The sequence below is a fragment of the Micromys minutus genome, assembly GCF_963924665.1.
Source record: "Micromys minutus genome assembly, chromosome: 19".
Classification (NCBI taxonomy): domain Eukaryota; kingdom Metazoa; phylum Chordata; class Mammalia; order Rodentia; family Muridae; genus Micromys; species Micromys minutus.
In genome coordinates this window covers 24,759,018-24,896,375 of record NC_137954.1, presented here as the reverse complement: position 1 = coordinate 24,896,375, position 137,358 = coordinate 24,759,018, and the positions used below count along the sequence as shown (strand labels likewise).

Below are 137,358 nucleotides of genomic sequence, written 5' to 3'. Positions count from 1 at the left end.
TGGCATACACCTGTAATGCCAGTACTCAGAAAGCTAAGTTAGGAGTTCTGTTGTATATTCAAGAGCAGCCTGTGCTGTGAAACCAAACCAAACCAGAAGTTTCAAGGCTCAGTGGTTAAGAGCACGTCCAGCTGTTGCAGAGAACCCAAGTGTGGTTCCCAGCACCCACATCAGGTGGCTCAGTTCTGCCTGTAACTCTAGCTGCAAAGAAATCTGACTTCTCTGGCCTCTGAGGACATCTGCACAAATTAAAAATAAATGTATTTCTTTTAAAAAGCCTTCCCTCACACACTCTTTTCTTACACCAGTGTAGTCTTTATTCAGAGAGCACACACATTAAGAACAGTGACTGTCAATGAAGAGGAGAGAAACATGGGAGACACAGATATGATGAAAATGTCATGGTAAAGCCAGTCATTTTCCATTAGCATGTACTGGTGATAAAAAGGAATAAAGTGTCGACTTGTTTTACAAAGTGAACATTGAAATCATGTTAAGTCAGATAAGCCAGATACAAAAGAGCACAATTCTATTTACGTATAACATCCAGGATGGGTGAACCTATAGAAACTATAGAAGGATTGGTGACTACAAAGACCAGGGCAAAGGGGAGGGAAAGAGGAGCAACTGCTTAGTGGGCAGTTTGCTTTCAAGTTTAGAAAAATACTCTAGAACCAGGGGAAGTGAAAAGTTGTACAACATAAATATAATGAATACCTCTGAAAAGTACTTAAAATGCTAATGTAACAAATTGACTTCACTTCAATTATAAAATGTTGTCTACAACTGCACAGGTAAGTGTTTTAACAATCATTTTAACCACAAAACCAACAGCCCAAGTATAAGGTTGCTATCATCCCACAAGGTTCCTCCTTGGCAATCACTGCTGACTTCAGCAGCCATAGCCCAGTCTCCCTCCAGATGTCAGCTAACCATACAAGGGTAGAAATGCTCTTTATAAATAAATGCTCAATGTTTTAGGTAGAAATGCTCTTTATAAATAACAAGGGCTCAATTGTGACCAACGTTTTATGCTCACACAGTCACATATGCAAGCTGCAATAGCTTTGTCTACTCCAATTGTTCACAGCTGCCTTTCAATCTTAGCTGTACTCTATTACCTTTTTGTGACCATGGCTGTGTGTGTGTGTGTGTGTGTGTGTGTGATTCCTTAATCAGATTTGGGCCAGGAATATGGCTCATCAATTCAACACTTGCCTAGCACTGTTTGAGACCCTGGGTTAGATCTTAGCACTGAAAATAAAAAAGGTAAAGAAAATCAGCTTTATTTATAAAATTTATGTATAATACTCATTTCAACAAGACAATTTTGAGGTCAGCCAACTATACATAGTTGTTACCACAACCACAATTAAGGCAAATAATATTTCCATGTGCCTTTACAGTAGTCCCTTGTCCCCTCCATCTATAGTTCCCCCAGGAATCCCTGCCTTCTATGAGCTTTGTCTCCTTTTCTAGACTGAATTCTGCATATATGCTTGCTTCTGGCTTCTTTCACTCAGCACAGCACTATAGAGATCACCCCAGTTGTGGCATCGGGTTTCCCTTTCCCATGAATGTTCAAGGCTAAGCACTACCGGAGAGGCTTTGATCAAAATCCCAAATGACAAGATGCAGCTCTCCAAAAACCATTGTTTCCAGGTCCAGACAAAAGTAGAAATTTGTTGGAGCAGCAATCAGAGGGGTCCTTTAGTACTAACAAGCCAACAGGGGAAGCTCCCTAGCAGTCTCTAACTGTCATCTTATCCCAGGTAACTAATTCAGTAGAAGGAAACAGAAATCACTGTGAGGATTATCCCCAGTCACTGGCCCTCAGCAGTAAAATGCCACAAAAGCCACCAAGAATATTTTTTGGCTTTGGTAATGAGATGTCACTTTCAGCAAAACAGCTGCCACCCTGACAATGGGCCTGAAGTGACACAATCCCCTGGCAGCTGCTAGGTCCGTACAGCAGTTCTCACGGTCTGTCTTCTGTGCTGCTTTTGTCCTAGACATTCTTGTTATTCTCTGCCAGTCTTGGGATAACCAAATTATCAATTCACACACATATTTATGTTTAATGTCCCTTCCTGACATGCTGTAAAAATGAAGACAGACATGAGACTCCCACGGGAGTGAGAAGATTCGAGGAAATAACGATAACTGTGCTTTGGCAAGCTCTAGGTGAAGGGTGATAGTGAGGTATCTAGACACTGTTCTGGCCACTTCTGAGATCCCTCCAGTTGCTCCCCTTCTTGAGAGGAAAGGTTTGATCTCTGCTTTCCCAGAGTGCTAGGACTAAGGACATGAGCTACCACACCCAGTTTCAAGAAAAGGAATTTTACATTTCTTGCACAGAACAATGTTTGGATAATAAACCAGCAAACTGGAAACTCCAATCCCCAATACTTTGGCTTAGCTTACTAAACAACCCTGCTGGGTAGGTCTCATGTTCCCATTAAAGGAAAAGATTATTTCATTCCTTGTCTCAGGAGCCTTTGCTTCCTTCCTCCAGAGGCTGGGTAACCTATCAACTTGGGAAAACAACTGATGCACCAATAAATGTGTATAAACTACACTTCCAAATTTACAACTTTCAAAAGCCATTACCTAAAAAAAAAAAAAAAAAAAAAAAAAATTCTCATTCAGTCTAATGCTATCTATTGTTGACTAGCTAGTGTTAAGACATGCAAGTGAAATAACTTAAGATTTCACACCCTTGAGGATGAAATGTGATATACAAACCCTACCTTTTCTTCCCACTAGCAAAATAGATCTATCAGCTTTCAAATGTAATGAAGACTGAATACTGTGCATTTAGCTGGGCACAATAATACACCCACACAATCTGGCGTTTTTGAGGCAGAGATTACAAATCCCAGGCAAGCCTGGGTCATCCCAGAACACAAAACAGAACTGAAAGTGTACATCATACCCTCCCTCTAGTGGACTCCTGGCAGCTACTGTGCTGGCCAGGGATGGCCTTTCTTTGCAGCTGCAAAGTTGGAAACTGACTATGATGGGAGACTCTCGGTGGGCAGGCTGAGAAATTAGGAGTCTACTTTCAAAGAGTATATCAGCTCGTTGTCACATGTACACTGGAATACTGTAACCAGGACAAGAGGGTGTTGGCTGTTGATATTAGAACAGATTTTCCAGAATGGCTTAGACTCTCCCACTGAGGTCTGGCTTTGAAGTCTTTATCATTGAGCAGGAAGCACTGCCTAGGACTGCTATCTGGTTTTCTTCACAACTGTCAACAGAGCATTAGGACTGACAGTCGTGTTCACTTACTCGGTGGCCTTGAACCCAGATAGGTCTCTCTCTTATCTTTCTAGGGCTCCAAGCCAACAGGCCAAGGACTCTAGGAGCCACGTGGAAAGAAGTCTTCCTCTTTCCAAAACTCAAGCATGAAGACAAGGCCAGCAGAGACAGCCAGCTTGGTGTATAAAGGTCAAATCTTGCTTATCAGATACAGGGCCAATTGGCTTCTTGTATGCCCCTCTGCTGAGAAAACTAAAGGTCCCAGGGAGGTGAGTTCTGGGGAATGCTAGGCTAAGGAGGACCATGGTTCTAGCTAAACCTCTTCTAATCCAAATTATCCCATCTTGGCCTCCTTGGGCTCTACTTCCCCACACTGGGGAGAACAGTAGTGTTTCCAGAGCCAATGTCCTTGGAGATCTGTATGCACAGTTCACTCAGTGAGTGTTTACTCAATGCTCAGTGTGGACTGAGAGCAGGAGGGAGGTAGATACAGCTGAGTGTTCGCTGTCAGAGATGAGATGTCCGTCCTATAAGGGTGACTGTGCTGAAATCCGCCTACCAAGCCCCCAAACCCTGCTCAAAACAAAAGAAACTAGAAGACTTTCCCACACTCAGGAAAACACAGCTCCCTCCTCTACATAGCAGCAACTAAAATTATCAGGATCCTTCACTGGAGCCCTGAGAGACCCACAGAAGAGGAAGAGCTACTCATAGGCTGGAAGATTAAGTGGAGATATGGAGGCCAGGAAATAGGTATAGCCTATCATGGTTTCTCCTGCTTGTCTTTGAAGAATTCTGAAGGTCTCTAAAACTGTCTCTTCAAGACAAAGATAAGTAGGGGACAGAGGTCCTAAGGAAATCAGGACCTTTAAGAAATTCCTCTCAATTATAGAACAAGAGACTTCTGTGTTTAGCATGTTTTCTCCTCTTGAGCTACAACTCAAGCCCTGTACCAGGGCCTCAAATAAATCACACAATCTCAATGTAGAAACCAAACCCTGCTTTATAAGGCTGCTTGGCTGCCACTGGCTTCTCTACTGAGACATGAGGTGCCAGCCAGGCAGTGAGGTGACAGAGGGTGACCTTCCTCACCTTCTCCCCATCACCACCCCTCCAGCCCTCCAGATGCCCATATTTACAATAGAACCAATTCAAAAATACTCTGATGAGGGGCAACATGGAGGTGGGGTAGAGGCTCCGGCTGGTCAGCAGGCTGGTTCCCTTGAGGTAGCTGAGTGCTCCTGTGCAGGACCAGTCATGGGCTCACAGCAGTCAGGAGGGAGTCAGCGACTGACTGGGAAGCAGAAGAAGCAGAAAGTCTGGAACTCTGCCCAGAGTACTTGAGGACAGGTAGCCCCTGGGTAGAGCGCTTAGACTGTTTGCTGGTGTTCTCATTGTTCTTTGCGGACAAAGTCTTCCTGGCTATGGGGGACAGGCCAGCTTGACTCTTCTTGGGCTTGGGTGTAAACCCATCGTCAGAGTTTCCCTCGGAGCAGCTTTTCTTTCTGAAGGCGAAAACATAGTTGCGGTTAAGACTGGCACAGCACAGGAGAATACTGTAGCTGTTTATGTGGCTGTAGATTCTGACACTCCTACAACCTCTGGGTGAAGAGTTCCTCTCACTGTTAAGCTCTGACTACCCAACTCCATAAGCCTTCTCTTGCTGGACTAGTACTCACCTTGACTTGCTGTGCTCTGATCTGCAGCCAGCATTCCATGTCCCATCACCCTTTGAGGCAGTCATGAGCGATGTTGGCAGAGACCACTATAACAAAGGAAATCATGAGTTTAAGGGGCCAGACTGAGTCCAAGAAGGAATGCTCAGGGTCTTGGGACTCTTGCTCAGCTCTGCTACTCTTACCCATGAACACAGGGCTCTCACTTGCCCTACACCACATCATGGGTGGAGTCATGTGAATAACTCTTGGTTCTCTCCCCAAAGAATCAGAAAGTTAAGGTTACTGATCACTTTTTGATCCTTCAAAGACAGGCACCTAGGGCATTCTGTGAGTAACTACATCCTTGAAATCAAGACAAAGAAATGGGCCTGGGAGAGAGGAAAGGAGGGTACCCAAAGGCCAACTATAATATACTCCAGGAGCCGAGAAAAGTCTGTGTTCCTGTATGGCATTACTTACCAGTGGAGCTGAGTCAGAGACAATCCCCGTGTGAAAGCCTTTGTAGCACCAATTCCGAAGCAGATCTACTCCTGGACAAGATGAGCAGAGGCTGGGACTTAACGGGGAACAATCAATTGCCCACCTCCTGTCATAGAAACCTATTTCTTGACCTAATGGGATTTAATCTATTAAATATGGCCTCCTGTGGGCCAGAAAGGCGTATCACCTTTGAGCTTGTTTCCATGGTACTTCTGTTCCCACTGGGTGGTAAGAATGTTGAAATATCGTGGCTGCTCAAAAAAACGAAGATATCGAGAAGAGATTCGGGAAGGAAAAATTCTTTCAAATTGACCACGACGAGAAAACTCATCTTCCATCTCCACTAAAACCCGAACATCATCTGGTGTCAAGACATCCAGCACAGACGCATAGAAGTCCTGTGCCCCAAGGAATAGGGAGAAGGGCAATGTGACAGACAAAAAGAGATGCAGGCATTAAAACAAGCAGCTGAAGTAGGGAAGAAAGCTGTAGAGCTCTAAGTCTCCAGGGATCATGAGGAACTACAAACAACACCTGACCTAAGGTATACATATTTTTAAATACAATGAACTGAGCTCCTAGAGGAAGATACTCTTGGCTAAAGCTGAGGGAAAGTGTGTTGTTGAGTCAAGGCTAGCACCCAGCAGCTCAGATTTGGCAGCCTGAGCCTATCTTTCTTATACCCAGACCCTATACCTGCTTTGAGAAGCTCAAGCCTCCTAAGTCTGCAAGCAATGGCTCTTGGGAAGAAGTTAAAGGTTGATGGGTCTAACAAGAATGAGCCAGTAAAACACTGCACTAAGAGCACAGTGACAACTATCCACTTTGTCAGAAAGATATACACATCAACAAATCTCTGTGTATCACACATCATCCCACTTCTTAGTAAGAAACTCTGATCTAGACAGGAAAGCTGATCTCCCTGGAGTCTATGATGCTTGACTGAGGGCTGTTGGTAACTAGAGGGAAGATAAATTTCATACCTGGTCAGGAATTTTCTGGGTCAGGTAATAGGCTTTCTTCATCTTCTGTGCAGTGAAGTGCTCTGGAGTCATTTGGCATTTGTCTCTAGGAGAGCTTGGCAGGCTAAGGCAGACAAAGACAAAAAACAAAAGACAGGTCAGCAGCTTCCTATGCTGTGAAAACTCAGAGGATCCAGTACAAGACTCCTTCCCAAGCACAGATGAAGACAAAAGAGATACCTAGATCACTTTAAGTGTACTAGTACATACAGCATGCAACACACAACTAAGTACCCACAATGACTAAAAAAGGCAAGGCTCACTAATTTGACAGAAGCTGGAATAAGCCTGGTCATGGGATGCTTCAGTTAACATGCACTACAGACCAAGCTATAGTGCGTGTAGGACCCTATGCAAGCAAGAGACTTCGCCTTGCCCCTCTATCCTTTTTCTCTATGTAGCTTTAGGGGTTGAAAGGGTGGACAAAAAGGGGGTAGAGAAGGGTAGAAGAAACCCACAAACTAGCCAAAGTCCAGCTACAAACACCTATAAAACTTAGTTCTACTGAGCCCTTGATTTATTATTATATCCCCTTTTAGACCAAGAAAACAACAGCTGGTTTCCAAAATATTTTGAATTAGGATGGATTTTGTTGGTGATAATTTTCTAAGGTTATAAAGGTATACTTTAGGTTAATAGAACCTAACTTAGAAATATATGTCTAACTATTTTATGTCTTTGCTAACACTGTTTAACACCAGGTTTCTGAAATTTTTTAAGTAAGAAACAACATGGGTCTGCTTGATAAATAAGCCTTATAAGTTGCTAAGGTCTACTCAGGTTCACAGTAATATGTCTAGCTTCTTTGTCTTTGCTAACTCTGCTAAGCTTTAGCTACTTGGATAAACTGAGTCATGTATGAAATTATGATATTCTATAATGGTACACTATAAAAGACTAAGGAAACAATTTAAGACAAGTATACTTAATAGATAATGCTCCTTTTCAGAGGTCTCCTGAATATGGCATTTAAAATGTTTAATAAGTGTCACATGATAGACAGAAATGCCAGCTCCCAGCAGAAACCCTAATGTCTTCAAGAGATGGAGCATGACTCCACCTTATCAGTAATAACACGAATCACTGAACAAAACTGCCCCACACCTTTCCTGCTACCACAGGACTGCCCAAACTATGGACATTGTTGGTTTGACTGCTCTACTCTGCCTCCTCAAAGTTAACATTAACCCCTCACACTTCTCTTCTACAGAAAAATCTCTCAGACCTGGGTCTGGCAGCCAAAAGCTAATAATGCTCTGTGTGGTAGTTAATGATTTAATGCTGTCCTATATGATGACTGAAGATGAACCACTGCCCCCAATGAAGCCATCAAGGCCACATTGATGAAGCCTAGAGTAGTCATCTAGTTAGTAGGTATGTTTGTTATTTTAATTAGAACATAGGCCATTTGGATTAATACTTCCTGCTATTATTTATCTTTCTCAGATGTGATACCGACTAACTGTAGATTTAAGAGCAACAGGCATAGCAGCTCCTCTCCCAAGGCCACACACACCTGCCTTCTCCAGGCCCCACTTTCCTAGAGCTACTAGGTCTCCAGCAGAAAGACAGTTTACCTTGCTCCTCAACTCTAAGGAGAAAAACTCATTTTAATGATTTTAACCCAAAATCACTTTTGGGTCCCCAAGCTTTTACTATGACTCAAAGGCATAAGTCTGCTACTCTGTATACAATATAGATTCCAATACAAATTACAGTGGTAGGTAATGCTAACTTCTCTAAAACTTACCTCTTTTTTGAAAACTTAAAAAAAAAATTCTTAAGATTCAGGGAGTTAACTTGGATCCACCTTTCACAGGTCAACTGGAGAAAGCTGACTCCCTGTGGCAAGTGGTAATTCAGATAACTGAAGTACAGGAACACACACACACAGACAGAAATACACAATAAGCAAAGTAGACCAGTCACCAAGCAAATCACCATTTCTGTTAGTTTATTTTGGTGTTTTGAGATAGAGTCTCACTCTGTATCAGATGCACAGCTCCAGTGATGGGATCACAGGTGCAAAAGCAGCTCGTCCTGCTGGGAGCCAGAATTTGCATTCTACTCCCTCACTCTCTGGAGCTGAATGGTCCTGAATGATTCTCTGTTTTAAGATCTTTAGTATCCTCATCTGCAAACTACAATACTAACATAAGCCCTACAGAACTGACAGGACACAGTGTCAGTACCTCAGATACTAAATATTAGTTCCCTCGTCTCAAGAAAAGTTTCAAAGCTTTGGAACTATGAAGGAAAAACCCCATATTGAGCTGGCTTTATAAAGGTATAGTCTGGAACTAGGCTTGATGGATAGCTGATCTGGGTGAAGGACATCTTTAGAATGAAGAAACCACAGAAGCAGAGGAAAGAAAGGACACTTGTAGGAGAACAGCCAGAAACAAACTATGACAGGAAATGGAACTGCCTAGTCCTTAAAACCTTAAAGATCTGCCATGGCAGGAGAATCAGGTAGAGCAGAGACAAAAACCCAGAGAGAAGCTGGGGCCTCCAAGGTCCCATGTAAGGTTAAATTTGATTCTTGGGCACTGTGGAGATTTCTGAGTAGAAAGTAAAGTGACCAGACTTACTTTCAGGGTACTGGTGTGGCAGTGGTGTGTGAATGGTCAGCAGAGGCAGAAGGAACCATAAAGGAGATCAACTGGAGAGAGGCTCCAGAGCCCATTTCCTCCCCAAACCATACTGGGCTGCTCCTGTTACCATCCCAACCTCAGGGAAGGTGAGAAGCCGACCTGGTGCTGGAACCGCTGGAGCTGCTGGGGCTGCTGGAACTAGAGATGATATCCTCCATGTTGGGCAGAACAAAGCCTGCCAGGTTCAGAAGATCTCGGATCATCTGGCCTTTGATGCTGATGTCCAGGGGAGAATTGGAATGGAGGCTTCAAGGGAAGAATGCAAAACAGGGTCAAAGCAGCACTCCAGAATGGTTTGGGATCCTACAGCCAAACCAGGGCCTCTTTACAACAAACGAAACCCCAATATCCACATTTGTGGAGCATCTTCAATAACCTCAGGTGTGTATGTAGTGTCACATGTCTTTAATTCCAACACTCAGGAGGCAGAGGCATGTGAATCTGAGACAGACAGAGGCCAGCCTCATCTACAGAGTTCCACGACAGCAAGAACTACACAGAAAAGAATGAATACCCTTCAAAGACAATATATATATATACATACCCTAATGTAGGAAAGACCTTCTTAAGTCGACAAGACTATAATGACAAGGATTCTGTGGATGAAAGCTAAGATTCTACTGAGTAACTGTAAAATACCACCTACCTTGGGGAAATGTTGACTTCTAGGACCCAGGGCTTCAGGTTCTCATCCAGCATGATGTCAAAACCGAAGAGTTCATGACAGCTATAGGGGCGCCGCACATATAACTTCAGTAGGTTAGTCACATAGGGCTCTGACCTGCCAGTGGGGTGTTTTAAATTAGGATAGCAGAAGCAACTTTCTCTTCAAAAGTGCCTCCTTAGAGCCAACATGGGGATACATGCATGCAATCTCAACACTTGAAAGGTAGAAGCAGAATGGTCAGGAGTTCAAGGCCAACCGTGAAAGTTATCAGACCATGTCAACCACAAGCACTACCCCTTCCCATTCCAACAGTGGCTCTTAAGGGATGTGCCTGATCTGTACCATCATCACCTTGATAAAGTTTGGTAAATAAGCAGCATGGTGGTTTGAATAAGAGATGCTTCTATAGGTTCATATATTTGAACACTTGAACCCTAGTTTGTAGAACTTTTAGGGAAGAATTAGGTGTGGCACTAGGGGTGGGCTTTGATGTTTCTAAAGTCCAACCATTCCCAGTTAGCTCACTCTGTCTTGTGCTAACTCCCTGGAATCTTAAGCCCCAAAATAAATACTTTTTTTTATGAGTTGCCTTGGTCATGGTGTCTTATCATATCAACAGAAAAATAACTAAGAAAGCAGAATTTAACTCTTCCTCTTCCTACCACATTCTCAGAACTGAAACACAAAATGACACAGCATAGAGGCAAAGAGAGAGCATGAGGCTTCATGGAGCACCCCCACATCTAATTAGCCCTGCAACTCACGAGATGATGGTTTTGACAACAACATCCTTTATCTTCTCCCAGATGGCATCACTATTAATTCCTTTCTGGCTCAGATAGTTCCACAAAGCCTTTAATGCCCTGAAGGTAAAGGATAAGTAATTAATTGTCCTAGAAATGAGTGACAAGAAAAAAAATGAGTATGAGGCATACAGATACTTCCTTTGTATCTCACCAATGATATTTTGTAATAGGAAAGAGACACACGTAGATGCAAACACACAAATTCTTAAGTGACAAGCATTTCCAGATCCTGCACTAATACTCAGCAACTGCCCCAAACCTCCCAAAGGAAAGCCCCTCCCAGATTCAAGATGGAAGTCAGTTAGGGACATACTGCCCTCAGTACCATTTGTGGCCTTGGCATGCAGTCTCATCAGCATTGGCCTGGTACTCTGCATTCTTTTTATTGACACTGTAGTTGGTCAGGTGCATGAACTTGTTGCTAAGACTCTTCATGGAAGAGGAATACCTATAAGTGAGAACAGCAGAGCAAGACGCTAAGAACAGAGAAACATCTCCCCAGGGAGGAGATATAGGACAAGTACACAGACCTATTCAGTTCCTGAAAGGCCTATATCTTTATAGAAAAACAACAACTAATTATCTCCTTGGCAATCTCAGGTGCTGCAGGAAAACTTTACTCATTTCCCAGCCTCCCACCCTCCACCTTACTGACAAAAGCCACTATGACCTCTTGTTAATTTTCTGCTCAGTGTCTTTCTCCAAAGGAAAGGAAGTCTCCCAGTGTCAGGGGAATGCCTCATCACCAGTACATACTTGCAACTGGCAAAGCGGACGAGTCCATCCGAAAAGAGGTAAATCCGTAGAGGATCATAAGAAGTCACGTAAACATAGATCCGAAGATCAAATTTGCTGCCACTAATGAGGTAGGGTTTGTGTAGATACCTATAAAAGGAAAGACTAACTTTACTTCCAGTCAGATGACCCCAAACAGATAACAAAGGAAAGTCTCTGGCTGGGAGGTTTGGAGGTACAACACTTTAAGAAGGTAATTCAGAGACCAACAAGAAAGGAAGATGGAGAGAAGAGTGTGAGCTAAATGGACTCACCTCTGTACCAAGAGGGGCCTGCGCTTGGGGAGCTGACTCCATTTGTGAATGACCTGAATGCCAATGCCTCGAGCAGATGCTGGCTACAAGTCAAAGGGGCAGGAGATGAGATCTGCTGTTCCTCCACTCTCGTCCCACCATCTACTTCTCCCTTTGCATCACTTACTGGCTTCACGATCCATTTCTGGCGGCTGCCGCTCTCCCAGGCTTTGCGCAAGAGCTTGGAATCCTGGGGCAGGATAAAGGACTGAGGAAAGAAACTGAACTCCTTCTTGCCAAAACGGCTTTGCATGCGAGACAGGTTCCGCCACAGCCGGTCCTTCCTCCCAATCTGGAAGGAGCCTGGGAAGTGGTTTAGCTGCAGAAGGGACAAAAGGCAAGTAGATGGAAAGAGAAGAGGTGAAACCAAGAGGAAGAAAATAAGCCCCACCTCATCATTTCAACATCCCCAGCACAGTTCCTGTTCCCTTTTATCTTTTTACCACCAGTGACAACAAACTTACCTAGAAAGAGTGAGGTAATTAACAAATTGCTTCAACTAGGCTAACCCATGGGTATGTCTGTTGGGGCATTTTCTTAATTAACTATTAATGTGAGAGGGCCAGGCCCACCTTGGGCAGAGCCATCCCTTGGTAGGCAGTTCTGGCTTGTATGAGAAACCAAACTGAGAAAACCATTGAGAATGAGCCTGTAAGCAGTGTTTCTTTCTCCACAGTCTCTACTTAGCTCCTGCCTTGGCTTCACTCAGTGATGAACTATAAGCTGTAAGCCAAAGTAATCCTTCCCTCCCCAAACTGCTTTTGGTCAGTGCTTTATCACAGCACCAGAAAAGTAAACTAGGACAGACAGGACAGTTACCTTGAGTACAAAGGCTAAAGCTGTTAAATATGCTTCCATGCTAGGAAAGCACCAGGCTACTAGGGAGCCTAGGAGCAGGAAGCCATACTGTTCTAACAGAACCATAGAATCCTCTTTACACATACCTAGCTTGGGGAGTAGAAGCAGTTAGCCATGGTAATGGGAAACACACCCAACTAAAAACAGACAATACCTCTCAAGAAATGTACTGAAAAGCCTCTGAGGGTCAACAGGACCCACTGTGGCCTCTCCAGAAAACTGCTCTGTAATTGTCCTCCCACACTGCCCCCACTACCCCAACAACACCCTCATGGTAGCCTAGCCCAAGGGACAGGCTCCTTGGGAAAAAAAAAACCCACCTTCTGATGCTCTCTAATGGATCGAAAACCAGGAGACTTCATGTGGTGACCCCAACAGCCCAGCCAGTCATCATTTCCTGCAGAAGACAATTGGGAAGTCAGTCTCACAGAACAGCTCAGACTCTGGGAGGGAACAATAGCTCACCACTGTAATCACCAAGGGATTTCAGAGTTACCATGGAGCTGCCCTACATGAAGTCTTAAGATCAGGACCAGAACAATGGTCCTTGGGTTTCCAATTCTGGGCAGCTGGGTGAGCCCAGAAGACTTTCAGGGCTACAACCTTTCATGAAGTTAAAAGCTTCAAGACAGGTTCCCCACACACAATAGGATCTCTAAGGATCTCTTCCTGTCCAAAACCCATTTGGCAGGGCAAGGAGGTCAGGCTCACAGTAGGGCGAGTATCTTACTCTTGCTGATTTTGAAGTGCGACCGTCCGATTGTCTGCTTGACAATGTTGGGGGTCACTGTGCTCATCTTCCACCGCAGTAGCCTCCTCTGTTCCCAAGGAAGTTTCTCCACTGGGGAAAGGCAAGGCAGAGGTTGGAGGTGAAGAGCAAAAGGGTGGCAGTAAGAAAACAAAAAAGGTAACACTGGTGCCCATCCTTTCCTGGGCAGGCAGATAACCATTCTGGAAGGCTTTCTCACCTTGTCCCCTTCACCCAAGTTGGTTGGGATCCTCCTGTGAGGTCCTCTGGATTTTGTTACATAGTTAAACTTACCTCTTTCATCCCGAGTCCCAAAATAGATGGTAGGGGATACATTGGGGAAGAGACTGTAGATGAGGGCTGGCCGTACAACTTTCTCATGATTCGAAAGGGATTTGGACACCAAATCCACGCAGTTCCTGTGATGAAAAAAAATAAACATGATAGAGAATGGGAAAGCGACAGCTTTGAGGTGTTAACAGGACTCTGAACATGAAACTCTGAAAACACAAGTGTTTGATAATCATTTTGCAAATATGAACTCATATTGCTAGAGCTAACCTACCTACAGCTATGTATACCATTAAATGTCACCAAATGTCAGTCAAAGATTCCCAAGAGTCTGACAGCACATCTCCAATACACCCAGTAAGAAGCCATAGGTTAGGGAAGCCCCTAAAAGAATTCTGAAAAAGATTCTAGATGGAGAGGAGAAGGAAGCCTGGGACACTGGGAGAGAAAGGATGACACTGAGAACTGAAAAGAGCACAGAATGTTTTAAATGAGGAGAGAGCAACAAAGACAATCAACAGTGAAACTACTGCCTTGTCTTTTGCTTTATTTAGTTCATATGTGGCAGTAGCAATGGTTCATACAAGCTGAGGTCATTCTAGAGTTTACCATCACAAGGTCTAGGCCAGCCGGGACTGTACAGTGAGACCCTTCTTAAAAAGTAGAACTAGAGGCTGGAGGAATTTCTCAGTGGCTAAGAGTACTATTCTTGAAGAGGATCTGAGTTCAATTCCCAGCATCTATATTTCAGCTTACAATCATCCCTAACTCTAGTTCCAAGGGATCCTACCCACTCAGAGGTAAGAACCCTACAAACAATAACCAAAGGGAACTTGACTTATCCTTAGGTAAAGCTATGACCTTGAAACATTTTATCTCCTTCAATAGTCCTCAGTATTTTCCTGGTCTTTGAATGACGTCCATCCCTGATATCACATGATTCTGTACAGCAGCAGAAAATTCAATACAACTGTTGAGCAGGAAGGTTACCATGAGTTCAAAGCTAGCATGGCCTATACAGCAAATTCCAGGTTACTTTCTGGCAATCTGAAAGTATCTGATTTTAGTCAGCTTTAAAATGTAAAATGTGGTCTGGGAGATGTCTCAGGAATTAAGAGCACTGGTTGCTGCTCCAAAGAACCCATGTTCAATTGTCAGTGCCACATGGTGACTTGGTTCCAGGGAATCCAACACTCACCTGGCCTCTGAGAGAACCAGCCATGCATATGAAACACAAAGACAAACACAAGCAAAACCCCATATACATAAAATAATAAAATTTTCTAAAAATAAAAATGTTTGGTAATTCACTCTCCACTTTCTTAAAAACCATACTGTAAGCCTCATATCTATAGGAACTTGTATATAACTAAAGTAGTTAATGAACAATAAACAAATGATTACCAACTTTTCTAGACTCATATTGTGGGTGGTTTGGTTTTCTTTTCTCCTATTTTCCTGATACCTCTGCCTCTACCTTGCTGGTTTGGTGCTGTAGAGTCAATAAAGCTGCTGCCACATCATCATATTTACAGAGACATGAGCAGCTTTATTCATATTAACCCCAATGTAGAGGGTCTTCCCAGCTATAGGTAAAGCAGACTGGATGTCAAGAAAGCAGTATGCCCTGACAAACAAGATTAGATTTTAATTAAAAATGAGAATAGGCATGTTGCACACAAACACAAGAGCAGTCAGTGCTCTTAACCGCTAAACCATCTCTCCAGCTCTACATTTTATAATGGTGTGTGTGTGCATGACTGTTGATGTGCATTCAAGCCAGGGAACAGTTGAGGGTATTCTAAGGACCAAACTTCCATTGTCAGGCTTAAAAGCAAGCACCATTATGTGCTGAGCCACCATTTAGTCCAAATGTGTTTTAAAATGTCTAAAAGTTCATCCGTTTACAGAATGACATGCTTCCAATATCTCTTGACATAGCATTCCAAAGTATTTGCTCTACAAAAGGACTTAAATGGATAGACATGATAGTACACAGCATTAATCACAGCCTGACAGAGGCAGGCATATCTCTGTGAGTTCAAGGCTAGCCTGATCTACATAGTGAGTTTCAGTACAGTCAGGGCTATGCAGAGACCCTGTCTGAAACAAAACAAAACAAACACTTAAACTACAGCTACACATCAAAACAAACAAACAAATAAGAAGCTTGATGAAAAGTGAATTAGGGTTGTCAGGGCCAGTTACAATAATGTTTTTACAACCTTTAAGCATCAGAAATGAGCATCTGCCAATGATCTGTGTAGCACTCACCTAGATATTATTGCCACCGACTCACTGGGAGAGACAACACTTAAAGAAGAGCATTCTGAGTCTCCTGTAGAGGAACAACAGAGCAGTCATCACAGGAGGGCAGAGGATTATTCTGCATGTGCACCCTCTCCAAGCCCAGGCAGTTGACAGTTACTGTAACATCCTGTGCACTGCCCTTCCTGAGAGCAAAGAGCATTGCTGCTCTGCACTGCATTCCCTGAACTTAACAGGAGAGGGGGCAAGACCAGTGGGACAAAGAGGTAGAGACCAAAGTCCCTCACAAATCCCCAGTTAGTCCCTCAAAGCAAATGACTGATGCAGGTGATAATGTCAGTCAAGCCTCGGACAGACTGTCATCCCTGCTCCCTAGTAGATGGTGAGCAAGCCATACAGCTGGAAGCAAAAGGATCCCTTACTCACCTTCCTCTTCTTCATTTTCATCATGGCTGCAGCTATCTTCCAAACTATCTCCCAGTTCATCTTCTGTACCTTCAGGCTCCACCTGGTTTGGCTGGAGGTCAGTAGCTGAACTGAAAGAAAAAAAATCATGCCTCCACCCAAGCCAACTCCATAGAAGTCACTCCAGAGTCCCATTTCTTCATTGTCTCCTAGTAACAGCCTCCCCATCACCAATGTGTCATCTCTGGCCTGGACCTCATAAACTACTGCTCAGGTCCTCAGAACTTAGGTCTAGTCATAGTCCCTTATCTTTACACCCTTATCTGCATATCACTATGTCTTCCATTTTCTATGAAGTCTCTTAACAGTATATAAATATAAAATCTTGCATACAGAAATCAATGAATATCTGATAATTCACATGTTCTTGGGATGTTCACTGGAAACTCATAAGGCTTAGTGGAAGTTTCTAGAAAAGTAACAAGAGAAGGAACCAACTACATCTATGTTTTCACTGCTATCATTCCAGGAATGCACAGGAACACAGTTTGGTTTGGAGTAAAAAGGAAAGTAACAGACCCTAAAAAGTGGTACCTGGATTTCTTACTTCTCCCTTGGTAAAGCCTAAAACAGGGAGGGACAAACTCTCTAAAGGACCTATCAGTAAATATCTTTAGTAGATCAGTCACAACTCCCCAACTCTACTGTTGTAGCCAAAAAGCAACCAGAGGTAATAGTATATAAATGGACAAAGGTGCACCCCAGTAAAACTTAATTTAAAAAAAGCAAGATTTAGTAAGCAAGCTAGTTTTCTAATGTCCACCTTACAATAAATCCCTACTTTAAAGTGAAAACTAAAACTTCTAGGACAGCTAAAAAAAAAAAAAAAAAAAAAAAAAAAAAAAAAAAAAAAAAAAAAAGCCAGTTGCCAGAGACACAGGGCATCAGTGTCTCCAGACTATGGTGTAGCTACTGTACCACTCCAAATAAACTAAAGACAGGATGCAACTTACCGATCACCCTTAGTACAAGAGTTCAGGTCCTTGGCTTCCTCAGGCTCCTTCCCAGGCTGGCCAAGATGAACAGAAGAAAGACGAGTGGCCACTTCAGCTACTCCAAGAGGCTGGAGGGAAGAAGAAGGGGGAACAGGAGCACTGTCTTCTCCAAGTAACTGGGGGTCAACTACAGACCCACAGGCAGGGCTGGGGTTGAGCCCATGGACATGTGAGGCAAGGAGGTGAATGCTGATCCTTTTGGTACAAAAGACTGTACTGTCCAACCCCAAGGTGTCTGAATCACCAGGAAGGATCCCACTGTCTAATCCAATATCCTCTTGAGGAAACCGCTGGCCCATCAGAGGTTTCCACCGTCTGCTTCTGTTGAGAAGACCCCACTGGAAGCTGGGGTTCACAAAACAAGCCTGTTCAAACTGGTAGCCTTGCCGTGGCATCTTCTCAAAGCCTTTTGCAGCCAACTTCCTCACAGCCTCAGTAAAGTGTACCTCTTTAGTAGCACTCTGGGAATCCGGGTTTTCATCCAGGCCACAGGGAGGTGCCTCCATCCTCAAGTTACTCTGACTGCACGGGGAAGAGGTAACACTGGCTGTGGATATGTTGAGGGTGCTAGGGGTAGATGGAGTGATAGGGGCAGTAACATCATCTAAGACAGTAGCAATGCTTTGGGGCACCTTATGGTCACCAGGTTGAGGTACACAGTCTCCAGTACCCCCTGAATGATGCCATGAAACAGACTGGATCTTGGGTGAGGATACTGGCTTCAGGCCATCTGTGGTTTGTGATAAGGGCACTTTAGTGCTATTTGGCCTCATGAAGGAATTGTTGTTCAGCATGGGCTTGTAGGAGGACAGTGGAGATGCAATCTTCCCTGAGATGGCAGAGGACAGGCTCTTCCTTGAAGGATTTTCCCCAGCTGCTGCCAATGAGAGGTATGGATCAGTGGGTGAAGATGCCATGGGCTGGGCCATGGGGAAGACTGTAGAAGATGTGGCTTTATTGGCAGTGACAGTGACAGGGAGACCCTTCTGAGATAGAGAAAAAGATCTTTTCTCTGATGGGCTGGAACGCAAGCAGAAAGATTCCAGTTGCTGGTATGGTTTTTGCCTCACGTTGGTGCGGCGGTACAGCAGAGTATTGTTGAATAAGTCAGGGAGAGATTGCAGGTAACAGGGATTGCTGTGGCCTGCAATGACAGCTGTGGTCCCAGAGCTACATAAAGTGCTAGGGCAAAAGAAATAGGCTGGCTGGGATGGGACTCCCAAGAGACTGGTGTCCAGCCCTGCTGACAGTGTGCCTACGTGCTTCCTTTCCAGTTTCCAGATTGGCTTCACCTGCTGATGGGCCTGAGACCAGATTTTGACCTCCGAGGGTTTCTCAGATGGTGAAGCAGACACTGTGCCTGAGGGATGTCTCTGCTTGAAGCTGTTTCCTCGGCGCAGGCCAATACTATAGTGCTCTGTTCCTGCTGAGGCCATGAGGGGCCCACATCATGGCAACATGGCCTCATGGCCTGGCTCAGGGAAGGTGCCACACACCTCTAGCACCAGCTGCATCCTTGAATCCGTCAGCCTGCAAGGAGAGAAATGATTAGAAATGCTGCCGGCTTATGAGAATGGGTGTGGGTCCTATGCTAGGTAAGTGACAGGGAGGGTCTTACTTCAGCTTCACCAACCAGTCTTGGTCATCATTTGAGGCCCTGGGAGAAGAGCACATTTCCAGAGAGCTTGCAGTGGCCTTCCTGGGGCCTTCTTTGGATCAAATCTGGTTTTAAGAAGGACTAAGCCTTTAAGGATCCACCAGCACAAGGTTGCTCATGTATCTACTCTCAGAAAACTTGCCTCTCTTCAAAAAAATATAGTTGTTAGCTGGATAGGATCAGGAGATATCCTGTGAAGTGTGTATGTGTGTGTGTGTGTGTGTGTGTGTGTGTGTGTATTTAACTGTCAAAGAAAAAAAGTATATGAATGAAAAATGAAAAAGAAAAGCTGCCTATCACCATCTCAGATTTGTCTTTTTGTACCTAATAAGGCAGGTCTGAAAGCGGCAAAGACTAGTCTGCATCCCTATCAACTGATTTGGAAAGCTCAAAGGCTGTTCAAGAACACATCTGCTCTATTGTGCTGTGCTTCAGTTCTCAACTATTTTTACCTTCACTTTGGGCCTTTAAAAAAAAAAAGAAGGAAGGAAAGAAAGAAAGGGAGGAAGGAAGGAAGAAAGAGGGAGAGAGAAAGAAATCCAGACAGAAAGAGCAGACACAACAATTTCATCTCTTCAAGAATCTTATCAAACATGCAGACTAAGTTCCAAATCATATACTGGTGGGACAAGGAAGGCAGATGGAACTAAACACTAACACTATCTTACTTACAGGGACTTTATTCTTAGCAGCCATAATGGGACAGAGAAATAAGGAAGCAAAAGAGACAGGCAACAAGAGTAGAGCAGCTTTCACCCCAGGCCCCAGACTGTAGGTAGTTTGGCCTACTCTCTGGAACAGGGAACCTACCTTGTATAAGATGTCTTGTCTTTCAATATTTCTACTAAAGCAGTGTTTGAAGCAGCCTTGTTCACAACAGTGTCTTCAGTACAGTCATTCTAAATAGACTCACAAGACACTATCTAGTTTTCAAAGCTGTAGGGAAAGGAGTCTACTTGCATGACCATACCCACAGGGCAACGACTCACACCTATCTATTTACCACAGATGACAGAGTACTGTCCAAGAACCAAGATTCCTGTCTACAACTACTACAAGGTTACCATCACAGAACCCAAAGAAGCCATATGCCATTGCCCTCCTTTCTACAAATGCTGACCTACAGGGAGTCCTTTTCAAACATACAAACAGGTACAACACAACACAACAATGATGAGCAGAAAAAACAGTGTAAATGCTAAAAACAGTATTGAAGCCAATGCCCTCAAAAAGACAAGACAAAAAGCACCTCCCCACAAGTCCAAACATGGGAACAGTGAATGAGCGGCAATTACCCTGTATAATACAATAAAAGAGCCTAACACTGAAAGAGTCATGCCTTACCAATGACTTTATAAGACTTCATGTATGCATGTAGGAATGCTGGGTACACTCAAAAGGCTAACAATTCAACTCAGTCTTCTTTCAGGAACCCACATCTTACCCTACCAATGTAACACATCAGATAGTAATAGGGCACAGGAGCTAAGGAAATAAAACCTAAGGCCGATATGCCCTAAAAAGCAACCTCACTAATGACTTTATTTATCTCCATGCTTTATAAGTTCTAGCCTAAGCCTTCACGAATGAAACAACTAAGAACATTCCATACTTTTCTTACTAATATCACAGATAGTCCTACCCTTCTTCACAGCTGTCAGTCAGACCACGTCACAATTTCCTCTCTGCATTCTATGAGGTAATCTTGTGTGCCAGGAACACTGAACACATTGGCCTGACACCTAGACACCAGCTGGTTTGTTCTTTGTTCTTTTTTGTTTGCTTATTTTTGACAGGATCTCACTATACAGTTTGACAATTCTGAAACGCATTATGTAGACTAGGAAAACTTCCAGCCCACAGAGATTTGTCTGCCTCTGCTTCCCAAGAACTAGGATTAAAGGCATGCGCCACTACACTAGAAAGGCTTGTTTTTTTAATACAACTAAGAAAGAGTCTAAGGACAAAAGCCCATCCTCTTAAAGTCTAGGGTGGTTTTCTCCCAGATGATGTCGATCTGACAAGCTAGGTTAGCTCCAGTCTAAGTGAGTTCAGTTCTAACTGGTGGGATACCAGCACTCATGTCTCTGAGATGATCATTTCCACTCTTTCCAGGGTGTGTAGGCTAACAACCTGGGGGAAGGCCATATATCTTTAAGTGTATGCAAGGGCCAGGGAGGTGAGATGGTTTCTTTAACCATGACAAAGAGTTCCACAACTCATAAAAGATGTCCAGGGTTGATTAACATGGCAGTGTCATGAAGAGCCAGGCAAAGACATATCTGCCATGTTTAATACTTTGTAGATAGTAGCTCCATCAACACAAAATAAATAGTACCATTCCACAACATTATCACAGAGGTGCCTCAATATGGTTTTAGTTCACAAGCAGTTTCTGGCTCAAACAAGCACTTCACTTTGTAGAAATTCCTAACAAAACCAAAACTCAGTGTCATGAGAAGCAGACATTAGTGGTAACATTCAAGCAGCCTGTGTCCTCTATTCCCATCACTGCCACAAGTCACATTTTCCTATGTGATGCCTGGTGCCTAGAGGAATGTGAGGTCAAAAAAGTTTGAGACAGTCCAAATCCTAATAATTTGAGGAAATCAAATTACTTCCAAATTAGTTTGAAGAGTTTCCAAATAGTTTCAAAAGCTAACACACTAAAAAGGCTGAGCTCTAACTGGGTGTGGTAGTGTGCACACCTTTAATCCCAAAGCAGAGGCAGATGGAGCTCTGTGAGTTGAGGACAGCCTATCTACACAGTGAGTTTCAGGACAAAAAGACCCTACAACAGAGAGATCCTGTCTCAAAACAACACAAAACAACAAAGACTGATGATTTCTATCATCAGATCAAAACCCATATAGGCAAATAATGCCTGGTACCCAGACCATAAAGACAACAGACAACAGACTTACAAGACAGCTTTCTACTGGGTACAGCCTACCTCTGAAGTATTCTCTTGACTTCAGATACTCAGTGTCATTTCTCAAGTTTTTCCCAGCGCCTCCTCAAAATTTTTAAGCATACCATGAAGACATCCTCTATATATCTATCTGTGTACTTTTAGAATCCAGGGGACAGACTGATTTGAGGATGAGCTACCAAGGGAAAAAACAAGAAAGAAGACCAGGCACAGACCATTGGTAGAAGTCTTATTTCACAATACCCAGTTCAGCTGGGTGTGGCAGTGGTACACTTTAATGCCTGAATTCTGGGGGCTGGCTGCTATGAGTTAAAGACTAGCCTGGTCTACATACAGAGTTCTAAACCAGCTAGAGCTATATAGTCTCATAACAACCAACCAAATTAGCCAGGCATGGTAAATGGTACGTGCCTTCAAACTCAGCTCTTGGGAGGCAGAGACAGGCAGAGCTCTGTAAATTCCACGATAGACAGCCTAGTCTACATAGTGAACTCCAAGCCAGCTAGGACTACATAGTGAGATTCTGTCTCAAAAGAAACAAAAAGCTTAGCATGTACACAGTATACATACATACATGTAGGCAAACTCATAGAAGTGTTTAAGATTAGTTAACTTAAATCAAACTTCATAAAAGCAAATTAAGCAAATTTAAAAGAATCTTCTGAGGCTAGAGAGATGGTTTAGTAGTTAAAAGCACTGGCAACTCTTTCAGGAAATCCAGGTTCAATTCCCAATAGCCAAATTATAGCTCACAACCATCTATAACCCTAATTCAAGGGGATCTGTTGCCTTCTTCTGGCCTCCATGGGCACTAGCCACACATGGATATACATGTAGGCAAAATATATACATGTAGGATATATATATATATATCCCCCCACAAACTTAAAGACAGGCAAAGGCATATTTATTGTCTCTGTCTATAACCAAATGATCCAACATTGCCTGATCCTCCAGTTAGCACCTTGCAAAGAACTTACTTAGGAAGTAAAGAGATCTCACCTGAAAAATAGCAGTTTGAATAATCTAACATTTGAAAGAGTCAATAAAATTACACGAATCTGTCCCTATATATTATTCCAAGTGATCTATGAGGAAGAAAAGTGTACAAACACTGAGCTGAGCTACAGTCTTCAGAGTTCAAGTTTAAAAGAAAACAAGTCTGGTTTTGTGGCTAAGTTCCTCCAGAGACATCCAAACAGGAAACTGCCCAGCTGAAAGGAGGTAAGTTTATTGAGAGCACAGTAGAAGTCCAGGAAATGACTCCTGGACAGCTCTCAGGGCATCTGAATCCACTTGTGTAAATCCATAGCATACTCCCCATTGTTAGTGGCAAGTCATCCTGAGATGAGATAAAAGATTGAGCAGGGGAATCTAAGGGGGAGGCATTATATGATGATTTACTTCAAGACACCTGCTTTGTTTGACATTGCAAACAAAAACATGTATTAGTTGTGTGAAGTTTCCCGAGTCTCCAGGGCACTCTTCCTCTTCCCAACTTCCCTGCATCAGCAGCCACCACCTCACAGGAGCGCCTGCCAAGCACTAGTCAGCGATTCATCACATCCAGGGCTCAGCAATTAATCACTTTCAATGCTGGGCCTCACAGTTGCAGTATTCTGGGAAAGACAGGAGAGAGGAAATGCCATAACCCTACTGAGCAGTCATGTGAGAAAATTCACATAAGACACATTAAAGCACAGTGTACCAATGAGAATGACTGCATGCCCATAGCCCTAGCATTAGAGAGGAAAAGTGATGTGAATTTTAGACTAGCACAGTACCTTATCCACAATCAACACTAGCAGTAGGTAGTTACTATCTTTAAGTTAATACCCATCCCTTTTTTTGTTTTGTTTTGTTGACTAAACACAAGGTAGAATCATCTGGGAAAAGGGAACCTCAACTGAGAAAATGCCTCTACCAGATTGACCAAGGTAAATCTGCAGGGCATGTTCTTAATTATGATGTGGGAGGTTCAGGCCCACTGTGGGCAGGTGGTCCTGGGTTGTGTAGGAAAGGTAGTTGAGCAAGCTATGGAGCACAAGCCAGGTAAGTAAGCAGCATTTCACTATGGTCTCTCTTTCAGTTCCCGTCTCAGGTTCCTCTTTTGAGTTCTTGTCTTGACTTCCACGCAGGAGTACTATAGCCTAGGATGAAATAAACCCCATCTTTCCCCCTCAGCCTTTTTATAAGCTGCCATGAAAGAAGAAAAAATACAAGGAACAGGTAATAATTATTCCACTAGAAATTTCAAAATCAACTAGGACAAATAATGTTCCCTTATAAAGACATCACTGGAAGTAGGCAGGGTAGTGGTTCAGGCCATAATTTCAAGCACTTGGGAGGCTGAGGTAGAAGGACAGCCTCAAGTTTTAGACCAGTCTGGAATATGTAGTCAGGTCAGGCTAGACTAAAAAGTGAGACTATCTCAAAACAACCAAAAAGACATAATTGCTTTTGGGGAGTTTTTGTGGCATTTATTATACAACTAATACTTATATATCTTCAGCTACAAATGATTTCCATTAAAACATATCAGAAAGGCCAAATAGTTCACTAAGTAAAAGTGCTTGCCACCAAGCCTGATGACCTGAGTTCCATCCCCAGTACCTACACAAAGGAAGTAAAAAACCAATTCCCAAGTTTTCCTTACACACATTGACATGTATACACAGATACATACATGTATGTGCACATACAACAAATAAACGAGTAGATAAAATGTAATTGTAAAAATTAAAAACAATAATGCCAGGAGTTATATGGTAAATTTAACCCCTTTTGTCTCTTGCTTCTGGGTCTTACTGGTTTTTATAAGTAGATACTTAGGATTCCTGAAACACCATATAAGAGTTTTAAAAGCAACTTTTACTCAACCACTGCCTAGACTTTGGCTTCTAAACACCATCTGTGAATAAAAAGAGTCAAAGCTGTCTAAAAGTAGCTGATTCTAGACCTGTGTCAGAAAAAGCAAGAGATGGGCTAGAACATTTGATGCCATCTGAAAAGGAAAGAGAAAGGTAAATCACACCTAACAAACTAATAGACAATAGGCACTCTCCTGGGAACACTGGGAAGAAAGCAAGGATGGCTACCTGTCAGTATTAGTCAACTCTGTACTGGAAGGCAAAAGAAAATCAAATACAAATAAAAAAGGAACAAATAATTTTTGGGGCAGTAGAAACAGAACTAAGAAATCAGAGCAGCACAATGACTCAGAGGGTAAAGGCTTGCTGCCAAGCTTGGAGACCACCTGAGTTCAAACCCAGAACCCACATGGAAGGAAAAGAATCAACTCCTTCAAGACGTCCTGACTTCCCCACTCACCACAGAACACTCTCACTTGCACATAAACAAAATAAATGTAAATAATAATAATGGAAAGCCTATAAGTAAGTCTATCAATAAGATATCTATAAAATACCAAGAAATCTACAAAAGAAAATCTACTAGAATGAAGAAACAAGTTTAGTAAGGCTAGAAGGTACAAGATTGATACACAAAACAACTCAAATTTTTAAAAATTCTTAATGTATGTGTGTGTATGTGCTCTTGTGTGTATGAAGACACAGGCATTCATCAATGACAGCTTCTAACTTGTTCAAAACAAGAACTCTTGGATTTTGATGCCTATGCCAGATATCTGTAAACTCCCAGGGATTATCCTGTCTCTCCTCCCCACCTCCCTGTAGGAACTGGGGTTGCAGAAACTTGAACTACTGCATCTGGCTTTCCTGTGTCTTCTGCAGACTCAAACTCACACTTCAATTTCACACTTGAATGACACGTGCTTTTACCCACTGAGCCATTTCTCCAGTCCAAGAAAAATCAAAACCCTCAGCCTCACCCCATGAAGCTCCTTATTGACCTCCATTGCTACACCTGTGACTGTCTGTATATGCTCAGACCAGGGAGTGTCTCTATCAGAAGGTGTAGCCCTGTTGGAGTAGGTGTGTCACTGTGGGGTGTGGGCTTTAAGTCCCTAGTCCTAGCAGCCTGGAAGTCAGTCTTCTGTTAGCAGCCCTCAGATGAAGATGTAGAACTCTCAGCTCCTCCTGCGCCTGATGCCTGCCATGCTCCCACCTTGATAATGGACTGAACCTCTGAACCTATAAACCAACCCCAATTAAATGTTGTCCTTTTAAGAGTTCCCTTGGTCATGGTGTCTGTTCACAGCAGTAAAACCCTAAGACAACCTGCCTGCTTTCTCGTACTAAAAAAGCATTGCTATTTCTTCCTCTTCTCCATCTCTCTCCTCCTAGCAGTTACTAAGACAGCTTGCCTGTCCTATTTTTCTCTCAAATGCTAATGGGGGGGGGGGGAATCAGCTGGTAGAACACCTGCCTACCAGGCAAAAACCCTAGGTTCAATTTGCAGCACCACATAAACAGCACAGTGGCCCTTACCTGTAATCTGAGATTGGGGTAGGAGGATCTGGATTTCAAGATTAATCTCAGGGCCGGGGAGTTGGCTCAACAGTTTAAAACGCTTCTTGGAAGACCTGGGTTCCACTGCCAGACTCACACAGCAGCTCATAACTATAACTCCAGTTCCAGGATAGTCCACTCTCTCTTCTGACCAATTCTGGGTACTAGGCATGCACATGGTAGGAATATACACATGCAGGCAAAACAATTATACACGTAAAATAATTGATAAATCTTAAAAAAAAACAATTTTAAAATAGTATTCTCTGTTCAAGGCCAATGTGGGGTACATCAGACTCTGTAAAAACCAAACCAATAGTTTGTCCAATAGCCTGGCCATAGTTACATGATAGAGTGAGCACCTAGCTAACGCACAGTCCTTGGCTGTGATCTCTGGCATCACACATGCAAATAAACAATTTCATCTACAGTATCAACAAAAAAGACTAACTGAGGAATCCACCTGCCTTGCTCTACAGGTACAGAACAAGGTCACATGTCCACATGAAAAGTTTTAAATCTGCCCACCAGTGGACTTGCAAAAACTGGTTCAAGACAAAGCACTTTCTGGGGCCAGTCAACATGCTATGGGTTTGGGGTCTTCATTGCTTGAAGAATGTCATTAAAACCTGATTCTCCATGGAAACCTCACTGCCCACAAAACCCAAGTCTTACCCTCAACAGAGATACCAGATACTGTCTACACACGGTTGAAAAGCAGGAACCTGAGAGGGAAGTTCAAGGGTTTCTATACACACTGTCATTCAAGAGGGAACAAGTTACCTTGTAATCTTTTTGAAAGTAGATTGGAATGTTGGCCTGGGCTACCTGGTGAACAAACCAGAACCATTCTCAAACAAAGAATCTAGAAAAAGGGAGGGTATCAGGCCCAAGGACAGGCAACACAGCAATTTCCAACCTGTGTGGAGTAATGAGGATCTCATGCTGACCTCTGCTGATCCACTGCCACTCAATCCATCACCAAGTGTTTCCAACTTCAAAGTAGTTTTTTAAAATCTGCTGTTCCCTGTCTGTAGTCATTACCTTAAAGCCCTCATCATCGTCACCAGCTCAATTCTACTTCCACATTCAGCCTCCTTACAATCTTGTGTGTGTATGTGTGTACACATTCAAGTGCATGTGCAACAGTTCTCCTGTGAGGTGAGAGGACAACCTTGGGTGTTGGGCCTCGAATCCTCCGATTTAAGGCAGTGTCTGTTTTTCTACTATGAATACCAGGCTGGCTAGCCCATGACCTTCTACGTATCTCTTGTCTTTGTGTCTTATCTCCTCGTAGGAACACAGGGATTACAGATGCCTATGCTAACCATCCAGTTGTTTCGGAGGTACCAACTGAGCTATATCGTCCCAGTCCAGTCCCATGTCCACTCCCCCATCCCCAACCCACCCTGTTGTCCCCAGCTCACAGTGCTCTTTTTAAAATATAGCTTAATGCCAGATGCTCCTGAGTCTGCCAGGCCTACCTATAATCCTAATTACTCAATGATCACCGCTTACAAGAGTTACAGAGTGAATTCAAAGCCAACTTGGGCAACTTAGTGAATACTACCTCCAAATAAAAATTAGTGCTAGGATATAGCTTAGAGTAGAACACTTAGTTGCTTGGCATTCGTGAAGGCCATAGGTTTAATCCCAAATCATATTTTCATTCTCTCTCTCTCTCTCTCTCTCTCTCTCTCTCTCTCTCTCTCACACACACACACACACACACACACACACACACACACACACACACACACACACACGGAGAGAGGGAGAGACATGATCTATTCTGTTCAATCTGTAGGGATACTTGCCCTGTTTCCTATGGCAAAGAACCTATGCTGTCTCAAACCATCAACTCTCTAGGGGCCAGTCCCAGCTAAACTTAGACAAGCACCTATTTCTACAGAAAGGAATTATTCATTACACACTGATTAAATCACTCTCTTGGATGTGGCACTGAGATCTGCAATTTTCTTTACCTCTTCCATCTAGATGTTTCTGTAGGTCACCTGGGAAATTTGGGACACTGGAAATGGTTCATCATTTATATACAAAATCCCTGATGGGATCACTTGATGGGATTCAACTGGACAGACAGGGATCAGACCCACTTCCTCTGACAAATAAATCCTAAGCTCTAGCTCCCTAAAGTAACTTGAAGAAGCAATTTGTGAGATTTACTTTTATTTGTCATTACATGTATGTGTTAGGTATGCATTTGAGTATGTGCACATCGGTGCAGGTACCTTTGGAGGCCCTAGAGCTACAGTTACAGGCAGTTGTGAGCCACCCAATATGGGTGTTGGGAAGTGGAGGCAGATCCTTTGCACTTAGTTATAAGCTTTCAACCACCGAGCCATCTATTTAGGCCTAGGCAAATGGATTTCTGAAAGATACACAGAGGAAGGTCAAACTCCAGCTTTAAAGAAAGGGAAGGTGAAATCTCAAGCAGTCTAGAGGAGCACAGTGCAGCAAGGCAAACTTAAACAGTAAACCAAGAAAGACACAGGTTACAACAGGCAGGCTGGAGAGGGTAACACTACTCTTGGGTCTCCTTAGACTCTGACAAGTGAAACCACTCAAAGCTTTGTATGACCAGTGACTAGCTCTTCTGAAGCTTTGATTTTTATCAGGCACCTCCTTCCTCAGGTGAACAGAGGTCCTCAAAAAGTGGTTCATAGAACCTGAGGGGCCCTAAGACTCTTCCAGACCTTGTGCTAGGTCAAAACTGTTTGTAAACCAGAAATAAAAGGGCCTTTGCCTTTCCCACTGTGCACACGTTTCCACTGGTGGTGTAAAAATGTATTGATGAGGACAGCCACTGGCACCCAACTTATAGACAACGGCAGCTTCCACTTTCCCACAGGATGTTTTAACTGGCCACAAGGTGAGAGAACATCAATTTTACTGCATAGCACAAATATATTTTAAGGTTTTACAAAAATTTTCTATGCCACAAAATGAGAGGTGTGGTCTGAGGGTGTAGCTCTCAGACAGCACTTGCCCAAAAGATGCAAACTCACCTGGACAGATGAGGAAACACACATGCAAGACATACTAGTGAGCATAGTGGCCCCAGCCTATAACCCTAGCACTTCCAAGGGAGAGGCACAGGTCAAGGTTATTCTCAACAAAGTCGAGTTCCAGGACAGCTTGGACAACAGAGACCCTCATCTCAAATGAAACAAAACACTATTAAAGCTCTATAAAGACAACTGTCTCTAAGCAAAGCACTTGTGTGACTGAACTGTATTTTTCTGTGGAACACCACATTTACTTGAAAGAAAAAGTGAAGTCCTTCAGACTTCGGTATCTGGCAGGCATTTCTGGAAAATGAAACCAAGGAAAGCCTGTACAACAGCTGACAGTACTTGTTGCCAATGAGAAAATTTGAACTTCCAAGAGAAAAAAAAAAAAAATCAGAATTTTGGCAAAACATTATCTGCAACTCAAAGAGTGACTACTTTTCTAGAAATTGTAATGCTGATCCAAATATGATTTTATTTTACTTTATATAAAATTTTAACATTCATGTATCCATTTCTGAGTTCCTGGGAGTGTCACAGTATCATTGTGGAGGCCAGAGGACAAATTCTCATGATTCTTCTATTATGTGGGTCCCAAAGACTGAATTTAGGTCATGAGGCTTGGCAGCAAGTGCCTTGCTATGTAGTACAGGTTGACCTCAAATTTACAGCCCTCTTGCCCCAGCCTCCCAAATGCTGAGATTAACAGGCCTACCTTCAAATATGATTTTTTATACCATATGACAAAGTATTGGCAGCATTTAGAAGAGATGTATAACTTGGTCAGTGCCTACCATATGATGTCATGGAGTCAGGAATACACACACTTCTTTTAATATGCAAAAAAAAAAAAAAAAAAAAACCCACCAAATTCTTCTCAAAGAACGTTTTCGTTTAAAAACATATTTATACTATACACAATGTGTTAATAATAGATTTATTATTTTTTTTCCAAATGTAGTAGTATTTCAGCTCCTATAATATAGTAAACTTGAGATATACCTTCTACATTAAGAAAATAGTACTGTGTAATATTGGAACAAGCCTGCAATCCCAGCAATTGAGAGGCAGAAACTGGTGGAGTAAAAAAAGCAAGGCCTCTGTTTTGCTGAGGGTTTTCTTTTTTGTTGCTGTTTTTGTTTTTCTGTATTTCTGCTTCCTCAGCCTCAATAAATGTCTTCTTCAACTGGTTTTCCTTCTGTGGTGCTTGGGGCTTCTCTGGTGCTACCTGTTGTGCTTCAGATTTTTCCTGTCTTTTAATTTTTTAATGGGCAGAGAAAATGAACCAATCAAGAACCCTAAATTGTATCATTTCTAGACTTAGCTCTAGTCTGAAATCTTTCCTGATCAACCTACCCACCATGCCTTCTGTACTCTTAAAACACAAACCTGATGTTATTTTCCCCGATTTTTTTATCTTTACATAGAATATACTCATCTCTTCCCCTAAGAATTTTTGAAATTGTGTATTCCAAGCTGGACTAAGAAACAGCCAGGACTACATAGAGAGAGCCTATCTCAAAAACCAAACAAACGAAGAAATCAGAGCTGGGAGGTGGTAACATACAGCTTTAATCCCAGCATTCAGGAGACAGAGGAAGATGGATCTCTGAGTTCAAAGTCTACAGAGGGAGTTCGAGGTCACCCAGGGCTACACAAAGAAAACCTGTCTAGAAAAGAAACAAAACAAACAAGAAAGAAAGAACTTACACAAATACTTTTGCTCAAGGTTTTACTTAAAATAAGCTTTAAAATCCAATGGTCCCACAAAAGCCTCCCAAGGCCTGGGACTATATAATTTGGTGGTAGTTGATTGTCTAGCACGTATAAGGCAAAGGGTTCAATTTCTAGTACCTTAAAAGGACAGAAAGGGCAGGGCAGGCATTGAGATTTACAGTGTAAATGCCATGACAGCCATGGCTACCCTGTTTGGAAACTACAGGTCAGGAAATACATCCATTTAAACTTAGTCTTGGGCCCTAATAAACCCAGCTCCCAGCAAACACAACTGAGCTCTGCCCTCTATTCAGGCCATGCTGCATTATTCTAAAGCTATTTTCTAACTAGAATATCTTCCCACTTCTTCACTACCAGAGAACATTAGATAACTTTCAAGGCCAGGCTTAAGAGTCCAATCAGTAAGTAGCTAGTAACATTCCCGACAACAAAGGAAATAGTTTTTATACAAATAATCTCAGTATTGCAACAACACAAAGCTTCGGATCCGACTGTACCTTAACTCAAAGGTTCCTCCAGATTACTACTGTTGATTGGCCAAATCAACAGGCGCTGAAATTGAGATTTGGAATATCCAAAACGATTCCATAAAGAAAGGGTTTCAAATGCTGATAAAAACATTTCCAAGATTCAGAACCGGAATGTGATGAAGGCTGGAGGTGGGGTGATGTCTTTTTCCAAACAAATCTCGGTTAAGCGTTTCACTTCTATCACAACACATAAGTATGGCAAATGCTTACTTACTTAAAAACCTCACATTCTGTAAACTCTCGAAATCACGTTTGTCTGCTCACCAAGGTACCCTCCCTAGAAACCTTACACAGTGGCTTCGCTCGTTACCTATTTGTTGATGTTTATAAAAACTGCAAATGATTAAATGGAAAAAAAAAAAGGCTAGACAAATGAGTTAGATTAGGATCACAGCTTCTGATAGACTCTGGAATGTAGGAAAGTGTGTATGAATAACTCAGAGTGAAGTCGGGGAAAAGGAAGCCTTGAAAAGACCCTTGATTTCAACTCAAGTCAGAATTTAAACCGCAGCGCGGCGGGAAAGAGGAGGACACACTAAAACCAGGACCGAGTAGGCTGTGGGGCTCGGGCCGCCGGACGAGAAGCCAACGACGTTTTCCCCGCGTGGAGGCTACCGAGGAGGACTCCAGAGCGGGCCCGAGAGGAGGCCGCGGTATCGGCCTCACTGAAGAAAGGCGAGGTGGCGAACCGGAAGCGGGGCTGGGGGCCCGTGCCAAGGGCTGGGGCCGAGGCACGCGGGAGCGGCCGGCCCGGGTTGGACGCCAGCTCTGCGGCCACACTCACCTAGGGTACCGGTGCTTCACCGTGGCTGGACGCCGGCTCCGCGCCGCTTCTTCGCTGCGCCTCCTGGGCGAGCGGGCGACCTCAGGTGTCCCTAGCAACCAAGCTCCGCCACGCGACCCACGCTCTGCCGCTTTCTGCCCCGCAAACAGCGCGCCCCCAGTGGACAGACCAAAGGCCAGAAAGGGATGGGCGGGGGAGGACCCAGAGCAAGCGCGCCGAATCCCAGCCCTTGTGCTACCTAGAGAATTGGGGGGAGGGGGAGGAATTTAAAAGGGGCGGGGAGAGTGCAAGGAATTTGCGCACGCGCAAACTTGTCGACACGGTGGAACTCTACGAGCGGAATTCTGGGAACTGTAGTCCTGATTCATTCTACCTAACCACTGGGACCGTGCCACGTCCAGACTCTATTAAAGAATTTCCACTAAAATTCCATGAGTTTGAGAAAGGCAAGAGGAGATGGCTCAAGGCACTTTTAAGTCTCTCCCACTCACCTATTCCTAAATCTAACCATGGAGCTGGATGAGACAAAGCGAGACATAACAACTACCAGCTTTATGGGCTTCCATAAACTGTGAGTTCTTTCATTATCTCTCCATGCAGAATAGATCCGCCTGCTTCAGATGTCGCTGGATCTATTGAATTTACAAAACTATAAATACAAAGACAGCTGGATGGCAAAAGGCTCTTTCTCAAACAAGCTAAGATAATCAAGGATAAAACTAACCTTCTGAGGTTTGGGTCCTGGTTGCACACTCCTTTAATCCCATCATTCAGTAGGCTGAGGCAGGTGGATCCCTGAGTAAGAGGGCAGCAGAGTGCGTTCAGGACAGCGAGGGCTACCCAGAAAAAAGCTGGCTTGATGCAAACAATTTGAACCGTAGCAAAAACTAAAACCAAAAACCAGGCAACAGTCACTGACAGACGTTGAACTATGAAAGGATTACTTATACATTTTAGATCAGGAAATCTAGAGCAATTGTCTAGTTTGTCTCCTGATGAGATTTGGATTACACAGGAAGTGTGGCTTATTTTACAAAACATTAAATTTTAACCGTTTAAAAGCTGAATCTAATCAAACATTGGCTCTAACTTCAGTATACAGGATATAAAGGAAAACAATCGTATAATGCTATAAAATCAGATAAGTTCAGAATTTGAGCCAATATATAGTATAAATGAACATTCTTAGACAAAATGGGAGGGTGGGAGCTGAAGAAAAAGCCCAGTGATGAAGAGCACACTCAGAGTATCCGAGTTCCATTCCAAGAACCCATGTGTGGTGTGGCACACAACTGCTGTAACTCCAGCTCCAAGGGACCTGTCACTCTCCTCTGATGGCTGAGGGCCTTTGCAGTCACTTGGACATAACTGCCTGCCATACACGTGTGCGTGCGTGCTCACACACACACATCATTTTTTAAAGGGAGAGAAATGTTTAGGTGATAAGAGGCAAAAGACTCCGCAGATAAAGAGGCTTATCACCAGTTCTGAAGATCTAAGTTTGATCGTCAGTACTCACATGGTGGAAAGAGAGAAGGAACTTCACAAAGTTGTCTTCCGACCTCCACAGCTGACACATTTGTAGTAAGTGAAAGACCCCCCACAGAGGGGAGACCCTCACTCAAGTCTCGGGATAACATGACCCCCAAGAACTCATGAGAGACCGTCCTTGCTGCAATTACACAAGGTTTTTTAATGAACCATTGCACTGGGGTCGAGACTCGTATCCCACGCAGGGGTCTGAGTTTGACCCTGAGTGTCTGGGAAAAGGGGTTTTTAAAGGAAAAAATGACAACCAAGGGAGGAGGGAGTATGTCATTGGAAAATGCCAAAAATACCAGTGAAGAATTGTAAGGGAAACACCTGGTTTTTCAAGATTGTTTATAAGGTGAAAATTACCAGTGAAGAATCGCAGGAGAACTCCCGGTTTCTCAAGATTGTTTATGAGGTGTTATTTAACTTTTATGTTTTTATGGTCAATCAGTTTCTGAAACAGAGTCACCCTGACCTTAAGGCCATAAATTCTTTATGGTCAGCCAGTTCCTGGAATAGAAGAATAGTATTGCAGAACTGGCTAGCCTACATTTTTAGCTCTACTCTACCTGCTAGGGGTCTTCTACTTTACCTGTTAGGGGGTCAGGCTTTATCCTGGTCTTTTAGTAACTTCTTATGAAAGCCACAGGAAATTAAGCCAAGAATTTTGACGTTTTAGTGATACAGGAAATACTGTTTGAAGGAGTAAATGATACTAGAGGTTTGCTATTTTAAAATACTGCAGGAAGGGTAGGGGGTGACTCAGTCCATAAAGTCTGTTGAACAAGTACAAAAAACTAAATTCAGGCTGGGTGTGGTGGCACATTCTTTTAATTCTAGCACTTGGGAAGCCGAAACAGGCTGATCTCTGGGAGTAGCCTGGTCTACAAAGTAAGTTTTAGGACAGCCAAGGGTTTCAGAGAGATTCTGTCTCAACTCTCCTCCCAGGAAGAAAAGAAAAAAAAAAGAAAGAAAGAAACACTAAGTTCATATCTCCAGCACCTACATAAAAAGATGGACACAATTGTGCAGGCCTCTTGCAAGATATTTGATCACACTGTGAACCCAAAGATTGTGTTATTTACTGAAAATACCTGTTTCTAGTTGAGGTGTGGCTCAGCCCTTACACACACCTTTAATCTCTTGGATTGGAATACTTTAGTGCACACATTCAATCCCAACTATAAAGGAACCGTTAATTTATAGGAGGAAGCACCCATGTTTGTGATGTCTAATTGAGTGGCAGATAAAGTGATGAATCAGAGAATAATCGGACTGAATAGGGTCTGCCCAACTCTCACAAAAAGAGAGAAGAAAAGGAAGCTACTTAAAGGAGCAGTACAGAAAAAAGAGGAGAGAGGCAGATTTACTGGACAATAATGGAGAGACGGGTTGCAAAAAGAGAACAAGTTAAACACAGGTGGAGATAGAACGAGGCAGAAAATGAGAAGGAACCAGAAGATTATAAGCAGAGAGTTAGTTTGAGGCCAAGCAGAGCAAAATGTCAGAGGCTAAGAGAAACCAGATTGAATCAGTCATCTTGGAGAGGAGTTTTGAGTCAGAACAACTGAGCTGACCATCCACCCAGAGATCAGAAAGAACTGGGAAGGGGTGAGCTTATTTAGCAGTAAGTCTCAGAGGCTGAAAACATTCTAGGCTTGGATAAGATTGTACTGAGGCTAGAAGCTTCCAGGACTAGGCCTAGGTTAGCAGATGGAGGCAGTAAACCTTGAAGACAACAATTTTTACAGGAGAATAAAAGATACTTTTACACAGGCCTGTAATTCCAGAGCTTGGAAGGCAGAGAGAGACAGGAGGATTCCTTCAACTTGCTGCCAGTCCATCCAGTTTATTGGTAGGCTTTAGGTTCAGTGACAGACCCTATCTCAAAAATGAAGATTCAAAGTGGTTGAGGAAGCTGCTCCACACTCTATATAAACATGTACATGCATAAAAATGAAAATAATCAAATAAAGTGCTATAGGAAAGTCAAGGGATATATATATATATAACTCAATGGTAGATTGTTTGCCTAGAGAATATGCATAAGGTTATGGATTCAGTTGCCATCACAAAAACAAACAAATAAACAACTGGTCATGGTGATACACACTTTTAATCCCAACACTCCAGAGGCTAGCCTGGTCTAAATACAGAATTCCAGTCATCTAGAACTACAATGTGAGTCTGCTTCAATACATACATACATACATACATGCATGCATACGTGCATACCTACATATATACAGCAAGAAACCCTAATAACTACAGAAAACATACCTTAGTAATAATGAGCACAATTATCATCTAGGTTATAGTTTCTAATAAAAGGGAACCAAGCCTCTTTGGAGAAGAGAATAACTCTAGACTCCAGCAGAAAATATATGAGCTTGAGATCTCTTGTCATCAGAGAAAGAAGCCTTGCAGATGGCCACACACACATACTCTCCACAATGGTAGGAAGAAATATGTCCCTGAAGTTAATTGAAGGTGCTCCCAACAAAGCTGAAACAAATTAAGGAACAAAATAAAGCAATACTACTTTCTAACCCAAGTAGCCATGTATCCATGGAATCATTTAGTACCATGACAGAAAGGACAAATCTATAGAGAAGAGGTCTATGTATGTAGACACTTTGTCCTGAAGAGGGGAGGGGCAAAAACAGTTGTTTTATAGTGATGAAATCTGATGAAAGTAAGGTGTGGGGTTGTCTGTCTACAATCTCAGCACATGGGAGGATGAGGTGGAAAGATTGTTTGAAGCCAGCTTGGGATACATGGTGAGTTCCTAGAACAACGTAATGAGACCATGTCTTAAAAATAAAATCATGGGCTGGAGAGATGGCTCAGTGGTTATGAGCACTGACTGCTCTTCCAGAGGTCCTGAGTTCAAATCCCAGCAACCACATGGTGGCTCACAACCATCTATAATGAGATCTGATGCCTTCTTCTGGTGTGTCTGAGCACAGCGACAGTGTGCTTAAATATAATAAATAAATCTTTAAAAAAATAAAAATAAAATCACACCAAATACTTCAACTTGTTGACCAAGGTCAGCATCAAGACTTGAATCATGTTAATAGAATATACTTTAAGCTGGTACAGTGGTACAAGTCTTCAATCCCATCAGTTAGGAGACAGAGGCAGGCCGAGTGAGTTCTAGGACAGCCAGGGCTACACAGAGAAGCCCTGTCTTGAATCATACTCCTCGTACACACTCCTTCAAAAGGAAAAAACAAAGAAAGCAAATAATCAAAAGAAAATGCACTTTGGATGTTGCTGTGATTTTTAAAAAAATACACTGTGAATTGGGCATTCTGTGTTTGCTGTCATATGTGACACTGACTTCTGGTTTGTACATGGAAGTGACAGCATAGGTGATTACTAGAGATTGGTGTGATGGGTAAGCTTAGTCGTCAACTTGAGTGGAATCAGGAAACAAGAATCAGGGAATGTAAACTGGAAGTCCCTGTGCAGTCCCATGAGGGACTTTCTTGAGAGATTACTTGAATCATAAAGACCCTCCTGAATGTGTGCAGTTCAGATAAAAGGCCAAGGAAGAAGGAGACTTTGCCCTTTTCTGCTCCTCTGCTCTTGCTGGAGAGCTCATTCATCCTAATCCTACACTTTTTCACTGATATTAAGCCAGCTTCTTCAGGCTTCCAACGGTAGACTGAAGACCGACAGCTCTCAGGAATCTTCCAGATCTTTACTGCTGAGACGTCCTGCCTCATGACTGAAAAACTACAGAATTTCAAGTTCTCTCCTGTGAGGCAGTCATTGTTGGACCACCCAGACCATATTGTGTGAGCCAGTGTGTATAAGTCCTTTTTGATACATGCATTCATCCTATTAATTTTGTTCCTTTAGAGCAGTGGTTCTCAAGTTGACTATTGCTTCAATGCTTGCCACCTGTGTTGTGACCCACGACCATAAAGTGGTTGTCATTGGCACTTCATAACTAATTTTGCTACTGTTGTGAATCGTAATGTAAATAGCTGATATGCAGGAGATCTAATATGCAACCTCTCTAAAAAGGTGTTTGAGCCCTAAAGGGATGGAGCCCCACAGGTTGAGGACCAGCTGCTTTAGGGATCGCTGACTACCCCAAAAAACACAAGAAAAGCAAGGTTTAAGGAAGAGGGCAGAGTTCGAAAGACAATGTGATAGAAATTCACTATCTGGCATTCTTGGTTTTTTGGCTTTGTGTGTGTTAAACCTGGAATTTCTGAGAGGGAGGGAACACTGAGGCAGAAAAGATGGCATGGACAGCCCCAAGATGAAGGTCTCAGATCTGTTGGAGGAGAGGATGTACCAGATGTACAGCCACCACAGCAAAATCACTCAGGAAAGACTACAAGAATTCACCCAGAAGATGGCAAAGTTCAGCCATCTGGAAATGGAGCTCAGACAAGTCTGCCAAACTGTGGAAACTGTGTATTAGGATTTATGTGTCCAGTCTGAGGTTCCCACTTCCAAAGAACAGAATTACAAAGATGGTGAATGCTGACTTCTGCTAAGAGGCTTCCATCTTAATGCCTGCTCACCAAGAAAAGGCACAGAGGCTATTTGAGCCATGCTGATATTGTTTTGTTTTGTTTTTTTTTTTTTTTTTTTTTTTTACAGTTCTGTAACCCAACACAAATTTTTGTGGCTTTTTTTTTTTTTTTTTTTGTGCTAATTACTAAAGTGTGACAAGGTTAGACCCTGCCATTGGCCTCACTGTAGCAAATTCTCCTACCCCACATCTATAGTTGATTAAATGTTTTGATTTCCAAAAAAAAAAAAAAAAAAAAACCTGGTATTTCTAATGATACAGTTTTAAAAAATAAGAATGAAGGAAGGAAGGAAGGAAGGAAGAGGGCAGAAAGGGCACTAGCACACGTGACACAAGCAAGCAGAAAGGCGACTATGGGGATGGAAGGCTGTAGGGGGTGGCATGGGAGAGAGGACAGGAAAGAGAAATCGGAACAAAGTATCTGTGACAATGCTTCCGTGAAACCTGCTGTTCTGTATGATAATTAAATGTGCACGTTAAGCCAGGAATGAAGGCACACACCTGCTCAGGACACCAAGGCTAGGAGATGCTTCATTCCAGGAGTTCCAGCCCCAGATTTAAAGTAATATTCCTTTCAAGTGTTTCAAGTGTTATTTGAGATTTCTCCTTTGAGAATTCTGTTTAGATCTGAACCCCACTTTTTTTTTTCAGTTGAATTATTTAGTTCGCTGATGTGTAGTTTCCTGAGTTCTTTATATGTTTTGGATATCATCCCTCTATCAGATATCGCATATGAGATAGGTTTACAGAAAATTAATTGCTGAATTAAATCAGCATATATACTTTAATGATGTGTTAAGCCTTGGAATGGAAGTCAGGAAATGTGTTGAATTGGAAAATTGGAGGAAATGGAAAGTTATGGATTCCTTCAAAGTTAATTAAGATTAGATTTGACCAAGGACAGTCTCCTGAAAATTTTGGCTGCTGACATGGAAGAGACCTAGAAGAAGAACAAGACAAGTGGCGTGAATGCCCTTACACGGAAACAGCTCAGGAAGACTAGCTGAAATATGAATGCCTCTGCAAAGCCAAAAGAATCTTTCTGTATGACTTATTACATGCTATCATTTCTTATGTCATGGATGGAAATCTATAATACAGTTTGGTTATGCAGACCAAATGGACTTATAAAGTTACCAGATGCCTTTTACCTGCTTAAGCATAGAGCATAGAATCATCATTAGCTGATTGGTGCACACAACTCATTCCATACATGTGTTAATGAAGGAATGTCCCTACAATGTTACCTTTAAGTTTGTGTGTTTTCAAAGCAAAAAAAGACCAGACACCAATGAAGTCCAATCAAGTAGCCTCAGATGGTCCAGCTCACACAGACTGCTTCAGCCAGGACCTTAGTTAAACCTGCACCTTCCTACCCCACAGAGCCTGGACAGCAAATGAAATAAAAGTGCCTGCTCTCCCAGGGCTTGGCCAATCTCCAAATTCTCTTAGGGTTCCCAAAAGATGCCTTCACCTCCAGACAGCAGGAAGCAATTTAAAGAAAATGATGCACGCATTCCCCAGAAGTGGGATGGGTGGTTTTGGTCTTTTGGTGGGTTGTGAATATTAGTTGTCATTTAGGGGGGTTGATTGTAAGTTGTTATTGTTACTGGTCAGGGACAGAACAAATTAAGAGATATTAGATTCAGGAATCTCTTCTTTTTCTCCCCTCTATCCCTGGTTCTATCTAGCATTAGTAGGAAGAGGGCGTAAGAGGACAAAGGGGAGATAAAAGGGCATGAGGAAAAGAAGGGTGGATTATTGTGTCTAATTTGAGACTAAGAAAGCAATTAGTCAAATTTTAGATTGATTTGAAATTTTTGTATGATGATAGAAATTTAAGGTTATATTTGCTACAACATACTGTATATATGACTCAATTCTTGTTCAAGGTATATATGCTTATGCAACTCATTTAATTACATAGCATAAAATTCTAATCCTATAAAACCTTCTATTGTAAACCATTTAGGATAATTAAGAAATACAAGTCAGCAGCTAGTCACATGTATATAATCACACTTGTAATTACGTTATGTACTAGTTTAGTTAATTACAAGAATAAGCTTTATTTAGCCTCCTGTATATGTTTTCAAAGTTAAACAGAAAGTATGTTTAAGAAACAACATTTCTCTGTTTAATTATACTTTGGATAAATAGGTGGTCCTCAAAGACTTCAAAGATCTGGAGAATATGGCCTGTAAGATACTGTAATAATAAGGCTTTTCTGACAGACATGTTAGTGCCTGGAAGCCCCTCATTTCTACTCTGAAGATGATGATGAGCACCAAAGAGGTCTCCACCTGGAGTTTGCTTCATATGTGGCAAAGCTGGCCACTGAGCAAAAACTGCCCCTTACCTTGGCTGCTGACAGCATGCTGTGCAAACGGTGGACATCAGGACACAGGGAAGTCATTGACTCACTTTCCTGAGACAAAGTATGACAGGCCTTCAAAAGTCCTGCTTCACAGAAAGTTTTGTCAGATCTGGGCCTGGCAGCCAAAGTTGGATGCCACAACAACACAGAGGAACCCTGGGTGACTTGTGTGTGTGTGTGTGTGTGTGTGTAAAAGTGCATGCCCACCACAGCACCACTGTAGAAGGTTAGAGGACAACTCTCAGGAGTCGGTTCTCTCCTGCCACTTTGTGGAATTTGTGGATTGAATTCAGGTGGCCAGACCTCTACCTGCTACTCTCCCCTGTGACAAATATTAGCATAAACCTGGACAAAGGGTGGGCTGAAGTTCTCTGCACTATTCCTACTTTCCTTTAACTTTCAGATTATTTTGAATAGGTTTTTCTAAACTACAAGAGTGACACTTTTTAAAAAGATATGCACAGAGCAAACCAGTACAGAAAAGTGCTTCTGACAGCTCACTGTGTAAGCTCACGCATGGGTCAGGGGCTTACGGTGTCACTTTCTCTAGTCCTGTGATTGAAAACTTTAAGCCCTTTCCACTCCTGAAAAAGTTAAAACACTCATACACACAAAACCAACACTGGCTCAAATTCCTCAGCCTTTTAGACATTCTCCAAATTCCACACTGTCAGACTATTTACTTCAAACTCTCAGCACTATGTCAGCACTTCAAGCAACAATTGCTGGATAAAGAAGCTGTTGATAATATTGCTAAATTTTTACAGCGTGTGCTCCCAAAGACAAGGAGCCCATTCTCTCACTGTCTCCTTATAGTCAATTCTTGCTCATCAAATTTGTATATCGCAGATAAATGATTTCTAGCTTGTATTTAATGAACTATCTGAAAACAAGAATATTTTAATAAGCTCCTCTAGATCCTTTATGGAAAAAAATAGGCTTTAAAATATAGTACAACTCATCAAATTGAGTTGTTTGCCAAAGGTGCTTCCTTCACAGGATCCCCCAAACAACTCAGGCTGTTGCCAAGACTGTAGATTGTTGTCTGCAAACTAACAGTAAGGTCCCATTGATGAAGGCAATACCCACATAGTTGAACATGAAGATATGGAACTGGTACCTACTTAGAGCCTTCACCTCTATATTCCTACATATTTGTTATAGGAAGGTACTTGGCACACTTCAAAAGAGAAATAAAAACATGAAGCCAGTCACAAACCCTCTATGTACAATAGCTCATTACCTGTAAGATATAATAGGGCAATGGTGACACAAAGCTTGTTGGAATAACCAACCAATAACTGCTCTGACTTACTTAGGCCCACTCAGTGAGACAACTCATACCTGACACTGATTAATTAGGCAATCAAGAATCTGAGACTAAATGCCCCAGGGATCTAGGGCAAAACCAAAATAATACTGGTCTAAAAAATATGATAAAATGACTCCTAATGACACTCGGCTATACTTTTAGATCAGGGCCTTGTTCAGCCATCACTGAGAAGCTTCCTCCTGCAGCAGACGGGAAGAGTGCAGAGACCCCCAGCCAGACATTATGAAGAGAGTGAGAAACCTTGCAACACTCCACACTAAATGGGACGTCTCATCAAATCCCTCCCCCCAGAGCTCAGGGAATCCTGAGGAACAGAAAGAGTGTAAGAGCCAGAGGGGATGGAGGACACCAAGAAAACAAGGACCTCTAAATCAGCAAGAGCAGAGCCCATGTGAGCTCACAGGGCCTGAAGCAGTACGCACAGCATCTGCGTGGGTCTGCACCAGGTCCTCTGAGCTTATGTTATGGCTTCCAGTCTAGTGTTTTTATAGGATTCCTGGGCATGCAGATGAGTGGGTCTCTGACTTCTGTGATTTCTCTTCCTCTTTTACTTCTGTCGACTGACTTCTATGTGACAGTTTTTGTTTCATCTGATTACATTTTATTTTTTGAATGAATGGATGGATGTAAACCTAGCCACTAGAATAAAGGTTAGCAATGGAGCTGTCATTTCTACTTGCTAGGAGAACAAGAATTGGTTTCCTCCAATGGAATGACACTGGGCATATCAACCACTCCAGGGCAGATCTAATGTTCAGGAGTAGTTGATTGACTAACAAAAATGTGGGTTCCTCACACACACACTTTTACTTGGTTACAGTTTGGAGTATGTTTTGTTTTGTTGATGCTTTTGCATTTTGGCTGATGTGTATTGTTTCCTGAGTTTGAGCATTTTAGTGTTTCAGGGTTTTGGTTTGTTCTTTTGAGAAAGAACTTAAAGTCAGGTGAGTATAGAGGAAAGGGTCTGAAAGGATTTGGGGGAGGGGACAAATATGATCAAAATATATTTGAACTTTAATGTTCTTTTAAATATATTTGTGGCTGGCTATATAACTCACTTGGTAGAGTACTTATCCGGCATGCATGAAGCTCTGGATTGGATACCTAGTACCAAATATTATATGGTAGCCCATGTCTGTAATCTCAGAACTCAGGAGGTAGAAGCAGGAAAATCAAGTTCAAAGTCATCCTCAGCAAGGCTAACCTGGGATGCATGAGATTCTGTGTTTAAAAAAAGAAAACAAACCAACTTACACATGTGGGTTGTAAGGATTGCTCAGTGGTTAAGAACACTAATGGCTCTTTCAGAGTATCTGAGTTTGCTTCCTGCTACCCACTCAGTAGCTTACACCTGCCTGCAACTCCAATCCCAGGGTACCTAACCTCTGAAGACTTCTGAAGCATACATGTAGTGCATAGAAATTCTGGCAAGGAAACACGTGCAACATAAAATAAGTAACAAATGAATCTTAAAAAAAAATACAGCTGGGCAGCGGTGGTTCATGCTTTTAGTACCCACACTTGGGGAGGCAGAAGCAGGAGATCTTTGAGTTCAAGGTCACGTTGGTCTACAGAGTGAATTCCAGGACAGCCAAAGCTACACAAAGAAAAGCAAACTAATTAAAATATATATTTGACCACTCAGAGAGGTCTTAGGGAAACACAAAGGTGGGTTCTGATCTGAACACAGACATGTCTGAACAATGAAATTGTTAAAAGATAAATATTTCTAATGACATTTAACTAGATTAAGTGGCCAATATCCAAGATTCAACCACTATATTTCCATATTTTAAGAATGAGAGGTTAATTTATTTTGCAGCATCATGACTGCTCTCTAGCCTCTGGTGAAGCCCAAGATCGTCAAAAAGAGGACCAAGAAGTTCATCAGGCACCAGTCAGACGGATATGTGAAAATCAAGCTAAACTGGTGCAAACCCAGAGGCACCGACAACAGGGGGTGGAGAAGATTCAAGGGTCAGATCCTGATGCCCGACATTGGTTATGGGAATAACAAGAAAACCAAGCACATTTGCTGGCTAGCCACCCTAGCCTAGTGAGACCCAGTCCTAGAGAGACTTCTCATGGGGGAAAAAGAAAATACAGGGTCCGGGGAGATGGCTCAATGGGTAAAATGTTTGCTGTGCAGGCGTGAGGGCCTGAGTTTGAGCCTCAGCACCCACACACAAGCTAGTGTACATCTGTAATCCCAGCACTCCCAAGATGGAGAGAGGCAGATCCAGGAGCTTGCTGGCCAGCCATTCTAGCAGAAATGTAAAGCTCTAGGCTCAGGGAGAGATACCCTATCCTAAAAAATGAGGCAAAGTAACAATTGAGGGAGATATTCCAGTGTCATCCTCTATCCGACCTCTTTACAATATCATCTGGGTAAGTGTAGCTCCACACAGGCACACACACAAAACACACCGAAAAAAACATGGACAAGTGTGATAGTGCTTGTGACCCCAGTTCTTAGGAAGTAGAAGCAAGATCAGGAGCCCAAGTCCAGCCACGTCTATATATTGAGTTTGAGGTAATAGGAGACCCTGTTTCTCAACAAGACAGAGGCATAAATAGTGTTCCAGTAAATATATATATGCATATATATAATCATATCACAATCACATACAGCATATTATATATTATCATATATTTATGTACCACATATATATTTATATTATATTCTATATTCTGTATTCTATATTATATCAGATATATTTTGATATATTCTGTATTATGTATTATTTATGACATATTTATCATATTATATACTATTATATATAAATGGAAGACAATAAGTGATATTTTTTAAAGATTTATTTATTATATTTAAACACACTGTCGCTGTGCTCAGGCACACCAGAAGAGGGCATCAGATCTCATTACAGATGGTTGAGAGCCACCATGTGGTTGTTGGGATTTGAACTCAGGACCTCTGGAAGAGCAGTCAGTTCTCTTAACCACTGACCCATCTCTCCAGCCCCAATAAATGACATTCTAACACCTATCAAGCAGTCTAATTGTGAGAAATTCTGCTGGTCACCTGAACAATTTTCTTTTACATACAAATTGTATTAAACAATTTTATATGGAGCACACATGTATGCATTTGTGTGTAAATGTTCATGCATCATAGTGCCTTGTGTTTACATGGTTCTAGCAATAAAACTCAGACCCTTACACAGCAAGTACTCTTCACACCGAGCTGTCTCCTCAGCTCCTATACTGAGTCTTGTAAGACAGTTTGCCAGTGAACAAACTGTGAGTAAATAATACCGATGCAGGACAAAAGTTAATGTTAAACTATTTCTATTTTGTCATTCAGTACAGTACTGTAATTTTGTTAAAAAGCAAGCAGTCCTATCGTTAATACGTACACACCAAGTACTCAAGAATGAATTGTTGATTTGTTCAAATGACCAAACAACAGAGAGAATATGGAGCCAGGTGGTACTGGCGCAGTTCTTTAATCCCAAGCACTTAGGAGGCAGAGGCAGGTGGATCTCCGAGTTTCAGCAGCCTGATCTACAGAGTGAGTTCTAGGACAGCCAGGGCTACATAGAGAAGCCCAATCTTGAAAAACAAAATAAAAAAAAAACAAAAAAACAAAACAACAAAAAAACCCAACATGATATCTGTTCAAGTAGTGATGCTATTCATTGACCTATGTGTGTACATGTTGTACGTGCATGTGTGCGTGTATGCATGCATGCAAGTGTGTGTGTGTGTGTGTGTGTGTGTGTGTCTTCATGTGTTTGAGACAGGCTCTGTTTCACTGAGACCCTTTCTAAAAATTTGAGGACAATAAATTCCTTACAGTACCTTCATATGTCATAAGCACCATCCCCCAAAATTAATCTGCCTTTGAACTTAAAATTCTTCTGGCTTTTCTTCTTAAAGTTGGCCTTATAGAAGTGTATCACCTCAGAAACAATGACTTTATGAAATTCTTAAGAAAATGGATGCATCTAGAGAATATCATCCTGAGTGAGATAACCTAGTCACAAAAGAACAGACATAATACGCAGTCACTGATAAATGGATACTAACCCCAGAAAGCTCTGAACACCCCAGAAACAACTCACAGACTATATGAAGTTCAAGAAGAAAAAAAAAAGAAAATGAAAAACCATTATCCTTAATCTTTACACACCAAGAAAACTCTAATTCCAGGTTACATCTTGTTTTACATGTACTTTATGCTCATTGTAACTAGTAAGATCTTAATGCACACTATCAAACCTTTAAAAAAAACCAAGTACTGACAAAAATGTATTCGTATACTTTTATGCAAAAATGCTTAAAATCTGTACATTTATCTTTGTTTTTTAAAATAAAGTTCTTCAATTAAAAAAAAAAAAAAGAAGTGTATCACCTACACCTCTACCTCCTTTGACTTATTTTGAAAATTTCTAACCAAAAGACTTAATTCGTCCAACACTAAAATCTCTCCACCCATCACCACTCCGCTGGTGCCTTCCTCCTTTTGGTCACTGGGAGTTTCACCCTTTCAATTACTCAAGCTGAAACCTCGAGATTATCCTTCTCTACTTAATCTTTGGTCATCTTCCCATATCCAATGAGCCAAAACATTGTTTGCCTTATGTAAAAGTCTGACTACTTTCTCAATAGACCCAGTTCAGATGCCATTCTCTGCTGTGTGTGATGGTGCATTGCATTTAATCCGGGCACCTGGGAAGCAGAAAGAAGCACATAGACTCCTTTGAGTTGGAAGCTCACCTAATCTTCATAGTGAGTTCCAAGCCAGGGAAAACGTCATAATATGACTCTGTTTCAAAACAAAATAAAAAGATACCGTTATCTATCACCTGGGCTATTTCCTCATGGCTCATCCTGCCTCCCACCTCTTTTTTTTAAGAGTCTCACTGATCCTGGAGCTCTTTTGGTTAGGTTGACAGGCCAGCAAATCCAGAGATCTGCCCATCTCTGCCCCCACAGTGCTCAGATGACAGCAGCATACCACTATGACCAGCTGTTCTAGTAGCAAGCACTTTACCCACAGCCATTTCCCCAACCCTCAGAGTAATCCTTCCAGGCCTCGAGTTTAAAAGAGCACAAGGTAAACTGTATTCCTCTTCTGTGCTGAGCCTTCCCATTGATCCCAACAGCACTTAGAAAAACTCTCAACCCTATAAGGCATACAAGGTCTGCATCATCTGCCCCATCACTACCTTCCTGCTCTCCTTTTCCTGTGCTCTTTTCTTTATGAGACAGGACCTCTCTACACAGTCTAAGCTGACTTCAAATTCACAGTCCTGTTTCAGACTACCTAGTGATAGAGTTGCATACTCCGTTTTTATTCCACAGCACTTTTTAAGTCACCTTTCCACACAGTTTATTTAGTTAGCTTACTCTGTGAGATTGACTCTTGCTGTGTTGTGTGGGCTCGTCTTGGACTCCTGAGTCTGATCCTCCTGCCTCGTTCTCCTCAGTTGCTACCATTCCATTCAGTTCACTCATTTTAATAAGTTTCCTGGTTTTCCAGCCAGAATGGAAACTCTGTGTCAGCCACGGTTCTATCTCTAGTGCTTCAAACAGTATCTAGTGCACAAGAAGGGTGTGTGTGTGTGTGTGTGTGTGTGTGTGTTTCTGTGTCTGAATTAAAATAAAATATGGGCCAGGTGGTGGTGGCACACACATTTAATGACAGTTCTCAGAAAGCAGAGGCAAGTAGATCTCTAGAGTTCAAAGCCATCCTGGGCTACGGAGTGCATTCCAGGAAGCCAGAGCTACACAGAGAAACTCTGTCTCAAAAAAACATTGTGTGTGTGTGTTACATATACATTACACACATATGTGTGTATATATATATATATTTATTTATATACATTATTATAATATATAAATAGAGAGAAAGATCAAGAAATTAAGAAGGGTCTTAGAGAATTATTTTGCTGAGACATAACTAAATACAGTAGACAATGAGAAAACTCCTTATAAAATATGGATAATTGCACTCATCTTTCATTTCTTACAATCTTTAATTAAGGGAGGACAGAAAGACACCTTTCTTCCCCCTCCCATCAGCTGGAGACTGAACCCAGAACACTTCATAAATAGGCAGCAAGCACTCATAGTTGAGCCAAACGAGGAGTCTCCCTCTTACTGGATGGGGAATTCAGGGACCTGGAAGCTTGTCTTAGTCAATCTTCCTAATACATATGCAGTTAGATTCTAACTAATGTGTCCACCAACATCCTTTCCGGGTAAATTGGTTACATTCAATTCTAACTAATGGGACTGGCAAACACTTTTTTTTCCTGGTAAACACCAGTCTCTATAAATAGCTGTTCTTTCAAAGCAGCTAGGATTCCATATATATTGATATTGCATTAAATATTAAAATGACTGTATTCTCAAAGCACCTTGATTTACCTCTGTTTAGCCCCACTCTTCTCTGTATCAGTTCCACTGGCCTTACCTTGAAAGGTATAAACAATTCTCTAAACCAGGATCTTATGTGAACAAGGTACAGGGCTTCCAGTGTACTTTACCTTGGAAGCTTCAGGTAGGGTGAGGCACAATTTTTACTAAGTGTTTATAACAGAATTTATATGTGTGTGTATACATTCATATAAATATATACATTTGTACACATATATGTAAATGTACATTATAAACACACACACCACTCATGGAAGGAAAGTGGGCCAAGGGCTGAGGAACCCCTCAACAACAGGGTGATGACATTTATCCCTATAGAAAAGAGCTGAAATAGAGAGCAGTGTACTTAAGGCAAAAATAGGCAGGCAGATTACAGGAGATCCAGAAAGGAAGAGATCCAGCAAGGCAGAGGTGGTTTTTTTTTTTCCCCTAAGGACTGGGTGGATGGCATGGTCCTGGGGTTAGGGGCTCGTTACTGGAGGAAAGATCCCTGCATGTAGAAAGGAAAGGATTTTCTCTGGCACCAACAGTGAGGAAGGTTACTGATTCAAGTCATCATGAATCTAGGGAAAGGAAGCTTTAATAAGAAAATCTCTTCTAGTTTCTCACTTGCAGGGGAGCTGGCAACTTAGCACTCTTTTTCAGTCTCTTCAGCTCTTGGCTGAGTCAGTAGCTTGGGTAGGAGAATAAGGAAGATTTGGCAACAGCAGGATAGTGACAGCTGGAGGTGACCCCAGACATCTGGGGTCATGTGCTATGGGTTGGCCTCAGGAGGTGGATGAGCTTCCTGCAGTGTCTGGCAGAGGCGGGCCTGTTGCTGTTGTTTGGCAGTAACTGATTCCCCAAAGAGAGCAAGGTTAATTTCTCACTGGCACCCAGCGACACCAGCACCTGCAGGTTAAAGCAAATGACAGAACACGATGGAAGGGTGAGAAATGGCGCTGGCACATGCAAGGGAAGTTTTTAACTAACAAAAGGGGAAATGAGCCTTTTACGGATTTGGAAGAGACTGATCAAGACAAGAAGTCTCAAGAGCTATGACTCAATGACACCCAGGTATTTATTTCTACTCTCTCTGGGTACTGGCCATAAAAACAATGCACCAGGCGACCCATTCACTTGTCCCCAGTAAGGGGTTAAAGAAAGCAGTAATAACAGAGAGTAAGCCAGAACCTCTGCTTCCCAGCGGGTCCTTCATTTCCCACCACTTCAGTGTTTCCTCACATGGACTGCCAGAAAGACTTTCAGTGTCAGTACCATCTATCGAGTGCCTGTGGTTCTAATGATACCACACCAACCAGTTCTACTCTGTGAGAGCTCAGATGTGTGAATCCCACTGAGTTTCTTAACTCGACATTAAGCAGAAGCAAAACACCAACATATTTGATGAGAATAGGCTCTAGACCCAGACCCAGGAGGTTAAAAGCTCTGTTCCACCTGGGAGCGTGTAACTTTGACACATTACTAAATTAGTTCTGCTTCAGCTTCCTGAAAAATGAAGGGAAGAATAGCTTAACCTAGACAATAAAGGTAAAATGCTGAGCTCTGTGCCAAGACCAAGAACAGTGGGCAGCTTCACAGCCTCAGTATCTTCTGGTTTTCCCCATCTGTTTTGTGTTGGAAGAGGTAAGTTATGATGCTTGGGGGTCTCCGGCATGCCACAGCCCACTGGAGCCTTCCAGATTCCTGACCTTCTCTAGGGTACATTAGAAAAACCATCTCCAACACATTGTCTTCGAGTTTCTTACACCCAGATAGGGAATATTTTGTATTTCTAAGGCTCCTGGGTCCTCACAAACTACACTAGAGAAATGCCGTGTGAACTTCAGGGCCTTTGATTATCGTGGCTCCTAATTCCTCTGGCTTTACCTGATGAATACAGGGCTCCTGTCGGAGGCTCCGAAGGGCAATGAGGGCAGCCTCTTTGACAGTTGGCTGAGGGTCTCCACACGCCATTTCTAGGAGTCGCTGGGGTACTTGGCACTTCAATAGCTCCTTGCTCAATCCCTCAGGTCCCAGATTGCCTAGAGCTGATGCAGCATTGCGCCGGATACCATCCTGAGCATCTCCAAGCAACTGGGTCATACTGGGCACTGCAGCTGCCAAGGCAGGCCCCAAGGGACCAGCCTGGTAGGCTGCGTTGCCCACTGCAAAGCTGGCACTGCGTCGCACAGCAGGGTCCTTGTCTCCAAGCCCTAGCAGCAGAAGGTTGAGCAGTCCTGATTGGCTCTGCAGTGCCCCACGTACAGCCATGCTGTGCTGTAATAAATGTCCCAGGAGCCCGTAAGTACGGACCCGCACAATGTTCTCTGAGTGGCCTAGGAGGCTGCGCAACGGCCGGTAGGATTCATCAGAGCCAGACAGGAGCTCTTGGATAAAGGACAAGTGGCTGGGGGACAGAATCCGGGCTGTGTGTGCCAGCAGGGACAGGAGGTCAGAGATCATGAGGGGCTGGTCACACAGTAGAACGACAGAGAGGAATGAGATGATGGCTCTGGAAGAGGTGGCCACTGTGTTCACAAACTGCTTGAGAGAGGTGGGATCCATGAGGGCCAGGCGTGTAAGGAGGCCAATGGGCAGCTCTGCTTGTAACAATGGAAGGTGGTGGCAGCAGACCTGAGAGAAATGAGAGTTCAGACAAAGGAGAGCCAAAGCTAGCAGACAGAAACAGCAAGCCAAGGAAAGAAATCTCCGAGGCAGCGGAGCTGAGCCCCATAGCATAAAACATGAAAACTACTTGGAGCCTAAGAACAGATGCTTTCTACACTTACACCTGGCTCTACAAAGGCACAATTTCTTCCTCCAAAGATCCAAGGTATAATGCTAAAGAGTGCCAGGGCAGTAATTCCTGAGTAAGGAGCTGAGCTCCAGTACCTTGCCTCTCTACTGAGTTCCAATAGAACCAGATGAGAGACCAATGAACAGGGGGAGTCAGTAGCTCAGATCCAGCGACATGTCCATGTGTGGGTCCAAGTGCAGCCTCCATCCTAACACTTTGGTCAAGCTAGATCCCTATTTTTTCAGGGTCTAGGAGAGCCTTAGAGCTATTAGGATGTGAGTCAGAGGACACAACTTTGGCCATCTTTCTTTCCCACCTTTCACACCTGAAAAAGCCTCCACATACCTGCAGCAGGTAGACTGCAACTTCCGAGGCCCTGAGGTCAGCCAAGATACCCACAAGGAGGTCGGCATCCACATCCAGGGCGAAGGGGAAGCAGAGCAGCTTACACACGGAAAGCACCAAAAAGGGGAGAAACTCAGGCCCCTGAGGCCTAGGAGGGAGGAAAACAGACTTGCCTTTTAAGATACTGCCTCTCGCTTCACATTAGCTCTCACCTCCCCTTTCCCAATCTCAGCAACTCCTTAGGTCCCAGCCTCATCCTTGCCCCACCTCTAGCGTTCTACTCCTCTCCTGCCCTCACTTCCTCCCCTTGGAGCCTGACTCTGCTGTTTTTCTAGTTTAGACTCACGCCTGGCTCAGGTGGTGCAAGAAGCTGGGTGAAAGCAGGTGCTTCAGGGTCAGCATGAGGACACTGCCATGCTGGGACAGGTGGCTCAGGCATAACTGGGGCTCCTGGGTGAAGATGGCTATAGCCAGGCTCAGCAAGGCTGCCATGCCTAAAAACAACAGAGAATGCAGACCTAGTAAAGCAAGCAAGAGTCCTAGATGCCCCTGATCGCCCGAGGCTACCATAACCTCTCTGGTCCCCTCTGACTCCCACTACTGAGCAGCTCCATTATAGTCCCCGACACCCTCCTGTCGGTACACAGTAGATGCAATTAACTGTGGGATGGCCCAGATCTAAGCTGCCTCCTTTTGAAAAGGAACCTGTACAAGCAGAGCAATGGCAAGAGAAAGACACCTTGGGGTGAAATCAGAGTCCAGTCTGGCTCTAGGTTGGACGGATTTGATAGTGGCAGGTCATCTTCCTGGGCAGACACATCCTCGGGCAGCCTCAGAGCCATGGAAAAACGGTGCCACAGAATGGTCCACACCTCTGAACCAGCCACATCCCTGATCAAGCCAGGCTTTCCCTGTTGAAGAGGATAATGTGCAGAAGGGAGGGGTCTAAATGCTTTTTTGTTATTTCTGTCCCAAACACAGAGTCACAGAAACCATTCTTTTGGTCTTCCCATCTAATATTTCTGTATTTTACTTCATTTCTCTTCCTATTTCCCCTTTATCTTTCTTCCCTCCCTCTTTCCCTTTCTTCGTTTTAGAAAATAGCATCTCATCTGGGCAGGCAGATTGTCCAGCCTTGTCTACAGAGTAGCTGGGCAGGCGGATCTCTGAGTCCAGCCTGGTCTACAGAGTAGCTGGGCAGGCGGATCTCTGAGTCCAGCCTGGTCTACAGAGTAGCTGGGCAGGTGGATCTCGGAGTCCAGCCTGGAGCTGGGCAGGTGAATCTCTGAGTCTAGCCTGGTCTACAGAGTAGCTGAGCAGGCAGATCTCTGAGTCCAACCTGGTCTAGAGAATGAGTTCCAGCACAGTCAGGGTTACAGAGTGAAACTCACTATATATTCAGGCAGCCCTCAAACTTATGATCCTCCTGCCTCAGGCTCTCAAACCTTAGGATTTTAAGTTCACCACCACACCCAGCTTATGTTCATTTGCTATCAGAGCTTCATCCAGTCTCTCAACCTATGTGTGTGCCTATTGAAAAACCAGTCAATTAGCCTTTTAGATCCACCCATGTCATGACTAAGCTATGTACAAAGCTTATTAGAAAAACCCTTTTTCTGTTGAAACAGGATCTTATGTACCTCAGGCTAGCCTCCAACTTACTATGGCCAAGGCTGGCCTAGAACTTGTTGATCCTCCTACCTTTGAGTGAAGAAAAATTTTCATCATCATCATCATCATCATCATCAAAACAACCCACAAGCCCCAAACCCCAGAGAAGCTGCTTTTCTCCCATTGGATCCCTAGGGATGCAGCTGAGCTGCTCACTTCAGGGGTTCTATTGAGGGCAGGGGCATTTTCAGGCTGGTACAGCTAACAGCAATATGAGAGGGCAGGCAATCATAGGTTGCTTCTTCATTTCCACATTCCAGTGGCGCAGAACTCCACCTAGATCCTCTCTCTGCTTCTTCTCAGTCTCATGACACATCCGTACCTGTGTAAGGAGCTGAAGCAGAAGAACAAGGAGGCCATCATAGAAGCCACAACTACATGGTGGAGTCAGCCGGACCTGTTGGAGAGAGGCAAGAGGAACACAGATGCTCAAAAGGGATGAGGCAGGTACCCAGACCAGGCTCCCGGCACCTAGGTGAGTAGAAAAACCTCTTTCTTGGCCTGGCAGAATGGGACAAGTTTAGGATTTAGTAATCTTGGGTTTTGCCTATTCCTTCATGTTCCTAAAGACACACAGTCTAGTCAGATAAGCTCTTGGGTCCAAAAACAATTCTTGTTTAGGAAGAACTAGAAGAACTAAACAAGAAGTTGTTCACACAGGTGAATCTTAGAGGCAGAGACATGGTCAACATTTAAAGGCAGGGCTGGGATATAGAGCTCAATGGTAAAGCATTTGCCAAGGTTGTGCCAGGCCCTGAATTCTATCTCCATCACTCCAAAGTAGACAGAAATGTAAAGTCAGACAAGGGAAGGTGGCAGGAAAAAGCAAAGACACCCTAAGATGTATAGAGCACAGTACAGAGAGAAGCAGGTAGGCATAAACGTTCATAGAGAATTCCAGAAGTGAACAACAATGCTTTGGAGCCCGCTGGCATCAGACAGGCCATGACAATCTACACTGTAGAGGTCTACAGAGTCTGAAACGTTTCCTATAAGCAGTGGGAAGCCAATAAAGACTTGCACAGCATGACTTTTGCTCCTGAATTAGCAATACTTTGTAAAATCTCATATCCACTGCTTAATTCTCAGAATTTAGAATAGCATAAAACACTTGCGATTCTGTGTTCAGAACCTTTGATTGGATTGGTGATGTTATCTTCCCCTTAGAAAGCTCACTCTGGTAGCAGTGAAGAGAACAAACAACAGAAGGAGTCCTTGAGTGGGCAAGAGACTAGAGAGAGATGACACACGAATAAAGCCAGGTGGGGGGGTACAGAGCGACAAGACGGAGCCAACCCTAAGGCAGAATACTGGTCCTGGGGAGCCATCTGAGGGTGTAATGGGGAGCAAGAGCTTCTGGGTAAATGTCAGTGCTTTAGCTAACCCCTCTGAAGGCCAGCTTCATCAAGGGCAAGCAGGTGACTATTCGATTTGCTGTGTCTAATCTTCCAAGTGTGCTGTGGAAGATGCAATATATAAATAATAAAGTACAGTAAGTTCTATATATACAAGGACAACAATTATATAAATATGAAGTCTGTCCTTTCTCCAAAATGAAGGAAGAGTTCAAAAGGGGTCAGGCAATGGTGGCACAGCACTCAGGAGGCAGAGGCAGAAAGATCTCTGTGAGTTCAAGGTCAGCGTGGTTGGTTCACAAAGTGAGTTCCAGGACAGCTAGGGTTATACAGAGAAACCCTGTCTCAAAAACCAAAAATCAAAACCTAACACAAACTGAAACAAAGAGTTCCAAAGGGCCTAAAAGGAAATGAAAAAAGCAAGACAGGAGCCTGGGTTCTTGAAGAACGCACTGTTCCATGTTAGTTATGGAGAAAGAACAGGACATTGCAGCAAGAGGTATGTGATTAAAGTATCAGGAAGGACTTCAGCCACAAGAGCATGAGCTCCTGGAGGGGACCAAAGCAGGCAGGGAACCTCTTGCCCCAGGTACCTGGGCAGCTTCCTTTACTTTTCCCTTCCCTGACTCCATCTGGACTAGCCCAGGTCCAGAGCAACCTGCTGACTGGAGTCAAAGGTGAGGAAGAGAGGCTTCTTGGCTCCTTTTCTATTTTGTACCTTCCATTGAGATTACCAGATATGTCCTCAGAAGGGCTGTCCGGGTGCTGGACTCAGGAAACATGTCTGGGCCTTCCCCAGTGCCTTACCTCTGCAGGGGCAGACAAGGCATGTGCAGCTGCAGCAATCCATTCCTGGGGCTGGAGGTCAAAGGTCACCCCTTGTTGACCAAGCTGTCCTAAGAGACAGGCTGCTGCATTCTGTGAGAAAAGGTAGAGGGAAAGGAAGGACATCTGAACCCGAATGGTGTTCGGGACATGAAAAAAAGATGCTTGCAAATGGAGGATAACTACCTGCTCCCAAGAGGGTCAGATGAAGGGCAAAGAAGAGAGAATGCCGAGAACTCACCACGAGAGAGACGACGTGTGAGTGGGTAAAGAGAGTAGCGACCTCACTGCCCAGCTTCTCCATCCTGGAACAGGGAGATGCACCATAGGTTACAATGGGCTGCGAAGGGTCCTTCCTCTCTCTTGTACTGCACACTCCACCCATGCTCCATGTCTACCTCTAAGGTCGAAAGGTGATGAGAATCCAGGCCTGCTCTTCATAGAGAAATGCCCTTCTAAGAAAAGGCTAAAGGGTGTCATTCCCTATATTTCAGGATTAGCGATATGGGAGGAAAAATTCAGCGGAGAGTGAGAGACCTGACTTAATGACTCACCCTGAAGGCAGATCTTGGAGCCGAAAGACAAGAAGGGACAGGAGGTAAAGTGCCACCTCAGTGGACTCTTCCCAGTCTGCTACTTTCACCTGCAAAGGAAACCTGAGGTATCAGGACAACTTGTGGGTGAGGTGGGACCACCATGAGCCACCCAACCATGTTTACCTTGCCCTGGACTAACATCAGCAGCGATTCCAAGGCCAGGGGCTCTTGACCCAGAATATGGCACAGGCGCTCACTAATATAGCAGCAGGAGTAGAGAACCTAAGGAGGTCGGAAGGAGGCTGTCAGTAGATAGAACAGTGCTGGGCTCCTACTCAGCTGAAAAGCAGGCAAGCCTCTCAGTAGAGCTAGTGTCCACATGTGGGGGTTCAGACAATTCTGTCAATGTGGCTGGAATAAGAAGAGCCTAAGTAAAGCACACCTCGGAGTGCTTCCGAAGCAGGGAAAACCCGTCTGGAATGGGCATGGCACCATCCCACAGGTTGGGGCCTGCACGGAATGAAAGGGGAAAAGAGAAAACCAGACACCACTGCAGCCGCAGGTATCCCTTCTCTCTGCTTCCAGATGGCAGCATGTGAGCTACTTTGCTGTTCTTAACCGTGCCTCCCATGAAACCTTTCTCCTCTATGTACTGGGTGGCCTGGAGCTCACTACATAGATCAGGCTGGCAGGCTGGCCTCAAACCCAGAGATCACCTCCCTCTGCCTCCTGAGTGCTAGAAATTAAAGGCAAGCATCACCATGCCCACTACAGATAATCAATCAATCGATCAATCAGTCAGTCTTTCTCTCTCCCTTCCTCCTTGCCTCCCTCCCTCTCCTCCTTCCTTTCATTTCTCCTGCCACCCCTCCCTTCTCAGAAGTTAAAAGAAATCTGAGGTATTGAGACTCTAAGCTGTGGGAAGGAAGTACCTTGAGAAGGTGGAGACATAGGATATGGTGCCGCAGACCAGAGATGAGGGATGGCCTCAGTTGGCTACTGTCCTCAGTTAGTTGGTTAGCCAAATGCCAAGAGACCTATGGAGACATATTTGATTCCATCTCGTGCCCCTTATTCCAATTCCATTCCTCACATTTTGTCAGCCAGCCAGGACTCTCAGACTTGTGCTGGCCCTTTATGGGTTCACTAGGAATCCCAGGCCCCATTCCATTCCCAGTCTCCATGGCCAGAGGAGAACTGAATCCTGCCCTAGTTTGGTTTTAATGACCTTATCACCTGGGCAGTTACTGCTGAGCCAGGTGGCCAACACGGGAATTCTAGCCGTACCGTGTTTAACAATAGGCCCAGACCAGCATAGGGAGGTCTGTTTCTAGAAATCCTAAACATTATTTTTTTGGTCTCTGTGGTCAGCCTCCCCAGTTCCCGCGCTGCAGGAAGAAGGGACCTGCTCCTTGGCGTCCCAGCAGCTGGGCAGCCCCACGGGGGCGGTGCACATGGCTGCCAGGGCAGAAGAGATGGCTCCAGGTACATCTTCACTCTGTTCCCGCAGTGGCTGGCTAACCTGTGGGGCTCCTGTGGAGAAAGGCAAGGTGTACTGGTAAAGTCTGGTTGTTTCTCACACATTCGATTTTTTAGAATATTTTTGCCGTGTCTTGCTTTGTTGTTTGGCTTTTTGAGTCAGGGTCTGAGCATGTCCAAGCCAAACCTTTAACTATGAAGCTGAAGATAACTTTGAACTTGATTCTCCTACGTCTACCTCTAGAATGCTGGAGCTGTGTTCCACCAAGCCCGGGGCTTCGTGCATACTAGGCAAGCACTCTACCTAATGCACCACACCTCCCCCCAACTCCAATTTATGGTTTTTGAGCACCCGTGAAGTGCCAGGCACCATTCCAGATGATGGAAGCAGGAAGGACAGAGCCAGGCCTACAGATCAAGGAAGCTGGATCACCTGGTGGTGTGTGGAAAGGAAGCTGTGGAACTGTTAGGCCGTGAAGGAGCCCGTCCAACACAGCGCGATGTGTGGTCAACAAGCTGGAGTAAAAGGCTTTGGAGATGGCCCGGCTGTTCCCATCCACAGCTTCACACAAGACAGCAAAGCACTGAAGGAGAGAAGAGTAGAGTTAGCAGCAGGGCTTCAGGAAACTGACTGGGCTTTAATGAGGAGGTACCCCAGGAACCTTGGAAAGAGGTTAAGAACCCTGGAGACAGGTCTGACCTAAGACTTCCTCCCAGGGAAAATGCATCAACCGCCTTCCTGTTTGACAAGCAGTCCTTTCCTCTCCTTTCCCCTCCCATCTCCACACACACTTTCTCTGTGTACTGGGATTCATCCCTTGCAAATGCTCTCACATCCATCTAACTAATCCTTCTATATTCTCACCAGCACCCCCCTAGATGACATTTCTAAAATGTAGAACATGGGTATAACAATTCAGAAATTCAGGAAGAAGGACAATTATTCCAGATGCTTTATTAAACCCAGTATTTAAATGACGTGACAGATGCTGGCCAATCACAATGGTGACTTACTGGTCATAACTTTTTCTAGATATTCAGAACTTTCTGACTCAAAAGGAAGAGGAATAGAAAAGTAGAATATCAGACTAGAAAAGGGAGTGGATCACTAACTGGGGTAGAAAATTAGCCACAGCTGTGATCCCAACTGCTGGTTTCAACAACAACCATACAGCCATTTTCCTTGGCTACACGTGTTTGAATCCTCTGGAGCCGTGATAACTCAGCTGTCTTCCCATTTGGTCCTCCACTCTCCTGTCCTTAACTCGGTCTGAGACAGAGAACTTGAGTAGTTCATGAGTCTGAGCACAAACAAGGCTGGAGAACACTGGGTGGGCTGCAAGAGGCCTCATCTTCGGTTGCTGTGTTGTTTTGTTTGTTTTGGAGACAGGGTCTCACTATGTAGCCCTGGCTGTCTCAACTGTATGTAGAGATTAGGCTGGCTCTGAACTCAGAGTACCACAATGCCTGTTTTTTCTTTAATTATTTAATTATTTTTGAGACACTTATATGTGTGACTCTTAATAAATGCCAAACTACTTAATGCCTCTGTAATTTAGGTATGGCACTCTTTCTATCCAGAACAGTCTATCTCCTTCCCTGCCCCACCCACCTGGCAAAGCTGCTATGCATTCTTGAAATGTTAGCATGCATGCCTTCCTCTTTCACAGTTTGAGGACTTCTATGCAGTGCCAATGGCATCTTCTTCAGTGGCACTTCTGCATGTATACAGAGTTCTGCTGGGCTTTTCACTTTCCCTACTTGACTTTTTTTTTTTTCTTGTTTTTTTAAGACATGATTTCTCTAAGTAGCCTTGTCCTGGAACTCACTATGTGGACCAGGCTAGCCTTGAACTCAGAGATCTCTGCCTGCCTCTTCCTCCCAAATGCTGGAACTAAAAACTATGCCACCCTGATCAGCTCTTCTCAACTATCTATAGTCTTTTCAAGGTGGAAACTCTTTTATTCATGTGGCATTGGCACATGGTGAGAAGTCAACATTTGTTGTATTGATGTAATCGTAAGACAGGGGTTGGGAGAAATGCAGAAAAAGGAGAAACAGAAATCTGGAGGCAAGAGAGATTACCATAAGGCTATCCCTTCGAAATGTCTGCTCGGAATCATCTGATTGGGCCAACAGCTTCCCCAACAGGTCCAAAAAGAGGCTGGCAGCCTCCTGAAACACCTGTAGGCTGGGGAAGAATGAACCCATGGCATCTTCCCATCCTCCCACTAAAAGCTGAATATGAACATGTCAATTCTGGAAAGGTAGGAGATCTCTGCCAAGGAACGCATCAGAATGTTTCTCCTTTCAACTCTAACGCACACACACACCTCACACACACTTCATACCCTCCCCACACCCCTACCTCACATACACCGTTCAAGCCCCCTCAGCTGTGTTCATATCTTATCCTTCTGATATGCCCATCTGCACTGGGTAACTGCTGACTCTTAGAGCCTTGGGGAAAAGCTCTCAAGGTCCTCATGGGGACTAACTAGATTCTGAAGGCTACTCAGCTCATCTCCAACCCTGTCCCACATCCCGACTCCACATTTGGCCTCCTCATGAGTGGAAGAAATGGAGTAGACATTGAAGCCAGACAGAGGAAGCTTCTATGCTCCTACCTGTCACCTGTCTGGCTCCTCTCCAGATTAAAGGCACACGAAAAGTAAGCCTGAACCACAGCCACCAAGTCCCGTAAGAAGGCCCCGTACCAAGGTTGCTGTGAAGAAAGGGGAGAAAGGACATGAGGAATGGAGTTCGAGAGCAGAAAAAGCATCAACAAAGCATGCAGAGTTCCAGCCAAGACAAAAAGGGACAGGAAGGAGGAAGCCAAGAGAGTCAGTTAACTGGTTATAAACCATCTGGAGATGTTGAAAGAAAGAGGGGATATTTTCCATTAAACTGTCGTTTTCAGTTCCTTGCCTGAGTCTGATGCTCGCCAGCAGAGGGAGCATCCCGGCTGCCTGATGCCATGGTCTGAAGGGGAGGTTGTTCTCTGAACTCAGCCATGGCAGAACCCAATGCAGAGAGGTAGAGGTTTGGCCCCAAATACACTGAGCCTTGATCCTAGCTCTCTCGCCTGTCATGTGGCCATATGAAGTGACCTCAGGAGTTAATTTCTGAACTTCAATCCTGGTTTGAAAATCAGGTATTAAAGCCCAAGTCCCACCTTCTGCAAATATTGGGAAATTATCCATTTTCTAAGCTCTAGCTTTTCTCTTGGGTACATGGCAACCATGGCTGGAGCTGAGAAGAAGCCCCATTTAGGGTCATACTCCCTACAATGTAAGACAGTTGTATCCCTGCCTACTTCACCTACTCCACTGACTGATACTACTTGCTTAGCCCCGGAAAGCATTAGAATCTGCAAGTGATGGTCTGGTCACTAGAAAAAGGAGGACAGAAAACAAGAGGCAGTCAGGCCAAACATAGGGCAGCTCCAAAGAGAGGATCCAAGGAAAAGGACCACCTCTTGTCTTCAGAGGCTGCTGGTGGGCTGTGTCTACCTGTTGGATACTGCTGCTCTCCTGGCTGTACCTAAGAAGTCTGAGAGGAAGCTCAGGCAGTCCTGTATCCTGGCAGAAGGAATACAAGAGCACAGGGTCACTGCAGCTGGACAGGAGACTGCTCAGGATGCGAAGTGCAGGAAGGAGGTGGGAAGCACCATCCAGGACGCCTTTCAGGATCTGGAGGACAGGAGAGAAAGAAGACAGCAATTGTTATAATTATATGAAAAGGAAGAAGAGTCACAAATACTGAATGTCTCCAAGGAGAAAGTAGAGCAGGCTAAGTCTGCATTTCTCCTTGGAGGAGTTGAAAAGCCAGGGAAGAACACAAGAACAAGGGGACTGCACCAGAAATGACTATGGAAGCTGACCTGACAGAGAACACCAATGACTTAAGATCTGTACACCAGGCCTAGTACCATTGTTGTCTGTTCCCTCCATTGTCCAGCCCTTCACCTTAAAGACCACACACAGGCATGCAGCGCATGAGCACAAACACACACAAACACTCTCTCTCTCTCTCTCTCTCTCTCTCTCTCTCTCTCTCTCTCTCTCTCTCTCTCTCCTGAAAAGTAAAAACAACAGACATGAAACAATTATTTAACTCCAGAGAGGATATCATTCAGTTCTAGGTCAAGGACTGCCAACATTCCATGTGCCAAATTTAGCACCAGGTGTCTATGTGCAGCCTGCACTCTAAGGATAGGATCACACATTTAAATGGGTGTTCTTCAAAAGAGTAACACTGACACCCAGCACCTCACAGTTCGTTGTCACCGTTCTCAATTTTGGGATTTGTTCTCCCATTTCACGATATTCGGAAAAGAGAACTCCTCGCTTAAAGACAGGGAATAGATGTATCTGTATAGATCAGAGCCCAGTCACAGATCAAAGCTGGGTCTTCATGAAGATCCAGGGCGTCTTATCCCAGAAGCCAAAGACTTTCTGTTTTCCAAGACACAGACTGCGCTGGCAAGATGGCTCAGTAGGTAAATGCTTGCTGCACAAGCCCGACGACCTGAAGTTGATGTTCAGAACCCAAACAAAGATAAAACAGAGAACCAACTCCATAAAGCTGCCCTCTGACCTCTACTCATGTACCACAGCATGTGCCCCCAAATCATTAATAATAATTGGCTAATTTTTAAAAACAGTCTCATGATGGTGCCCAGGTTGGCTTTAATCTCCCAGGCTCAAGAAACCACCTGCACACACCTTTAATTTCAGTAGAGGCAGGTGGTTCTCTTGTGAATTTGGGACTAGCCTGGTAGAGAGACCCTGTCTTTAAATTAAAAAAAAAAAAAAAAAAAAAAAAAAAAAAAAAAAGGTGGTGAATGGGAGGGGGAGGGGGAGAGGGAAGAGCATCTGCCTAGCCTCTCGAGCTCCCAGGTTAGAAGAAAAAACTACCTCCCCCATTAGAAACGCTCCAACAACAGGACGACAATTGTTAAATCCAGCAAATAAGAGCAGCACACCAATATTAGTCAGTGGAGAAAGAATTTTTTTAAACATACAAAGAGATGAGCTCAGATCTTATTTCATGATCTATACAAACATCAACTCAAAACAGGTCAGAGACCTTAAAGTCTAAAGGTATCAGACATTTGGAAAGTTTTCAAGATCTTGTGTTTAGAGAACTTTTTTTTCCCCAAGACAGGGTCTCTCTGTACAGTCCTGACTGTCCTGGAACTCACTCTGTAGACCAGGATGGCCTCAAACTCAGAAATCCACCTGCCTCTGCTTCCCAAGTGCTGGGATTAAAGATGTGTGCCACCACTGCTTGGTGGCTGGAGGATATTTCTTATTCAGAAATGCAAAAGTATAATTTACAAAAGGAAAGATCCTGATAACCTAATAAAATCAAAATTCAAACTCTTGTCAAGCATGGTGGTACATGTCTCCTGGAGCCCAGCATCTAAAAGACAGAGAAAGGAGGATTCTGAGTTTGAAGCCTGCGTGGGCTTCATGGAGAGTTTCTACTCACTCTCAGATACACAGCGAGGTCTCCCTAACCCAGAAAAAGAAGAAATACTTAAAATATTGTGCTTCAAAATATATCGTCTGAGAACAAAAAGATGAATCATGAACTGGGATTTGCAGATGAATTACGTGATAAAATCTTGTATACATAACATGAAGAGAACTCCTATTACTCAATAAGACAAAAAAATCAATTTTTAAAAATGATCAAAAGCAAGATGGGCAGTGGTAGTGCTGCCTTTAATCCCAGCACTAGGGAGGCAGAGGTGGGTCTCTGTGGGTTTAAGGCCTGTCTGGTCTGCAGGAGCTCCAGGATAGCCAGGGCTGTCTTAAAAACCCCCCAAAGAATAGATATGAAATTTTAAAAAAAGAACAAAGAATTATGGTGAATGTTTTTAATCCAACACCCAGGAGACAAGGCAGGTGGACCTCTGAGTTCCAGCCTGGTCTACACAGTGAGTTCAAGGCTAGCCAATGCTACACAAAAACTCAAAAAAAAAAAAAAAAAAAAAGGTCTAAAGATGCACAAATGGATAAAATAAAGCATTTAAAAGTGTTCAGCAATCACAGTGGAATTCAAATTAAAGTGTTAAGTTTGTTAGGTTTTATCAAATTTATTTTTATTTCACATGTATGAGTGTTTGTCTGCATATACATCTGTGTACCACTTGCATGACTGCCACCCTTGGAGGACAGAAAAGGGTATCAGATCCCCTGGAACTAGAATTATAGATAATTGTGAGCTACTATGTGGGTGCTAGGAATTAAACCCAGATTCTCTGTCCAAACAACCAGTACTCTTAACCACTGAGCCACCTCTGCAGCCCTAGGGTTCAAATTAACATTATGATGAGGTATTACTCTTACTAGAATGGCTGCAGTCATGAGTCAGGCAATAGCAAATGGCAGCAAGGGTGAGGTGACAGCAGAATTCATATGTTGTCAGTAGGAATATAAGAAGGTACAGTTACTTAGGAACAGTTCAGCAGCTTACCATATGGATAGCAGCTCCACTACTAGGTACCTAGCCAAGGGAAATGAAGATGTATCTGTACATAGATGGATAATATGCATATACATAGAATCTTTGGTTGTAAAACCAAAAAAATAGCTAGCCGTGGTATCACATGCCTTTAATCCCAGCACTCAGGAAGCAGGTACATCTCCCTAAATTCTAGGCCAGCCTGGGCTACATAGATTCACTCTTAAGAAGAAAAACTGTGGAAACAAACCAATGGCCATCAGGATGTAAACTGATGAACACAATGTTATTTGTAACCAGTAGTATAAAGTGAAAGGCTTGGAACCTGTAAGATGGTTGGGGGGTGGGGGAGAGGTGTTTGCTGCCAAGTCTAGTGACTTGAGTTTAATCCCTGGTACCCAGATAGTAGAAGAAGAGATCCAACTCCTACAAATAGACATCTGACTTCCATACCTGTGCCATGGCACACGTGCCCATCTATCCACAAATACACAAATGTCATATTTTTTTTAATTAAAGAGGCTCAGTGGAAGAGTGCTTTCCTAGCACATGCAAACCCCTGAGTTCATCCCAGCATCACAAAATAACGAATAAGAATTAATGAAATACTGCTACGTGCTGTTTCATGAATAAACCTCAAAGACAAGTCACCCATAGTGGCACACACCTTTAGTCCCAGCACTGGGAGGTAGAGGCAAGCAGATCTTTATGAGTTCAAAGCCAGCCTGGTCTCTACAGTGAGTTCCTGAACAGCCAGAGCTACATAGTGAGACCCTTGTCTAAAAAAAAAAAAACCAAAACAAAACAAAGTAAAAGAGAGGAAGAGATTAGAGAGATGTGGCTCAGCTGGTAAAGCACTTATTGAACAAACATGATGACCTGTGTTCACATCCCCAGCAACTGTGTAAAAAGCTGGGTACAGTAGCATGCCAATCAAATAAGAGCTGAGGGGATAGTCAGGAGCATCCCCAAGGCTGGCTGACTAGCCAGTCTTCTGGATTAGTGAGCCCTAGCTTCAGTAAAAGCTCGTCTCAGAACAAACACGAAGCAGAGTGTGACAGAGAAAGAAGTCTAACACTGACCTCTGACCTCCAAGTGCACCAGCACACACCTGTATGTATACACTGACACATATGACAAATGGATTAATAAGGGGAAATGAACAGAAACCATACTCTTCTAAGTTTCTCGGAGGGAAGAGCACTGTTTTGGAGATGCAAAGATGGAAAGATGCAAAGATGGAAGAAGGAGCCTAACTTTTAATGCTAATTAAAATGCTGCCCCTGAAAAATAAAAAATACAAACAAACACCCAAAACTCAGTTATCCCATTAGAATATCTGTAGTATAAAATACTGTATAATGGTATAATTATATTTTAACTTCATCAATAATAATTTTATGGAAATATGGTTATTCTATAAGTACACAAGAGCCTCCATTTTTGCCTTTTGGCTCATGATGCCCAGACTTTGCTATGAAAAAGTTCACTGATCCCTGTTCTAGACAGATATGTTTCCCTTCAGAAAGAGATTATAAAGGATTTATGCATAGGCTGAACATAATCTTATGAATGTGTGCGATACCATGGCTAGCTATTTTTTGGTTTTACATCTAGGCATAGATATGCCTTCATCTAACCTTCTCCTTGAGATAACTGGAAAAGGACAGCCCCTGTGTCCTTACGGCGAGATGGCATCTCTGACACTTGCTTGTTACCTGCTCGCCAGTCCCTCGAAGCTGACTCTGGATCCGCTGGCAGAAGTCAGGGTTACACAGCAGGGTGAGGGGGGACTTCAGCTGCACAGGAACAGGCTCCGTGACCTCTAGGAAGCGTTGCCACTCGTCATCGCTGTCTGGCTCCTGGGCATTTGGAGGGAAAGAGGTCAAGAGGAGTAAGTGCTGAGGTCATAGCTCTCAACCCAAAATTAGAAGCTGGGAAGTAAGACTAAGCAGCCAGTGACTCCTTCAGCATAGCTGTGTATCTTCAGATACTGTAAAAAAAAAAACCACAATGGGCAGTATTTAAAAGGGGTCTTGAAAAGTCATTTGTGGAGCACTGGGGTATGTGCATAAAGAACTACCTAGAAAGGTTTCCAGTACACCATGGCTGATAATGACAAAACATTGGGAAGCCAGTTAAGAAGGGAATAATGACAAACCATGGTCTGTTTCTATCAGGAACTAGGAAGTCACTGTTAGATCATAGGACTTGAAGATGTTCCTTGTATAGGATTTCTACATAGGCTGAACATATCATGAGAAAACAATTTGAAGAACACTACAAAATAATTTGCTTGTGTATTGTTCTGGTTGGGCATACTTCTCCCAAAGGTTCAAGTTTTAAAGCCCTAGTCCCGGCATGTTAGCATCTAGAGATGCTGAGACCATCAAGAGAGGAAGCCTAGTGAAAGGTGCTTAGGACAACTGGAAGCCACCATGCAGAAGACATTAAGATCTCCCTCTTCCTGTACCCTCCACTCTCTAGGCAAGCAGCATGCACTCTCCCACTTCAGACAGGAACAAAGTACTTTTCCTGCGACCCTGGTTAGGTTTTGAAAGAATTTGTTTTTTTTTTTTTTGTTTTTTTTTTTTTTTTTTTTTTTTTTGGTTCACTTTGGTTTGTTTTTTTTGAGACAGAGTTTCTGTGTATCCCTGACTGTTGTGAAACTCCCTCTGTAGCCCAGACTGGGTCTGAACTCACGAGATCTGCCTGCCTCTGCCTCCCCAGTGCTGGGATTAAAGGTGTGCACCACCATTGCCTAGCTCAAAGGGAGATTATTATAAAACCTTGGAGCTGGCCTCATTCACCCAGTAACCCTGTCTTCTAGGTTGAGATGTAATCTTCCTTCTGCGGCCCTTCTTGCTGTGGTGATATTATTAGCTAAGCTGTCCTCACGACAGCTGAACCTTGCTTCTGAATCTCTAAAACTGTGACTTATTAGTCTAGAAAAACATTTTTTACTATTTGATTATTTTAGGTGTGAGTGTTCTGCCTGTGTATGCAATTGCACCATTACACATTCTTCATACCAGCAGAAGCCAGGAGATATCAGATCCCCTGAAACTGGAATTACAGATGGTTCTAAGTCAACACATGGGTGCTGGGAACCAAATCACAGACCTCTTGGAAAAGCAGCCACTGCTCTTAATTGCCAAGCCATCTCTCTAATCCTCAAAAGGGAAAAAAATGGGATAAAGTACATTATTGGAGCAATAGGAAGAACATGAATGTGGCCCATCATTAGTTTACTCATCTATGTATTGTTGCTACAATAATAGCACAGTATCCATGTGACATTTCTTTACTTTTTTAAAGTTTTTGATACAGTTTCTCTATGTAGCCCTGGAATTCTTATGTAGATCAGGCTGGCCTGGAACTCATAGAAATCCCCTTACCTCTGCTGCCCAAGTGCTAGGATTACAGCCAGGTGTCATCCCCAGTTCACTGTTCTATTTCTGACTGTGATTGTGTGCGGGGATGACTTTATTCTTAGGAATGCACCAAGTACTTTGAGGTAGAAGGACATGTCAGCAGATTGCCTCAGAGTGAAAAAGACAGTGTGTCCATCTATTCATGGAGACTCATATACTGAATAGGACAAAATGGTGAAAGGGAAGTGGGCCCTAAGGGAAGGGTTTTTTGTTTGGTTGGTTTGGGTTTTTTTTTAGGCCATGAGCTCCAACATGAACTGATTAACACTGCTATAAAAATTATTTCCAGGGCTAAGTGATTAAGAACACTAGATGCTCTTCAAGAGGACCTGGGTTTGGTTCCCTCCATGGTGCTTCAAAACTATCTGTAACTCTAGTTCCAGGAGATCCAACGCCCTTCTTGTGGCCTTTATAGGCACCACATATCATACATGTATGTGGTGCACAGACATACATGCAGGCAAAACACAAACATAAAAAACACCATAACAATTTAAAAAAATCGTTTATAGAGCTGGGCCTGGTGGCCCACACACACCTATAAACCCAGCATTCTTGAGGCTGAAATAAGAGGACTCTGAATTCAAGGCCAGCCTGGACTACATACATAGTATCTATCTCAAGATACATACAAGAACCTATCTCTTTCGATATTTTGCACCATGAAACTAGCATTCTTCCCTACAAAGGATCACTCAAGAAATCTTAGAAGCATAGAGAATGAGCCTGCCAACACGTTCATTTCTCTGGTATTCTGTTTTTGCAGCACAAAAATAGACAGATAAGGGTAAGGATATAAAGAAATTCTATATAGTCTCATTATTATTATCATCATCATTATCATCGTCATAGTCTTTTAACATGAGTGTTTGCTTATACGTATGTCTCATACACCATGTATGTGCCTGATGCCTGAGGAGGTCAGAGAAGGTACTGAATTTCTTGGAACTGGAATTGTGGATGGTTGTGAGCTAGCTACCACATGGGTAGTAGGAATCGAACCAGGGACTTCTGCAAGAACAAGTGATCTTAACTGCTGAATCACCTTTCCAGCCTCATGAATCAAGTTGAAATTATTTCAAAATATAAAAAATAGAACTCTATAATGGGCACAAAAGATTGAAGAAGAAATGCGTGCTATGATGTAGAATCAAGGCCTAAAATAGATCATATGGTGACAGAGGCACAATATAAGGTAACACACACAGGATAATGTAGAGACCACCAAACTGCACATGTACATGCATGTACATGTATGTAGATTTATGTACATGTATGTGATGGTCAGAAAGCTTGAAGCTTGAAAGGAGAGATTAGTAATGGGAGCCATCTTTGGAAGTTCAGTATGATTCAATAGAGACCTTCATTCTTATGTTTTGTTTCATTTTTAAAGATAAGGTTTTATTATGTAGCCCAGGCTAGCTGGATATTCCTAGGCTCAGGAGATTCTCTTCTCTTGTACCTCCCCCTACAAAAAAAAAGAACCATAGGGAGTGTGCTAACACCTTCCTTAAAACCTCCAATTTTATCTGTGCATTATAATTTTTGAGAATTATATGGTATGTTAATAAGTCTACCTTTAACACTAAGGGAGCTGATGCTTACAGCTCATATTGTTCCAGAAATCATGCATCTAGACCTAATGCCCACCTCATTTTCAGGATCCACTGCGTCAGTGCTCCGCCGGCCCATCGTCTCTGGCCTCAGCTCTGGGAAGGCTGGTTCACACTCCAAGGTGATGTGGTTTTCCCTGCCAAAACAAGCCTGGGAGTAATATGACTTCTGGACCTGTGAGGCTTAAGGTTCACTGCTTTGTACCTCCCTCCAGGCTCAGGAAAGGGCCTGTAGAAACCAGCCATAACATGTAGATAGAGGTTGTTTCTTGGAGGGTTATGGGATGTGGTCAGTTCAGTATGTGTTCACATCACATACAGACTCTTGACTGTCCTCCCAGTCTGATCTACTCTCCAATAGATTTCCTTTTTATTCTATGACTTTCCATTCAAATAATCCTTTTAGACAGAAATGGTCCTTGTCCTTTCAAAGTACAGCTGAGACATAGAGACAAAATCCTCAAGTTTCCTGAATCAAGAAATAATTAGAGGGGCTGGAGAGATGGCTCAGTGGTTAAGAGCATGGCTGATCTTCCAGATGGTTCAACTGGATTCTCAGCACCTACCTGGTAGCTAACAACTGTTTATAATTACAGTCCCAAAAGATCTAATGCCATATTTCAGCTTCTAAAAGCACTGTACACATGTGATATAGACATACATGCAGGCAAAACACCCATACACATAAAATAAAACTAAAAGAAAAATTACTAAGCCAGAAAGAATTAGACCCAAGATCCTAGGACTCACACTCCCAAAGCCCTACCTATATTTAGGCCCTGGCTAGTGACAGAGCCAGTGCACACTTCCTATGATCATAGCCAGAGTTCTGCTGAAAATTCCACATATGCACACACACAAGCTGCTTTACCCTTCTCACCGAGGTGTAGGGGATGCTTCTCCAGCCCCCCAGTCTTCCCAGTTGTTCTTCATTTCTGAAGCCAATATACCAGCCAAGAGGCTTGATTCCTGAGAAGTGGCCTTTAGTCCAGTCACAGGGGCCGTGCTGGGTGTCACTTTGCTGAGCCTATCTTCTTGTTCACGGGTGGACCCTGCATTCTGGTCTTCCTATGCAAGGTGGGTAGGAGACAAGACAACTATTTTGCACTTTGTGTCTTTTTGTTAATTCCCTAAAAGTCGCATCTTTCTCCAGCTGCCCCAAAATCACTAGCCTGCTCATGTTATATATTTTCCTCGAACCCACACACCTTCTGCTTGGCTTCTTCAGCCATGCGTTTACAGGCCTGGCGCAGGATGCGAGACTGGTTACCCTTGGGTGCCAGCCGATGAGCCTGTTCGTCCTTTAGGACCTGAAGTTCTGGAGGTAGGCGACTAGTAAATGGGGTTCCCAATTCGGAGCCTGCTGGTTCAGTTACTACTGCAGGGAGGGAAGAGAAGACATGATTGTTCTAGGGCTTTGGCCACCAAGTCTACTTGGCAAAGGACATCAGTGTCTCTAGGCCTCTGTGGGAAGAGGCCATTTGACAAACAAAAAGCAGGAGTGATAAATGGTTAAGGAGGATAAAGTCCAAGTTGGGAGAGGAAAGAGGTGTGGCATCCAGAGAATAAGAGAGGGGTGGGGGGACAAAGAAGCCAGGCCAGAGCCCTGGGAACCCTAATGACTCACTGGTGACACGACCGGCAATAAAGGGGTGATGTAAGAGATCTGGCCAGGACAGACGCTGCCGGGGGTCCTTGGTGAGCAGCCCCTGCAAGAAGTTCTGTGGAGAGAAATCAGACTTTACCAGCCCTTCCCTCCAGGCTCTCCCTAACCTCTCAGCAGTGCTGGTGAGTCAACTTGGGCATCTGTTCTACAGCAGCTCAAACACAACCTTAACAAGACTTCCCCGCAGACCACTGCCCTCATCTCCAAGGGAGCCATGCCTAGTATTCATGGATAGTCCATAATCCATGAGTAAAAACAAATCTCCGGGTCACCAACTCTGTGGAGTAGGGAGAAAAATCTGGAAGAAGGGATGCCGCCTGCATCTTCAGAAAGCAAACATCACAGTCATGGATGGCCTGTGGATGGGTGTGAACAGATGCATGGATGGATGGTTAAATACATATACACAAACAAGAGATGGTTCAACGATGTCTTTGGGAACACTCAAACACAGAAATCTTTCAGTGAATTTCAGATCTGGGAGAGACAGAAAGGGTCTATCTGTTAGGATGAAAGCATTAATTGGATTTGAAACAAGGACAGAAGGTAGGAGCTGGAGAGATGGCTGGGTGCCTGAGAGCACTCACTGCTCTTCTTCCAGAGGATAGGAGTTCGGTTCCTGGTGCACACATCAAACAGCTCACAACTGCCTAGAACTCCAGCTCCAGGAGAGCTGACACCTGCAGCTTCCGAGGGCACCTGCACTAATACACATGCACTTCAATAAAAGTAGATATTTTAAGAAAGAATAACTAAAAAGTAAAACTAAATGCATAAATCAAAACAGAAGAGAAGGTGCTAATAGGCTGTGAGCACCCTGCTAGGACATAGTGATTGGAGGAACTACGGCTGTCACTGAAGGTTCCTGCAAAGCTGCCTGAGGAGGAACGAATGTTCTAGGTGCACTTCCCTCATTTAAAGCTCCTTTATTCAACTTGTGTGAAAGTTATTTGAGCACCCCCAACTACCTAAGTTAGGGGAAAAACGTGTCCCTTTTCATCTTAGATAAGCCAAAGGAAATTTGTAGTGAGGTTTCATTCTGGGAGAAGCCTGTACTGAAATCCCGCTGAGGCCCATAGCCTTGCCCTAGATAGGAAATGAGCCAAGCCACAAGCTCCTCTTCTCTCTCCACCAACCTGCTGGGATGTAGCTATGAAGAGTAGGTCTCACTTCCTGTCACCTACCCTAATAGCCAGCCACTGTAGCCACTGCAGAGCACTAAAAACAGCAGGGGGAGCACCTGGATTGCATCTGACACTGTCCCTGATAAGGGATCGGGAGGGACTTGGGGAATGTAACAGCCCAGTAGCTCTTCTCTCTTCGTGGCCTGAAATGAGTTCTTACTGTGCTAAAGCACAGCCTGCCAGCACAGGCTGCAGGAGCTACCATCCTTAATCCGGCAGACCTCAGAACAGACCCTTAGAATAGCCTCCCGGAATTATGCACCTGCAGTAAAAAAGCACAACTGCTTGGCCTGCACCAACTCTGGAAAAAAGGTTTTGGAAAGGGGGTAGGAATGGAGGAAGGCAGGTTTCTGATATTCCCCATTTACCTCCTATTACCTTGAAGCAGGAACTAATGGTGGAGGGCCAGCGCACGGGGTCCTTGAGAATGAGGCTAACTAGTTGAAAGATGCTGGTGGTGTAGAAGGGAGGCGTGCCTACAGCCAGCTCATACAGGATGCAGCCTACAGACCAGAGGTCTGCTGTGTGGTCATATGGTCGCTCCTCCACCAGCTCTGGAGACATATAGAGTGGTGTGCCTTTGATAGACGTCAGCACCATGGTGTTGGTGCTCATAGCTCGGGCAAATCTGCAGAGGTGACAAGGATAGAAATACAAAAGAAAAAGATCATCTCGACCAACTCACATCTGGAAAATTATACCTGGGGACAGGGGCTGGTGAGATGGCTCTGTGGTAAAGGTACCTGTCAGCATGCCTGATGACCTGAATTCTACCCCCAGGACTCACATGGTAGGAGGGAACTGATTCCTACAAGTTGTCCTCTGGCCTCTGAAAGCATGCCATGGCACAAGGGTCCCCACATGTCCATAGTACAATAAACAAATAAATGTCATATTTTTAAAAAGAAAATTAAGCTGGGTGGTGGTACACCTTTAATTCCAGCATTGGGAGGCCTAGTAAGTTCCACAGTGAGCTCTAAAAAAAAAAAAGAAGAAGAAGAAAATAAATCTGGCCATTTACTATGTGTTATCTATGGAGTAACCTGAACCAAAGGAGATAAAGTACCTTCAATTAGTTCCAAAGGCCTAGCCAGAGCCCCAGTAACCAACTCTGGTTCTAACATGAGGCTTACATAAGCCCAGTGTAGAGTCTAGGATTCCCTGAAGAAGAAGCTCAGAAACCCTACCCAAAGTCACAAAGCTTGATGCCACCACCCTTAGCGAGAAGAATGTTCTGAGGTTTCATGTCTCGGTGTAGGATGCGGTGGGAATGCAGATAGTACAGGGCTGACACCAGCTGGGCAGCAATGGCCTGAACCTAGGGGTCAGACAAGTGAAAGAAAAAGTCAGAGGATGGAGCCAGCTAACCACCCAAAGACTTCCTGAGCCGAGGCTAATTTGATTTTCTGGTCTTCCCTTCTCTCCTGGAACCTCACAGTTCTCTATAGCCTCCTTGGTTTTTGTTCCCTTTAATTCATCCTTTTATCTGCTCATTCATTTATCCAAGGAAAACCTATTGTATCTTCTTACTGGTTGCATGACCATGAACAAGTCTTCTGTGCTTTCCCAGATTCGCCATCTATTAGGTGGGAATAACACAGCACATACCGCCTAGGGCTAGTGTATAGACATGGAGTTAAAGCACATAAAGGCATGCTCAGAATGGTGCCTGGCATGAAGAAAATTTTCTGTGCACATCAGGTGTTGGAAATAAGGGAAGCGTCCTCTCAAGATACACGACCACTCAAACAAGGCAAACAAGCAAGTAAGATAGTTACTTTTTGTTTGGTTGGATTTGGTTGCATCTCATAGACCCCCATGGAGTTAAAGCACATAAAGGCATGCTCAGAATGGTGCCTGGCATGAAGAAAATTTTCTGTGCACATCAGGTGTTGGAAATAAGGGAAGCGTCCTCTCAAGATACACGACCACTCAAACAAGGCAAACAAGCAAGTAAGATAGTTACTTTTTGTTTGGTTGGATTTGGTTGCATCTCATAGACCTCCAGGCTGGCCTTGAACTTGCTATGTAACTGAGGATGACCTTGAACTTCTGATTCACTTCTTTTTACCAGTGCTGAGGTTATATGTATATGCCACCAAGTCCAGTTTTATGTGTACCGAGAATCCAACCCAGGGCTTAATGAATGCGAGGCAAGTACTCTACCCAACTAAGCTACACAGCCCCAGTTTAAGATGACTACTTACAAACAGTGAGATGTCTGGGGTTTGAGGCACTTATTTGTTAAGAGTATAAAGAAACTCCTAGAGTGACTGTAGGAACACTCCTCAACCAAATCCTATTGCCAGCCTCTTGGTCCTAATGGTAAGTCCTAACCTAATGGTAAGCTTCTCATACTGCTCTAAAACTGGCCTTTCTTCCTTAAAGGCATAATAGCTATGACTGATATCCACAACATTAATAATAGCTATTTATCATTTTGATAAACGAAACCACTATTTCTCAAATAGCCTTACAAGGTAGATATTATCATAATTTACTAATGAAGAAACAAAGCACAAAGACATAAGAGTAATTTGCCCATGGTGAAGGGCAAAAAAAAAGATTTATACTCAGATATTATGGCTCCAGTGTTTAAATACTTTATTCTCACACTATACTGCCTGTAGATATAGCTAGAGTTTTGCACTCATTTATTTTTTAAGATTTATTTATTTTATCTATATGAGTATACTGTCGTCTTCAGACACACCAGAAGAGGGCGTCCGGTTCCATTACAGATGGCTGTGAGCCACCATGTGGTTGCTGGGATTTGAACTCAGGACCTCTGGAAGAGCAGTCAGTGCTCTTAACCACTGAGCCATCTCTCCAGCCCAAGTCTTGCACTCTTCTCAGGGTACTTCAAAAAATGGCTGATGAGACGGCTCAGTGGCCAAAGGCACCTGACGGAAAGCATAATGATCCCATTTCAATCCCCGAGACCCACATGGTAAAAGAGAAAAAGGCTCTGAGTCCTACAACTTGTCCTCTTACATGTGTGCTCTGGTCTGCATGTATAGGCACATACCTCCCCCCACCTACACCACACACACAAAATAACATTTTCAAGAAGAATTGTTAGAGGCTAGAGGGATGGCTCAGTGGTTAAGAGAACTGGCTGCTCTTCCAGGGGTCCTGAGTTCAATTCCCAGCGACCACATGATGGCTCACAACCACCTATAAGTGGAGCTGATGTCTCCTTCTGACCTGCAGGTGTCCGTTCAGCAAAGCACTCAGTACATTAATAAAATTAAAGGGAAAAAAAAGATTTGTCAGGGCAGAGAAGATGGCTCTACCAGTGAAACTGCCATGGCAAAAGCATGAGGACTTGGGTTTGGGTTCTCAGCATCTACATTAAAACCTGGGCCTGGATTCTCACATCTGATGTTTTGGAGAGAGGCTAAAGATAGGCAGATTCCCTAGAGCTTGCTGGCCAGCCAGTTCAGCCGATCACCAATTGTCTTCAGGCTCAATAAGAGATCAACTTTCAAAAAATTGAGAGCAATTGAAGAAGACAGAACCTCCAACCTCTGGACTCTACACGCATGCATATGTACGAGCACATGTACCTACACATATGTGCACATACATAAATATGCCCTCATAATACCCTATAAAGAGAAAGACAGACATATACACACACATAAACATAAACTCGGGACACCCTCCACCTGCATCCTAGCTCTTCACCAAGATAGAGATCCAAAGTGTGGGAGCATTTGAGCCAGGAAGCATACCTGGTCTTCAGGAAGTTTTCCATCATCCTCGAGAATCTGAAAGAGTTCTCCCTCAGCATAGTCTGTCACCACCACCACCTGTGAGGAGAAGGCAGCGTGGCACTGTCAGAACGGTCATGCACTCTCCCATTTGGAAATGCCTGGGGTCCTTGGGCTTGGAGAGAGAGGCAACCCAATACCATCAAAACATACCTCTTTGTCAGTCTCAAAGCTGTCGAGCATATGCACAATGTTGGGATGCCACAGACCCCGCATGATTTCAATTTCTCGTTGCAGATTCCTCAGCTCTTTCTCTGAGCGCCCCAGTTTGGGGATGAACTTCAAGGCCACCACCTGTCAGTGGTAAGGTGAAGAGTCAAGACCTAACTACACCATCAAGAAGTGCAAAGAAATTCTCATACCAGCTGAGCTGCCTGAGACATTCCATTCTGTCAGGCTGCCTCTAACTAGGTCTAAGTGAGGCATCCAGCTTGCATGAGCTATCACACATGCTGGGGTGGGCTTTGGTGTTACAGCTGCCTGTGAGTCATTTCTGCTCCTATAAGTAAACCCTCATTTATACTTAAGTAACCCCAATAAAACTCACTGGCCCTCCCCCTATGCAAATATTTCAGGCTTTATCTTAGAGCACCACCATTCAAGACTTTATACTCCTTGACCAACTTTTAGTATGAATGTGAACACATACTAACCTCCCATGTCAACTTTCCCCCAGGGTACTATGGATTTACTCTGGCTTTGTCAACTTATCACTGGGGGGAAATGGTTACTGGCAAATAGATCCCTTTGATGGGACTCTAGGAAAGGTTTTCAGACCTAAGCAAAGGACTCAAGATGAGATTTAGGGAAAGGAGAAGGAAACTGTGAAGATGGAAGACCAAATTTCGAGGGGTTATCGTTTCTTGGGAAATACAAAGGACGGTGATAATTTTTGTCGTTCAGTGGGTGTCAGGCTTTGTATTAAGTGATTAAGTGTGAGACACATTTAGTCCTCAGATCCTATGAATCTTCCCCATTGTACCGTTTGGAAAAACTGAAGCATGGGGTGGTTAGGTAGTTTGTCCCTAGTTTTAAGGCTGGACTCTGACTCCAAGAAATCAAATTTCAAAGCCTATATACCCTAGGAAGCATGCTGGAGTCAGGTTCTAGAAATATACACTGTACATCCCTTTTGTCCCAAGGTTTTACTGGACAAGTGGGTCACCATATCCCACTTAAAAAATATCCTTGTTCATTACCTGAGCACTGTATTTTTTTCGGCCCTTATACACTTTCCCAAAAGATCCTTCTCCAATCATCTCCAAAACGTGGTACTTTTCCATGGCAAGGGTTTCAGAGTTTCTTAGAAGGTAGAAAAAAGACGGTGACGAAGAGCTATAGATCCAGGGATAGTTCCACACATCTGGGAGGCCTGGCTTATAGCATGAGAGAAAGATAAACGTTATTAGCCTTGCCTTTTCCTATTTTTCACAACAACCAGAGCCTCGAAACATGACCAGGGTGAAAAGATGATCAGGTCTTAGAGTGTCTCGGCAGACAGCCCCCGCCAGGCTAGGTGCCTATATAGCACACCGGTGTCCCCTCTCCCCTCTCCACCAGCAATGCTCACATGCTCCCTTTATACTCTCCCAAGTTCCTGACACCCTCAGCTTGCCCAGCACCGCCACTCTGATCCGGAGCCGAGGTCCTTTAATTTGCCCCCAGCCTAGACCCTTCAAGCTTCCCAGACCGAGGGCTGGTGGTTTGGGGCCTCTAGCCGCCACGTCCCTCCCAGCTGCCTGCGTTACTTTTCTCCATTCCTCATTGCTGCTCTCGTTAGTTTCCCACACTCTTACCAGTGTTACTCCCTGGAACTGGTCAGAAGTTTAAAGGACAAAGCTCTCGGAGGTGTGTGACAGATGCGAACCGCCCATTGGCACTTTCTAGGGCACTTCTGTCGTTTGGCTTGCAGGCTCCGCAAAGGATCTAGAGTCTTCAGTTGCCTAGAAACGGCGCCAGCTTTCTTTTACCCCGCCCCACCCTAGTTTTCCGCCTCTAACTTCCCAAAAGGTGTTTCCGGTTCCGGCCAAGAGCCGGAGAAGACATGGCGGCGTCTGCGTCGACAGCTGCCGGGGAAGAAGACTGGTAACTTTGGGTCATAGGTTTTGGCTGGTTGCCTGGATCTGGTGCTGGGAACTAGCAACAGCTTCTGACCGTCCGAACCACGGGCATAAAGGGTGGATCACGGGGCGCGGGATGGAAAAAAGACCCTGACATCCTTTCGTAGGCGAGCTACTGGACCGGGAACGGAGGGTGGAGGGACGCTGATCTGAGAAGGGACTGGGTCTACGGCGGCCTGGCCAGCTGGGCCCAAGCCTTATCGACCCCACTGCCCCCTCCTACGGGCCTACCCCTCCCCACTTCTCCCTCATATGATTTTTCTGGACCCTGGAGAATGGCTGCTCATCACACCTCCCGCCTCTCGGAACGGACGCCCTCCTCGTACCCCTAGGATCCTGCCCCTTGGACCAGTCCATTTCTGCCTATGCGTTCCTCAATCTTCCCTTATCCCCCACAGCACTAATAACTATCGTCAGAAAAGCCTTATTCCCCACATAACATCTCCTACTCTCTCAAGCATTCTTAATAAGAAACCAAAAGCCTTTAAGGACTTTGGGTTTTGGACATAAGATAAAAATATGCTCACTTCATATTTAATTAGCTTGATGTGATGCTGACCAAACCAGCTGGCTCCTGCGTGTCAGTGTCAGCTATTAAAAAAAAAGTGGGTGTGGCATTACCTCATAGAGTAGTTGGGAGGATCACTGTGAATTTGTAATATGTATAAGCCTGCTTTTCATTCATTGCTGAAGTATAAGACCTCAAGAGACTAGGTAACCCGAAGGACATCTGAGTTAAGGCCTTATATTATTATTAGGACAGCCTACTGCCGACCCCCATCTCCACCCTCACCCCACCCCCGTCAATAACCTCTGACCTTATTTACTCCCAGTCTGTATCACATCCAAGACTCAGGTGACCTAAGGTGGGCAAAGTACTGAAGGAAGTCTTAACTAAGGCTGCACCTCAGTGTTATGTTGGTTTGGGGAGCTCAACCAGACTAGTGCTTTTCACTGTTGGGAGGGACTTCTAAGATGAAGGGACACCTGAGCCACGACAGAGTTAACAGTGGTTGCAGTAGTCTCTAGCAGCCAGAATGTCTATCATTATTTGTAAAATAAAGAGCTTTATATTTTAAGGTTTCTGCCTAAGGCTTAAGAAGAATGCTAATAATAACCATTACTGATAGAAGTGATACCGGTTGTGCTCCCTCTCGATGGAGAGGAAATATATAAGAAGGCAGGCAGATATATATATAATCACCTTGGTAGGGCTGTGGGCAGTCACTCTTCTTCGATGTCATTACAACTGCTTTGTTTTTCTGTTTAAATGTGAACCCTCTGATTTATATCAGGACCATAAACCCTTTTCTTAGACATGATGATCAGGATTAACTATACATCCTGGGTCATGTGTATACTCAGAGTCCTCTATGCCCTTCTCTTTTTCTTTTTAAATGGGGGAGGGGAGTGATCACTTAGACTAGATACTATGTCTCAGACATTTGTGTACTTTATATAAACAGGCCATTTATACCTCTCATAGTGGCCCTAGTGAGTATGCTGTATTATCACTAGGTGGTAGGCAGTGTAACTCGGGCTTCTAAAAATAAGTAGCCTGACCACATAGCTTGGTAAGTAGTTTCTACTCTAATATTAGCTACAAGGCCTATGACTCCTCTAATGACATACAGCTTTTATATTACCTAGACCTGTTCAACTAGATATGTCCTTTGAGGATGCTTATAGACTGTCTGGTGCTGGCAAGGTTATTGGCAGTACCCGGAACACAGGGATCTGTGCTACACAGTGGTATAGGTAGGCAGGAGTAGTATGGATAACCTTGTTAATAATGAATGGATGTCAAATATGCAGGTCAGAGGGAAACCCACTAAAGGATAATTTAAGCAGGGAGGACCTGGCTCTGATTGGTCCCATTCCTCCTGGGTTAAGGTTTGGTTAGTTTTAACTTGCTAGGAATGCGTTTTCTCAAGTTGGCAATGTGATCTCTAAAACTTTAATTCCCATGCTTTCTACCTGGCCAGTTAACAACTTGAAGAAACATTTCCCGATTTTAAAGACTAATTTGGCCAGAAAAGGTATTCAGGCAGATTTTTTTTTTTTTTTTTAAAGTCAGTCTTCATCAGCCTTGGCAGCTTCAGCAGGGAGAACTACAGTGGTGATTCAGTCTCCCCCTTACTCTCCAGGGTCCTTCCCTCTGAAGTTGAAGTGTTAGAGTCTATCTATCTGGATGAACTGCAGGTGATGAAAGGGAATGGCAGGTATGTATTCAGTTAGGGGTGGGCAGGGGTCAGTCATGAGAAAATTCTGCACAGCATCTGGACTTAAGGTACTCTGAGCCTCGCCTCAGGGGTAAAGTTTATGTACTGTTCCTTCACTCCTCTCTCCCCCTCCCCCCCCACGAAGAAACAAGTCCAATGTGCATTCCTCTACCTGCTTCACTGCCCCCCCTCAGCTTTCAATCCCCTGCCCAGGCACATCCTACATCTTCACTTCATCCACCTGCAGATCACCATGGGAGATCTTGATCACTCTGCACCCTGCCACCGCAGAGGTCCAAGATTCGCAGTTTGTCTGCTTTACTCTGGTTCTTCAGGTCCCAGTACAGGTGAGGCTTCTGCACAGTAGTAAAGGAAGGGAAGGGGAGAGTCCCTAGAGTGCATAACTTTAATGACTATTTATTGCTTTCCTGCATCAGTATCCCCACGAGGTGCCACAGATCTCCATCCGTAACCCCCGAGGACTTTCAGATGAGCAGATCCACAAGTAAGTTGGGCTAGTCGGAGCAGGGATAATTCAAAGTTCAGCTCTGCCTGCTGAAGAAAGGGTGTTGCTTTAATTTTGGCTTTTTGGTCTTTTTCCCCCCAGGATCTCACAGGCCCTGGGCCATGTGGCCAAGGAGGGACTAGGCACTGCCATGCTCTATGAACTCATTGAGGTAAAGTGTGATGGCCTGGTAAAATGTCCTTCCTTTCAGTCAACGTGATACCTGTAGTCAGTACATTTAGTCTTTGTTTGCACAAGGCCTCAATTAGTCTAGAAAGATAACTCCCATGTCTCCAAAATAAAAAACGTAATTCAGTAGCTCCCCTGTGGATGTCAGTTCTGAGCATCTTGATGAAAAACTACTTTTCCTTTTTTATTTTGTTGTGGGAATTTTGTTGTTCGTTTGTTTTATTTTATTTTAGTTTGTTGTTTTCTTTTTTTGTTTATTTATTTATTTTTGGTCTCAGTTATGGTTTCTGTTGCTATGATAAAAACACCATGATTAAAAATAACTTAGGGAAGAAAGCATTTATTCCATCTTATGCTTCCAAGAACAGTCCATGACTGAGGGAAGTCAGAGTAGTAACTGGAGGCAAGAACCTAGAGGCAGGAACCTAGAGACAGGAAGAAGCCGTGAAAGGGTGCTACTTACTAGCTTGTTCCTCTTGACTTGCTCAGACTTCTTTCTTATAGCACCCAGGACTACCAACCCAAGGGATGGCCCACCCACAAAGGGCTGAGCCACTCTGTTAGTCATTAAGAAAATGCCTCACATTTTGCTAGGCATTTGCCATAGGCAATGGCTTGCCTACAGACCATTTTTTATGGAGTTATTTTCTCAGTGTTGGTTCTTCTCAGTTGATCCTAGTTAACCAAGGCAGGGTCTGACTATGTAGCTCTAGCTGGCCTGAAAGAGAGAGCCAGTTGCTGGGATTTAAAGGTGTGTGTCCCCATGCCCTGTATTTTCTCTGCTTCAATTTTAGCACTTTTTCTTTTTCCTATACAAAGATTCAAATCTAAGGCTTTACACATATTAGATAAGTGCTCTTCTACTGAGCTATATCCATAACATTTTTAAACCTTTTTAATTCTGAGAATGAGTCACAAAGTGGTCAAGCAGGCCTCAAACATGTGACATCCTGTCCCTGTCTTCTGGGTAGTTGTTATTACAAGCCGAGGCATAGTGGTGCACACTTGTGATCCTAGCACTTGGAAGGTAGAAACGAGAATCCATAAGTTCAAAGCACCTTTAGCTACATAGCAAGTTCAAGGATGACTTGGGCTAGATCCGACTCTATCTTTAGAAAAGAGAAAGAAAATTGTATGTTCTTTTTAATTAAGTAAACAACTCACATGACAACAAAGGCAGAGTAACAAAATACACTGGTAACTTCTGTTTGAGGTTAAAAAAACACAAGCAAGGTCATCCTTGTTTCCTACTTGGGGTTCATTAGGGAAAATGTTCAGAGGGGTGGTGGAGAGTTAGTGAGCAGGTATGTAGAGCACTGTAGCAGTCCTGGGTCAGGCCCCAGTGCAGCTTCTGAAGCTCCATAGTGTTAGCTGTGCAAATCCACGCTTTATAAAGCAGCTTGATGCCTTTGATTGCTGACCATTTGGGTTGTCTATTTGAACAAATGCATGGGGGAATTTGACTTGAAGAATGTTAAGAAAGGCCTCTGAGGCCCAGCATAGTGATGTGTGCTAATAATTCTAGCCACAGCGAAATCTGAAACAGGATAACTTGGGCCAAGGCAACAAAGCATGACTCCTTGGTTTAACCAAAAAGAGGCATCTCAAAAGTGAAAATGAGGTGTTTGTTTAGTTTTGATGATTTTATATTTTTGAGACAGTCTCACTGTGTAGCCCAGGCTGGCTCAAACTCAAAGCAATCCTTCTACCTCAGCTTCCTGGATGCTGGAACTGAAGCTACCATGCCATGTGTCAGAGAAATGAGTTTGGGGTATTTTTTCTCTCCAAGGTATATTATTTTTATCTCTAAGTATATTAAATGTGACTTAGCGAGAGAAGTAATTGACTTAGATTTTGAAACCAGGAAGCTCAAATGAGGAGGTGCGGAGAGGGATCCTTGCAAGTAAAACATTACCAGGATAGGAATGTGTAAACAACACTAACAAGTTGGGCTTGGTGGATGTCGCATCCAGCCAGCTAGTCCTGGAAGAAGTATTTGGGATGTGTTCACAGTCTCCTGCCTCCATGTTTCAGCAACATCTTCTCTCCTTTCAGAAAGGGAAGGAGATTCTCACAGATAACAACATTCCCCATGGTCAGTGTGTCATCTGCCTCTATGGTTTCCAGGTGGGTTTCTCAGCTGGGGTCTGAGGTAAGTTTGAGCAGACAGGGAAGGGCTAGTGAGTGGACACTAATGCAGAACCTGCATGTCTCCCTACAGGAAAAGGAGGCCTTTACCAAAACCCCGTGTTACCACTACTTCCACTGCCATTGCCTTGCCAGGTACATCCAGCACATGGAACAGGAGCTGAATTCACAGGAACAGGAACAGGAGCGCCAGCATGTCGTTACCAAACAGGTAGCCATCACCAGACCCACCGTCTCACCTGGTATCCATAGACTTCATCTCCATCCCTCCACTCCTGTGGCCTTTCATGTTTCTAGTTTTAGATATGTTTGAGAATAACTCTTACCCCGAGGCACCCTGTGTATACGAACATAGTGCATGCAGCTTTGCAGCATTTCCAGACCTCTCCTTGGGCAGCCCTTTCCTCCTCTATTCTACCTCATTGCTAAGCAGCTGAGGTTTGTACCCTTCGATCCTGGCCCTCCAAAGACCGGGCTGGCTGACACGGGGCAGGATATAATCTCTCCTCTTGTTTCAGAAGGCAGTCGGTGTGCAGTGTCCTGTGTGCAGAGAGCCCCTTGTGTATGATCTTGCCTCGCTGAAAGCAGCCCCTGAACCCCAACAACCCATGGTAAGGGATTTCCTTCTGCTCTAAGCCAGACATTCTCTAAGGAGAGAGAAATAGCATCTTGTCTCTGCTGAATTCTCTGTGGAGTTGGGTTTTATTTGCTTAAGATTACTCTGCAAAGCCACAACCCCCACCAGGAGTCTAAGACTTCAGAAGCCCAACTCTGAAGAATAAAAAAACCCAAGAAGTCAGTATTAGGAATGTGGCTCGCTTGGTAGTGCACTTCCTAGCACACGTAAAGCCTTAGGTTTGATCCCCAGCACTGCATTAAAAAAAAACCTTATATGGTGGTGCACTCACATAATCACGGCACTCAGGAAGGATAGCCATATGGTGAATTTAAAACCATTCTGGGCTGTATGAAACTGTTGTCTAAAAAGACCAGGATCCTTGTGCAGCTCCCTAGAACAATCCTAGAAGAGTCAGGACTCAAGTCATCTGTCTGCTTTTTCATTTTTTTTTCCTCCTTCCTTTCCTCCAAGGAGCTGTACCAACCCAGTGCAGAGAGCTTGCGCCAACAGGAAGAACTCAAACAGCTGTATCAGAGGCAGCAGGAAAAGGGTGGCATCATCGACCTTGAGGCTGAACGGAACCGATATTTCATCAGCCTTCAGCAGGTGAGGAAAGGAAGCTTCCCCTTTTGGCCTCAGATGCCTCCAGCGTTCTCATGAATGCCATAGCCCTAGGGTATGCTTCCTTCTGCTGTCGAGGTTGTAGGCTGATGATGGTTGCTGACGGTGGAGAGAGGTCCCCCTTGATGCATCACCTCTGCCTCTCTTCTCACAGCCTCCTGCTGCTCTTGAACCTGAGTCAGTTGTAGATGTCTCCAGAGAACCCCAGCCACCTAATGCCCTTTCTGCAGAACAATCTACTTCCCTAGCTGCCCAATCAACTCTGCCAACCCCCTTACCTATGGCTACCCAGGACGTGTATGAGAAGACTTCGGGGGCTGGGCCAAACCAACAAAGGCTGAGTGAGACCCAGAAATCCGTGCTAGATCCTCCACGTGCTGGTCGTGGCTCCTGGCGACAGTATGATCGGAGGCACCCAAAAGGAGGGGAGTGCTGTGCCCCAAAAGGTACCAGTGAAATCCACGAACTGCCACCTCCTGAGAAGCCTCTCAAGGAGACTGTGGACTTAAAGGCAGAACCCCGTAACAAAGGGCTCACAGGTCATCCTCAGGAGAAGGGACCTGGTAGCTGGCAGGGCCCCTCAGCTCGCAGGACTCGGGACTGTGCTCGCTGGGAACGTTCCAAAAACCGTACACCGGGTTCTTCCTATCCCCATCTACCTCGGGGCCAGGGAGCATACCGGTCTGGTTCTCGCAGGGAGCCCGTGGGCTTGGAATCTGAGGAAGGTTCCTAGCAGTACTGTTGGGGGACAGGGAATTGGGGTGGGAGGGAGGCAATAAAGAGATTTGACCTTTGCTTAACAGCATCTAGCTTATGTGATATGACTCTTTATGGTAAGGGGCTCCCACCTTTCTTGTAAGTCTATTCATCAAAGGCACAGGGTAAAAAGGGTCTTCCCTGCCAGTGTGGTCAGTTTTGAGGTCCACATTTGTGCAGAATGCTTAGGAAGTACCATATAACTCCAGCTATACTCATGTATCATTCAGCTGACTGGTTGGTTGTTTTGAGATAAGGTACCATGTAGCCTGGACTAGTCTCAAGCTTTATATAGCTGAAGAATTCCAGGTCTTGCTTGTCTCTACCTCCTGAGTGCTAGGATTCCAGGCCATTGCATTCACGGATAGTTTGCAAGCTAGGCAAGCATTCTACCAACTGAACTACATCCCAAGCCCTTTTGTTGTTTTAAAGGGAAAAAGCCTCACTGTGGTATTCAGGTTGGTCTTGGGATTTTTTTTTTTAAAGAATTATTTTATGTATATGAGTACGCTGTAGCTGTCTTCAGACACATCAGAAGAGGACTTCAGATCTTGTTACAGATGGTTGTGAACCACCATGTGGTTGCTGGGAATTGAACTCAGGACCTCTGGAAGAGCAGTCAGTGCTCTTAACTGCTGAGCCATCTCTCCAGTCCCAATCTTAAGATTTTAACACTCTAAGTTTTAGAATTAAAAGTGTGTACTACAGGCCTGCCTTTAATCCCAGCACTCAGGAGGCACAGGCAGCAGATCTTGAGCCTGCTTTATAGAGCAAGGCTGAAGGACAACAGGGCTAAACAGAGAACCCTGTCTCAAAAACAAAATAAACAAATGGGGGGGGGGGAGGCACAACACCAGCCAACAATGTATCTTACTTGGGTGGCCTTTCATGATTGCATATATTTTCCCCATAACATTCGTCCTCCTTTCCCTTGCTCAGACCATGGCCCCATCATTCGTAGGTGTATATCTTATAGGCACCTGCTATGGCAAGTTCTGTTTTATTCTCAAGTACAAACACAGCAATGGAAGTAGGGAAGTCACAAACCAGATTAGTGTGACAGGTGCTTATGAATTTTTTTGAGAGCAAATAGTGCCTGGTGAGTCACCTCAGCAATTCGACATTGTGAACAGCCCCCATGGGGTCATTTTTATACAGCATGAAGTAGCCTTGCACCTGGGCAGGACTAATCTGAGATGTAGCTTTAAGTACATGTTCAGCAAAATTCTCAGCCAAAGAAGGCGCTTGCCCTGGATAGAACCTCTGGAACATCTGGGTCAGCTGCCAGTGTGAGCAGTAGCCCACATACTCCTTCAGATCTACTCGCCCAGGACGTATCAGGGCAGGATCCAGCCTAAGAGGAAAAGCAGAGTCACAGCCAACAGTCCTGCTAGCTCCTGAGACAGTCTCCCCAACCCTCCAACTCTCCCAAGGTGTGTGAGTGGAGCACTGCCTTCCTGTATCCTTACCTGTCAATGTAGTTGGTGGTCATGAACACAATGCGGGCCTCAGTGGAGGCTACACCATCCAAAGCATTAAGCAGTCCACTAAAGGTGAGGCGACCTAGTCCTTGGTACTTTACAGGGTCTGGAGGACGACAGGAGTGTGAGAGGTCATGACTCAGTTAAAATTGTATCCCAAATCCCCTCTTCAGCTCCCTATTTATCAGCCTTTTTGCTGACTTAAGCCTCCAAAAATGTTCCTCGTTGACTTCTGACCCTCAGTGTCTTAAGTAACTACTTCCCTGGGTCAGGAAAATAGCTCTGTGGTTAAAACCAACAAACAAACATCTACAGAAGCCTCGATCAATCTCAGATCTCTACACAAGTTCTGTCTCAGAATCCACATAAAAAGCTGGATGCATGGCTTCCAGTGGCACATAGCTAAATATTAAGGCATGCTGAAGGCAAAGATGGTAAGAAGTGCAAAGTGAGAAATGACTTCAAAATGTTCTCTGACCTCCACATGCATATGCCTGCACACACGTGTCTGTACACATTCATACAACACTAAAAAGACTCCCCATCCCCAGCATCCTCACTCACTCTCCACGGCCAAGTCTCTACTGAGAAAAGCAGCATCCACATCTTCCAGGAGTACCAAACTCTGCTGTGGTGCTACACTCAGTAGATGGTTGAGCCGGTCGTCTGAGAGGCTAGAGTCTGTGAGACTGAGCAGGCAGATGCTGTATTCCAGTTCTCCAGCCAGGGCTGTTCTGTGAACAGTGACATGAAAGGAGGTCCTAGGCAACCTGAAGACTTTAGGAATCCTAGGAGATAGGCCACAAAGGCCTACGTTTCCTATACCACCCACTTGATAGATGTATATCTATGGATCTCATGTTTGCCCTGATTCTTGGTTCCCAGGTTCATTTCTCTTCTACTGCTTTCAGGCTGTTTCTCAGAGTCAAGAGAATTTGACTACTCACATAAAACTGCTCTTTCCACAACCAGGGGGCCCATAAAGAAGGTAGCCACGTCTGTAGGGAATGCCTAGGGATAGAACCAGGATAAACAAGACCTAAAGTGAATCATGTACTCTGGTCCAGGTGTCCACATTTACCCTCAGCTCTATTCCCTATTAGTGGTCCTAGTATCAGAAAGATATCCTCATGGACAAATTTTCTTTCCCTTTCACCTGAGCTAGAATTTTCTGTAACTTCATCTGGCTACAGACTCACCAAGATTCCAGCAGCTGCTTACCTCTGTCAATGTACCACTTGGGGTTATCAATAAATTCCCGGATATCTTTGACAATTCGGTCAGCCAGACCCTGCTGTAGGACTACAGAATCCAGCGGCCGACGCCTGCGTGGATAACCGAAGGTACGCCATTCAGACCCCACAGCCGTGTACATCACTGTCTTCCCTTCCTCCTGCTGCAGGGCCAGTGCTCGAGCTGGGAGCAAGGAAGTAAGACAGTGATCACAGCTGGCTCTTCAGTTAGGTAGAGCTCTGACCTGGTACCCTTCTCCCAAGGACTTTGATCCTTATTCCTCCTCTCCAAGCAGCAGATGCCCAACCTCCCCATTCCCGATACCCTGACTGTGCCATCTCATACCTTCCTCCAGGATGTTGAAGAAAACCTTTCGGTCAGTGCCCAGGGCTGTGAAGGTGACAGATTCCCAAGGAGTCCCCGTTTGCAAGTCTACCATTTGCATGTCTCGATTTCGTTCTACCCGGATCCATTTTCCCTGATACCTGAATAAAATTGTCAGTGGCCCAATTTCCTCCATTGATCCACCCTCTCCTCAGAGTCCTTCCTAGCTTCCAATCTTACCAAATGAAGTGGTTTCCAGGGCTGGGGATAAATTCAAACTTGGTGGAGATTCGGCCACTTTCATGCTGAAGATATGAGGTTTCAACACTGAGGTGCTGAGTGTGGGTGCTGTGTCGGGTAAGCCAGCTAAGCAACCAGGCATAGCTTCTGTCTCTAGCAGGGACTTCCAGTGTGATCATGTAATGGCGACGGAATGCCACTAGACCCAATTGGGCTCCTTTCCGGGCCACAGCCAGAGCTGTACCCACACCTACCAGCCCAAATCCAGCCCCAAAGTAGGGGTTGTCTTTAAGGGCCAGAACAAAGTCTGTAAATGGCATCTTGAAAGGAAAAAACACAGATGCTTACAGGCTCCGAGGCACTGTCAAAACCTAGGGACAGAGAGCAGCAAAACTGGAAGAAAGCATAAGACTAGTTTAGAAACCAGACCAATCAAACTTGCTCCACTCCCTCCCAAGGAAGCAAGATGGACAGGTCAGCAGGGCTGTGTGCTTCAGTGTCCTTTGTGGACTAGGTAGGAATGATGTTGGAATGCCAGGGCAAACACCCCAAGGCTCTTCAAATAGACCTTTTTGCCAGAAGACCATTTTGGAGAGATTCTCAACTCCAAAAGGCAATGTAACCAGCTCAGCACCAGGTTACTAGAAAGGCAAGACTTTGGTCCCTGGCAAGAGCTGAGACAGAAGGGTCCCTGCTAAATGGAATCAGCAAAGGTGATGTGTCTGTTGATCTGTCAATGACCACATATATATGCCTTGCCATCAGAAATGTCTTTCAAATATTCTCTCCCTTACACTCCGTTCCTAATGTCCTGTACATGACTTTATCACTTCTCACCTAAACTATTAAATGCAAGTTATTTTGGTTCTTGAGGTGACATTTGGACTTTCAGTGCCTGCATCCCAGACCGGCTACAATTCTGTCACTTGCACTCCAGCACCCTCCTATTGGGTTCTGTAACTTGCTCCCATTGAATTCAAATACCACAGCTGATACGCTGGGATGTCCACATTGGGATGCCTACCTTTACTAGTACTTCGACAAATATGCAAATCACTACCTACCTCTGGCTCACTTAGTTCTATTGGTACAGAATGAGCCCCCCCCCCCCTTTTATTCCAGCCATCCTTCTTAATTGAGATCTTATAGGCTACTTCTTCCACGGAGCCTTTTTCAAATTCAACCCAATAAGATGTAACTAATCCTAACAAAGACAATGCCCAAAGGAAAAAATGGCAAATTATTTCCAGCACACCTCTCCTGCAACACTCCGTCGCCGCCACTTTCTCCTCCGCCTAGCACGCCGGGCCACCGGTGAATTGACAGCCGTGACCTCCGCTAAGACTCCGGGCTGAGATTCAGCATTCCAAAGCACCTTTGCATGGAGAGCCACTGACGAAGATCTCCTGGCCTCCGGCTCCCGACACTGACACGCCGCGACCTACTGACGGACGCCTTGGACAACCCAGCTCGCGCTTCCAGGAACGTGGTCAGAAGAAATCTGTCACTCCGCCCCCTTACCTCCATGACTCTCTGGCCTTCAGACTCGATGGTTTCACAAGGCCGTACTCGGAGGTAGAGCCGCCAGGCCCGCCCCCTAGTGCTGAATCTACTTCCTGCCACACCCACCACGAAGTCCTTGCCACTCTTCCCTGGAATTCTCGATGGTTCCGCTTTGGGGCTTCAGAGCTGAGATACTCAAGGACATAGAGGAGAAACCATAGAGTAGCACAGGCCTCGAAGAGAGACAGAGTGACCGCCACACGTCAGATTCCCAGAGGCGCATGGTCCGGGGGCGGCCGCATCAAAGGCCCCTGAGGAGCCACTCCAGTTCCAGTCGGACCATAGAGATGCAGCTCCCGCCAGCCCTAGGGTAGAAGGTGAGAGAGCGGCTGTCGGCGGGAACCAGGGGAAGTGCGGGCGCTACGAGCTGGAGGTAAAAGTTTCTCTAGTCCTAGCTTGAGTAGGCCTGGGAGGTAAGAATCCGTGAGAGGAGGTGCTGAGGCTTGGGCGCATCTCTGCTGCACTTGGGCGCCTCAGTCTCGTCACAACTCCGGCCCCGCCCGGGTATCCACTGCCTCTCCTCAGGACCACAATCGTGACGATGCATCATCCCAAGCCTTGCAGGTTCCAAAACGCTTTTCTTTTCCGCTGGATCTCGTGACTTGTCTATTGGCGCCTCCACTTTACAGATAGGAAAGCTGAGGCCCAAAGAAGCGAGGCAAGTGCATCTGCTCAAGGCCACACGGTGAGTCAAAGCCCAGAGGCGCGTGGGAACTGAGGTGCTTACTCAGGGGCGCCTTATTCCCTAGGCTTCTGTGTTCCTTTTTCTCCGGTCTCAAAGAAAACGTTACTTCGTTCTAGCTCACTCCTTGCTCCTCCTCCGCCGCATCTTCCTGGGGCCATGTGATGGGCTGGAAAACTGGCTAGAGCAGCAATAATCAGTAGTCGGTGGAGGCAGTGATTTCTAAAAAGCCTCGTTGACCACGAAAGTGTCCTTCCCTGCCACCTTCTGTATTCTTATCTGTTCTTGCTGGTTTTTTTTTTTAAAGATTTGTTTATGTATGTGAGTACACGGTTGCTTTCTTCAGACACACCAAAAAAGGGCATCGGATCTTATTAACAGATTAAGGCACCATGTGGTTGCTGAAAATTGAACTCAGGACCTCTAGAAGAGCAATCAGTTCTCTTAACAGCTGAACCATCTCTCCAGTTTTTAAGTGGAGGGATTCTGCAGAATAAGGAATAGCCACTCTCACCTGGCTCTTACTCAACCTAGTTGATCCAGTTTTGTTTTTTGAAACAGGGCCTCACTGTGTAGCCCAGTCCTGGAACTATATCAGGCTGGCCTCAAACTCAGATACCTCTGCCTGTCTCTGCCTCCTGAGTGCTGGGAGTTTAAAAGATTGTCTCATTTATTTTAGTCATGTTTAATAGGGCATGCAGCTTAATTCGTTTGTTTCTCAGTTGTGTTCCCACTGGAGGCATTAGTAAGTTAGTGAATTGGAAATTTACCTTGTATTTGAGGGATCACTGGCTTGGTGCCTTGGTTTAAAATATCTGTGTTTACTAGAGTTTTCATTTTGTCTGACTTAACCTAGCTTGAACCTCATGTTCATTGAAGTGAAAACTGACGATAGACTACTCATCCAGTGCTTGGGATATATAACAGTTCATGTGTGCAATGCTTGCCTTAGCATACACAAAGCCCTGGGTTTGGTCTCCAGCAGCACATTTTTTTTAAAAAAGTGTGAAACTAAAGAAATGGCTCAATTGTTAAGAGTGAAAGCTGCTCTTCGAGAGGGACTGAGTTCAGTTTTTAGCCCCCAAATCAGGTGTCTGACAAACCAGCTTCTGGGGACCCAGCACCATTTCTGAGCAGCATCTAGGAAGGGAGATTGGTAGGGAAACAACAGTGCAGTGTGGCTTCTGATAGAACTACATACAGGGGCTGTTGGGCCCCAGAAGAGAGCAAATTCAGAATGTTAGGAAGCATTCATAGCAGAACCAATACTTGTTTATTTTCTTAATGAGTATTTGATTAGCTAGACAAGAGATTTTGATGTATTGAGTGGGAGGGGCAAGAAAGTAGAAGGGTCTGTAAGCAAGAAAGAACGCAGTGAGTCAGAGAATGGCATCTGGTTAGGAAGTCAGGGTGGGAGGGATGTCTGGAGAGGTAGATCAGTGAGGACCAAGAAGTGAAGGTATTATAAGAAGTGTATTATAGCTACACTGAGGAATAACAAGGGCATCAGGGAGTACGAGAGAGTGCCTTTGACCCCACTCAGTTTTGTTGCAAGGGTCACTTAGCAAGAAACAGAACCTGTAATCTGTAATGTCAGCCTCAACGTGTTGACTCTCTGCTAATACTGACTTTATTCTCATTTTGTGTTGAATGTTGTTTTGAAAACATTTAGAATAATAATGTGTGGCATGTTGCTATAGAAGGAAAATTCCTAAATGTGTGGGCCAACTTAAGAGAAATTAAGAGTTCTAACCATGTATGTGTATCTCTGTGTGTGTATGTATTATATATATATATATACTTTTTTTTCTGGTTTGTCAGCATTTAGGAGGCCACAGCACACAAATCAGTGATAATGACAGACCCTGTGTTGGCATCCCAGCTGACTAATGGCACTGGGGAGATGGATGGACTATGCTCTGAACTATTGTTGATTCCCCCATCTCTCTCAAACCGTGGAATCCTGGGCCCTGTCCAGAATACCTGTGCTTCTGGGGAGCCTGCACCTATGCCTGCAGACCCAGGCTGCCTGCTGGTAGAGGCCACAGCTACTGAAGAGGATTCAGGGAACATGGAAATCATTGTGGAAGCAGTAGCTGGAACTCTGTCCCCAGGAGCTACTGGAGAGACCTCAGGTACAAACATAGTTGCTACCAGGCCAGTGGGACATAGCTTTGAGTGTTTTTGTCTGTGCTATTTTTGGTCCATCTCTCTGAATGTGATGAGAACACAAGGTAGCATGCTATTTTTATACCCTGAGAAGTTATAATTTGGTTTGCAGTTGATGCATGTTGATGGCTGACTGGCAAGGTAAGTACAGCCTGTAGCAAACTTTTGGCAAAATTTACCCCCAAAAGAACTTTGTGTCTGCTGGGCAGTAATCCAGAACAAGAAACCTTTTGACACCTCTGCCAGTTTGGCTTGTCCTTGCTCTTAAGGTCCTTGGGGACCTTTCTTCCATACTGACCCTAAGCCAGCCAAGGATTAGGCCAGAGGCCCAGCCTCTTCAACCATCCTGAGTTTGGCAGGGCTTTCCAGAAGAAACTGCTGTTTCTTTGCTCTAGTTTCCTGTGTATAGCATACACTCAGAGCATGCTGTTAAGAGACTTGGGCATATTATTTATTACAGTAGGAAGTTTCTCTTTATTCTTTATACATCTACAACTTTCATTTTTAGCAAACTCCTATGTTTAACTGCTATATCTTAGTTACAATTTTGAACTTTGTCTTCTGACCGTGTAGGATAAATGCAAAGAACTCTGGGTGGAAATTAGATAATTAGACCATGTAAGAATTCTAAACTTTTCTCTAGAGGTAAAGAGATATGATTGGACTGTGTGGTGGTTTGTACTTTTAATCCCAGTACTTGGGAGACAGAGGTTAGCCAATATCTGTGAGTTCAAAACCAGCCAGTGCTACATAGTGGGACCCTATCTCAAACAAACAAAAAAAAAAAAAAAAAAAAAAAAAAAGAAAGAAAGAAAAAAAGAAACATTTTAACATAAGCAAGTTAAGGAGCATGACAAGATGCCTCAATGAATAAAGACATTTGCCACTAAACAGGATGACATGTGTTTAGTCCCTAGAGCCTACAAGGTGAAAGGAGAGAACCTACTCCTACAAATTGTCTTCTGACCTCCACACATATTCATGCATATGTATACATATTTTATATAAATGGGTGTTTGTTTTTAAGTAAAAAAAATTTTTTTTAAGCCAGAGTTTATTGATTTGGGGGTTTAGTTTAGTTTCATCTTTTAAGCTAAATATGGTGGTACACACTTCTAATTCCAGGACTGAGGAGGATTTCTGCATGTTCTGAGCCAGAGGTCTACATAGTGAATTTGAGGCCAGCTAGGCTACACAGCAAGATGTTGCCTTAAGAATAGGGGAGGGGGAATGGATGAATGCATGAATGAATGAATGCAGTTCACAAAGAAGAAATAAAGAAAAACAATAGCCTTATGGTAGAATGCTTCATTTCATATAGTTATAAAATAGAAGCCTATTTTGCTTCTCAATTTTGGCAAAAACTAAATTTTGTTCTGTTTTGTTTTTTAATTCATAGAGTTGGGGCTGGAGAGATGGCACAGTGGTTAAGACCATTGGCTGCTCTTACAGAGGACCCAAGTTTAATTCCCAGGACCCATGTGACAGCTCACAACCATCTGTAACCCCAGTTCCAGGGGATATGACACCTTTACACAGAAACAAATGCAGGCAAAACTCTAATCAGTACTCATAAAATAAAAATAAATTAACTTTTAAAAAAGTGTACATATTTAACTCTAAGAGAGTTGAGGAGAGGTCATAGAAAGATATATAGTATCTTGCAACTCTGGCTGGTTTGGTAGGAAATTTATATGATCTCACTAGCTTTGGCTGGTTTGGTAAGAAATTTGCTATATAGACTAGATTGGCCTAGAACAGAGATCTGCCTCTGGGGTGTAGAACCCAGGCTATTGTATATAGTAGCTAATGGTTATACTACCACTGAGCTGCATCTGCAACCCAAATTAAGCTTTTGAAGGTCAGTTTAGCTTTGTAGCAAATTTTACAATATGCACATCTGTCATAGTAATTCCACTCCAGAGATATCTCGTACAGGAAGACCCACATGCATACAGGGATAGGATGTTATTGATGTTGGCATTGTTGTTAGAAACATCTCATGGTCCCTGGGGCAGAATTTCATTTAGATTTATCAGTGCTATGAAGTACTACAAACATGTTAAAAAGATAAAGCAGATTTAATATGTAGTCACACAAAAATAACTGACAGATGAGTGTGTGTTATAGACGTTATTTAATCCCAGCCGGAGGTTTTTACCCTGCCTTGAACTTAGCTACTAAGTTTCCAGATGAAAGACACATGCAACCTTTATATTTGCAATAAGCTTTAAACAACACAATAGCTGAGCAGATACTACCCTATATGCTATTAGAATCTACTTTCCTATTGCTAACCCTGAGTTATTACTGAGTTTCATCTTGGCTGCTCTTAACTCCAATTAGCCAGCCCTCAGAGCCATGTTCTCTTTAACTCCTAACCCATGGAGGCTTCTCCTTCCTCCTTTCCTGCACTTTCTTCCTCCTCCTTCCTCCTCATGGTCCCTCTCTGACCCTAAGCCTTCCAAAACCTAAATTTCACCTGAACCTTACTATGTCTCTTCTGCCCAGGTATTGGCTGTTGGTCTCTTTACCAATCAGAAATAACTTGGGGGTGTCTGGGGCAACCATTCTTGGGGACCCAAAATTAGATTTAGAATACAAGCAGCATTAGGCCAGCCCACTACAAGTGTGGTGGTATGCATAGGTAATCCCGGCATTCCTTTAATTCTAGTACTCAGGAAACTGAGACAGAAGGATCTAGAGTTTGAGACTAACTTAAACTACATAAGCCAGCGTGGATACATGTCAAAACCCTATCTCGTGGTTTCATACGACAGTTTACCAGGCAAAAGTGCTTGCCTGACAACGATGACAACCTAAATTTCATCCTTAGAACCATGTAGAAAAGCTTATACATATGAGGTGGCTTGGATCTATAACCCAGCAATACTTTGAGAGATGGGAGGTACAGATAGGAGAATCATCCAGAAGCTCAGATACACACCATGGGAGCAGAAACAAGGGACCTTGCCTCAAAAACAAAAGTAGTAAAAAACTAAACTCTCAAGAAGTTGTTCCTTGACCTTGATACATGTACACATATGTACAAATAACTAAATAAAGAGGTAAATGTAATTTTTGAAAAAGACTCTGCCTTAAACAAACAAAAAGCCCAACAACTTCGTCCTAGAACAAGCAAGTAGGGGTTGGGGAGGATAGTTTGAAAACAACAGTCAAATGTGGTAGTGCACACCTTTAATCCCAGTACTCAGGAAGTAGAGACAGGCAAATCTCTGAAGCCATGGTCGTTCTGATCTATATAACATGTTTCAAGACAACCAGACTTTGTCTCACTACCACCATCACCCCCCCCCCTAAAAAGAAAACAACAAAATAACAATAAAGAGAGAACAGCCAGCAGAATAAAGTGTGAGCCAAGCTGCCCTGTGCTTGAGTCATGGTTCTACCACCAACAAGCGTGGTCTGAACTGTGGAGCTCCAAGCTGCCCTTCTCAGAGCAGTTGGGAGACTAAATCTTGCCATCATCAAGTTTTACTTATTCCTTTCAAAAATAGCAATTATTATATTTAGCTCTTCTGAAAAAAGTTTTTTTTAATGAATTTATTGTCTGAATTTTTCTTTATAGTAACATATATTCCTTAGCTTTTTGATATTTATATATGGCTATTTTGCCTACATGTATGTCCATGTGTGCCTGGTGCCTGTGGAGGCCAGGAGTACATAACAGGTCCCCTAGAAGTGGTGTTGAGCTACCCTGTGGAAGATGGGAATTGAACCCATCTTCTGGAAGAACAGCCAGTACTCTTCACAGAGCCATTTCTCCAGCCCAACATATCATTTATATTTGATATGTTTCCTAATCTGTCATGGTTCTCTTGAAACTTTAAGTTTTATTTGAGCAAAATGTACCTTTCATGATCTATATTCGATATATTTTCTAGTCTATCATTCTCTTGAAAGTTTCTTATTTTTATTTTGTTTCTAATTTTTATTTGTTTTTGTGTATGTATGTGTGGTGTGTATACATGTTTGTGTGTGTGCACATATATGCTCTTTTGTAGATGACAGAGATCAGTATTAGATCTTTCTCAGTTGCTCTCTACATTTTTATTTCCTTTATGTTTTATTCAGCTCTGGTGTGTGTTTGTGCATGTGAGTGAATAAAGTATGGACTTCAGTTCTCGACTTCTACCATTTGGGTTCTAAAGATTGAATATAGGTCGTTAGGTTTTGTAGCAAATGTCTTCTTAGCAGCCCCCCCCCCTTTTCTTTTTTATTTGAGAAAGGGTTTCGTACTGTACCTGGAACTTACCCATTTGGATAGACTAGCCAGCCAATAAGCTCTGGAATCTGCCTGTCACTGCACCCTCAGTGCTAGGGATCCAAACTCAAGTCTTCATACTTACATGGTAGGCATTTTATAGACTTTGCCCCTAAATATGCTTTCTGGATTTTATTGTTTGTTGATTCATTAACACATTTACTAAGCACACATCTTACATGAGAAATCCAAAGACATATGCCACATGCCAGACAGGTTATCCCCAACCTGTAGGCTTATTATATATAGCCCAGTGCAGAGTGAGACTTGAAGTCTGTCTGTACTCCATGACTATGAAAAAATTCACCTACATTTCTACTAGTGACTAACTCCTTCAAGTCTTGTTCCATCTGATTCTGTGCCTTTCTCTGTCGGTCCTCTGCCTGCAGGTGTCCTGGTAAAGGTGGTGGAGGTATACTTCTGTGAGCGCTGTGAACAGAGCTTTGCAGAGCCTACTCTGCTCTCCCTGCACCAGTGCACTGAGACCAATATTCAGGCTGTGCAGGACCTCTCTAGTCCCCCATGCTCTGTAGAGCTGCCCCCCAGCAACCTCACCCTCCATGGCCCTCTGCAAGACCCCAGCCTGCCAGATAGCCCCCTGCCATGTCCTATATGTAGACAAGAGTTTGTCCAACCCCAGGCCTTGAAGAGCCACTTCAAGATTCACCGGGTCACTCCCAACATGTTCTCCTGCCCAGAGTCTGGTTGTGTATTCTCTGCTGAGGATCGCAAGGGTCTGCAGCATCACCTGAGACAGACCCACAAGGCAGTTCCTGTGCCCTGTTCATTCCGGGGCTGCTCCCTGCTTTTTGGGAGTCAGCAGGGAATGGAGCTGCACCGGAAGGCCCATTACCCTTTCCACTGCAGCCATTGCAGCTTCATGGGCTCCAACGTCAAACTCTTCCGGCAGCATCAGCGGAGCCATGGAACCAGTACACAGGGAGAGCTTTCTGCTGTTCAGGGCCTTCCATCCCAGGAGCTACTGCCAGGTAGGTGGCCAGGGCCCAATAGTCCCATGCCTAGAATGTAGCCATAGTTGGTCTCTTATAAGAGACATTTGTTTTCAGTATGACTTCCATGTATATGACAATCTATCTAGTCAGTGACTTAATAGAATGGAATTACTGGGGTGATATAGGAAAGGCTCTAGAAAACGTAACCAATTAGAATACATGGGACTAAGGCAATGACAAGGAGTGAAATTTGGCTTATGCAACATATAATCTGAAATTGTTTTAGGAATATCCCCTATTGATTGATTTCAGACCCTAAGGGTGTGCCTGTCCATGACTGTTGCTGCTAGTAGATTCTGAATGTTTAGAGATTGCCTTTAGAATAAGTGAGACAGACCTGTATGAATGGTGTATCTGTAATCCTAGCACTTCAAAGGGTTAGAAATTCAAGGTCATCTTTAGCTATATAGCAAATTCTAAGCCAACTTAGACTATATATAATAAATAAGTCATGTGAGAGTGGGTAGAAAGGAGTAGGGTTATTTTTAAAAGAAATCTCAGGAAGTGTGGTATGTTATCAATTTCTCCTTTTAGTCTCAAAAACAACAAACCAGCATGAGCTGAGGGTAGGAGCAGAGAACAGAGAATCGACCAGGAGATGGCTATTTGACTTGCTGGGCCTCTTTTTATTCTAATATCTAGAAAGATAAGACCTTTCAGGAGCAAGGTGTAAGCCTGAAGCCCAAATTAGACTCCTCAGTAGAACAGGCAGGGTATGTGCTGTGAACCATGCAATCTTTAGCTCTGGAGACCTGGGCCAAGGAAGTATATTCTACTCTTTTCTGCCTTTTAACCCCTACCCCCTTCTGAGTAACTTCAGAGTTCTGGAATAAGAATCCAAGATCCTTTTCTGCTAAAAAGAGAGAAGGGTAATTTACTTGCCAGTAATTAAAATACCAGGATTCAATACTGTCATTAGCTCTTGTGGACTAAGTTTTATGTGTTCCCAGACACCAAACTGTCTCTAGGAGACAGAGAACCGTCTGAAGAAGCAGGTACACCTTTGCCTGGGCAGGAGTCAGCTGAAGAAGAGGATGTAGAGGAAGAGGAGAGTGTCTCCCAAAAAGACTCCCAGAAAGTCTTGGATAAAAGCCAAGGGCCTCAGCAGTTGGAAGGTAATAACATTACTGAGATTGAAGCTCTTTGTGGTAGAGAGGTGTGGATACTGAGAAACCTGGTATTTAGGCTCTGGGTTTTGGTTTTCTGAGTTTTAGTTCAGATCAATGTATTTATCTATCTACTTATTTATTTAATGTATATGAGTACTATGTAGGTGTCTACAGACACACCAGAAGAGGACATTCGATCCCATTACAGATGGTTGTGAGCCATCATGTGGTTGCTGGGAGTTGAACTCAGGACCTCTGGAAAAGCAATCAGTGCTCTTATCCACTGAGCCATTTCTCTCAATTATCTAGAGCTTGATGAGACAGTGTTTGGAAGTTTAGAGTACTTTTCTTTCTGCTCACTCATGTGAGGCTCTTTCTTTCTCACCAGTCCTGCTGATCTTTCAGCTTTTCTGTGTAAAGCAAAGGCAGCAAGTATAAGAAAGCTCTATGAAAATTTTCTTGTGCAGCTCCAAATAGAAGTTAGGAATAGTGGGTGACATGGGAAATTACTTGAACCAGGCCACAAGAAGGTATGAGTAGTCCTTGTGGTCTTGTTTCTCTTAGTAGATGAGTTTCTTACCTCTTATTTGAGACTCTTGTGTTTGGTTTTCATGACTAGAAAGGCCACATGATATTAGTATCTGGACAAACTGTGTCTTCTATCATCTATCATTGTCTAATAAACTATTAGAGATTATGACTCCTAACCCTCTGCATCCTCTGCATAGGGCATTTGGCTTCAGGCACTGAGTCTCTCTTCAAGACACACATGTGCCCAGAATGTAAACGCTGCTTTAAGAAGAGGACCCATTTGGTAGAACACCTACATCTGCACTTTCCAGACCCGAGCCTCCAGTGTCCTAACTGCCAAAAGTTCTTCACCAGCAAGAGCAAACTCAAGACGCATCTACTGCGAGAGCTCGGTGAGAAGGCCCATCGATGTCCTCTGTGCCACTACAGTGCAGTGGAGAGGAATGCACTTAACCGTCACATGGCCAGCATGCATGAGGATATTTCCAACTTCTACTCAGATACCTATGCCTGTCCTGTCTGCCGTGAGGAATTCCGCCTCAGCCAGGCACTCAAGGAGCACCTCAAGAGCCACACAGCAGCAGCTGCAGCAGAACCATTACCCCTGCACTGCTTTCAGGAGGGCTGTACATATGTAGCTCCTGACCGTAAGGCCTTTTTGAAGCACCTAAAGGAGATCCATGGAGTAAGGGCTGTGGAGTGCCGCCATCACTCATGTCCCATGCTCTTTGCCACAGCTGAAGCCATGGAAGCCCACCACAAGAGCCATTATGCTTTCCACTGTCCCCACTGTGACTTTGCCTGCTCCAATAAGCACTTATTCCGCAAACATAAGAAACAAGGTCACCCAGGCAGTGAAGAGCTACGGTGCACCTTCTGCCCCTTTGCCACCTTCAATCCAGTAGCCTACCAGGACCATGTTGGCAAGATGCATGCTCATGAGAAGATCCACCAGTGCTCTGAATGTAACTTTGCCACGGCCCACAAAAGAGTGCTTATCCGACACATGTTGCTACACACTGGTAAGATGGCTTCCATCCTTATAGTAATGGTGGTAAAGGTAACGGTTGGCATGAGCTTTTGCTGTGTACTATGCATCACACAAGGGGCAGTGTTTACAGTGCTTTGTTTGACCTCAAGTGTATAGGCACAAGTCTAATGTCCCAAGTTTATAAGCAAGGCATAAGTTGAGTGTCATTTAACAGTAGTCAAGCTAGTATCTGAATCCATGTAGTATGATTTCAGAACCTGTGTTCTAATATTGGACTATCATTCTTTATGCTTGTCCAGTTCTAGCCATCTCTAGTCAAGTGCAGATAGGTAAATATTCAGCCTTTTATAGTGAAGAATTCCAGAACAGATAACTTCCTTCATAATTCAATTTTTTGGGACAGCCTGTTGGAGCAGTTTAAGAGAGAACAATCCACCATCCATACATATCGTGACACCTCTAGTGTTCTGAAAATTGCACTTGGTTGTTTTTTGGGGTTTTTGTTTTGTTTTTTTTTAAAGATTTATTTATGTGTATGAATACACTGTAACTGTCGTTAGACACACCAGTAGAAAGCATTGGATCCCATTACAGATGGTTGTGAGCCACCATGTGATTGTTGGGAATTAAACTCAGGACCTCTGGAAGAGCAGTCAGTGTTCTGAACCACCTCTCCAGCCCCTGCACTTGTTTTGACTTAGACTCTTAATTGGTTGGTAGCATTACTGAAGCCTAGATAGCAGCTAAATCAGGCCTCCTGCCAATCTCTGATTGGCACAAACTTCAAAGAATTGATGAACCATTAAACAGAAACTGGTTAGTAGAAAATTCTTTAGACAGTTTTGTCAAAGCTACTGTTGACCACATTGAACAGTTCATTTCTCTACACAGTTTATTCACAGACTCTAGTTCCCAAGGCCTTTTCCTAAAATCTGTGCCTGTGTCATGTTACATAGTTTATAGAGTTCTTTTATGTATTATCCTATTTCATCCTTTACAATCTTGTAATCAAGGCAGGAAAAATAAGAAAACAAATTTAATTGAGAAGTTAAATTTCTATCTACAGTAAAGCCTGCCCTTTACCATACAAAAGTGGCTGAAGGGGTAGGGAGGGTCTTAAAGGAACATGGCCACTAGCCTCTTGGTACTAGGTATTGAGCAAGTACTAGGACAGCTCATCCTTGAGTTCTCACTGTATCACTAACAACTTTGGTGTGTCTTGTTTGTTTGTTTGTTTGTTTGAAACAGGTGTTCTCTGTGTGGCCCTAGCTGACCTGAAACTTGTTCTGTAGACCAGGCTGGCCTTGAACTCAGAGATGTGCCTGCCTCTGCCTCCTGGGTGTTGGGACTAAAGGTGTGTGCCACCACTGCTGGGCAGATATGTCTTCTTTAGTACATCAACCATGTGAGACCTATATTTTGTTGCTCCCTTTCTGGAAATAAGATAACAGGCTGCCCAAGGCCATGTAGTCCACCATTTAATAAAACAGTTCTGTGATTTCTCTGTGCCTTGATTTTCCCACCTATAAAATAGTGATAATAATAGCACCTTCATAGTGTTGTTATGAAGACTCATAAAGAAGGATGCATTTTATGCAATGCTCAGGCGCATAGTGAACATTGTATAAAATGCTGGCTGTCCATACACGTTACTTTGAAATCTAGAGTCCCAGTTCTGTTTATTCTCTTGTTCTAATGTGTAGTCAGGAAATGAGAAGGAATTAAGTTACAGGTGCCAACTACCTTTTCAAAAAAAAAAAAAAAATCTTACCAAGCTTAACTTTCTTCCTCTCTTCTTTGGTATGGGAATTGGAAGAACTGTCTTCAGACAGTTCTAGTATAGCCTTGTATCTTGTGGAGTTTGTTACATGCCTGGTAGTATGTAAAGATTTTGATCCTGCCTGGCATCATAGCAAACTTGCTGGAAGAGATGATATGGCCACTCAATCAATCTATATCTGACCTGTGTTCTTTCCCCTACACACAATACAAGGAGAGAAACCTCACAAATGTGAGCTCTGTGACTTCACATGCCGAGATGTTAGCTACCTATCCAAGCACATGCTGACCCACTCCAACACCAAGGATTACATGTGTACTGAATGTGGCTATGTCACCAAGTGGAAGCACTACCTGAGTGTGCACATGCGGAAACATGCAGGGGATCTCAGGTATGAGCACACACATTTCCATCCCTGTCCCAAGAACATTATGCTAGTTAGCTCTTGCATCAGGCTTCTGGCCCCATTGCTTTCTCTAGTCTCGCACCATTCTCTGATACTGTCATCTTAGCTCCATCAGCTGTAGTTGAACCCTACGACTGTGTCCCATTCTGCATGGTGAGAGCATTCTGGGCCAGGAGAAGGAAAATGGAGATTAAAGTGTCCCTTGGGGGCTAAGGAGGTGGCTCAGTCAGTAAAGTGCTTGCCTGTAATCGTGACAGTTTGAGGAATTCAATCCTCAGAACCTGCATTAAAAGAAAGTATTACTTGAGTTCTTAGAAGTTGTTCTCAGGAAAATGGATCTACACACTTAAATGGCACCAAATGGCTACTTTAATATCCAGACAAATTCTCTAAACTTCGGACACAACTTCATGGGGGCTTTGTCTGTAGCTTTTAGGCCTCCACTGGAGATTGATTGCAAAACACAAAAACCTGTTGCATGGGCTATTGCTGTGCCAGTTCCTTAAAATTTTGTGTGGATAATGCCACCTTGGCACACCTGCCCTACTCTCCAAGACTACTTTCCTATAGGAAGTAGTTTATGAACTCTGGTAGAACACTTTTTCATCATGCACAAAGCCCTGACTGAGTTCAGTCCCCAACACCTCATCAGGATTGGGGGTGGGAGCAGTATTAAGTAGAGACTAGAGCTGCATCTCTGAAGCTTAGGCTGTCAGCCCATCACTTCCTTTGGGACTTTAGGTAGGCTCTTCACTTCAGTGCCTTGGCCTCACCTATAAAGAAGAAAAACCTATTTCACAGGATAGTGGAAGGCTGGTTAAATCAGATGGTTCACACGCAGCACAGAGTGCAGACCCAGGCCCAAAAATAGGCAATGACTATTAACGGTTATGATTTATTGTTGTGATTGACATTTTTTTTTGTCCTTCTCCCCAGATACCAATGTAACCAGTGCTCCTACCGATGCCATCGGGCTGATCAGCTGAGCAGTCACAAACTACGGCACCAGGGCAAGTCACTCATGTGTGAGGTGTGTGCCTTTGCTTGCAAGCGGAAGTATGAACTGCAGAAGCACATGGCTTCTCAGCACCACCCTGGCACACCTGCCCCACTCTACCCCTGCCGCTATTGTAGCTACCAGAGCCGTCACAAGCAGGCTCTCCTGAGCCATGAGAACTGCAAGCACACCCATCTCCGTGAATTTCACTGTGCCCTCTGTGACTACCATACCTTTAGCAACACCACACTCTTCTTTCACAAGCGTAAAGTCCATGGCTACATGCCAGGGGACCAGGTTTGGCAATTCTGCAATGCCAACCAAGAGTTGGAGGGGGCCAGGCAATGCCTGGCCCCTCCTTCAGACTCAGGACCTTCAAGCCAGCTGTCTGCCCAGCCTGAGAGAGAAGACCGTGAACATGAGATTGTGACCAACTCCAGTGTGGACCAGGCCCTGCCAGAGACAAATGAGGAGGCTAGCACCAAAAGACAAAATGGCATTGAGGCTCCCCAAGAGAATGACCAGGTTGGCAGCCCCAACCTAGGGGAGGTGGAAGAGGGTGGCTGTACACTCCACTTGGAGGCCCTGAGGGTGGAGCTAGAACCTGAGGCAGAGCCACCACCCCTTGAAGAGCTCACTGAAACAGCAGCAGTAGAGTTCAGGCCTCTGGATCCCCCAGGACCACTAGGAACAGAAAGATCAGGTGGACTGGAAGAGCCGGAACTGTCCAGCTTTGACAGTGTTGAGACTCCTGCCTTGGTTGCTGAAGAAGAGCCCATTCTGGAGAAGCTAGCCTCTGAACCTTGCAGAAATTCCCTAATCTCTGAAGAGGCACCTAACACATTCAAGGCAACTCTGACTGCTGAGACTATACCATTGCCTCAGTTTCCTGAGTCAGAGTCACTACTTAAGGCCATGAGGAGACAGGACAAAGAACAAGCAGAAGCGTTGGTACTGGAGGGTCGGGTACAAATGGTAGTGATCCAGGGAGAAGGAAGAGCTTTCCGCTGCCCACACTGTCCTTTTATTACTCGCCGGGAAAAAGCCCTAACTCTGCACTCCAAATCAGGGTGCCAAGGTCGCCGAGAGCCCCTGCTGTGCCCTGAGTGTGGAGCTAGCTTTAAGCAACAGCGTGGCCTCAGCACCCACATGATGAAGAAATGCCCTGTTCTTCTCAGAAAGAACAAGGCTTTGCCCAAACCTGTCTCTCCCACTGTACATCCTCAGCTCCCAGGTAGCCAAGCCTCACAGGATGCTGAAAGTAGGAAGCCCCCACCTTTACCATCAAAGGTAGAGCACTCACTTCCAAAAGATGCTCCTGAGCTCCCCAGAGAGCCAGGAGTAGAGGAAACTTTTCCCACACCCTCTGACTTCCCAACCTCTCCACCAGGAAACTCCTCACCCACAGGGACATCTGAGAAGTTCCACTTTGAGCAAGGCAAGTTTCACTGCAGCTCGTGCACATTCCTTTGTTCTCGACTTTCCTCTATTACCTCTCATGTTACTGAAGGCTGCAGAAGAGGGCGTAGCCAGGGAAGAAAGCGTGGGCACCCCCAGACCCATGCTGTTGTGCTTCCTCTTAACGATAGGGACTCTACCCTTTTGAGTACTGGGAATACCAACTCTGTCCCTGGTGATAGGGATACAACTGTGGTTCAGAAGCAAAAGGGTGCCCTCTTCTCCTGCCCCACATGTCCCTTTAGCTGCCAGCAGGAACGGACCCTGAGGACTCACCAGACCCAGGGCTGCCCCCTCGAGTCTGGAGATTTGCACTGTGGTCTCTGCCCATTCACTGCTCCTGCTGCTGCTGCACTAAGGCTCCATCAAAAGCGGAGACATCCCACTGCATCCTCAGCCTCTGGGCCCCGGCCCCTTCTGCAGTGTGGGGACTGTGCCTTTACCTGCAAGCAAAACCGTTGCCTTCAGCAGCACCGGCGGCTCAAGCATGAGGGTGTGAAGCCACATCAGTGCCCTTTCTGTGACTTTTCTACTACTAGGCGATACCGGTTAGAGGCCCACCAGTCTCGACACACAGGTGTTGGCCGCATCCCTTGCAGTTCCTGCCCTCAGACATTTGGTACCAACTCAAAACTGCGTTTGCACCAACTACGAGTACATGACAAAACACCCACCCACTTCTGTCCACTCTGTGACTATAGTGGTTACCTTCGTCATGACATCACTCGCCATGTCAACAGCTGCCACCAAGGCACCCCATCCTTTTCCTGCTCTCAGTGTGAGGCTCAGTTTAGCTCAGAAACAGCACTCAAGCAGCATGCTCTGCGACGACACCCAGAACCCACACCTCCTTCCTCTGGCTGTCCTGTAGAGGTCACTGAGGGCCCCTTGCACTGTTCCCATTGTGGCCTGCTCTGCCCCAGTCCTGCCAGCCTGAGAGGACACACCCGTAAACAGCACCCAAGGCTGGAGTGTGGGGCCTGCCAGGAGTCCTTCCCGAGCCGGCCAGCACTAGATGAGCATCGGAGGCAACATCATTTCAGCCACCGCTGCCAGCTCTGCAGCTTTGCCGCACGGGAGCGAGTAGGCCTGGTGAAACACTACCTGGAACAGCATGAGGAGACTTCAACAGCCCCCTCAGATGGGGATGCTGGCCAGCCCTCTCTTAATTGCCCCTTTTGTGACTTTGCATGTCGCCATCAGTTGGTACTTGATCACCATGTAAAGGGACATGGAGGTACCCGGCTCTACAAGTGTACTGATTGTGCCTATAGCACCAAAAACAGGCAGAAGATTACCTGGCACAGCCGCATTCACACTGGGGAAAAGCCTTACCGCTGTCACCTCTGCTCCTATGCATGTGCTGACCCTTCTCGACTCAAGGTAAGGTCAAGGACCACAGGATAGGAAATGGAAAGAATGTAGGCTCTGGATTCTGTAATGTGTGTGGGGGGTGGGGGCGCTGCTAGTGCCTACAAAGCAAGGGGATAGCAGATCCTCTAGAACTAGAGTTAAGTAAGAATGGTTTGTGAGCTGCCATTTGGATTTTGGAAATCAAACCCTGGTCCTGTGGAAGAGCAACCAGTGCTCTTAGTTGCTGAGCACTGGATTCTGTAACACATAATTCATTTGACTCTAAATAGGTTCCTTAACTTTTCAAAACTTAGATTCTTCATCTGTAAAAGGGTTAACAACTTTTTGAGCTTTTGTAAAGATAAATTCAATAACTGCCATACAATGCTTTGAGAATAATCTGGGTTGTGATAGCTAACACTATTAAGCACTTAAAATTTCCCAGTACTGCAGTTTTATTAATCCTTTGAAAATTCAAGTTTGGTCTCTGGGTAGGGACTCAAGGATAAGAGCTTGCCTAATATGCACAGGCTTTGGGATTAGTCACCATGTCATATACACACAAAGACAGATGCTTGCACTATTCCCCGTGTTAATGATTAACACAGCTAGTAAGAAACAATTGAGACCTAAGGAGAAGCACCCTGTTGTGTGGGAAGTAAGCATCTGCATTTGATCTTCCTTCCAGTACCACATGCGGATCCATAAGGAGGAACGGAAGTACCTGTGCCCCGAATGTGGGTACAAGTGCAAGTGGGTCAACCAACTCAAATACCACATGACCAAGCACACAGGTGAGTGTGAGTAGGTCAACCAACTCAAATACCACATGACCAAGCACACCTGTGAGTATGCGAGTTCACTGTCCTACTTAAGGATTCCCTGTTCTGAAAAACCTCACCTCCCTGAGATGTTGAATGTCCTCACTCAGATTCAGAGCCTACATCAATTTTCTTTCACACTGAAAATAGGGGATACACTAGAAGAACAAATACTAGAAATGGCTCCCTAGCCCACTGAATAGAAACCGAAGAGTGAGTAAACCTGAAAGCCTGGGCAAGTGTATTTGCGAAACTTCCCTTGTGATTAGGACACACGTTCACACACATATAGGGTCACACATGGAGAACCTCCAACTCAATTTTCAGTAACTCCTGAAAGATGACTTGGTTTCTATGTAGATGTGGTAGAAAGATTGTGAGGAGAAAGGTGATTTTCTTTAAGATTTAATTTTTATGTGCAGTGGTGTTTTGACTGCATGTGTGTGTGGGTGCAAGATTCTCTGGAACAAGAGTTACACACAGTTGTGAGCTACATAGGAGTACTGGGAATTCAACCCTGCTCTTCTGGAAGAGCAGCCAGTGCTATTAACCCTTGAGTTATCTTTCTAGCCCCAAGTTCCCTGTTAATTTATCTTTTGCTCTCTAGCATGTGGAATCCACTGCAGAAACTATGGGTTCTCTGTTAAGGGTTGATGACTGGGTACCTTCAGTTATGGCATGTCATTTCCCCCATATGGGAGTTGGTTGGGGGGTTTGTTTGTTTGGTTGGTTGATTTTTTTAGTTTGATAAAGTGTCTAAATGGAGTCTTTAATTTTTGTAGTATCATATGACCAAGGGAGGGTTAGAGTTTCCCATTTAATAACCCTGTCATAGTTGAGGATTCTTTACTGTTAGGGTAGTTAATTACAAGTCCAGTTAGTTGTCAGCATCCATTGGAACTTGTGTGTGTGTGTGTGTGTGTGTGTGTGTGTGTGTATAGGACTGAGTGGAGAAGGATATCGGAATGTCATACGTGTCTGGGACAGAATGGTATGGTCATTGTGTGGTATATAAAGGATCATACTTAAGACTCACTGACGTTGTTCCTTCCATGGTGATTTGTGCTTGTCCTATAGGGCTAAAGCCATACCAGTGTCCTGAATGTGAGTACTGCACCAACCGGGCTGATGCACTTCGTGTACACCGGGAGACACGGCACAGAGAGGCACGGGCTTTCATGTGTGAGCAGTGTGGCAAGGCATTTAAGACACGCTTTCTGCTGCGCACCCACCTCCGAAAGCACAGTGAGGCCAAACCCTATGTTTGCAATGTTTGCCACCGTGCTTTCCGCTGGGCTGCTGGACTACGACATCATGCTCTTACTCATACTGATCGCCACCCATTCTTCTGCCGCCTCTGCAACTATAAGGCCAAGCAAAAGTTCCAGGTGGTCAAGCATGTGCGTAGGCACCACCCTGACCAGGCTGACCCCAACCAGGGTGTTGGCAAAGACCCCACCACTCCCACAGTGCATCTACATGATGTGAAGCTGGAAGATCCCAGCCCTCCTGCTCCTCCTGCTCCCGCTACTGGACCTGAGGGCTGAGCCCCTTCCACACCTCTGGTATAGGAGGAACATATAGTCCAAGATGTACAAACTGGAACTGTGGCTAGCCTGAGGAACTCAGGGCCTGAGGAAGGACTGGCTTTGCGGTGTCTGTGTGGCTGGAACACACTCTCCACCCTTGGGACTCTGGCCTTTGAAATTAACAGTTATATATAAAAGACGGGCTTGGACTAAAATGTTGATTTCTTCTTGAGTAGTGCTATGATTTGACCCGTGACTAAATCTCCAGTGTCCACCATTGTTGCATCAGAGGCCCTGGCTGTAAGGGCTTTGTTTTTTTCACTCCATCATCTCTTTTCTTTTTACTGCTTCAAGTTGTATTTTTCTCTCACCATTTTCTAAACAATTGTACCTAATTGCATGTGTCTTTGTACCTAATGCTCTGTAAAGCATGTAAACAGAGGATTAGCAGACTTGTCTGGATTCCTGTCCTATGGTTCTTAGGTTATCATCTGAGTTTGCCATATCTCTTCCTAGGCCTCTGTCCTTTGTCTCTTCCACCTCAAAGCAGTTTTAAAACAGACCTACATCACTTGTGCAGGCTCTTTCTTCTTTTGCTCCTGGTTTCAAGCACTTATTTGTCAGAAGAGGATTCCCACCCATTCAGCCTCCTCCCAGAAGCAGCTTTAATCTCAGCAGCAGCAGCAGGGAGTACAGGCATCTAGGCAGTGTAAAGGCCTAGCCCAGGAAGGCTATACACCAGGTCAGCTTGTGCCCCATTCCTTAAAAGCTTTGCTTCCATTCTCATTTGGAATTCTCAAAGAAGAGAGCCCTTGGAAATTTGTTTCTCTGCACCACAAGGCCTCCCTCCATAATTCCCCTTCTTGCCCAACAATGACAGAGCCCACCTCACTCTTCCCCCACCTCATACTTCCCCTTCTTGCCCAACAATGATAGACCATACAGAAGCCAAATTGGACAGAGAAGCTCTATATAGACCAGCTAAGGAGTAGCAGTCCAGTGGGGACGCAGGGCTGTGCATTGTTCTCTAGAGAGTTGTAGTTCTGGGGTCAGGCATTCTTCCTCAACCTTTGCCTGGGAACCTTGATCCTTCATTGATCCTTTGGCTGGCTCTGGATGTTGAGGAAGTTGTAGGTTGGAAAGGATAGTGCATCTGTAGGTTGTTCTGCTTCAAGGCCCTTCCTGTGTTTCTAATCAGAGATGACAGGAAAGATTAACAGAGAATATGAGGGCTGAAGAGATGGCTCAGTGGTTAAGAGCACTGACTGCTCTTCCAGAGGTCCTGAGTTCAATTCCCAGTGTCTACATAGTGGCTCATAACCATCTGTAATAGGATCTGGTGTCCTCTTCTGGTGTGTCTGAAGACAGCTACAGTGTACTCATACATATTAAATAAATAAATCTTAAAAAAGAAAAAGCCAGAATCTGATACTGGAACTAAACATAGAACAAGAATAAGGAGTGAACAAAAGGGAAGGGCAGGAAAGAGTGGACGAAAGATTGTTTGCTTAATAAGGGCAAGGTATGCTGCTGGTATCTATCCACCCTTGCTGTGGAACACCCACCTCCGGGCTCATCTATATCCAGATCTTCCTGCATACAGGTGTACACAAAAATGGAAGCTGGGTGGAGGCTAGTGCCATCTTTGGAGAGCAAGGATACATGTCGGTAACCTAGAAATGGGCAGAAGAATTGGATCAGCAAGGGAGCTACAGTTGAGATATTGGCCAAGAGTCTTAAGTTTGTCTCACCTTGTTTCATGCAGGTCCAAGGAAGGGCATATTGGCCAATAAATTTATCTCGGGATGTCCTGCTATAATCCTTTACCACAAAACGCAGCATAGCAAGTTCAGGCACCTGGATCTGGAAATAGAATGTCTCCCCCCAGTATGGATTAATACCTGAAATGGAGATAGGAATAAAGGAACAAACTGACCATCTTTATTAGGCTCATACGGAATCGCTTTTCCTGCATTCTTGTTTAATCTAGATGTCAGGCAGTATTTTACAAGTGAAGACATGGGTGCAATATACAGAAGCAGGGGCTAAAGATATGGCCCAGAAGTTAAAGGTATCCAGAGGGCCTGAGTTCAGTTCCCAGAACCCATGTCAGGTGAATCACAGCTACCTATAACCCAGTCCAGGGAATCTGATGTCCTCTTTTGGTCTCTGCACATGCAAGTGGTGCACACACATACACATAAATAAAAAGTGTAAGAAGTTTTCCCAATTCATAAGCCTGTAAGGGAGGGCCAGGACTCCCTGGATGATTTCACTTTGTCTCCCGTGAGGGCGCACAGTCACATGGGCTGCACCAAATGAAGGACAGATGGAAGGGAATCAGCAGTCTGGACTGACACTTCCCCATGCCCAGTCACTCACCATTGTTCTCCACATATCTGGTCTCTTGCTGCTTTGTGTCTTCAGGAACACCAAAGAGCTCTACTCTCACCAGTGGGTCCACAATGGTTGTCTCTTTGGTTTTGTCCACTTTGGGGAGTCGTTGACCACTGATCACCTGCAACCAGAACACAAGCTTCTGAGTCCCTGCGTAGCCCAGCCTTCCCTCATCCAGACCTCACACCTTTGAGAAGACAGCACTTGCACTATAGCTTCATGGTTTGCAAAATCTTGCATAGACAGTGTATCCTAGTGTCTAACATAAAAGTTTAAAGGCTTAAAAATAGGCACACCAATTACAATTATCTATAGTTCTTACTGTGCACTAGGAATTTTTTAAGCACTTTTTAACTGATAGTCCTCACAACCCTTTGAGGCAGGTTATAGAGAATTACCTGTATCATATAGATGACTTTAATGAGGTTACAAGTTAAGGAACTTGCCCAATGTTGTACAACTAGAAAGTATTTAAAACTAGTCAGTTGGCTTCAAAGTCTGCAAATGAGTCAGGGTATCTTCCCTCTATGATTTACTTGAGACTGTCTCACTATATTGCTCTGGCCTGGAACTAAAGGTGTACCACTCCTGGTAGAGAATTTTCAACCAGTTACACTCCTGTCATTTGAGCTACCCTACCCACTGTCATACACATACACATTTCAACTCCAGCTACCACAGGTTCCTTCTCAACAGTTTCTGTCATACCTGGACTACAAGGATCTGGGCCTTATAAAAATTAATGGTTGTCTCAGGATTGAACGAGCTCTTGGCATCTCTCAGGAATTTTGGCTTCAGCACATAACCAGAGCTACCATTCTGGCGGAAGAGTCCATCACAGATATCCATTGCGCTTCCTGCAGTCTGCATATTCATAGCCACTGAAATCCCAGGAGGGAAATAAGTCACCTCGGGAGCTAAGTGTGATGGTCCATACTTGTAAACCCAGCACTCAGGAGGCAGAGGCAGGAGGACAACAAGGTCAACACAGATCCTAATCTACACGTCAAGCCCCAGCCAGGGCTAGATACCCTGTTTCTCGTCCTCCCTTCTCCCCTCCTACTCTCACTTTCATATACACACAATATTTTTCTCTGTCTCACAGACAGATACACACCTAGGTCTGTGTGTATTACATGCATGCACACACATCCTCCTTGGCTTTCTAGCCCCCTTTTCAGGGGCATTAGAAGGTAGTAAGTGTAAGGATGCCTGCTGGAGTTAGATAGCACACTTGGAAGACTGGGGAAGAAGGACATAGTTTGAAACCAGCTTAGGCTACATGGGCCTCAAACCAGTGTCAGCTGGAAACATCCCAATAGATAGGACCACGTTTCACATACACACACACACAGTACTCCTTTAAAACATTCCCCTACCCTCCACAGCCATTTTCTCTAGGGAATTTACCTTCCATCCACTCCCTTCCTCCCCGTCCCTGCTGCCTCCTCACCCATCTGGCAGCCTACATTCCAGTGTTCCTGGGGGTTAAAGTTCGATGAATATGGCCTCAGACCACTGGGATACACACGGCATAACTGTCTGGCATTGTGCTGTACAAACTCATTGCCTGTAAAAGAGTATAGAGAAGGAGATGGAAGTTCTGTCTTTAAGATGGGTTCTCCTGCTTCCCTGGTCCCAAGGACCCTACTTACTTCACTATTCTTGACATCTGAGACTGGCTCCAGAAAGGTGACCACCTCCCCAAAGTTTTCTTCTCCCTGGAGCTTTTTGCCCACTCTTCACAAATCTTTTCCTTTGTAGGTTGATAAAGTAACTTAGTCAAGTGCTTGCCTAGCAGGCATAAAGCCCTAGGTGTGTGCATCCTAGCCCTAATCCTCAACTACAGAGCAAGTTTGAGGTCAGACTGGGCTATGTGACACTTTTTTTTTTTTTAAGATTTATTTATTCATTTAATGTAAACTGTTGCTGTCTTTAGACACACCAGAAGAGGGCATCCAATCCCATTACAGATGATTGTGAGCCACCATGTGGTTGCTGGGAATTGAACTCAAGACCCCTGGAAGAGCAGTCAGTGCTCTTAACCGCTGAGCCATCTCTCCAGCCCATATGTGAGACTATCTTAAGCCTGCTCTTATGTTTCTGAACTCAATCTCTCTATCCCTTTCTTGTTCTGTTTCTTGGAACTTACCTTCCTGCCTGCTAGGCCTGAAGTTACCCCATCCCACTTTTCTCCTGACCTGACTCCCTGATGAGGTTCTTGGCCTTGGACTCAGAAAAGGATGAAATGTCGAAGATGTGGTAGTTTTCTTTAGAATGAATGAAGCTGCAGAAGGGGACAGTCCTCAAGTAGACAACCAGGGAAGATAGGTCTGGGCACAAGATGGCTGCAGAACTCTGGAAAAGAAACCGGACAGAAGTTAATATTGAATTTGGCATGGTCTGGGGAGAGAGACAGAGAGAGAGAGAGAGAGAGAGAGAGAGAGAGAGAGAGAGAGAGAGAGAGAGAGAGAGAGAGAGAGACAGAGAGAGAGAGAGACAGAGAGAGAGAGAGAGAGAGAGAGAGAGAGAGAGAGAAGCTAGTGGCCATCCAACCTGAGCCTCTGCCCTCTGCCTCCCTCACTGTAGTCTCCCTCCTGCCTCACCTGCTTTGACAAGAGAAGGGACTCAGGAATGGAATTAGGAGCCTGGGCCAAAACCTGACCACAGATAAGCAGACAAGACATCGGACACTTCACAACCTGGGGGCAAGGATGGGAATAAAGGCAGTCTGCAAATACTGCTCAGACCAGTTTCAGTTCTGAGTTTGTAAGGTCATTCCTATGCTACATCTGGAGTAAAGAGTTTTTTGTTGTTGTTGTTGTTTTTTTTTTTTTTTTTTTTAAAGTGGCATCAGTCTTCCTACCTCTCTTAAAAACAAATGAACAATAATCATCTTCGGTCAAAATATATACATGATCCTTGCATGGTGGTGCATGTCTTTAATCCCAGCACTCAAGAGTCAGAGGCAGGCAGATCTCTGAGTTTGAGCCTAGTTTGGTCTTGATAATGAGTTTCAGGTCACCCAAAGATATGTATCGAGACTGCCTCAAAAGACAAAACAAACCAAAAAGCACATGAATCCAGTCATATACTTCAAAGTATGATAATCACAAAATTTATGCCTATAAGGATTTGAGGACCCCCAGAGCAGTATCTTTGGATTTATCTCCTTAATTCCCATTGTCATCCCTAAACATGACAACAGAGTTAAACACCACAACCTCAGAACAGGATAAGTCATAAGTCAGCTGACTTATGCAAGTGCACGAGAGAGAGAGAGAGAGAGAGAGAGAGAGAGAGAGAGAGAGAGAGAGAGAGAGAGAGAGAGAGAGAGAGAGGGAGAGAGATGCAGACTTCACACCTGGACCCTGGAAGTCCCTCCAACAGGACCTTTTCTCACTTAACCTCACCCTATTTGGATTGCTCCTCCTCAGATGTAACCTTTTCAAAACATTTTTTCTAATCCATTATAGATGAGACTGAAGTCACAGCAATCAATGGCCCAGTAACTGCTATTCAGGCAATAAAATAGCTTCTCTCTCTCTCTCTCTCTCTCTCTCTCTCTCTCTCTCTCTCTCTCTCTCTCTCTCTCTCTCTCTCAGGGAGAAAGAGAGAGACAACAAAGAGACAGACAAACAGACACAGAGAGACAGACAGAAACAGACTGGTGGCATTCAGATTTGCCCTTAAGGAGTTTGTGAAGAACAAACTTGTGTCCAGAGTCACTTAACTCCTTCATCTCTCCCTGCCATCCTTGTCTTCTTTCTTGAACTTGCCTCCATACTCATCAGAACCTATTTACTCTACCTGAAACACCCCATGCTGCTTGGACCCAGGAGAGAGACAAGCAAGGGTTTCAACTAGAAAGGTTCTACATTCGTCCATTTTGAATAAGAAGCTTTGCTCTAAGATTTTATAACATAGGAAGTTGGAAAGCAACCACATTACCTCTGTAGATGACCAGAGATAAGGCACAGTATTTCTATAGAGAGTATAACACAGTGATTCAGTAGAGGCCTCTTTGAGAGGAAAGACCATTGTTTCCCTTCGTGACTGTCCACCCTGGTTGTCTCTAGACTCTTTAGAAACAGGCCCTAGCTTGTAATGCATGCTGACCAAATGCCATTACAAACAAACAAACAAACCTTAGTCTTCACTGACCTTCTTCTTGTTCTTGTTCCTAGAGGCCTGCTCCTGGGACTCAGGCTGAGACTGACTGTCCATGTTAGGAGAGACTGTATCCATATCTGACGCCTCATCTTTCTCCATCCCTTCTTCCTTGTCAACCTCATCATCCACTACTGTTCTCAGCTTCTTTCCTTTCACCAAGATCTTCCCTCGAAGCTGCTAGAGAAAAAAACCAGAAACATGTCTACTTGTCTGCTCATGTTCCTCCTGAAAATAATGGAAATCTCACCATCTCAAAGACAGAAGAACATAGGCTGTCAAAATTTTCCCAGAAGGGGATTGGTTCCTTAATACATTTGATGGAGTCACTTGTTTTCAAACAAATATATGATGTTTCTGTCCACATGAAAAAAAGAATAGGCCTTCACTCACATTGTACACACTGAAAATCCCCTTGGATTAAAGATTTACATATATGAAGGACATAGGAGAATGATGTGAGATACTATATTTTGAATAGTCTTAGATGAGTCTTTAGAGAAGATGTGAATTGAGAGGTGGTTGCTCAAGCCTATAGCTCCAGAACTCTGAATGGCTAGGCAGGCAGGACAAGATGCTAAGAAGTGGCAAGCATGCTAGTGCATGCTGTGATCCCAGCACTCAAAAAACTCAGCAACAACAAAAGCAGAAGCCCTTCTTACCAACGTCTACCTTTATGAATCCTCTCACTGTGGAGTTGCTTGCAGTTCTTTCTCTTCTGTTGATTGCAATAAATTTGGTATGTTTTTTTCTAGAGAGCAATTCAGCAATAATGATCAAAATTGTCAAAATGTAGTGTGTGTGTGTGTGTGTGTGTGTGTGTGTGTGTGTATTTGAGCAAGGGTATCATGTAGCATAGGCCAGCTTTCAGCTCACAATGTCCTAGAGATGGGCCTTGAACTCCTAATCCTCTTGATCCCACCCCCTGAATGCTGGAATCACTACATTTGGCTAAAATGTAAACTCCTTGGCCAGCACCTACACATGCTACAATACCACCACCAATGTCATACCTAGAATGCAAACACTTTTACCCAGAAATTCAAAGAAAAACTAAATAGACAAAGCACATGGACAGGATAAAAATTATCAACAACCTAAGTGTCTGCTAAATGTGTACCTGAATAAATGGCACCCCTACATGGCATCAGCATAAAACAGAACGTTGAAGAACTATGAAGATGAAAAGATAGAGGACTTGGGGTGTAGTTCAGTGGGTAGCGTGCTTGCCTAGTATGTACAGGCCCTGGGTTGAAGCACTGCCTAAACCTGCTGTGTACAGTCATCCCAGTACTTTGTAGGTGAAGAAAGGAGGATGAGAGGTTCAAAGGCAACCTGGGCTACATGAAACCCTGGCTCAAAAAAAAAAAAAAAAAAAAAAAAAAAAAAAAAAAAGTTGAGCAGTGAAGGCTAGCCTGATCTAGAGTGAGTTTCAGGACAGCCAGGACTGTGCAGAGAATCCATCCCTGTCTCAAAAAAGGTGACGGTGGGGGAGGGATATTCATGAAAACATTTGTATGATAGGAAACTCGAAAATACGGACAGTAATCCCATTCATGGTTTTTCTAATATGAATGTGCGCACACACACACACACACACACACACACACACACACACACACACACGTTTATTTAAGCTTTTAGAAAAATCTGTTATGGTGCTGGAAATGTGGCTCATTGGCCAAGTGCTTCCTCAGCATGTACAAAGCTCTGAGTTTGAGCCGCAGCATATCATACATTGGGTGTTGCAGCACATGCCTGTAATACTAGTACTTGGGATGTAGAGGAAGGAAGAACAGAGGTTCAAAGAAAGGTCATTCTTGGCTATATGTAACAAGTCTAAGGCCAGCCTATGCTTCATGAGAACCTGTCTCAAAAAGGAGGAAGAGATGGCTGGAGAGATGGCTCAGTGGTTAAGAGCACTGGCTGCTCTTCCAGAGGTCCTGAATTCAAATCCCAGCAACCACATGGTGGCTCACAGCCATCTGTAATGGGATCTGATGCCCTCTTCTGGTGTGTCTGAATATATACTTATATATAATAAAAAATAAATTAGAAGGAGGAAGAGAATCAGGAAGAGAAGGAAGAAGAGGAGGAAATGGAAGTACTGACAACATCTGAAAGTGCAGCCCAGTGGTGCAGCTTAGCATCAGTGAAGTTTAGTGATAAGTGAAAATAAATCCATTTTGCTAGCAAGATGGCTCAGTGAGTACAGGCATTTGCTAAAAGCCTGGTGATCGGAGTTTGGTCTCCAAAACCACATGGTAGATGGAAAGAACAAATTCCTGTTGATCTCCACACTTGTGTTTTGCCATGGCACATGCACCACTACCACCTCCTGCCTCAGAACAAACAAACAAACATGATGCTCTCAAGGAATCTATTGATATATCCTGTTATAAAAGTGGCTAGAATAATAATGGGGAGAATTTACCTTTCTCTATATTTCTTGTAAAGGCTTATGAATTATGAACTATCAAGAAATATTAAGGGCTAAGGATGTATCTTAGTTAGTTGAGTGCTTTCCTAGAGTACGAAAGGGCCTGGGCTTGATTCCCAGCACTAGAGAAACAAGGCATGGTAGTGCATGACTATAACCTCAGTACTTGGAAGGTGAAGAGAGGAAGGTCAGGAGTTCAAAACCAGCCTTGACTACATGACATCTTGTCTCCAAAAACAAACAAACAAACAAAATCCCTCACCAACGGGTATATTAAAAAAAACAAAAACAAAAACAAGATGGCCCATCTGAAGATAGAAGGAGACAGGAATGTAGAAGAGGGAACCATGGTGAGAAAATGGAAGACGTAGTAGCGTCTGGCTGGGCTACAGAGTCCCTACCTCTGGTGAGGGCATTATATCAAGCGGCTGTCCCTCTAGGGTGGTGCTCAGCAGATGATCTCCCAGGATTTCAGTCAGATATTGTGCCATAATCTTCTGCTGTTCCCAGGTGCAGTGGTTTTCCAGAGACAAGATGAGTGGGTAGTCTGATGACTGGCGGAGAGAAGGGGCAGGTAGAGACATTCAGAACTATAAACTATAACCTCCTACTCCAAATCCTGGATTGCTAGGCCCCCACTTGCAAGCTTCAATGAATATACTGATTGCTAAACTCCCCTAGCCCCATGATAGGGCTCTGTGAGACCTTGATAGATCTTAGGTCCTTTCCTTGGGGCATAGTCACATCCAAGGGGACCCTAAGTTTTATAACTATACCAAATCTGATCCAAGTCATTCTGAGACCTTTTGAGTTTTCAGTATCAGTGTGAATGTCAGATTATTACTTTAGTTATGACTCACAGTGTACCATCATCTCTGGATTCCTATTGTCCCCGAGTCCAATTCACCCATGTCTCTGTTCCCTTCCCCATTCTCCTCTACATAGGTAAAAAACAGTTTTAGAAGTAGCTACTAACAACTAGTTGCTAGTATGAATACTGTATGAATATTAACTACCAGTAACAAAAACAACACTTAACCATAGTAATCCTTTAATATTTGTCTGATACTTTAAAGTTAAAAACTTTTTTCATCAATTGGGCAGTGGTAGCACACACCTTTAATTTAGCACTTGGGAGGCAGAGATGGGTGGATCTGAGTTCAAGGCCAGCATGGTCTACATAGTGAGTTCCAGGACAGCCACGGCTACACAGAGAAATCAAGTCTTGAAAAACAAACAAACTATATATGTATTATATATATTATATAAGATAAAATAACAAAAAAAAAAAAAAACCCTTCTTTTGTCTACACACACTGCTTGCACTAACTGTTCGTCTGCCCTTCCAACCCTCACCAGTTACGTTTCCCCCAGACCTTCTTGTCTGTTTTAGTGTTATTCCCAACCTGGAAGGCATATTGTACTAGTGTTGCCAAAACATCTTTGAACAGGATACGAGAGGTCAGGGTATGCCCATGATAAACAATGGGCTCTCCATCAGGTCCATCCCAGGTATCCACCTCCACACAGCGGCACCCCCGTTTCAAGGCCCTGCAAGAACCCCAGACCCCCAGAGTCAGGAGAGGTCAAAGTGTGATCCTTGACCCAAAGAGCCGCCTCTCCCTTCTCTGGAAAGAACACCGCTCACTAGCACCTGCCTATCCAGCCCACTTCAAGCTCAATTTCCATGGAGGCATCTCAGTCCACTGCAGCTCACATCTATCTCCGCCCAGCCCTAGTTCGTAATTCTCCCTAGCAAGCCACTACACACTACCTCCCAATCTTCCCACTGTTGTGGATTCTGCAGGCGTGTGCTTCTCTCTCCAATAGGACTGAGCCCAGGATGTCATGCGTGCCCTACAACTTGTATCCTTTAAGCTATCCAGTCCCTCAGTTGGCAGTGCTACAATGTCTGACCATTCAGTCTCACCATGTTAATCACAACAATGGCGGTTGCTTATTAGCTACTGACAGATGGTTTGTGCCCTTTAGTCTTCACAGGAACCCTGACAGAATGGGCACTGTAATCATCTATATTGCCCAGAGAAACATACAGAGGTTCATTAGCCCCCAGAACACCAAGAGAGCCAGTATGTGACCTCAAGTGGACTGACTCCAGAGTGGATGTAACTCTACAACCCACTGCCTTTCCTTTAAGGCAATGGTTCTCAACTTGTGGGTCGTGACCACTTTGGCAAACTTCTGTCTCCAAAAAGTTTATGTTGTGATTCATAACAGTATCAAATTACAGCTATAAAGTAGCAACAAAAATAATATATGATCAGGAGCCACCCCAGCATGAGGATATAGATTAAAGTATTAGGAAGGTTGAGAACCACTGCTTAAAGTATCCCATGAACTAACTCAAAACAAGTATCAGGGCTCCTGAATTCTCAGTTTCCTAGCTTGCAACAATGAGAAGAATCCATAGGATTTCATTACCATTCTGCTAATGTCTAAGATGCTCTCCAAGTGCCTCAGGTATCCAAGAATCCTAAGGCCCTAAGCTCTCTCTAGCTCAACCTCTGTTATCCACCCCTTAGCTTCCCACACACAGTCCACCTCATGAATAGGTCCCCCTCATACCACCACGTACCGTATGTATCCTTCGACGCTGCTCTGGCCACAAAGCTGGTCCCCCACTAGGTAGGTGTTGTGAGAGGAGTTGATGTAGTAGTGGCTCAGAGGCTGAGTCATGTCCTGGTAGATAGGGAGGCAGTCGGAGTTGAAGATGTTTCCATCCGCCGAACAGAGGTAGCTGAGGAAGCCTTCCATGCTCAGCACATGCAGTAATCTGCCTGGGGTGTGGAGTGGGGGCCACGAGAATGAGAAGCCCTAAGTGAGAGGTCCACACTCACAAGCCTGTTCTCCAGACCCCTCCCTTCAGGTTCCATCTAAGGGTAGATGCCTATTCCCAGTCAGCAGACACCAAATGTGCCACTTGTTGTATCTGCCATTTAAAATGTTCCTTCTTTGGTTGGTGGCTCAGTCTCTGCAAAGGAGAAAGGGCATGGGGGAGGGAGAGCTCTACGAGGGGTGACTGGGAGGGAAGGCAGCATTTGGGGTGTAAATTAAAATAATTAGTTAATTTTTTTAAAAGTTCCTTCTCATAGGCTGTTAAAGAAAACCATTAAGACAATTCTAGAGGCGTCAAACTTTTCCCAGCTATCTAGCCCCAACTCTATCTCTCTCTTAAAGACAGGATCTCACTAAGTAGCTCTAGCTAGTGTAGAACTATGTAGACTAGGCTTGCCTCAAACACACGGAGATCTAAGTGTGGTGGTGAATACTTTTAATCTCAGCCCTTGGGAGACAGAGGAAAGAGGATCTCTGAGTTCTAGGCTAGCCTGGTCTACACAGTGAGTTCTGAGTGAGTTCCAGGACAGCCTACATTGATAGACCCTGTTTTGGAAATGAAACACCAACCACATAGAAATCTTTCTGCCTGTCCTGTGTGCTGGAATTGAAGGCATGTGCTACAATGCTCTCTTGAGCTCACTTCATTCTCTCTCTCTCTTTCTTTCCCTCTCTCAGTCCATCTATTTTTTACTTTGTGTATGTGTACAATGTAGTGAAGAGGGCGCATGTCTAAAGGTCAGAAGGCAATTTGCAAGAATCGCCTCTCTTCTTTCAGCACGCCGGTCTTCTTCCAAGCTTGGGTCATTAGACTTGTCAACCAGCACCTTGTTCACTGAGTCACCTTGCCAATTCTCCTAAGTGAGTTCCTTTTATAAATAAAATTTCTACTAAAAAAAGGTTTTGCAGGACTTGGTAGTACCTATAATTCTACCACTTGTGAAGCAGAGGCCATAGGATTTTGACTGGGTTCAAAGTTAGCCTTGGTGACATCATGAGGTTTTTTCTTTCTTTCTTTCTTTCTTTTTTTTATGGACTTGGTGGGTTTTTATTGTTGGGTTTTTAAAAATATGCTTTTTATTTATTTAATTATTTGTATTTTTTTACAGTCCAGTCATTATCCATATTAAATATGCTTTTTATTTATTTAATTATTTGTATTTTATTTTTACAGTGCAGTCATTATCCATATCCCGGCCCACCCTACCACAGTTCCTCATCCCACTCTTTCTCCCTGCTGTCTCTAAGAAGATGTACTCACCCCAAGAGGTCCTATCTTAAAAAAAAAAAACTAACAAATGAAATACTCTAGTCCAGAGTTATCCAGTAGAACTGTTTATGACCACAAGAATGCTCTATTCTGCACTGTAAGATACAGCAGCCCCTAGACACATGTATCTATGAGCATTGATTTTAGTCCATTTAAAGGCAGTTTTTGGAGTTCACACTTTGACAGCACAGAATCCAGTCCCAAAGCCTAAGTAGATATTTAGAAAAGTTATTAGTATCCTGACCAAAGTGCCTGTGCCTTCTCCCTTGGGCTGTGCAGCTCCAGGACCTGACTTGGGACAAGGTGTTTGGAGGGGGCATTTGTTACTATCTTCTTAGGTTATACTCTTGCTGAGGTCCTTTGCTCCATGGGCCTCACTGTTCTAAGAATGGACTTCATATAGTAACAATAATGACTAGCAGCTACTGGGCACTCAGTCCTTGCAAGGACATTATGAATGGCAGCTTCCTAACACAGTGAAGTCAGTATTGCAGTGAGGTTACTATAGCAAGTCAGACAGGACAACAGATAGCTTAAGTGAAGGAACTGAGATTTGAACCCAAGCAGTCTGATGTCAGGGGTCATGCCTTGCACTACTGGACTGTGAGGTCTCACTAATATTGTTGCAAAGAGGACCTAATGCTCAGGACAAGTTCCCTTGACCTAGGTTTGACAAATCATAGACAGAAAATGGCAGCAGTTTGGGTAGGAAGTCTCAGTTGAATGCCCCACTTTTCAACATGATGTATTCATTGGAATTCAGTTCTCAACATCAGAGGACACCTCTAAGTCTTAACAGGTGTAATCGATCCTGCTCTGAAAACAGAAGATTCATGTTTTCTTCTGATGTCTTCAGTTTTATTTTCTGGCTAGCATGGCTGTACATGCTTGTTTGAGGGTTTTTGTCTTGAGACAGGCTTGTGTAGCCCTGACTGTTCAGGAACTCACTCTGTAGACAGGCTGGCCTCCACTCAGAGACCCACCTGCTTTTGCCTCCCAAGTGCTGGGATCAAAGGCATGCACCTCTATCACAGCCTAGCCTACTTTATCATTTCCTTCCTTCTTTTTCTTCCTTCCTTCTTTTCCGTCCTTCCTTCTTTCCTTCTTTTTTCCCTTTCTTTCCTTATATAAAATTTTAAAAATTATATAATGTATGAATAGTCTGCAGGCATCAGATCCCCTTATAGATGGTTCTGAGCCACCATGTGGTTACTGGGCTTGAACTCAGGACCTCTGGAAGAGCAGTCAGTGCTTTTAACCACTGAGCCATCTCACTAGCCACTACATTATCATTTTCATAAGAGACACTACTTGAAGAATAATGGGGCTTTGGATCCCAGTTTCATTCTCATTGGCTACTGGCTTCCAGAAAGTTGTTTAATCTTTCTTTTATTTGTACTTTATTCTGTTTGTATATGAGTGTGGTGTGAGTGCATACATATATGAGTGTAGTGTATGCATATATCTATGAGTGTGTACGTGGAGGCCAGAGGAGTATATCAAGTATGCTGTTCTATCAAATTCTGCCTTATTTATTGAACAGGGTCTCTCACTGAAACTGAAACTAGGCTGACAAACCCTGGTGACCCACAGCTCTTCCCTGTCGGCCACAGCATTGAGATCACAGGCACATAGCCAGGACTGGCTTTTTCTTCCTTTCTTCTTCTCCTTCTCTCTCTCTCTCTCTCTCTCTCTCTCTCTCTCTCTCTCTCTCTCTCTCCCCTCCCTTTCTTCCTCCCTCTCTCCCTCCCTCCCTCCCCACTCCCTCTCTCTAAGATTTATTTATTTTATGTATTTGAGTGCCCTGTCTGCATGTTCACCTGCATGCCAGAAGAGGGCATCAGTTCACATCATAGGTGATTGTGAACCACCATGTGGTTTCTGGTTCTTGAACTCTTAACAAACCACTCCGTTCTCTTAACCACCGAGCCATCTCTCCAGCCCCAGGCCTGGCTTTTTATGTGGATGTCAGGATCTGAACTCAGGTTGGTATGCTTGCACAGCAAATGCTCTTACTGACTGAGCCACCTCTCCAGCTCCCCATTGGATTCTTCTGAATCTCTGTTTTATATACTAAAATTTAAAATAGAGCCCATCTTATCAGGAAGGCTAAAACAAGAAAACAACGTAGAGATAGATGTTAGCACATTGCAGGATATTCGGTGAAATCCCAACGGATTGATTATTTTCTATTTTTGTCAAAGTTGTCGTGAGGACTGTGGAAGTGTTTTGTAAATAATTTACTATGGATAGAAACTTCTCATGTTCTGAAGAGAACAGAGGGATGGAAGTGAGTCTACTGAGAGGAAAGTAATATTTTAGCTGTACTCAGTAAATGCCAAATACTTGGCCTTATGACTGACCTGGGTCTAAGCTGATCAGATTCCTGATGCAGGGGCTTAAGGACTCAAGATCAACTTAAAGAACTCTCATGAAGCTAATATTTAAAGAAATGACAGCCATGAAACACAAGGCAAAAGAACTGTTGTGTAGGGAGAAGGTGGGAGAGAGGGATCAAGTACTTCTTCCACTGAGGACAATGCTGATAAGGTGATGTGATGTGAAATGTGAGCTTAGGGAAGGGACAGGACCTCAAGCTTGTCCTCCTAAGGGATGAAGGTCTATCTCTGTCTTAACTGACAGGAAAAGGCTGCCCTCCTTTAGGTGATGTGGTTCAGTGAGATGATTGGGGAGGAGGCCAGGAAAAATGTCAGCCTTCTCTAAAGTAGGAAAGACTATGTGTCTTTGTTTAGCCCCCACTTCCCCAACCTGTATGTCTAACATCTACATACTCAGTTCTTACCGCTCTCAGAAGATTCGTAGCGGTCAATGAGTTTCAGAGCAAGGTCAGGGGCATGTTCACCTTCTTTCTGTTCCACTCTAAGGAAATCCACAAATTCCAGCAAGGTCAGCTTCTGTTTGTCAGAAGAAAAGTTCGCAAATATTTCTTCAATCTCAGTGCGCTTAGTCAGGGCCTTATAGAACTGTACAAATTCTTCTGCTCCCAGAGCATCAGATTGGGAAACATCTGCTGCCTGCAAGAGATTGATCAGGGCATGGGTGAACTCTGAGAAATGGGATAATCTTCATTTGTACTGTAGGGTTGTGTGGCCAACAAGTTTCAGGAATCTCTCTCTCTCTCTCTCTCTCTCTCTCTCTCTCTCTCTCTCTCTCCCTCCCTCCCTCCCTCCCTCTCTCCCTCCCTCCCTCCCTCTCTCTCTCTCTCTCTCTCCCTTCCACCCTCCCTCCCTCCCCCCCTCTGTGTGTGTGTAAGTTTCAGGAATCTCTCTGTCAGACTATCTGTTTCTCTCTATCTGTCTGTCTGTCTCTAGCACTGGGAATAGCCCCTAACATACGCACGCATGTGCAAGCATACACACACACACACACACACCATGCTTGAATTTTTTTACAAATGCAGGAGTAGAACTTGAGTCTTATTCTTACATGGCAAGCACTTTAACAACTGAGTCATCTCCCCAGGTCTTGTAAGCCATCTTACCATGTGTTTATAAAACTCTCAGAGACTTCCTGATATTTCACATGGTTACAAGCCACTTTAGTAAATAAAAGACAGTTTAGCCCTGTCATTTAATGTGAATTGAAATTTTTGGTTTGCTTATTGTTTTTGTTTTGAGACAGGCTTCTTCTATGTAGCCCCCGGTGGTCCTAAAACATACTCAGTAGACCAGGCTGGCCTCCAACTAAGAGATCTACTTGCTTGCCTCTGGCTCCCAAGTGCTGGGACTAAAGGTATGTGCCACCATGCCCAGGTCTTAATGTTGTTTGTCTTTTCTAGAGATTATGACTCATCCTTCCAACAAGACTGAATGGCCAGAGCCTCATTCCCACACAGGTTCCACTGAGCTTATTATGGTAATGGAGTATACAAGGAGTCAAGAAATGAAACACTACTAGGTGGGGTCAGAGACCTTCTGGCCAAGTGAAGACATGGCCTTGCTGGCTCCTGCAAACCCTCCCCAGCGAACGCACCTGAAAAAGATCGTAGGCATATTCTTCATCCATTTCCACATTCATCAGAAGCAGCAGCCGTTTCGTTTCTCCGAAACTCATCTTGCCATCCTGGTTTCTGTCTGCTTGTTGGAACCACTCATTCAACATTCCAGCTCTGAGTCAAGGCAAAAACTCGGTGTGTGCAGTGCCTGTGTGCAGTGCCTGTGTGCTTGTTCATTGAATCCCTCCTCCATTCTTTGTTGCCAGTTTCTCTCCCAAGCCAATTCATTCTCTACATAACTTTTAGAATAATCTCTCCTGAACAAAAATCTATCTTGTCACTGGACGGCCTGGGTGCCTGCAGGGACCTACCTTCCTGTTGTCTACAAAAGGACACATAAATTCTAACACAGAAGTTAAGATACCCCACCCTTGTGATCCAGCCAAGACCAGTCTTTTCACTGTGTCTTTGTCTTTTTGCCAGATGTAGCAGCTCCTTCCTCTGAACATCACCTGACCCTGCTTCCTCAGTCTCCTTTCCCTGAACCCTCTATTTGTGCTATCCTGTCAGCCAGGAGTGTCTTCCCACACTTCTTCAGGTTCAAACTGTACTACTTGCCTTTCTTCCTTTGACAGGGTCCCAAGTAGCAAAGGAAGACCTTGACCTTCAGATCCTCTTCCTTCTGCCTCCTGGGTACTAGGATTGCAGGCACACATTACCACGCCAACTATATCCAGTGCTGGGATCAAACCCAGGGCTTCATGCATGCTGGACAAGCACTCCACCAAGCGCTACATCTGTGGTCCAAAATGCTATTTCTTGCCTGGCACTTTCTCAGAACACTCTTAGGTAGAATCAAGTATTTCTCTAATTTAGTACTTAAATTATTTACACAAATTGATTCTTTCCACTAACTAAAGTTTTATATATATATAAAACTTTATATATAATATATAATATATAATTACATATATATGATATATATATGATCTCATTGATCTTGATGTCCCTAAAACTAGACACAATGGTGGATACAATCTGTCTAACAGGTGCTGAATGAATGCACACATGCATGAAGTAATGTGCAATCTAGAAACCTTTTTTTTACATGTATTGGAGGGTCCTCAGGATAGTGTGTGTGTGTGTGTGTGTGTGTGTGTGTGTGTGTGTGTGTGTGTGTGTACGTTGAGTTCAGGTTATGAGGTTTGGTGACAAGCACCTTCTCTCACTGAAATATCTCACTGACTTCATCTAGGGATTTAAAGTGAGTCTACACCACCCTCTAGGAGCTCCTTTCCACACCTATGGTAGTGAATGCTTGCTACTGGGATGTCTAAGTCACAGGAGTGGAGCAGCCCTTTGCTTGCCCTTCTTCTCCCACTGACCCTTCCTCCTATCCTAGGTTCTCAGTCTTATTTTCAGGCTCTGACTGGCAAAACATCCATTTTTCCTTCAGAATCATTAGCTCTACACTGGTCCTCGTCCCTCCCCACACTCACACCACTTGGATCTATTTCTGCATACTTCCCAAATTCCCTTGGTTCTGCAGCATCTGACTCCTTCAGTAACCCCTGCCTACACCCTAGCTCCATCAGGTTGATACTGATCCAGTTGCTCCTTGTGGTCCATGCTGGCGACAAGATCCACCAACAGCTTGAGCCCTCGCATCCAAACCTGGGCCTCTTTAACACTGTTGGCCACTAGGTCCAGGTTGGGGCGGCGCCCGTGAAAGACAATGGTGAAGCCTTGCTCCAAGGGGAACTCTTCCTCCAGATAACGCAACAACTCAGAATCCTGGCCCTTCCGTATCCTCTCCACGTCAGAGATGGAAACTGCCAGAGAAGAAGCAGGTGGTAGCAGTGAGAAGAGAAGTCTGACACAAAACAGGGGGAAGGAATGGTGACCAGCACTCCCTTCTGCATGGAGACACAGAGAGAAGGAACCTGAGCCTCTAAAGGCTGGATCCCAAAGGACACTCAGACAAGGTGATGGAGACCCAGTGATTCAGGAGTTTGTGTGACTCCATGTTTTCTTAGGCAGCACAGCAAGGAAGCTCAGCTAGATATGGAAAGACCTGAGTCCCAAGCCACCAGCTGGCAGTGTGAAGACCCAAACTTAACCCCTCAATGTCCACATCTTAAAGGAAGGATGCTCTCATTCATGGTAGCTGCAGTGGTTCCCACAGAAGAGCTAGTGGGGCTGATAAATGCACCTGTAAAACCGGTACACCAGAAGAGTAGAATGTATGCCTATGTTTCAGGTCTGAAGGTTTCCTCTTTCCAGGTATCTTGAGGGGAGTTAGAGGAATTCTTCCAGTCTCTAGCTCAGCTCGAGGTGGTGTGGCTCATGAATATTGATTATGTTTCTATTGATTATTCTGTGATCAAGTGTTTAAAGGTATCATAAAGAGCTTGGCACAATATTGGGCTGCATTTTATGCTTTGGAATATTATAATGGCTAATGTTTATGAAATCCATCAAGGTTTCCTGTTAGATGTTTCTGTATAATTTACAGGTGCAGGTTAACTCCTATTCCATAGATGAGAAACTTTAGTTCATTAATTTGTCCAAAGCAACTCAACCAGAAAGTGGCATAACCAGGGTTTTAATCCAGATGGGGTGATGTAATAACACAGTCATAGCAACTGTGAAGATCTATTGTGTGTCAGGGCTCTTCTAAGCCCCCCTCTGTACAATAACTAATTTAATCCTCATTACAGTCTTACAAAGGCAAGAGATGTTTGTCTTCTTGTATAGAACCATACAAGTGGGCCTGCACAATCACAAGATCCTGGTCCCTCCTCTGCCTTCAAACTTCTGGATTCCTAAGAGACCTGTTTGCCCACAGACCCACCCACAGCTATTGAGGTCACTCACAAGTGGGCTTAGGCATGCTTTCAGGTTGCCGTCCATGCCAGACTGTCATGCCGTCATTCTGAAGTCTGAAGTATCTTAGCTTCTTCCAGGTTTTGGTCCTCACCTTGCGCATCATTGTGCCTTCTTGCATCAGCACCAGGTCCTGATCAGTGTTCAGTACTGAGCCAGGAAAAGCAGGGACTTATCTACTCAGTGTGAAGGCTAGGGGGCCCAGAGGAGCTCTAGTGTCTAATCTCCTCCCACCCCCTGGGTTTTCCTCCAGGACTTCTTCCCATGCAAGAGTACTCACGGTCTTGAATCTGAGATGTCATCACCCACTTCTCCACCAGCTGGTGTCAGAGTCACCTAAAGGAACAAGGAGGAGCAAAGGGCTTTGGGTGAATCCTGGAGTTAAAGAGAACAAGAGAGAGAAACCCAGGATCTCCTTAGTGGCCTGAATCAGGCACTTGTCTTATCTATAGCTGTTTGCATTTCTGAGTTTGCTGACTTAGCTCTTTAGCTTTCTTAGCTCTAAGAAACCTGTCTCAATTCATACACAGATAATAAGATATACATCTGTCTATGTTAACTAGTTCCCATGGCTATCACCAGTAAGGGAGGGAGAAAGCAGGGCATTTTCCAAACACTCTCTTGCTACCCTACCCTCACTGGGTATCATTGCTCCACACCTTGCTCATTCCCCATGTCCTTGTTATTAGAGTCTGCCATCTTGCTACCAACCTTTACGAGAACCTAATCTATCCACACCCTAGCTGTCTCTCCACCAGGTAGGATTTTTCTATTTTTTTCTTCCTGGATCCCTGTCTATGCTCCCATGCACATTGTGCCAAATTGCTAAAGAGCTAGGGCAGAATCTTTTTTTTTTCCTTCTTTGAGACAGAGTCACATGTAGCCACAGCTGGCCTTGAACTCCTGATTCTCCTGCTGGGATCACAGATGTGAACCACCATGCCCAGCATCAGGCTCAGCTCTTGATCAGCTTGTGCTGGAACTGACATCTCAAAGCATAAAGTATGAGTGAAGGACCGATGTTTAAACAGAAATGTGCTGCAATTGTTCATTTAAGGTTTATAATTTTGACGGTGATAAAGAAAACTTCAAAATTCTGGGAAGTAGCTGGCTCTGGTAAAACATGCCAGTTATTCCAATATTTAGGAGCTCAAGGCTAGTGGTCTCAGTCTCTTAGTGAGATCTAGGTCAACCTGGATTGTATGAGACCTGTCTCACAGAAAAAGAAAAAAAGAAAAAAGAAGAAAAAAATAAACCCTCCAAATCTGTAAAGTGATCCTTTGGTCAGCATTCCATTGAAACTTCATGCAGTTTTAGGCTGGAGAGATGGCTCAGCATTTGAGAGCACTGGCTGCTCTTCCAGAGAATCCAGGTTCAATTCCCAACACTGATACAGTGGCTCATAACTATCTGCAACACCAGTTCCAAAAGATCCAACATCTTTTTCTGGCTTCAGGGGGCACCAAGTGGCACGTGGTTATGCATTCAGGAAAAATACCCATATACATAAACCCAATAAATTTTAAAGTATCATTTAGTCTAATTCCTAAACTTTTGCAGATGGATAAGCAAGAGAATAATCTAAGATGTGGTGTAACCTGTGCAGTCACACAGCGATTAGAACCCTAATTGTCCTTGTTTTCTTCTTTTTGAGACAGGGTCTCTTCTTGTAGCCCTGGCTGTCCTGGAATTCAATCTGTAGACCAGGCTGGCCTCAAACTCACAGACAGAGATTCCCCCTTTACCTGCCTCTTAACTTCTGGGGTTAAAGATGTGTGTCACTCTGCCCTGCTTTTCTGTCCATCTTTAATAAGAAGACCTATAAAGTCACCTGGTTAGGAGTAACTCTTGTTGAGACAAAGTCTCTCTCTATAGTCCTGGCTGTCCTAGAACTCACGATGTAGACCAGGCTGGCCTTGAACTTAAAGATCAGCCTGCCTCTGCCTCCCAATCGCTGAGGTTGTGCAGCACCACACCTGGCAGTAACCCTCAGGAGAGTACGAGAGTCACCGAGAATGTACCTTCCCTGGCTTGAAGACCTAGAGAGGGCTCCCTAACTTGGTAGAGGAGTGAGGGGCAAAAGGGAGAAACAACTATGATAGTTTTAGGAGGAGAAGTGAGTATGTGCTCCTAGCTAAGAGCCCTCTGGATGGAGAAAGGGTCCCAAAGAGCTCCTTCAGGGACAGAAAGCACCTCTTTTTCCAGGTGTGGATACACTATTTAGAATCTTTATATGGCTTAAAACTGCTGTTTGAAGACCAGCGGACAAAGCAATGGGTCACTTATAAATTCCATACTGGGCTGAGGGTAGCCTGAGATCGAAGCTTCCACCTTGTAGGCACAGGACTCTGTGGTTGGTCTTGGGATTGGGAGAAGACAGAATTACCTTCTCTGTTCCTGTGTCTAGGAATCTTACATGTCCTGGAATATGGGAAGCCTAAGAACAGAACCCAGGATCCAAAAACAGTTTCCGAAGCCAGCCTTTAAAAAAAAAAAAAAGACTCTTTTTTTTTCCCTATCTAACCTTTCCCCACTCAGTGGTGGTTTTAACTTGGATCTATGTGAGGTATGGTCAGGAGTGCCAGCAGCAACGCGGAGAAGCCACAGCGTATGAGACCTGAGCTTCATGGAGGAGACTGAAGACCAGAAAGACTGGCTGTCCTGCCAGGGTCCTTCAATGACACAACTGCAACAGATTACAGGTCTCTCTACAACTGCTGCAGAGTTCACCACCTCTTCCCTTACAAAGGGCCTTCTCCGGAAGGCATGTTGAAGGAAGGCCTGGGATCAGTGTAGAACACCGATGCTCTTTGTCTTCGATCCATCATCTTCTGGGTCCCCTACATCCTGCCAAACAACTTCCTCCCCCCTCCCATTTCCTTGCCTTTTCCATCCCATGCTTGACTCTTTTCCTTTCTTTCTCGCTCACTCCTTTCTCTCTCACCAGCCTCTCTGCTCACTCAAGTCAAGCTTTTTGTGTTCTCTTCTTCTTAACCTTCTCCTCCTCCTCTTTCTCCATCACCCTTCCCTGCCATTTCCCTTCTTTATCTCCACTAATTCCTCAAATCCCTGGCTCTCAGCCCCCTTTAAGAATTTTGAGTCTATAGTCCAGGAGAGAGGGCACTTTCATTTGGACACTCAGTAACATGCCTCTCCTTTCAGCCTCATTTTCCCCTGTATCCTAGGAGACTGACTAAACAAAGTGCCCAAAGAATGTGTTAGAACCTAAGTGTTCCAGGACTTGGTGTTCCCTCTGGTGTCTGAAAGGAAGGATGGTTACAACGGATGCAGGTGCAGTGGGGCGAGAAGAAACAGAGGGTTTGGGAGAGGGGGCACCAGCAAGGACACAAAGGATAAAATTCTAAAAGTAAGAGAGATTGGGTCGGCTGGGCACAATGGTAATCTTAACACGTGGGAGGTGGAAACAGAAGGTTCAGGCGTTCAAGGATCATCCTTGGCCATATAAAGTTTGAGGGCAGCCTGGGTTCGGGGTAGGGGGAGATTAGCACATACACATATATTTGGGATCTTTGAGGATACAGATAATCGAGTTGGTAATAACAGACACAGACTTTTCTAGTATTAGTGGCTCAGTATTACAGAGCAAGATTTGGTCCTGTACTTCCAAGTAGCTTTATATGATCCTCAGATGAGAGTCTGGAAGTGTGCCAATGACATTATAGTAGGAAGTCAGGGTATCTCAAATTTCTTTCTGAGAGGAAGGAAGAGAGCTAATTTGTCTGTGTTCTTGCTTCTGAAAAGGGTTATGGCTAACCTGTTTCACATAAAGTTGATAGGATAGCTCTGCTCACAGAGCTTAGAATCTTAGAACCTGAAGGCTCTCTCAAGTCCAGAGATTTGAGCCTAGAGCAATTATCTCCAGGAGAGTGTTTTAGAATTTGCCAGATTATGATTTCCAAGGATTAGGAAAGCATCCTAATAAGCAGTCCTGGTACAAAGGCAACTCTGGGGAGCCCTAAATCCTATTACAGATCAAACAATTGTCTGTGGCTTTAAAAGTCCCATGGCATATAACCTGCTAGTGTACCAAGAACTTGCCTTGGCTTGTTTACCCAGGCAAAAAACCTGCAAACAAGCAAACCCTGACACTTTCCATGGTTATCTTAAAATTATCTCTTTATTACGAAGAGTTCTGACGTCTCCTAAGTTTTGAACAACCCTCATTTGGTAACCCTCGGCAGTCTGTTAATGCAATTTCATTGATGAGAATCTATTTAATTCTGCCTCCTGTCTTACTTGGGTGGATTCACCTCTGAGAGGTAGCTAGGGTCAGCACTCATGGCCCCATACAGCTAAGAGGTTTCTCTATAGAAGGGTAACTGATACAGCTAGGAAGAAAATAGTTTTTAAGAGTCAGCGAGGATAAACTGAAGAGAACCAGGATGAGAGAGTGGAGCCTCCAGGGTGGGAAAAGAAGCCTAGTTTAATAAAGATATACATCTATAGGGCCCAGTTAGGACTCAGGCAGGGTTCAGATTGGCCAGAGGTTGGTTAGAGCTCAAGTCCCTTACCGTGGGCAGGATGGTAATCCTGTGTCTGTGAGCGTCGCCTCCTGAGCTCTGCAATGCTCTCCGCTGAGAATGAGAAGATTCCCTTTCTCCTTTGCACTTGACTGCTTCCACCCTCTGCTGCAGTTTGCCGCTGTAACTGGCAGAGTTACAACCAGCGAAGAGGAGTGGGGTGGGGAGAGGTGTGAGCGCTTTCCTAGGTCCAGCCTATCTAACTCTTAAAGGCCCAGGGCACTGGTCACCAGGAGGAGTTGCGGGGGGGGGGGGGGGGGGAGGTTGGGTGGCAGAAAAGGATTAAGGGAATGGATTGAGGTTGAAAGCAACACATCTCCAGGGTGAAGGAGCCTGGTTGCTTTTTATCTTGATGCCACCCCACCTGGACCCTTTACTGACCCTGATCCCACAATTCTCACTGTAAAAGCCCAGCCTGTCTATTACAGTGCTTTGTGAATCACTGCTTTTCATTCTGGTCAGAGTCTGTGTAGAATCCCACTGTTTTTGCCCTCATTTCATCTGGCTGCTCTCCATGGTGTCGCTTTTCAACAGCTTGCTCCTGTGTTTCTGCATCCTGCCTTGCAAGGTCAATCACTCTGAGTCTGTAAAAATACAGGAGCTGAGCAAGACAGAGAGAAGGGACAGTGTCTGTGCACATGTGTGAAACAGCTTGTGTATATGTAATGTGTGCTTTTTGTTTGTTTTTTGAGAGAGGTGTCTTGTGGTCCAAACTAACCTTGAATTTGATATGTTCTTAAACTTGATTGGTAGCTGGGGATGACTTTATAGATCCTCCTGCCTCCACCTCCTGAGCACTGAGACTCAGGTGTGTATGTATCTCTGTGCCCAGTTTAAATGGTGATGAGGATGAAACCCAGATCTCTGTGTATAGTGGTCAAGCACTTTGCCAACTGAACTACATCCTCAGCCCCCAGTCCAAACCATAATGTCTTTTCTCTTGTAATCATTTGTTCAATTGCCAGGATATTGATTTATTTATGAGGTTAGAGTCTTGCTATGTAGCCTAGCTGGCCTTGAACTCACAACCCCGATTCCTCATCATTCTGGTCACACAGAATAAAGGTATGGGTAGAGATGAAGCAAGCTCGAAATATTCAGGTCAGAGGACTCTTTTAGGGAAGGCCACACCCATGTTCCTGTGTATCTTTCTTCCCCAGTGCCTTTCTCTTTTGTACTTAAACATCAATGTTAAAAACAACTTTTAATAAATGACTTTGTAACAACAACAAAACCAGAGCAAAGTGGAGCCTCCTTCCAGAGATAAATGGATAGCTGGCACAGAAACCAAGATGGAGGAAATGGAACCAAATTAAGAGAGGAAAAGGGGTGTGATTATGACCCCATACCTCACAAATAAAATCTAAGGTACTACAAATTTCAACAGTACTCCAGACTGTGTGTTGGCAGTAAAGACAACCCTTGCCCGCTCCCAAGCATCACAGCGGGGCTCAGCTTTTGCTTTGCCCTGGGAAGATTCTGAAGTGTGGCTTTTCTGACCCAGTGGATGGCAGTTAAGGCAGTTATGGGCATAGGGTACATCTATGGAACTTCTGTGAGGTTCTTTTACAGTGGTGTATTTTAGTCACAAGCCCAGAGGGAAGTAGCTTTGTGAGATGGGCATGACTTTGAGTGTGTTGAGTTCTGGCTGCCTCTTATAGTTCCCTCAAATACCAATCAACTGCCTGATAGTCTGCCATTAGTGGCTATTGATAGCTAAATTTGAAGTTCCATTAAAATAAAATCCTCTTAAGTGATGACTACAAAAGCCAAGATGGAGATTACTTTAGGAAGGCATTGTCGTAGAATGGCTGCATAGCTGGGCTTGGTCTATTTTTAGTCTTTAGTACTAACAGGGGTGTGGGGGGGGGAGTCCTTCATTAAAAAATAATTCTCTGTCATACTTTTAATGTGGGTCCATATTGCTTCTATTATATTTTACAATGAAAGGGATTTAAACTTCTGCAATTTCTTTCTTTCTTTGTGTGTGTGTGAGATAGGAGTATCCTTACGTTGCTCAGGCTAGTCTTGAACTTGTGGCTCAAGTAGATTCCCCCCAGCCCCTCATCTCAGCCTCCAAAAAAATCTAGGACTATGTACATGTGAACCACCATGCTGGTAGCCCCTGAAGCCTTAGTGACTTTACTTAATTAACCCAGAGAGTGGGTTGACTATCTGTTTGTTTGTTTTACTGACAGCAGGTTTGTTGTCTTTTTTTTTTTTTTTTTTTTTAAATATAGGACCAATGATAGTGTAGCCAAGGCTGCTCTTAAACTTAATATGTAGCTGGGGATGACTGTGAATTCCAGAACCTTCTGGATGAATGGGATTACAGGTGTGCACCATTTTCCTTCTTAGAGCAAGCTTTGGTAGCAGAAAGTATAGTCTAAAGGGAAGGTAGACATTAAAAGGGAAGCTATTCCTGGGGACCAGGAAGAATAGGGATATCAAATTATAAGTCATCAATTTCAGATTTGACTTAGCAGAAGTCCCATTTCCATTTGCCCGAAATTATAATCTCCTTTTTCAGTCTCCTTAATTCCTCTTCTTACTCAGGATTAGACAACCTTTTCCTCTTTCTCATCAGCTCAGTGTTATCCAAGCTCCCGGGTGATGTAGAAAAAAAAGGCTCTTTCACCATTTAAAATTTCTGGGAGAGAGCAAAACTCAAATACTTAATCTTTGCATTCTCATTAATACACCACTACTCCTCAGCTTGTGTTCTGATTTGGGTGTAGTGTATGTGACAGATTTCACAAGATTAGTTTGGCTCCCAAGAATGCTTGGGAAGGGGCTTGGAGAGATGGCTCAGTGGGGAAAGGGAAGTGCTGCCAGTTCTGACCACTTGAATTTGATACACACAATCCACATCATGGGACGAGAGAACTTCTAAAGGTGATTTCTAAATTCCACATGCTCAAGTGCATGCACTCTTGTTTACACACACACACACACACACACACGATAAACATAAAATATATAAATAGAATTATTGGATGGAAGCTCCTGGAGAGAACATAAGAATTTGAATAGATCCAAGAGGCAGCAGACAAGGCTTTGGCACAAGAACTGTTCATCTGCTTTGGTAATTCCTATGTCTGCAAAGATCTTGGCCCTTCCCCCACTGTTTTCTATTATTAACAGATATAGAAACCTGATCAGGGCAGCAGCAGCAGAGGGACTCTCTGGGAACCATGCCCAGGAGAGGTGTAGAAGCCATAAATTGAAATGAACTAGCAGGTGTCATAGGCAGACCCAAACATGGTACTGAGTCTGCCCATATGTCCTTCTCGGCACAAACTCTTCTGCTGCTCAGGACATTCAGGTTGGGGAATTTGAGTCCCCTTCCCCAACCTACTCAGATTTCTAAAATAAAGCATCTTCTTGTTACGTAAATAGTAACTCAAGATAATAGATTGCAGAGCTGGGGCAGTCAGTGAGGTGCTTGCTGGGCAAACATGAGGACCTGAGTTCGGATCCACAGAAACATCAGGTACTGAGGAACAGTTGTGGAGATGGGGACAGGATGATCTCTGGGGCTTTCTATCCAAACCAGTGAGCTTTGATCAATAAGAGACCAAAAAAAAAAAAAAAAAAAAAAAGGTGGGATCTTGGAGATGGCCCAAGTGTAAACATTTGCCACAGGTCCTTTGGAAGAATAGCCAGAGCTCTTAACAAGTGAACCCTCTCTCCACCCTTCAACAAATACTTTTAACTGTTGAGCCATCTCTGTAGCAGCTTCGTTTCACTTCCCTGAGATATGGCTGCTTATATTTGAAGGTGGCCTCAAAATACCTCTATGTAGTATAGAATGACTCGGAACTTCTGACTCTCCTGCCTTTATTCCTTGTAAGCTCGGATTACAGGCACGTGCCACTACATCCAGTTTCTTGTATGCGTAATTTTTGTAGCCAGAACTCCTTTCCTAAAAAGTTTGGTTATGCATGTGAATGTTGTACGTCTGTGTA

At 44.1% G+C, this 137,358-nt stretch overlaps 7 protein-coding genes across 12 annotated transcripts; 3 read left to right on the top strand and 4 right to left on the bottom strand.

Moving 5' to 3' along the window:
* Window positions 1-2,658: 2,658 nt before the first annotated feature.
* On the bottom strand, window positions 2,659-18,721 carry TTLL4 (tubulin tyrosine ligase like 4; the record flags this gene model as incomplete). The annotated part of the gene is made up of 18 exons (XM_080933033.1): window positions 2,659-4,769; window positions 4,944-5,029; window positions 5,403-5,473; window positions 5,611-5,821; window positions 6,407-6,509; window positions 9,199-9,345; window positions 9,746-9,880; window positions 10,531-10,629; window positions 10,898-11,020; window positions 11,329-11,457; window positions 11,622-11,704; window positions 11,788-11,979; window positions 12,839-12,915; window positions 13,249-13,359; window positions 13,561-13,685; window positions 15,832-15,895; window positions 16,252-16,361; window positions 17,244-18,721. The coding sequence occupies 18 exons, from the start codon at window positions 18,719-18,721 to the stop codon at window positions 4,520-4,522; spliced, it is 3,594 nt and encodes a 1,197-aa protein (XP_080789159.1). The 3' UTR covers window positions 2,659-4,519.
* Window positions 18,722-38,184: 19,463 nt separating this feature from the next.
* Window positions 38,185-38,430, top strand: SYCE2 (synaptonemal complex central element protein 2; the record flags this gene model as incomplete). The annotated part of the gene is given in 2 exon segments (XM_080932906.1): window positions 38,185-38,361; window positions 38,365-38,430. Coding segments are annotated over 2 exon segments (243 nt in total).
* Window positions 38,431-49,267: 10,837 nt separating this feature from the next.
* STK36 (serine/threonine kinase 36) lies at window positions 49,268-77,030 on the bottom strand (the record flags this gene model as incomplete). 2 transcript variants are annotated; one of them, XM_080932796.1, is made up of 26 exons in its annotated part: window positions 49,268-49,484; window positions 50,463-51,209; window positions 51,718-51,865; window positions 52,064-52,211; window positions 52,457-52,628; window positions 53,711-53,785; window positions 55,551-55,661; window positions 55,810-55,873; window positions 56,123-56,211; window positions 56,288-56,386; window positions 57,037-57,141; window positions 57,510-57,637; window positions 58,017-58,167; window positions 59,669-59,774; window positions 60,211-60,308; window positions 61,096-61,275; window positions 65,776-65,919; window positions 69,142-69,241; window positions 69,985-70,172; window positions 70,313-70,482; window positions 70,732-70,825; window positions 72,333-72,582; window positions 73,142-73,272; window positions 75,692-75,769; window positions 75,884-76,024; window positions 76,930-77,030. In XM_080932796.1, the coding sequence occupies 26 exons, from the start codon at window positions 77,011-77,013 to the stop codon at window positions 49,341-49,343; spliced, it is 3,945 nt and encodes a 1,314-aa protein (XP_080788922.1). In that variant the 3' UTR covers window positions 49,268-49,340. The 2 variants fall into 2 exon arrangements, with proteins under 2 accessions (XP_080788922.1, XP_080788923.1); XM_080932797.1 differs by lacking the exons at window positions 59,669-59,774; window positions 60,211-60,308; window positions 61,096-61,275 and having other exon boundaries at window positions 76,930-77,013.
* Window positions 77,031-77,759: 729 nt separating this feature from the next.
* On the top strand, window positions 77,760-84,895 carry RNF25 (ring finger protein 25). 3 transcript variants are annotated; one of them, XM_080933319.1, is made up of 10 exons: window positions 77,760-77,815; window positions 79,998-80,072; window positions 80,320-80,419; window positions 80,510-80,577; window positions 80,680-80,749; window positions 82,822-82,893; window positions 82,988-83,125; window positions 83,436-83,525; window positions 84,005-84,139; window positions 84,309-84,895. In XM_080933319.1, exons 1-10 carry the CDS (start codon window positions 77,775-77,777, stop codon window positions 84,885-84,887), a joined length of 1,368 nt encoding a protein of 455 aa, XP_080789445.1. In that variant the 5' UTR covers window positions 77,760-77,774; the 3' UTR covers window positions 84,888-84,895. The 3 variants fall into 3 exon arrangements, with proteins under 3 accessions (XP_080789445.1, XP_080789444.1, XP_080789446.1); XM_080933318.1 differs by having other exon boundaries at window positions 83,433-83,525; XM_080933320.1 differs by lacking the exon at window positions 77,760-77,815 and adding an exon at window positions 77,840-79,889 and having other exon boundaries at window positions 83,433-83,525.
* Window positions 84,896-85,967: 1,072 nt separating this feature from the next.
* BCS1L (BCS1 homolog, ubiquinol-cytochrome c reductase complex chaperone) lies at window positions 85,968-89,698 on the bottom strand. Of its 2 annotated transcripts, none has more exons than XM_080933321.1 (8): window positions 89,444-89,698; window positions 88,189-88,581; window positions 87,970-88,109; window positions 87,613-87,807; window positions 87,339-87,402; window positions 86,956-87,125; window positions 86,380-86,497; window positions 85,968-86,264 (listed from the first exon to the last, which is right to left on the bottom strand). In XM_080933321.1, the coding sequence occupies exons 2-8, from the start codon at window positions 88,506-88,508 to the stop codon at window positions 86,015-86,017; spliced, it is 1,257 nt and encodes a 418-aa protein (XP_080789447.1). In that variant the 5' UTR covers window positions 88,509-88,581; window positions 89,444-89,698; the 3' UTR covers window positions 85,968-86,014. The 2 variants fall into 2 exon arrangements, with proteins under 2 accessions (XP_080789447.1, XP_080789448.1); XM_080933322.1 differs by having other exon boundaries at window positions 89,564-89,692.
* A 366-nt stretch (window positions 89,699-90,064) lies between these two features.
* Window positions 90,065-108,900, top strand: ZNF142 (zinc finger protein 142). The gene is made up of 9 exons (XM_080933202.1): window positions 90,065-90,436; window positions 92,255-92,568; window positions 97,277-97,876; window positions 98,851-99,015; window positions 99,738-100,562; window positions 102,525-102,702; window positions 103,654-106,555; window positions 107,214-107,319; window positions 108,424-108,900. Exons 2-9 carry the CDS (start codon window positions 92,289-92,291, stop codon window positions 108,891-108,893), a joined length of 5,526 nt encoding a protein of 1,841 aa, XP_080789328.1. The 5' UTR covers window positions 90,065-90,436; window positions 92,255-92,288; the 3' UTR covers window positions 108,894-108,900.
* A 22-nt stretch (window positions 108,901-108,922) lies between these two features.
* On the bottom strand, window positions 108,923-133,560 carry PLCD4 (phospholipase C delta 4). 2 transcript variants are annotated; one of them, XM_080933203.1, is made up of 17 exons: window positions 133,382-133,560; window positions 129,130-129,185; window positions 128,841-128,999; window positions 127,567-127,795; window positions 126,002-126,131; window positions 124,812-125,043; window positions 120,479-120,680; window positions 119,289-119,433; window positions 118,284-118,436; window positions 115,437-115,622; window positions 113,474-113,630; window positions 112,726-112,842; window positions 111,981-112,153; window positions 111,258-111,393; window positions 110,627-110,776; window positions 110,441-110,548; window positions 108,923-110,065 (listed from the first exon to the last, which is right to left on the bottom strand). In XM_080933203.1, exons 2-17 carry the CDS (start codon window positions 129,149-129,151, stop codon window positions 110,046-110,048), a joined length of 2,319 nt encoding a protein of 772 aa, XP_080789329.1. In that variant the 5' UTR covers window positions 129,152-129,185; window positions 133,382-133,560; the 3' UTR covers window positions 108,923-110,045. The 2 variants fall into 2 exon arrangements, with proteins under 2 accessions (XP_080789329.1, XP_080789330.1); XM_080933204.1 differs by having other exon boundaries at window positions 115,437-115,619.
* Window positions 133,561-137,358: the final 3,798 nt, after the last annotated feature.

Bases quoted from the DNA above. Each gene is read 5' to 3' on its own strand.
- ZNF142 (XM_080933202.1), top strand. From the start codon at position 92,289: ATGACAGACCCTGTGTTGGCATCCCAGCTGACTAATGGCACTGGGGAG. The intron at 100,563-102,524 runs GTAAGATGGCTT...ACACAATACAAG, and splicing joins ACACATGTTGCTACACACTG to GAGAGAAACCTCACAAATGT. The intron at 102,703-103,653 runs GTATGAGCACAC...CCTTCTCCCCAG, and splicing joins AAACATGCAGGGGATCTCAG to ATACCAATGTAACCAGTGCT.
- BCS1L (XM_080933321.1), bottom strand. From the start codon at position 88,508: ATGCCATTTACAGACTTTGTTCTGGCCCTTAAAGACAACCCCTACTTT. The intron at 87,126-87,338 runs GTGAGTAGTCAA...CACTGTTCACAG, and splicing joins TGTGGAAAGAGCAGTTTTAT to AACAGCCCTGGCTGGAGAAC. The intron at 86,265-86,379 runs GTAAGGATACAG...TTTTCCTCTTAG, and splicing joins ACCACCAACTACATTGACAG to GCTGGATCCTGCCCTGATAC.
- RNF25 (XM_080933318.1), top strand. From the start codon at position 77,775: ATGGCGGCGTCTGCGTCGACAGCTGCCGGGGAAGAAGACTG. The intron at 83,526-84,004 runs GTAAGGGATTTC...CTTTCCTCCAAG, and splicing joins CTGAACCCCAACAACCCATG to GAGCTGTACCAACCCAGTGC. The intron at 84,140-84,308 runs GTGAGGAAAGGA...CTCTTCTCACAG, and splicing joins ATTTCATCAGCCTTCAGCAG to CCTCCTGCTGCTCTTGAACC.
- PLCD4 (XM_080933203.1), bottom strand. From the start codon at position 129,151: ATGACATCTCAGATTCAAGACC. The intron at 127,796-128,840 runs GTGAGTGACCTC...CTTCTCTGGCAG, and splicing joins AAGCATGCCTAAGCCCACTT to TTTCCATCTCTGACGTGGAG. The intron at 110,777-111,257 runs GTGAGTGACTGG...TCTCCATTTCAG, and splicing joins CAGATATGTGGAGAACAATG to GTATTAATCCATACTGGGGG.